Source organism: Vitis riparia, chromosome 13 (genome assembly GCF_004353265.1).
Source record: "Vitis riparia cultivar Riparia Gloire de Montpellier isolate 1030 chromosome 13, EGFV_Vit.rip_1.0, whole genome shotgun sequence".
Taxonomy (NCBI): Eukaryota; Viridiplantae; Streptophyta; class Magnoliopsida; order Vitales; family Vitaceae; genus Vitis; species Vitis riparia.
This window is the reverse complement of record NC_048443.1, coordinates 1559980-1704158: the sequence shown is the minus strand read 5'-3', so window position 1 is coordinate 1704158 and position 144179 is coordinate 1559980. Positions and strand designations below refer to the sequence as shown.

Sequence of the window (144179 nt, the reverse complement as noted above, 5' to 3'; positions counted from 1 at the left end):
GGACCATGAAAACAAGGACTTGCAGTTCAAAATGACAAGCCCACCCATGCCCACCAGCTAGTTATCCAAGCCAAGGGACTGGATCTCAATTTGTGGAATTAGAATGACCAAAATCCAGAACATTTTATAAGGTTAACCACAAGCAATTGAAGTTTTTGGGTGAACAACTAGTGATAAGTAATGTCGGTTCGACAACTCTTTTTGAAGACGGTTTTTGTTTTTTAAAATAAAAAAATAGAAAAATATGTTTGATAACTACAAAATAATTTTTGTTTTTAAGAATACAAAACATGGTGTTTTCATAATATCTTTTAATCGTTTTTTGATATTTTCACTTATTTTTTAAGAATCATTTTTAAAAATAATTATACAAATTGACTTTATTTTACAAGACATTGTAGAATAATTTTTAAAAAGTGTCTTCAAAAACTCTCCCCGAGCTTAAGTGCCTAATGGCAGGTTACTTAAAGGGTAGATGCTATTTGATTTGTAGATCTAGTGCAAATTTGTGTATTATTTCACCTTTCATCATATGAGCATGGGCAAAACTAGATCCTGGATTTGGCTTCTGAAAATGGGTTTTACATCTGCATTAGTCATCTTGGGGCTGCCTCATGTGGAATGTTATTGTAATGGCAATCAGGAAAAAAGTTTCCCCTTTGGATTTGGGTGCTGCAAACAAATTTCCTGTTCCATTTTTGGCTATTTCAATTACTTTCACTTTGTTTGTTTCTCTATATGATATATGTATGTATGTTTGATAATATATATGTATGAATTTTTTCATATTTTAGAGTCATGAAACATGATATGCGTAGTGAGTCCAAATTCTATAAACTTAAATTTTGAGGAAAGTTGATATTTTATCGTAAAATCAGAGTTTGGTTTGACTAAAGGTTATGAATTCGACTCACCTCTTTTTTTACAAGGTTATGGGTTTGAGTCACCTCTCCACCTATACAGTTTATGAGGTATCAGAGTCAATCACCGACCTTAAAAGTTTGTTTGAACTTATCCATCTATTTTTATGGTGTGAGAGTCTGGAACTTGAACAAAACATCAACATGCCGGTCTTTCCAAGAAATAATATATGAGGGGAAGTTTGGTCATCGAAAACATTATATTAAGCATTTGGAAAGTTGGATTAATTTGGATATTGTGAGTTAGATGTAAGAGTTAAAAGACTCTTTCCATCAAGAGGAAAGGAAGAATCTTTTTAACATTATGGTGGTGGATGACTTCATGGGCCCATTTCCACTATCACTGTCCAATTTGGCCAAGGCAGGGTTGGTCTGTTTTGAGTGCTTGTCCTTTATGTTTGATTCATAAGCTCTGAGTATTAACTCTTTTGTTTCAAAAAATGTCTGTTTCTTGCAGGATTTCCGGGATTCGCCCTTGGGTGATGAGCAGATCACTTGGCATCTAGCTGAAGAAGATGTACTCATTGCTTGCTGGATTTGCTTTAGAGTACTCGATTCTTCTTTTTTTTAACGAATGCAATAATGATAAGTTTGTTGGGTACTATTTTTAGAAAATACTTTTAGTATACAAAATAATTTAAAAGAAAGATCAAGGATATATTTGATCATTATTTTTAAAAATAATTCTTAAAAATTGTTTTTTAAATTTTTATAGAATAAAAGTTTGTTTAGAAATTTAAAATATTTTTAACTTATTTTTAAATATTTTAAAATACATTTTAAAAATAATTTTTATGTTTATTATTTTATTTTTAATAATTCTATATATTTGTATAATTATTTTTTTAAATAATTATTAGAAAATAAGTGAAAATAGTAGATAACAATTTAAAAATATTATCTAAAAACCTCATATATTTTATTCTTAAAAACAAAAAACAAAAAATATTTTTTGGGTGCCATACGTACTTCTTTAGTTTTTTTTCTATTGAAAAATAGAAAACTGTAAAATAGTTGTCAAATAGATCCTATGTATTTGACAAAAGTTAGGTTGTGTTTGATAATGTTTTTCGTGAAAATATTATTTTTATAATTGTTTTTGTGAGAATTACCTATCAAGTGTTTTTCGAAAAACATTAAGTGATTTTTTAACTTTTAAAATTGTTTTATAAATTTTCCAAGGCTTGATTTTTGACAACTATGTTTGTTATTTTATTTTTAATAATTCTACATTTTTATATAATTATTATTTTTAAATAATTCTTAGAAAACAAGTGAAAATAATAGATAACAATTTAAAAATATTATCTAAAAATATCATATCTTTTATTCTTAAAAACAAAAAATAGAAAATATTTTTTGGTTGCCAAACTTACTTTAGTTTTTTTACTGGAAAATAGAAAATTGTACTTGAAAATAGTTGTCAAATAGGTCCTAAGTATTTGACAAAAGTTAGGTTGTGTTTGATAACGTTTTTTATGAAAATATTATTTTTGAATTGTTTTTGTGAGAATTATTTATCAAGTGCTTTTCGAAAAACATTAAGTGATTTTTCAACTTTTAAAAATGTTTGTAAATTTTTCAAGGCTTGATTTTTTATTTTCTTTTTCAAAAATGGGATTTTATGTTATAAGTGTTTTCTTAATACACTGTCAAATGTAATTTAAAAAGCACTTTTAAAAAATTTAAAAATCACTATCGGTATCTTTTGAAGAAGTACTTGATATGTGATTTTCTTAAAACTAGAGAAAATACTTAAAGTGTGTTTCACAGTACTTATATTTGAATCATAAATGAGTATTAAACTTATTAAAAGTACTTTTTAAATTTTGCCAAACACAAATTTTTTTTCAAAAAACACTATATGTTAGAAGTGTTATCTTGAAGCATTCTCAATTCGTCTCTTATTATAAATGCACTTTAAATAAAAACACTATCAAATACTCTCGAATACGGTTACCTACATTTTCTAAAAAAGCAAACCGTTTATACCAAGGATAAACTCATTTTCTTTCATGTTTGGGGAAATATTGGATTCTTCTCAATGTGGTCTCATTTTCTTGTGTTCCAAACAGCTTAAGAGTGGTATTCTGCTAGAACCTTCCCCATTCTCTGCTTTATAGTGTAGATTAATCTGTCTCACCGCTCTGTTTTGCTTGTCTTGGTTTCTTTAGTGGATACATGATCAAACCCAAGTGGTGGAACAATCTCAAAAGCTCATACAAGCTGTCTTTGTCATCTTTGGAATGGTGCTCATTGAGAGGTCTATTTTCTGCCACACTATCCTTCTGACAATCACTCTTAACTGTTGTTATCAGTTCTAAAGAGGCTGCAGTTGCTCTCCATATTGTCCACAAAGAATGATGCCATTTGGAGTTTTTGGTGGGGGGCCGAAATATGTCGGCCTTCTTCTCCTTGGTTCCAACTTGTCATTTGCAAAGGACAATGGGAAAAAAAATTACTACCCAACATCCCATAAATTAAATTAGGATTAGACTTAGTGTTTGTTTCATACGGACTCTATAGGAAGCATGTCTACTTTTTCTAGCAATTGAAAACAACTCTTCTGATAAAAAATTTTAAATGTTAGAAATGTTAAAAACATTTTCTAGAATGACAATCAAATAGATTCTTATTCGAAATGTGCCCTCTTATGTGTTTTATTGATTTTTCCTCCTTTAGATACAATTATAGATGCCTCTTACGTTTGTCATGTGTTCATGTCATCTCGGTTTTATGCATTTTGAATAAGTACTCAATTATTGCTTTATTGGATCATACCAAATATGTAGTTGACTTGTGCTTAATCAGAAGGAAAATGATAAGGCACTGTGGTAGTATCTATTGAACAAAAGATTTGAATAATTGAATATATATAGTGGGATCTACATTGTTGAACGAGTGTAATAATGAATGAGACCAATGTACTGGGATATAAATAACGAGACGTTAAAATGTATACGTGACACCACCCAATTGATGGTATTTTCTTGATAAGCACCAAAATAGCATATTTTTGCATTGTAGTTAAAAAAATAGTTTGTTTCTCCTCATATTTTTCATCGAGGTGGTATTCGGTAAGTAATTAGAATTGGTACTATGACAAGTTAAAGCTTCTTTCATATCAAAAAGGAACAAGTGGTTGATAATATTACAACACTAGACACCACTAAGAAAAAACAACTTTATGGCCATGTTTAATTCTCGAAAGGTACTAAAAAGAAGGTGGATGTGAAAATGGTTTCGGGTATTATGAAAAAAATGTCAAGAAAAGAATATTAAGGAAAACAAGAGAGAAAATGCTAAAACATTTTCCTTCCTTTTCCTTAAATAAAGGCGAAGAAAGATTGGAAAAAGTGAAATTTATAAAATAATTAATAGTCATTTTCTCATCTTTTTTGCAATCGATCAAATAAGAGAAAAATTTTATAAGTTTTCCTCACTTTTTTATTTTCATAGATTTCTTTTCTTCATTTTTCTTGCTTGAAACTTTCTAGCAATCAAACATAGTCTTAAAATATGAAAATTTCGTATTTTTTTTTCAAATAGAGCATTAAGGCCATAAACCTTGGAAAATCTAGGATTTCATCTTTTGCAGGAGAATTGATGATTGACTAGGGGAAGGCAATTATTATTGGGCCCAAACTGAACTTCCATTGCAAATTCTGGACCATGGATATTCAATCCAGGTATGGCTTTATTTGATGTGGTTAGGACCATTTCTCGAGTCCTTTTTGGTGTAAATATCAATTGGGTTGCACATTTAATTTCTTTAGAGTGCCAAACTCATAGGGCCCCTCTCCTTTATCTTAGCTTTCAATGGTGCTCCTTCTAGGATGGATGAGAAGTAGTAGAAAGTGAAAGAAAGTAACTACTTTACATGTGATATGTCTTGGGGGTATGACCCACATTTGAAGAGTATGAAATTAGAACATTAGGTGAGGTATGTTCTCAACATTGGAAACAATGAGGGAAATCATATTGTTTGGATACCGGAAACAGTGAAGAAAGAGGAGAAAATTTTAAGAGAATATTATAACTTGTTTGGTAACCGTTCTTGAAAACAATTATGAAAAAAGTAATTTTTAAGAAAATTGTTCTCTGATGCTTCATACAAGAAAAGTCTATTTGGAAATCTAAAATGTTTTTAACTTATTTTTAATATTTTAAATATGTTTTAAAAATAATTTTTATGTCCACAACTTTATTTTTAATCATTATATATGTTTGCATAATTATTTTTTGAAACAGTTTTCAAAAAATAAGTGGAAACAACTAAAAATAATTAAAAGATGTTATCTGAAAACACGTATTGTTTTATCATATTTTCGGTTTTCTAAGAACAAAAAGCATAAAATAGTTTTTGGTTGCTAAATATGTTTTTTAGTTTTTTTGTTCTAAAAAATAAAAAATTTATTCTTGAAAATAGTTTTCAAACAAGCCCTTAGGCTTTGGGTGGTAAATGTTATTAAAAAGAAAAAGTTGTTTTCCAGAATAGTTCTTAAAAACAGTTATTAATTATTTTTAATAATAAAATTATATTTGGTCACTTAAATATAAAAAATAGTCGAGACTTAGAATTTATCAATAATGTAAAAGTTTTAAAGTATTTCTAATATTTTCAATTATTATTCAAAACACTTTATAAAAAATTGAAAATGTTTTATTTTATTCTATTTTTTGAGAAAAAATAGGTCAAGTTTAGGATGGATTAAAGTATTTTCTTGTTTCAACCAGAAATTATATATAAAATTAATTTTTTTTTCATTTTTCTCTTTTTTAACACGAAATAATAAGAAATAATATAAAACGGTTTGAGATAGGGGCACATCCCAAACTTATCCCGTTGTTATCCTTAATTCTTGTAAAGGTATCATGTCTTTCATTTCTAGCCATTGGATGTTCAGGAGATTAATCTCAATCCTTGAATTTGAACTATAATTGGCATCTAGAAAGTGGAGGGGCATTGTACTTCCACCCTTTGTAGAATGACCCCATTCTTGGTGATCTATCAATTTCTCACTATGAAAAGATGAAAAAGAAAGCTCGAAAAAACAAAAATAATTGACTTGTCATGTTCCCTAAACTATAAAATTCTCTCTTTTCCTTATAGATTTTGATATATAAACATAGCAAAATGTCATGTCTAACAAGTGTCATATCAAGCTTACAATTTAGGTAGTTCAAGTGTATGGTTAAATTTGAATTATTGAATAAAAGTGAAAAGAAATGAGAATGGGGTGGAAATGAGATTAAGATATGAAAAAATGGAATAAGACTATAAAAGGCATCGATACTCTTTTGATCACATGGTCATTTGTGATTGAATTACACTTTCAAGTATGGTACCAAAAGTATGATTGAATTACTCTTTCTTGTTATTGAGAAAACTACTTTAAACTTTTAAAATCTATAGGAATATGTGATTTACTTCTATCTTGAAAATAAAAGACTCATTGTACCTTGAATGGTTGAAAAATGGATTCGTTGGATTTCTCCAATTAATAACAATTCAAATTAAATTTTGATGGTTCAAAAATAAAGAATAAATGTGCATCAATATTAGTTATTAGAAACTCTAATGAAATTATAAAAATGACTGCAAGTAAACGTATATACAATGTTTCAATAATTATTACGAAATGAATGACTTTAAGAGATGACGTGTTAGCTGCCAAAAATAGTAAGTTTTTAAACCTAGAGATTAAAGATGATTCAAAAATAGTAATAGATTGTTATAATAAAAAGAGTAATATTCCTAAATCTATTATGTTATTAATGGAGGATATTTGGAAGTTATCTTAGGATCTAAATATTTATAATTATCGTTATATTTATAAAGAAACAAATAGAACAAGATTGTTTAGTTAAAAAAGGTATTTGTAATATAGAGTTGATCATTTGGATGCCAAATTTCCTACAAATTTTATAAAGTTTGATTTTGAAGATTATTATGGTTTATCTTTCAATTGAATTCCTAAGTATTCAACTTTGTAATCTTTTTTCATAAAAAAAGAGAGTATATTTTCTGTGAATTAAAAAACACTTTGTATAAAGAAAAAGGGAAAACTTGAAATCTTATGAAAGCATAAGATTTGGAGTTAGGATTAAAAGACTTGCTTAAGGTTGAGATTTTACAATTTGTGAAAGAAAATGAATTTTACATCAAAATGACCTTTTTATCAAACAAAATTTATCATAAGATATGATTTCTAATAGGATACGATATCCCTTGGATATACATATCCTATGAACATACATTTTAAGGTAGCATATCTAATGATATATGTTATATTATATTATGTTTATATTTAATTTATGAAATGCATAAAAAATAATATAAAATATATATTATTTTCAATGTTTAAAATAAAAATTATATAATATTATAATATTTTCTATTTAAAAAAATGAAATTTATCTTATATTTAACAATATTCATAATTAAAATATTTAAATTTTATAAATAATTTTTTTATATTATGTTATTTATATGTCATATATTAATATTATTTTATAAATATTTTTTTATTTTTTATTTTTTAACCATAAATTTAATTTATAATATTTTTTTTTACAAAATAAGTATATAAAAAAATAAAAAATTGATAAAAAATAAATTTATGATATATGAGATATACATATTTCATATCTGAGTATGAAATTAACATTTAGCATATAAAGATAAAAATAATAATAATATATTTTATCATTTATCGTATCATATATTTGATTGAATATAAAATAAGATAAATAATTAAATAATTTATCATCTCTCGTTACCATATTGAGATAAGATATACTATGTCTCTTTTATTCTAACCCATGCTACATCCGAGCAACAAAACATGACCTTAATTTTCAAAGAATAAACGAAATCAATCCCATATTTTAATGAGAATAAGGACCACCGAAACTCATGAAATCATATGAGCTAAGACGAAGATTCAAACAGTCCTATCTTTTCCCGATCCTCTCCCAAACAGCTTCTCACCAGGGAAAAAAAGGAAAAGGACTTACTTTTTCCGTTCTCCCCAACAACTTTCATGGTAGCCAAGCAGGAGGGACTCTGTCATAATCATAAAGATGGCTGGGATGTTGAAGAAGCTCTCTCTAACATTGATGGCATCCATGGCCCATCTGGGGGCGGCAGCAGGTAGCCAGAATAACACATCCCTTTCATCCAGGCAAAAAGAGGAAATGAGAGAGCAGAGGGGATGACATCAGTTATGTACATGAACAGTTACTCCCAATCATTATACTGTGGTACTCGCCCATCCTCCTCTTCCTTTTAACCATTCTCACAAAACACACCCCCACATATGTCCATTATCATGAGACTACAAAAAGCCTTTGTGGTCCTCCAAGGATAGCTCGATTCATTGAAGGTGGTGTCCTTTAATGGGATGACCATGGGCTGGTTGTGCGATATATATCCTTACCACAAAAATGAAAAAGAAAAGAAAAAAGAAAAAAAAAAAAGGAGAGAGAGATTTAGAGTTTGTTTGGTTAAAGTATTTCTATGTTTTAGAAATCTCTAATTCAGTTGATCTAACCCCTCCTATTTTGGTTGTTCAAAGCAAGGATAACCGCTAGTAGGATAGCTTCTAAGTAGTAGATAAGAATAAAACAACCAATCGTAAAAAATGTATTAGTACGATTATGACTGTTGTTGATTAAGAAAGTTACTTTTGTAAGAAAATTGTAGTGACTGGTCTATTCGGCTAGACTAGTAGGAAAGGGAAACAGAAAAAGACAAGTGAAAAAGGTTTGTATGACCGAATAATTAAACAAGACAATAAGAAAAACATTATTTAAAAAGGTTTCTCTACACACATCGAAATAATATACAATGAATACGTGTCTCATAAGTATTCACATCTCATTGTTTTGTGTTGAGTTTGTTTTATTGTTTAACTAATAATTGAAAACATTATTTAAAAAGATTTCTTTACGTGCATTGACACCATACATGCTCAATACTTGTCAAACAACATGATTCTTCAATTCATATTCCAAGTGGATTTATACTTCATTATTTTGTATCGAGTTTGATTTTATTGTTTAGTTAATTGTAAAAAGCATTATTTAAAAGGGTTCTTCTATATACATCGAAACGACACATGTTCGATATTTATCGAAAAACATGATCAATCAATTTGTATCTTATTTGTATTTACGTTTCATTGTTTTGTATCGAATTTGATTTTATTGTTTAATTATTCATAAAAGCATTATTTAGAAGGGTTTTTCTACCCATATCAAAATAATACGACGATATTCAAAACTCATCAAAAAACATAGTCAATTAATTTATATCTTACATGTGTTTATCTTTCATTGTTTTGTATTAAGTTTGACTTTATTGTTTTATTCTTTGGTTACATTATTTCATACACTGGTTTCATTATTTGTATTTTTAATATAACAGTTTAAATTTTATCATATACTTTCAACAGTTTGAATTTCATGTTTGGGAAGTACCGATTCGATAGCTTAGAATTTTCCTGTTTAAAAACTTACATATTTTTAAATGTTTTATCATTAGAATGAAAGAGCAAAAAGAGAATACAAACGAAGCTATGAATCCCTAGAAAATTTGAATTACCTATGACAGAATCCCTAGAAAATTTTCCAAGGATATGACATAACTACGAGGATTTGTCCCAACCAGATGGAGATCGGAATAGGATGATACCAAAAGGGTTATGAGGGCTGTCAAAGAAGCTTTTGAAATCAAAATGTTGAAAAAGAGATTTGTACTGAGAATGCAGACATGGAAAAGAGAAATTTACTAAGACTTTTTGAACAGACAGACTCCTCTTTTGCAGACTGAACTAAAGAACAAAAAAATAAAAATAAAAAAATAAAAGGAAAAGAAAGAGATATGGATTTGATGTGGTGGTCTGTATGGGATTTCGAAACTGGGAGGCAGAGATGTTTGGAAGCTATCAAAATAATGAGCAAAGGCTTTGGGTAATTGAGACTAGGGAAGAAAATTCAAAAGAAACGGCTCACACACCCACAAGCCACACACACACACTCGTGGTGTCTTGGGAATGTTAAACTACACAAATCCATGTGGTGAGTTTCTAGTCAAAACTAAGACTGAATGCATGGATGGTAAGATTGAGTTATTTTTAATTAGGGCTAATGCCAATGTGTTATTGTCGATCTATTTTTGTCCTTGATTCAAAGGTGAAACACAATTCAAAAATGAATATAGTGTAGAGAGAGAGAGAGAGAGAGAGAGAGAGAGAGAGAGAGAGATGTGTTGTTGTACTTGATTCAAAGGTGAAACACATTTTAAAATGGATATAGGCGAGAGAGAGAGAGAGAGGGAAATATATTAAAATGGATATAGTCTAAAAGCAAGAGAGAGTTATTGTCCTTGATTCAAAGGTGAAACACACTTTAAAATGGATATAGGCTATAGAGAGAGAGAGAGAGAGAGAGATATATATATATATATTAAAATAGATATAGGCTAAAAGCGAGAGAGAGTTGTTGTCCTTGATTCAAAGGTGAAACACATTTTAAAATGGATATAGGCTATAGAGAGAGAGAGAGAATTGGCTTCTTGTACATCATTTCATATTTTCACTTAGTTTTTGTAACACTTTAAATGCGACTCATTAAAAATCACTTCAAATTTGTCTCTAGAAAATTTTTTAAAGAAAAATGTGTATGTTTTTCTAATTGAAAAACCGTTTATAGAAAATTATTTTCAAGAGTATTCCAAACACGCCCTTAATATCTTATTTGGTATAATATTTTTTTTTTATTTTGATTAAAAATTGAAATTAAAATTATGATTTTAAAATGCCCAAAAAGTTGAAATTAAGATTTTAAAGGATTATAAATGTTTCTTTAATCATGAAAAGATTTTTTAAATAAGTCACAAAATGGCTTCCATAAGAAATAATATCATTTTTATTTTTTATTAATTTTTTTTAAAGATAAAAGCTATTTTATTGAACTTACTCCAATGCATGAGGAAGCTTTTATTTGATTAGGCTTGAAAAAAGCTTTAGGCTTCTAGAAGGAATCCAAATAAATAAAGGTAAAATCCTATATATAGAATTATTTTTAGAATCTAAATAAGTCCTAAATATAGATGGATAAAATTAAGGTGGGGAAATAGGTTGGTTGGTGTTGAGCTAAAAAAGGTACTTATTTGGGTTATGTTTTGTGCTCTTTGTATTATTATTAAGAATAATATGAGAGATGCCACTATGTCTCAATCATTAAATGAAAATGACTTTTTAATAACCCTTTATTTTCAAAAACAAAAGCAATAAATTATTTTACTTTTATGTTTATTTTTTCTTAATCATTTTAGTTTTGCATTTTTAATCTATTGTAAAGATGATTTAGGGCATGCTTGGGAATTATTTTTAGAACAATTTTCTATTTTTCAAAACAAAAAATATATGAAACATATTTGGTAATAAAAAAACTATTTTTAATTTTCTGCTCCTAAAAATAATAAATAAGATGTTTTCAAATAGCATCTTTAATTATTTTTTGTTATTTTTACTTGTTTTTCTAAGAATCGTTTTAAGAAATAATTATATTAAAAATAAAATATTATATATAAAAATTATTTTAAAATATATTAAAAATATTTTAAGTTTTCAAACAAACTTTGGTTTCACAAAAATTAAAGAATAATTTTTAGAAACTATTATCAAATAGGCTTTTAACATTTGAGTTTTTTTTCAAAAAATAATTTTTGAAAAATTATGACTTTTTTTTTTTTCAAATGTAACCCTATAAATATAAATATAAATATTTATTTTTTCCTTACCCAAAGTTCCTTGTGTATTGAAAATGTGAATGATTTGGGAAAAAGGAATTGGTATTTCCACAATTCTTTTGCTACTCACTAGGTTACAATCCCCCAAGATTTTTTTCTTTGTTTATATCATAAGTGGCTTTGAATTAAGTTATAAAAAAATGGCTTAATCTTGAAGGAAGACACCTTTTCAATTCCCCTCAAGGTCAACACATCCAACATAAGTGGTTATTATGGTTTGACCAAAACTATATGTATGGGTTTTTGGTTCTCTCTACGAGGATTTTATATTTGATTTGGAAAGTGGGTTTGAACTCAATTGATCTTAAGTTTCAAATTTTATTTTGAACTATTGAAATCTAACTATTTGCCCTAGGCAATCTTTTCTTCTCTTTTCTTCCAATTTTTTGCCATTGAAAAAAATATTAGAGTTGAGCAATGATTCTAAAAAACGTTTTTAACCTAAAAATATTTTGAAAAAAACATTAAGTATTGTACAAAATTTTAAAAATATTTTTAAAATCTGAAATTTACTTTGAGTGTTTTTTGAAAAAATATTTGATAAATCATTCTTCTAAAAACATTTTGGAGAAAACATTTTTACTAAAAATAATTTGAATATTGTCAAATGTGTTCTTATTCAAAAAGTCCAAATGGAGTTGAAGTACTTGAAGAAATAGAAATAAAAGTGGTTACAAATTAATTTTTTCTAATTAAAAAAACATAGATTTTAGTGAATTTATTTTTAAATTAAGTTTTTTTTTGGAATAAATTTGAACATTTTTATATGTTTGTTTAGGAATATTTTGAGACAAAATAAGAAATATAAAAATATTTTGAGAATTTTTACATTATAGTATCTTTATTAAAAAAATAATCTAAATTTTTTTTCTCATATTTGAATTTTCAATAAAATTTTTGTTTCTAAAGTTTTTAAAAATTGTTGTTCAAAACTATTTATTGAATGACTATTGTTTTAATCCATTGCCAACAGGCCCCTCCCCTTCTTTAAAACATGGATATATCATATTGGGAAGTGTGACACCCATATTTCAAAGTTTTATCCAAATATTTTTTGAAATAGCATTGGAGCTTTAGTTTATTTCATAATTTTTTATATAAACTAAACATAAAAACAATCGATCGAGAACCATTAGACACCGATTGAGAAGTGTTCTTTAAAAGAATTTTGACAAAAAAATAATTGTTTTTTATAACTATTTTTGATGTTTTATAAAGCAAAATATCATTTGTTATACTACTTTTTAAATTATTTTTTTAATTTGTATAATTATTTTTTAAAATAGTTCTTAAAAAACCACTAAAAGCTGTAAATTTCAGAGGCAATTTTATTTTATTGTGTATAAACTGAAATTCAATTTTGCTCAATCTATAGATGACAGCCATGGGAGTGTAAGGAGGTTGAGAAGATATCTTGGATGGGTGGTGCCCTCAATTAAGCCTGTCAGCATCTTCTCCTTAATGTACGCATGCACACGTACAGTAGCTCTTAAAACTTGAAACCTAAAAGCATATGCATCCATGCATATATATACAAGCATGGATCAGAGCAATTATCATAGATTTTGATGCTTCTCCTAAATTGTTTTTATGCAAATTTCACATATTCAAGGAAATATTTTGAGAAGTCCATCAACAAAAAAATGTAAGAATTTGTTTGATAACTATTTTAAAAAATGTTTTTTTTAGAACAAAAATTAGTTTATTAATTTAAAAAAAAAACATATTTGGTAAACTTTTAATAAAAAAATATTTTCTTTTTAGAATTTGTTCTGAAAAACTATTATTTGTTATAATAAATTTGAAGTGTTTTCAATTTGTTTTTATAAAGTGTTTTGAGTAACAATGGAAAGATGAAAAATATTTTAAAAACATTTACATTATATATAAGCATAAAATAAGTTGAAAAAACTGATTTTTATATTTAAGTTCTCAAAATTTTGTTTCTAAAAGAAATTGAGAATCATATTTTTTAAGAATTGTTTTGATAAATTGCTTTCTCAAAAATCAATCTTTGAAAGCAGTTCTTCAAATTCTAATAAAATGAAAGAAAGATAGTAATTAAGGGGGTTTATGGTTGAGATTTCATCTATGGAAAGGGATTTTCAGAAAGCGATTCTTAGGTTTTGTTTAGAAAGTGTTTTTGAAAACGGTTTTAAAAAACAGTTGTTGAAAATAATTATTGAAAACTGTTTTAAAACTGCTTCTCCAAACAATCCTTTGCTTAACATACAAATAAATTATTAGTACTTGTTACTTTGTAAGATGCAATTGATTCATGAGAAAAGAAACAAGCAGTGGTAATTTAGATATGAAATATATGAACAAAAAGATTGAGTCTAGAATATTTAATTGATACTTATTGAAAAGTATCACTAATTAAGTGATCTTATAGGTATAATTCAAATTTTATTATTTTCTATTCGAGTTTCATTACTTAATAATGGTTTTATATATTTATATCCTTATTTAATGATTCAAAATTTTAATAGTCTAAATTTCAACTTCGATAAATATTAATTCAATATATTAGAGCTGTTTAATAATGTTTTCAAAAACATATGAGGTCAATTTGATAATTGTTCTTGAAAATAATTTTTTATTTTCTAGAGCAAAACAAGAGGCAATCAAAAAAATTGTTTGTTTCTTTTTTGTTTTTAAAAACAGAAAATATGATATTTTAGATAACATATTTTAGTTGTTTTCATTTATTTTTTTAAGATTGTTTTAAAAAATAATTATACAAACATTTAAAATGATTAAAAATAAAATACTAGATATAAGATTATTTTTAAAATATATTTAAAAATATTAAAAATATTTCAAATTTCTAAACAAACTCTTATTTTATAAAACAAAAAAAAAACTCACTCTAAAAAATTGTTTTTAAATAATTGTTTTCTAAAACAATTACTAAATAGGGTCATAGTTTTCGAAAAATAATTTTTAATTACTGTCTATAATAAAATTATGTTTGAGAACTCAAATATGAAAAATAATTTTTTAAAATTATTTCCTATGTATTTATATTACAAAGTTTTGAAGTTATTTTTCATTGTTTCAATTATTACTTGAATACTCTAAGAAAACATCTAAATTTTGTTTTAAAAAAAACCTGTTTTTAGAACAAATTCTTAAAAACTATTTTTTATTAAAAATTTGTTAATCATATCTTTTAAGTTAGATAAGGGTTTTCTATTTTAGGAGAAAAATGTTTCTTAATAAAAAGGGATTACCAAATAAACCATTGGATTTTTCCTAAAAGACAAACCTAAGGTGGTAGTCATGCATAGCTTTGATGAGCATGTTGATTGAGGCAAGCAAATAAATTTAAAAGAAAAAAAAATAAATGAAAGGAGTGGTGGTGGAAGAAAGAGTACATAGATGTGTATGCATGTATGAGAAACAGTAAACACACCAACCCAAGTAAATGCTGAAACTTCTTGCTTGGTTGAAGCAAGAAAAAAGAGGGTTCATATACAAATAACAGAATGTTCCCTCTCTCTCTCTCTCTCTCTCTCAATGTTACACTCTTGGAGACAAATTGCAAGTATAGACTCTGACCTTTGTCTACGGCTTTTCCTTAATTTCCTTTTCTTCCTTTATTATTTTCCAACCAGTTTTTCCTCCTTGGGTTGGCAGGTGGGTAATTTTTTTTATCCTTCACATGCTTTCATGACTCTAGAACTGAGCATCTCTCTCTCAATTGTCATTCATCTTACACCATGGTAATTTTCTTGATTCTCCCTTTGCTTGTCTCTCTCCCTCTCTCTCTCTCTCTCTCTCTCTCTCTCCATACTTGTATATCTCACTCTCATTGCTAAAGTACATTATCCCGTCATACCCCTTTGCTCCTCTTTCTCTCTCTCCATATTTATATATCCCACTCTTATAGCCAAGGTACACTATACCCCTTTGCTCTCTCTCTCTCTCCCCCTCTCCCTCTCCCTCTCCCTCCCTCCCCCCTCCCCATAGTTGCATATCTCTGAGAAATAAAAATACCAAATTATTTCAACTAGGAATCTTCTTCCATCTTACACCATGACAGACCCCCACTGCAATTTCTTCAAAGGGTGGTTCAACTTCATGCCACTCCAGCCCCACTTCCCTCCCTCCATCTCTCCCTATCCTGCTCATGCCTGCAACAACTTGTACTCACAATCTCAAACCCCACCTCCTTCACCCCCTCTGAAAGAAGCTCTTCCCCTCCTCAGCCTCAGCCCAATTAGTAGAAGACAAGATGAGCCTCAAGTACTTCCATGCAGTAGTGCAATGGAAGAAGAAGAAAAAGAAGAAGAAGAAGAAGAAGACAAAATCAAGACCAGAGACAAGGCTCAGAGCCTCTTCTCAACAAGTGCTTCTGATGGTGATGATAAAAGAAGGGTGACAGTAGCCCTACATATTGGACTCCCTAGCCCTAGTTCTGATCTGGTGGCCTCTAGCCTACCCTCCTCAACAGAGATGAGTATTGATCAGGATCAAGGAATCCTTGGAGTTTCAGGGTGCCCCTTCAACAGAGTCAACAATGGCCAGTACTGGATCCCTACTCCCTCTCAGATTCTCATTGGCCCTACACAGTTTTCATGTGCTGTTTGCTGCAAAACCTTTAACAGATACAACAACCTCCAGGTATGCCCTTCACTGCTATGTTCCCCATAACCTTCATAATCCTTTTTGTTGAGAGTGCAACAATATCACTCCCCCCTAATGACGACTCTAGAAAGAAACCAGGGATGGGTATGGTGTCAATTGATTTTGAGATGAGATGATAAAAACCCTAAGCCCTAAACCAACTGTACTTTTCTTTCCCCTTGTCATTTTTCTGCATTTTCATTTCTGCCTTGTTTTGTCCCAACTTAATTCATTTCCATTAGATGGAGTTTATCTCTCTTCTTCTTCTTCTTCTTCTTCTTCTTCTTCTTCTGCCTTTTTTGGTCTCGACTTAATTCATTTCCATTAGATGGGGTTTATCTCTCTTCTTCTTTTGGATTTTGGTGCATGGTTTTTGGGTTTTCGGTTTTGATGAGAGCTGACTTATGAGCACTTGTGTGGAGAAAATTTCTATGTCTGTGTCTGTATCTGTATCTGTATCTGCTCCCAACTGAGACTTATCTCAGTACTTTCTTTCCTTTATTTAATTTTTAACCATTCATGCAGTTTTGCTCCTTCTGCTTTTGGGACTTCGAAGTTTGTGCTTCTCCCATTTGTAGGTTATTATTATTAAAACTAATCATTTATGGTGTTTACAGGGTTCATATCTGATGATCTTCAATAAGAAAATAACCCAACTTCTTCGTCTCCATTTTCTGTAAATCCTCCCTGTCTGATCAACAAGGTTCAAATGGTTTTCATCATGAATCACCAAGTCCTCAATCTGAAACAATCCCACTGTAACAAAAGCCCTTATATTGCAAAAGATTATATGGAATTTTTAGCAGCTAGCACTTCTACATTGATTCATTGGATGCCATCTTGTTAAGGTGTTGAATGTCTTTAAAGAAGCAGACTGTGGATAGATTTTATAGTTTTGTTTTTGTGTTGCTTCACTTCTCTCTCTACTTTGATATATAAGAAATCCTCTCTCTCTCTCTCTCTCCCCTACACACAAATATGATCAGCAGCATGCAGCTCTTCTTTGATTTATAAGATGACATCTTCTTAGTTAAAAGGTTCATTGATTTGAGCAGATTGGAAATCAAATTTATAGATCTGTTTGAGAGTGTTTGTTCATCTCACTATCTCTACTTTGATTTATAAGAAATCTTCTGAACGAGTTCATTGATTTAAGCGGACTGTAAATCAATTCTATAGTTCTGCTTGAGAGTGTTTGCTCACCTCTCTCCATCTACTTTGATTTACAGGATGTCGTCTTCTTAAGAAGTTCATCAATTTAAGCAAACTGTAGATCAATTTTATGGCTCTCTCTATATCTAGCTAGTAGCTATCTCCATCTACTTTGATTTATAAGATCTCATCTTCTTAAAAGTTTCATTGATTTAAGCAGACTGCTTATCAATTTTATGGTTCTCCATTGAGACTGTTTGTTCAGCACTCATTCTCTTTACCATCTCTCTCCTTTGAATATTGGTTTTGCTTATTTTTGAAGATGCATAACTCTCTCTCTCTCTCTCTCTTTACCTATTTCAGTATATGAGTTTTACTTAGTTTTTTTAGATACAACTCTTTCTCCCTCTCTCCGTCCCTCTTTGAATATGGGTTCTGCTTACTTTTGAAGATGCATATATCCCTCTCTACCTCTCCCTTTCTTTGCTTAATTTTTGAGATGTCTAGCCAAGGTTCTAAATGGGAAGTGTGTTTGAAAACAATTCTGAAATTAAAGCCATTTAAACTGTTTTTTAAATATTGTTTTCTTATTTTTATATTCTAGACAGAAAAAAACTGTTTTAAAAAACAATTCTCACACGGACCTAAGCCTCTCTTGTCCTCTCATCCCTTTCTCTCCCTCTCTCTCCCCCTTCCTTCCTCTTTGACCACAAGTTTTGCTTAATTTTATAGAAGCATAACTTTCTCTCTCTCCCCTCCTCTCTCCCTCTTTGAAAATATGAGTTTTGCTCAATTTTTTACTCAATATGGTTTTTAATTTGCTTAATCTTTATAGATGCATATGTGGGGACATGGATCTCAATACAGAAAAGGACCGGAATCCTTGAGGGGAACACAGCCAACAGCCATGCTAAAGCTCCCATGCTACTGCTGCTCACCAGGCTGCAAGCACAACATAGATCACCCAAGATCAAGGCCACTCAAAGACTTCAGAACCCTCCAAACCCACTACAAAAGAAAGCATGGAATAAAGCACTTCCTCTGCAGAAAATGCAGTAAGCCCTTTGCTGTGAAAGGAGACTGGAGAACGCATGAGAAGAACTGTGGCAAAGTCTGGTACTGCATCTGTGGTTCTGATTTCAAGCACAAGAGGTCTCTCAAAGACCACATCAAGGCCTTTGGCCGAGGCCATGCAGCCATTGGCACTGACTTTTTTGATCAAGAAGAGGATGATCCTGCATCTGAAATTGAACATGATGGAGAACCCTCACCCTCAGTGTGATATATATATCTTTATGATCATTTAGTTGCTTTGGGAGCAAGTATTCATCTTATGTTATGAGTTTATGTAAATCCACCCATTGTTTTTTAATGGAGTGTGGATATAAGAACATAGCTCTTTTTTTTTCTTTTTTTTCTTATTTTTGGGTTTTATATATATATATATATATATATATGTTAGGTTTAGATGTATGGTTTATAAGCATCCATGACAAACAAAATTTGGTGACAAAATCCTAGTGTACTTGATATTAATACTAATATTAGAACCTGTTTGGGAGTGATTCTATAATATATGCATCCTATGGGAAGCAAAATTTGAAGACAAAACCATATATACTTTCATGTCTATATTGATGTTACAAACTGTTTTGAGGTGTTTCTATTGTAAACATGTTTTCATTTACTGTGCTTATACACTCAGGTAGCGTTCTTATACAAGTTACAAAAATTTTTGGAGGGTATTTTTGGTAATGTGTTACATAACATAAAAGGGATTTCCGAAAAAAGAACCTACTAGTAAGTAGTAAGTGTTAATCCAAATATCACTTTGAATAAATTTTTAGAGTTTTAAAAATGATCGTAAAAATTTGCTAAATACCTAATTTATATATATATATATCTAATTCTTAATATACTCTTAGTTTCTTACAACTCCTAAGAAGCAACTTTGATACTTCGTGGATATAGATATAACTAGTTCATAGTTTTCAATTCCAAACAATTGTACCAGAAGTTGAGCTGTTATAGTTAAATTGGTATTTCATGAGTAAGAGATGATGGAAGGATTTTGCTTCGAAAATAGTCCGTAGAAAAAGACTTGGGACCTTGAGTATGACACTATTTGGATGTGTTGAATTATGAAATTTGAATTAGTTTTGTTGTACTTTATAGGAAATACTAAGAGTTGAATTTCTTATTGAGTTCACAATGATTTATCTATCTAATCAATTAATAAGGTTTGAAGTGGGCAATGTCCTAAAATTTTTTGATTTGATGAATGGTGTTTTTGCCCTCATTGTATATTTAACATTTTTATAATTTAAGATTTTGTTTTTAGAGTGTGCCACTATGATTAAGAAGAAGGTATATAAGCTTTATTATTATATTTCTTCTCTTTTTTATTTGATTAATAGATTTTTAAGTGTTAATGCACTCCATGAATGTAGGAATTATAATGATCACTGACCCACGGTTAAAAAACTCTTATCCTTTATTTATTCTCGCTCGTGTAAATGGTTTGATTAACACATGCAATGATTAGTTTATGATTAGTTAAAAATCTCTCTTTTAAATTTAATAACAACTTTTATAACTATATCAATAAATTCTAAAATAATTATAATTTAATAAAATTTTTGTAATACTAATATTATTTTGTTAAAATTATGATTTTATGATGAACTTCTTTTTAATTTGAGTCAAAAACAAGAAGTTGTCCCAATTGGGTATAACATATTACTCATATTGAATATGTCCATCAAGTTGAAAAAATTGTGTAAAGGTCAAAAGTTGTTCCTTACAAAGGTGATACTTAAGTAAGCTTAAATCAAACTATGGCATTGCATGCCCTCTGAAATAGCATTTTAAGATGACTAGGAGCTCTTGATCCTTCCATGTTCTTGAAGCTATAGCCTCCTCCATAGTTTTAATTTCCTCATTGGCCTCAAAATACATGTTGAACCCTAATGTGATGAAATTTTTTTATTGTTTAAAATTAAGTTTTGTTAGGTTTTAAAATTTAACGTCATGTTTTGTTTTAAAAACATTTTCAAAAATCAGTTTTTGATAATTAATTTTATATCGTTTTCATAAATAAAATTATGTTTGGAAACTTAATTTTGAAAAACAATTTTCTCAACCTATTTTTTTACTAAGATACCATACACTTATGCGCACTACAGTGTTTTCAACTGATTCCTAATTGTATTTTTTGTTGTTTTTCAAAATATTCTACAAAAAATTCTTAAAGACACTTAAATTTTTCCTAAAAATTGCGTGTTTTAAAAAAAAAAAATTTCAAAAAAAATATTTTTATTTAAAGTTTTTTCTATTGCCTTTTTTAAATTGGGAAATTATTTTCTATTCTTAAAAAAACCATTTTAAAAAATATTTTAGAATTAAACATTGATTGTGGCAACATGCCATATGTACAAAATATATTTAGGGTCTCTTTTTAAACAATTATTTAAAATTGTCTATTTTTACAACATACTTATTTTTTATTATCTATTAAAAAAATCATTTAAAGGTGCATCTCGAAACTACGACTTTAGTATAAATTTAGAAATCGTATTTTGAAACTGGGATTTTAGTACACATTTAGAGAACATATTTTGAAACCATAATTTCTTATTTCTATTAATATTTCTATTTTAAAATATGATTTCCAAGTAATTTAAAGAAAGAACTAAAAAGATTAGCTATTTTGAATAATAGTTTTAAAAAATCTGTATAACTTATATTTTGTTGGCCCAAAAGGCATGATTGACCCAAATTCTAAATGTGGAACAAGCCCATTCAAATACAAGCCCAAAACAGGAGCCAAGAAAAAAAATAAAAAAATAAAAAATAAAAAATGATTGTGGATGGCCCAAATGATGACTTAGAAAATGATTCAAAGAGAAAAGCTTTAACAGAGCTGATCCAAAGGACCACTTCCTCGATCCATTTACATGGCTTTGGCTCACAGCCTTTTCTCTATGCCACCAAGTACTGTGAAAATCAAGGTGTGCTCAAACACCCATGAGAGAAAGCCAAACACAACCCAAATCCAAGCAGAGAAGAGATGTTTGAGGTGTAAGACTCTTTACTTGGACAAGGATAATTCCCCAACTGCTTGCTCCTTCCATGGCCACACCACTGGTACGCATTACCTCCGAGCATTTTCTCCGCCACAAAGCTTGATATGATGTTTTTCGTTTTTGCTTTGTTTGTATTCGTTAGGCTAAATGCTAAAAAAAGCCCCTCTGAAATGCTCAAAAACTACTGAAATTATGAGAAAAGCTTCTGAAATGAAGGTTTTGAGAGGAACTCAGAAATGGGGAAAAGTGGTTGAGAAGATATGTTGTTCTCTTGGGGTTTGTAGATGGGTTTTCTTTATTGAAAGGATTGGATTTTCGGGGGTGCTTTTGGAGCAGATGGAATGATGAAATTTTTTGCATTTTTTTTCCCTTGAATGTAAGGAATGTGTGATGCCCCTTGCCTACCTCATTGTTTATTCCAAATATAAGAACTATATTCATATGGAATTGCTCCTATCATAGGTGATATACACCCTCTTTTTTCCTTGCTAAAGGAAGTGTGACCCTTTTCTTTGGAGTGATTTTCTCATGATTTGGGTTGAATGATGTATAAGTTTGTCAATGCTTGTGATGTCTCACAATGTATAGGGGAGAAGTTTTGATATATACTTGTATAGAAAATGTTTTATGGTCATGAGTAATCTCAGAGTGGACAATATTTCTGCAAATAATAGTGAGTCATGATCGATGGTACCGGAGCCAAGCTCCAATGGGAAGTGTGCAAATTTGACACTCCATGAGCCATAGGACACGATGAGGATGTGAATTTTGACACTTGATTTCCCATAAGACAGTACTAGGAGGTAAAGTCATGACTCATGAGGGCAGTAGGTGATAATATCTCCATACACTATAGCTGGTTGTGACAGTGGATTGTGAATAAGAAAAATTTCTGGTGGGGTTTTGCTTAGTTCCTTTTCTTCTGTTGTTCAAGTAATAAACATGGAAGCTTTTGATGAATTCAATTTGGAACACCAAAAAAAAAAAAAGGAAAAAGAAAAAGAAAATTTTGGGACCATAAATTAGGCTCCAATCCATTTGAGTCTAGGAAATAGATCCCGAAAATAGTCCTACAAAACCGATCAGACCATCATTTTCTTTCTTACTAAAATTTCTGAAATTCCTCTCAAATGAAAAAAGAAGTCTACGGCCTCTTCTTTTATATACTCTAATCAAGTTGGTTTTTCAGCAAAACACAAGTTGTTAGATCTTCTTCATCCCATATTAAACAATTACTGCTATATGATACTATATTGGATTCAGAATCGTAATCCTTTTTGTGATCAAATTTCCCTTTAAAACAATCAAAACCCAAGTTCAAAGCCTAAAAAAGCCAGACTAAAAAGAGGTTTCATTCCTGTTAGAAATTTTGTTATTCACCAGGTAGGGAAGTTTCATATGAAAACAGAAAGAAGAAACAAAAAAGAATTCACTGGTAGTGCAATCACTGAATCCAAGTCTTGCATGTAGAAATGGTTGATTTTTAGGACATGTAAACTTTGTTTATTGAACACCCTTCAAGACACTGATACTCCTAGGTACATTGTTAAGGCATTCTGTGATGAATAAAACTGATAGTGTGAACTATAGGGACTATTTAAGGATTCAAATATCGGTTTTTTCAGGGAGAAAAGTGGAGATAGCACCTTGGTTTATACACTAAACAGAGAACTAGTTCAATCTAAATGGTTCTTTGTAAGCTCTATCACAAAGCATATATACCAACTTCTTTCATTAGTCATTTTCATAAGAAGTTTCTTGTACTTCTCAAACTTGAACATGGCCTCCAAGCTTTAGCATCAGGATTTCATCTTTTGCATTATGCTCCAAAGGCAACCACCAATGATTCTGTCTCCATATGAGACCTAAGGCTTTTGATGTTTGTAGGTGAGAAAGGATTATTTGCATTTGCCCCACCACACCAAGGGATCGATGGAGAATGGAGTGACCGCTCTGGAGTAATTGTCTACAAATGGAATGAGAAGAATAACAGACCAAATACAGGAAGCACCAACTGGAAAAAGAGATGGAGCTGTTGTGCTGAGTATGATGAGAATGCCCCACCTTGTCGACAAGGATGGCATGTCTCATACGATGATGGCTTCACCTTATATTAGCAATACTTAGTTCAAGGGCATCATGGCTTGTTAATTCAGCAGCACAAGAACCCTGTAAGTAGCCATACATCTCATTACTGAGAACAAGTTACATGTGCTAAATGAAATGGGTTTTGCATATATTGTTACCATTCTGTTTCAAGACAATCAGCTTTGCAGGACACTGAAGAAAGAGTAGTGTTACTGATGCTGGGGTTGATGAGTTTTGAATACTTTTGATCTTAGATTTTCGTATTTGGATTTGGAAAGAAGCAGGATTCACTTTCTGACATTGTTACTAGGACATTAGGAATTTGGGATATCAACACTTCAACCAAGTGCCAATAAGAATCAGGAAAACCATACGAGAAAACTCGCATTTTGAAGGAATTATCTCATATTTCTTCAAAGCTGCATCCTCATTCTTGGTAGATCACAAGCCTTATTCGGGTTGAGCTCCTTTTTATGAGATTGGGATGAGGGTGTTGAAGGGCAAAGGTCCTAATCCCAACAGGCATGCTTGAGCTTCATAAGTAGGGCAATAAATCCATATAGAAATCAGAGGAATTAGGGTTTTAGCATGAATACAAGCACAAAATGCACTATCCCTGTTACAATTTTCAACCTCTTTGGGCAGTTCTTCCATCATTGTCTCCATAAATTTTCAGTTCTTTTTGCTCTATGGATTTCACTAACCAAATTATTCGGGTTGAGCTCCTTTCTATGAGATTGGGATAAGGAAATTAAAGGGTGAAGGCCCTAAGCACAACATGGGTGCTTGAGCTCAATAAGGCAATAATTCCATATAGAAATCAGAAGAATTAGGGTTTTAGCATGAACACAAGCACAAAATGCACTAGCCCCATTACAATTTTCAACCTCTTTGAGCATTTCTTCCATCAACATTCCCATAAATTTTCGTTTCTTTTTGCTTTATAGATTTTATGCAATTTACTCTACTGATCATGAACTTAGATTGAATATGAACAAACCAGGAATTCAATACAAATTTTCCTTTATTAGATACATGAAAAAGTTTATCATATCTCAAAGCTCTCCCTCCTCTCCTCTCTATGAACAATCACAATAGGAACTAAAATGATCCGACTGTTTTGAAAGACTCGTGAAGATGCATCAAAGTGTCTTTGTCTCGGGTCCATTCTGGTGCTGGTGCGTTAACAAAATGAGCATAAAGCTTGTTCTTAGCACAAGTCACTGAGATCAAGCTATGCGCTCCAACCCCATCAATCTCATACACATAATACACTTGCCCCTTCTCGTCTTTCTTCTCCTCTGATTTCACGCTGTCTGCACTGGAAATGAGGTCTTGCAGACTGACATCCGACAATGCCAAGTTGTTTAGCACCACATCCTTAGGCGCGAGCTGCCTGAATCCAGAAAGGAAGGTCAGGTACTCCTTTTCTGACTTCTTTTTTGGGTTATAGAATTCGCTATCGGTCCCATTGGTTCCCTTCTCAACCTTTGACACTAGCCTCTCTTTCCAGCCGTCGGGCACATCGTAGACATACTCAGCTGAGTCTTGCTTGTTTGAGTTGCCTCCATAGCCACCATAATTGGCGGCGCTAGCGGCAGTGCCATAGTACATGTTGTAGGATTTTGGGGGGTCTGCTAGTGAGGGAGGGGTGGTGGTTAGGACTAGGGCAGCTGCAGTGGCAGTTAAGGTGACAATTAAGTTAGTTGTTGGTGGCGGTGGTTTGAGAGTCAATAGGGGTTTGGGTGGTGGTGCTTTTGATGGTTTTGTGGTGGTGGTGGAGGAGGAGGAGGAGGTGGTGGAGAACAGGGCTGAGGGAGAGAAAAGGGTTGCCATGGTGTGGTGGTGTGTGGACTATAGTGGATATGGTTCTCTCTTTGTTTTCTTACAGGTTTATCTTGATTTTGGGTGAAGATTTTTCTTATCCAATTGGAAGGCAGCAAAGGCCATGTGGCAGAGGGCTTGACTACCTCTCAACCAATCATGTGAGAGCATGATGCCACGTCAGATGGGCCAAGATTGGGCTGGGCTTTGTCTTTCTGGGTGGGCTGATGTGCTTCTTCGACCAACTCAAACATGAACATTTTTCTAATTAATTAAAAAGAAAAAAAAAAACCCAATAACTCTCTTTTTAAGTTTTATAAGATTAAGACCCATTTAGTAGTGATTTTAGGAAACGTTTTTAATATTTTTAATACTTAAAAATTTTTATCATTCAAGTGTTAGAAATGCTAGAAACGCTTTCTAGAATCACTTCCAAACACATTCTAACAAAGATTTAAGAAAACACATTTGACAACTAGAATAATTATTATTATTATTATTATTTTGTGATTATGAACAAAAATATAAATAAATAAATAAATCTTTTATGGTGAAATCCACTTGTGCTTAGCCTCTAACCCCATACTCTATTAAAGTAAAAAAAGTTGGTGTAAACATTAATAACCTACCAATATAAGTTGGTGTATGAGTATTATGTATACCTAACTTTGAGTGATGCATTCTCCACAATTGAAATATCAAACAAGACATTTGGTGGAGAATAGAGCATTGTTTGTTTTATCGGGTTTTGTTAGGTCATGAAATGATTTTAAAATTTACCCAAAAAAAACAAATAGATGAAAGAATTAAAGTTTCTAATGGTTGGAGATGAAAACCCTTTTTTAAGTTGATAAGAATTTTAGGGTAATTTTATTAAATAAAAACCTCTTTTCTAATTAAATAGAAGTTTTATAATACCAAAGATTAGGGGTGAGATCGGGATAAAACTCACCCCCATCTCATCTCCACCCATTAATTCAAAATAATTTTCATTCACTTCCCATTAAGAAAATTAAATGGACCAGAGCAGATAGGAATTTTTCATACTTATCATCTCCTACCTTATTTAATTTTTATTAAATATTTTTAAATTACATTAAAATGAATAATTAAATTAATTTTAGATATCATTGGGGCAAAGCAAAATAAGGCAATACCCAAACCATATGGAACTCATAGTAAGTTTAAAAAAACATCTTAAATTTGTCTTTAATTCCTTTATTTAAATTTCAAACTTGTTTTATTAAAACAGATCGGGATGGTCCGTCTCATTATCATCCCTAATCAAGACTACTTTATTGACATTTTATATTTAACTTTTAGTTGTCTCATTTTTCATGACAAAATAAAATGAAAATACTAATTATGGACTAATTTCATAAATTTTAATATATTTTTTCATATATTTACTTTTTGAAAGAGATTGTTTTACTTTTTGGATTATTTTTTTATAAATGTAAAATAAATAAAAATACTAATTTTGGGATTTCACAAAAACTATCCAACAAGCATAACAATCAAATTTCCAACAATTATTTTTTCTTTCATACACTTTATTTCTCACCTTTTTTTAACCTTTTAATTTCTTTTATTATTTTTTATTTTGCATTTTTATTTTTATTTTTATTTTTTATTTTTTATTTAAGAAATCTTGACTCATCACCTTTCTCAAAAGGAAAAGTCCCAAAATTTCACACTTGAGTGTGATTAATTAAAAGATAAGACCTCTTACCCACAAAAGTATGCTTTTCATATGATTGATTTGCTATACTCATACCTTTCAAATAAAATATTTGAATAAAATCAATTAAACCCCAAAAAAAATTACAAATACTATTATTATTAATGTAGATATTGTTTTATAGTATGATACCAATAAATACATACATAATTTCATTTTAATCACATTTTTGTATGGCAAGAAATCCAATTTTTTTTACCTTGCAATATTTTTATTTTCATATTTGTATCATTTTTTAAATGAAATGAATTTTATTTTCCATGTTTTAATCAATTTTCTAGCAACAATATATCCATTTTCAATATTTCAATTATATTTCCTTTCTATTTAACTACATTGCCTAATAATGTTTTTTAAAACGTTTTTCAAAATAATTTAAAAAATGATTAATTTCAATGACCTCGAAATTTTAACTAAATACACTTAACTTCTATTGATTTTAAATTCTTTTTTAATTCAAAATAAATGTGGAATTTCAACCATCAAAATTTAATTGTATTTAGTTAAAATATTAAAAGAAGCAAGTGAAATTAATCATTTTGAAAATAATTTTTAAAAGTAAAGTTTTGTTTAGTAACATAAATATTAAAAAAAAAACATTTTATTGGTTTTAGTATTTTTTATATATATAGAATGTAAAATTTTATTAGATTTTTTTATATTTTAAATATTTTTCTAAATATTTAATATCTAAAAATATTTCAAATTTATTTTCAAAAAATATTATTATTATTTTTTTAAGAAAAAGTAAAAAATTATTATTATATGGAATAAAAATAAAAATAAATAAAAGAATCTACTCATTGCATTGTACGGGGCCGGAAAACCACGTGTCCGTACACCTGAAACCGGAACTCAAAAAAAAAAAAAAAATCAACGCACCATCTGATGCGACCCCCGAACTTTCGTATAATTGCATTAGCGCCACGTCCTCAAGAAATATCATTTGTTCACGCAAGTGGCATTACCGTTATTACTTCGAAAACGATGGCCATTATTAACCTCTGGCCGCCAAAAACCCTAGAATGTGTGAATTTTCTCCTTCCCTCAATTTCGCTGAGTCGCTCTCGAAAAGGCTAGGGTTCGATTTTGATGAACGTGTTTCAATCTATCGCATCTCCGTTTCGCGATGTCGAAGAGGTAATTTTATTATATTTTTTCAAAAATTATTATGTAATCTTCGATTTTTTGGGGTTCGATTTTTGTTTGGGTGCTGAGAAGCGGGAAGAAAAGAAATAGAAAAGGCGTCGATTATTACTTTTTTGAAATGAAAGATTAGAAAGCAAGTATCGGCTTGGTTTTGTGGTGGAAAACAGAAGCAAACGCATGAAATTTTTATGTGAGTAAACAGCGATTCAGCTTGATTCTGAGCTCCGGATTCTCAGTTAACTCTTGGAAATCTGTACTTTTAATTTTTATCTAGGGTTTCAATTTGGTGGAGGAAAACTCTTTTCCCCAAATTTTTGTACAATTCTGTGACCTATATGGTTCGAATTTGATTCTCTTCATCTCTTGAGCTTTCTCAGTAATTGAACCTCAAATTCCAATTCTGCGAAGAATCGTTTTTCCTAAATATTGTGATCAAAACATGTATGAAGGCTTGATCATGATGGTTTTTTGCTTTTTCTTGATTTTCTTGTTCTTTAGTTATTATTGTGATGAACATGGTGTGAGATGGCTTGAATTTTTCAAGTTGGTCTTTATTTCTGTTCTGTTCCTATACTTGTAGATATCGACCTCTTAGGATTTGTTTGGTCATCTGTTTATATATGGACTAATGATTGGAATTGGAAATTTGTGTTGATAATAGAGTGAAATTATTGGTGCCACATAACTGGAATGTGCTCTTGGGCCATTATATAGTACGATTTCATTTTTTTTTTTTACAGAAGATTTTGGCAAAAATGTATTAGTTTGTGTATCTTTTAATTATTATTATTTTGATTGAGAGACAGGCAGATAAATTCGCAATGAATAAGATAAAGGGTCAATCTCAATAAAGGGAGGAAGAACAAAAGCAAAAGAAATGAATCTTCTTAGCTTATTGACATATGCAATAATTTTCCCTTGCCTATGGTAGATAGCTCGATCGTCTATATTCCTAACTAGGTTTTGTACTTTGGTACACTTTATGGTGTGAGAGTCTCCATTTATGCATCCTTCACTGTGGATGTAAAGCTGTTCTGGTTTTATGCTCATGTTGATTGAGACAATTCGGTCTTTAAAATCTCTAGTTATGTATCCTTCATTACACAGGTAAAGTTATTCCATACATACATAATATTTGGGAAACCGATGTGTTTAATTGAATACATAATGTTTACAACTGGAGTTTCAGACAAATAAATGGTCCATACATGCAGTGCTCTCGTGAGTTGCTGTTTTAACCATGTCGAAGAGACTATTTATATGGCTGCAGCATCAAGACTTGCATATATGTGTCTTGATGCAAAATTGAATTTTTTTGTTCATTCTCGTGTGCTATTCCCCTTTACTGTTCTAGGCTTGACATAGTGAGCTATATTAAATTTGATGATGGATTTTCATATTTTTCAAGTAATTATCATAAAACCACAAATTTAATATATAGAGGCAGTCCTAAGATGGAGATATTGATATCCCAAATGCTGGATGTAACTGTTGAATAGGTCTATACAGTACAGCTGCGGCACGCACAAAACTTTAATCGGTGGTTCTTATTTTATCTCAACAAAGGCATGGAATGATAACAAGTGGCATCTTCATGTTTTAATTTGTGAAACAAAACATTCCTTTGCCTGATGTTAGATTTCTGAAATGCATTTGAGGATTATTTATTTTGAAATCATTTCCTATCATGGCTTTGCAAAGCTCATTTTCTAAGAATAGTTATCTCACACTGTCTCTTCAGTCCTGAGTCAGCTTGTCTTTCAGCAGCAGCTGGAAGACAACTGATGTTCTCATAACTTCATGTTTTGTACTTCCTTCAGGGTACTATGCAAGTTCTTTGCTCATGGAGCATGTCTTAAAGGGGACCATTGTGAGTTTTCACATGATTGGAATGCCTCACCAAATAATGTAAAATTTTCTGACTTTCTTAGAATTGACCCATAAATCTAGAGGCTCCATTATATCCTTGTTTCCTCATCTTTGTGTTACAGATTTGCACCTTTTATCAAAAAGGTGTCTGCTCATATGGTAGTCGATGCAGATATGAACATGTTAAAGTTTCTCATTCTCAGCCTTCTGCTCCATCTTCATCAACAAGTTCTCACCAGTTGCTGGTTCCAGATTCTGCTTCTCTCACTCATCCTTCTAGAACTGTAACAAATGGGTTGATTCCAGCCCCAGGTGTCCCTCCAGAGCCATCAACTTCTAGTCGACCTTTATTTCCACCCACTCAACCAGCATGGAATCAAGAGTCTAGGGATCAGGATTTCTTAGAAAATAATATTGGAGAACCTAGGACTGATAGGCCAGCTGACCAGTCCATCTGTTCATTTGCTGCTGCTGGTAGCTGTCCACGTGGGGAGAAATGTCCTCATATTCATGGCGACTTGTGCCCCACATGTGGAAAACATTGCTTGCATCCTTTCAGACCCGAGGAAATAGAAGAACATTTAAGAACTTGTGAGAAAAAGCAAAAGCATCTTGAGGCATTAAAACATAGTCAAGAAATAGAATGCAGTGTGTGCTTAGATCGTGTTCTTTCAAAGCCCACAGCAGCTGAACGGAAGTTTGGATTGCTTTCAGAATGTGATCATCCATTCTGTATATCCTGTATCAGAAATTGGCGTAGTAGTTCACCAGCCTCTGGAATGGATATCAATACCGCATTGAGGGCCTGCCCAATTTGTCGCAAGCTTTCATATTTTGTCATTCCGAGTGTCATTTGGTATTCAACAAAAGAAGAAAAGCAGGAAATCGTTGACAGCTACAAAGCAAAACTCAGGTAATGTCATAATAACCATGTGGGCATCAGTGTTTACTATGCATTTACAAACTGTTTTTAGGTTAATGTTTGGCTTAATGAGTGCGCTTAGTGGGCATACTTTATGTAGCTTAGCCAAGTTTGATTTGACAATCCACATTTCAGCATTCACTGTATGCTTGGATTTCCATAGTGGTTCCCTTTTTCATACTTGTATGAAAAAAAAAAATACAAAGTTTTGATTCAAGAATTGTTATTCCTTGGTTTCCTGCTTTTTGGGTTCAGATAATTTTAACATTGCATCTGTATATTATATAATTATATTAATTAACAATTAAGATAACTAAAGAAGCTCAGGAGTTGTTCATTTGTATGGTAATTGTTATTTTTGGCCTTAGTGTTTTCTCCTCTCGCAGGTCTATTGACTGCAAGCACTTTGATTTTGGAAATGGGACATGCCCTTTTGGCACTAGTTGTTTTTACAAGGTAAAATTTGTTGTCATGCTTGTTAATTATGTAGAGTATGTTTTCTTCTCATCTGGAGTTCAACTGATTATAAATAGCATTTAGCTGGAACTTGTCTTCTCATCTGGAGTTCAACTGATTGATTATATTGTCATAATGGCATCTACTTAGAACTTGTGCTGTTCCTCATAGAGCATGAATTTGAAGGTGAAGCAACTTACTATCATGTGTTCATGAGCAGTGTTTTCCCCTTTCTCTTAGTTAATATTAACTTTTTGTAAAAATAATTTCCTTGATGTGTTGTTTATTTTACACCCAGTGAAGTTTCTCTTCTTGTGGGTTGAACATTTTTCTTCAGTTTACTAAAAAAATTGTTTCTTAATAAAAGCCATTGCATTCTCAAACATTTGGTTGTCTTTATTGGTTGCCTCTGTATAATATTTTTACCATCTTTTGGGTTATATTTTATATCATGTGATTGATTGCAATACAAACCATTGAATCATTACTGTGGGGGAATTCTGGTGTCAAAATATGTCTATCAAGGAGTTCTCAGAAAATATTAACTCAATAATAAACTTTCTTTGGAAAACAGCAGTGGCAGACAGTCACGGATTCCTTCCCTGGCCTTTCAAATTGCAATGCTATATGTGTGTATAAAATTTCATATGTTTATGTTTATACGTTCCATCGTCTAATATTGCTGTGGAAAAGTAGCAAATAATTTTCTTTGCCTTTCCAAGTATTTTGGAACGGGTTCAAAAAATGGTCAAACATTTTATGCCTCTGTCCTGTTTTCTCTCTCTCTCTCTCTCTCTCTCTAGTTACCTTGCCAGTTTCTGCTTTTTCTTCCCCATCAATCTTTGTCTTCTATTGTTAGAGCACAATCATACCATTTTGCTTATCAATAGATTGTATTTGAGGATGGTCCAAGAGATGCTCCAAAGAGGCTACTTCAAGATACAGTCCTCAGATTAATGTTCCTTATCATGTTAATCATTTACATTCATCTCCAAGGGTGGTAGCTTTATGACTCCTATAATAGATACCATGTTTGTTGTTTCCAAGACATGGTCAAGCCAGGCTTGTATGAAGTTTAAAACTTTTTGTTTTGCAATATACAATATACGATCATCTTGCTGTGAAGAAGATATTGTGCCATCTCATTTTTAACGTAATCAATGTAAAACTTTTTTTTCAGATATATATATATATTTATAGATAAAACCACAGAAACTTTATTAGAAAAAGGGAGCTAAAAAGCAACTCGAAGCATACAGGGAGTATACACGAGATGCCAAAAGACAAAAAACACACAAAAAGGCAAACACTCACCAACCCTTGACTAGAACCCAACCAATCAACAAAATTAATTAAAGATCGGGGTCCTCCATCTGAACAAAACTTAGCCCAAGAAAAGAGATTATAAACAAAAGAATTTTTCATTCTTTGAATCGACAAAACCTCATGATCAAAAACTATCATGTTTCTTTCTTTCCAAACCATCCAAAATAAACAAAGAGGAGCTGCCCGCCAAGCCTTTCCACGCTTCTTATCCACAAAGGAAGCGGATCATCCTATTAGAATGTCTCTAACCGTAAGCGGGAGGACCCAATTAACACCAAACAAAGAAAACACAAGATCCTACAAAACCCTCGCCTTGGGGCAATGAACAAGGATGTGATTTATCATCTCCTCTTCATCACAACACAAGAAGCACCTGTTTGCTAAAATCCAGCCCCTCCTCTTGAGTTGATCTTGGGTTGGAACCTTCCCTCAAGAAGCTTCCCAAGCAAAAAAGCCCACCTTTGTAGGCACACAAGAAGCACCTGTTTTTTCGGATATTCTGCTTTATTTTCCTTTGTGTTTGCACATGGTGCTTTTGATCAGATCAGACATCCTTATTACGCTTATTTTCATGGACATACTGTTAATGCAGCATGCATACCGTGATGGTCGCCTGGAGGAGGTAGTTCTGCGTCATCTCGGGGCCGAAGATGGACATGTTATGATCGCTAAAAATATCAGGTTTTACATTGCATCTTCTTTTCTTGTCAATTTGTTCTCTAATGATCGATCAAAAGCTGCTTTCTGTGTTCATTCTTTTATTCTTACAAAATGGAGGGTATTTTCAGGCTATCAGACTTCCTTGGTGGCTTGCATATAAGGTGAACAGTGCTGTTAAATCTTCTGAGTGTAAGTTTCAGCTCATGGATCATTTTGAACTTCCCTTTGTTGTATGCTTGTGCATTAGACATGAGTCCAAGCCCATGTTAATTAATGAAAGGAAGTCTACACCATATAGCATGACCTCTGTTGTCTGGTGCTGGGATTGAGATGCGGACCCTGGTTCCTCCTCAGGTTAACTCTTCTCCTTTGTTATCTAGTCACCAACCTCAGACCATATCATAGCATAATGATTGCTGCTGGATTTTCACAAGGCATTACAAATTAGTTATTTCTTTGCCTGCTCTTCCAGTGAAGATGTTAGGTATTCTCTTCTGTGCTGCGATGTGTTATCCCGTGATTGGTGACCAATGATTGGAGAAGCACTGAACACTCTAGGATCCTAACTTTTAATTTACAATGGCATTCTAGTCCCTTATGATAGTTTACCATGGCCTTGATGGTCAAAGTAGTGTCTACTGAAGCATCGATCACCTCAGTATAACAGGTTCCCCCAGATCACCTATGCCATTTAGCAGAGATCAACTGGTTTAATCAAGTTTATTTGTGCAGGATGTCTACTACTATGAACTATGAAGGAAATGTGTGCTACTTTACTTTAGATGCCGAAGATCTCAATTGCCAGTGTCACTCGCCAGTTATTTTTAAGGTAGGTGTACTATCTCATCTTATGGGTCCCAAAGAATCACTGTTCTTTTTTGTTCATCAAGATGATTTCATGTAACCCGAGTGGACCCCTCAACTGTTATATATTTCCGTCTTGATGTGTGTTGCATTTTGATAATTTGCATATGACCAAATCATACCAATGAGGACACTGGAAGTAAATCATTATAGGTCATTGCTTTTATAATTTGTTCACTCCACTTCATCTGGTATTACCTATCGGGAGCATGTGCATGGGGAAGTTTCCAACCGCTTATAGAAACCTGCTAACCTCTTGGATGAACGCCATTTTCCAAATTTGTACTATTTTAATTTACTTAGTTTTAGATTTCTGAGTAAAAATTTCTTGGTGAAAACTTCGGCCTGTTTGATAACTTTTTTTTAAAAACAATTTCCTATAAAAAAAAAATGATAAACAAACAAACAAACAAAACAAAAATCAAAAAACAGTTTTCCAATTTCAAAGACATGTTTGGAAAAATTTAGACGAAAAATAGTTTTTTGAGAATTTATTCTGAAACTAGTGGCAGTTTTTTTAAAACAAATTTGAGTTGTTTTTTGGTGTTTATGTCACGACTCTAAGAAACAATTGAAACATAGAAAATAGGTCAGGTCAGGAATATTGCTTTGTGTATAATTGTGCAATGCCCTCTACAGAGAATAGACCAAAAAAACCCGTTTTAAGTTGAGTTCTCATACAGAATTTTGTTCCCAAAAACAGCATAAAATTGTTTTTAAGAACTATTCTCATAAATCCATTTTCAAGAACCGTTCTCTAAAATGCTGCCAAACAGATCTGACCCAAAGATATTTTTGGGTCCTTAGAACGGGAAAACCAACCAACAGAAAATACATATGAGAAGTTTTGTATTATTGTAACTTGTCAAGTATGTTGTTTTAACCTTTCAATTGGTGTTGAATGCAGAATTGCTTGGTGGAGTGGACCTCGAACAAGGATTGAAGGCAGGGGCATGGCTGGCTATGTAATAAAATGCATCTAAATTATAAGTGAAATAAAACTAGACGATAACATCATCAGAATGGCCAAATATGTTTGAGGCTTTCAAGATCTATATGCTTGCCAGTCAATATTTTCCATTAATTTCCCCCCTTTTAAAGAACATTGAATTTGAATAAGGGAAATGCCAGTAGCTGTGTGTTTACAACGTATGCCCGCCTGCCTGCCTGCCTGCTCCAATCAATAAGACACTTGGGAACTAAAATCTCTATAGATACTGGGTTTTACTGTGATTATTGGCGCTGTATTGCTTGATATGATGAACTGGGAAAACATTATTTATAAGGTTTTTTTGTGTCTTTTGGCTTCGATTTCCCCAGGATGCCCTTTCATGTGTGATGAATTCATGCTGGAGGGATCAGATTATTGAAGGAGCAGATTGGACTTGTGGAAATCTCGATACTTGGTATGTATGAATCCTTCGGGTTCAGAATTATTTGGTGTCATTTTTTGTAGTTGAATCATATTCCAGGTTGTGTTGTATAGCCTTTATATATGATGTACAACGAATGGAAATGGGAGAATTTTCAATAGCTGTCTATTGCTTTTCTTTGGTGGGTTTGGTTAGGTAAATTTGATATAGGACATACCTAAAACTAAAAGGCAAGCGCCCTACAAGTAAAGAGGATGAAGTCAACCTATATCCCAATTAGAAGGGATATCAAACGCCCAGAATAAGGTACTATTACCTCTTATTTTGCCTTATTCACAAAAGCCCCTTGAAGCTAAATGTCCATTTGGAATGGATGGGGCGGTGCCGCCTCGAGGAAGTTCGCTTTAGCGCTCTTGCAATATTTCTAAAGCAATGACTTTGAGAAAGAAGAAAGACCCAAAATAGTTCTCTTCTCCAAATTAAATTAAAAAGGAAAAGAAAAAAGAAAGAAAGAAAAGATGTGTGAAAGCCAGGAAATGGTTTTTTTTTTAAAATAAAAAAATGGTGTTTTTAAATAATATATTTGAGCTGTTTTTACTTGATTTTTGGGGATTTTTTCTATAAATAACTATATGTAAATATGAAAAATAATTATAAATAAAATATTATATATAAAAATTATTCTTAAAACATATTTAAAAGCAGGTAAAAAGTATTTCAGGTTCTTAAATCAATTTTTGTTTTACAAAATGTTAGAAAATAGTTTTTGAAAACACTTTTTTAAAACTAATTTTTTAGAATTATTTTTAAAAACATTTTCCAAACAAATTGAAATGTATTTAACAAAAAAATTGATTATGGAATCTCAAGTGTCAGTGTAGATTTCACATGGATAAAAAATAAAAAAATAAAAAGAGAGAGAGAGAGAGAGAGATGGCGTATGAAATATTAGTCAATATCATAAAGGCAGAAGATGTAACGGAGTGATGCAATGATCCAAAGGCTTTGAGAATGGCCACCTTTGTGTTTAAATGGTTCAAATCAAGTGTTTTGGGATGAAGGCAACTCAAATAGCGACTTAGCCCTGGATGTCTAGTCAAACTAATAGGAGAACCATCTAGTTTGAATTTGTCACCTAAATGACAAGTCTTGTATATGGGACATGGTCTAAACCTTGAGCTAGAAGAAACTTCTTTAGAATCTTATGCACTTCTCTATTGGATTTTATCAATGATCAAATTTGGATATGTTTGGTAGGATATTTAATTTTTATCGGGTGTAAAATCATGTTTTACTTTTTCTTTTTCAATTTAATAATATTAATTTTCAATTTTTTTTTAACACGAATTTTAAAATGTTAGAAATTAGTTCTTATAATTCATTTGCATCTTATTTATTTTTATCATATCAATGATACCAAGTCTCATATAGGCACATTGAAAATCATGGAAAATGATTTTTCTAGGTGAATATATATTTTTACTTTTTGTTTTGAAGGACAAGTTTCTTAATTTATATGAAAAACAAATAATATAATTAAAAAAATTATGATCCTGATTGGTAATTGTTTTTTAAAACACTTTTGAAAAGCGGTTTTTTATATCAGTATTTGAAAATTGTTCTATGATGTTTTGTAAAATAAAAATTTGCTTGAAAACTTAAAATGTTTTTTAACTTATTTTAATATTTTAAAAATAATTTTTATAGCTATTACTTTATTTTTAATCATTCTACATGTTTGTATAAATATTTTCTAAACAATCCTCATAAAATAATTAAAAAAAAAAATTGTTTGTTTTTTTTTCAAACATAAATTTGTTTTTGAAAATAATTTCTAAACAGATTTTCTATTTTCATTTTTTTAGAAAATAATAAAGCAAAATTAATATAAAAAATATGGTCATGCTTGGTAATTGTTTTTTAAAACACTTTTGAAAAATGGTTTTTTATATCAATATTTGAAAACTATTCTATAATGTTTTGTAAAACAAAAATCTATTTGAAAAGTTAAAATTTTTTTAACTTATTTTTAATATTTTAAAATATATTTAAAATATAATTTTATATTTATTACTTTATTTTTAATCATTCTACATTGTATAATTATTTTCTAAATAATCTTAAAAAAATAATTAAAAAAATTGAAAACGATTTTTGGTTTTTAAACATGTTTTTTTTTTTGTTTGTTTTTTTTAAAAAAACATAAATTTATTTTTGAAAATAGTTTCCAAACAGTCTTTCTATTTTCATTTTTTTAGAAAATAATAAAGCAAGTTTTCAAAAATCACCTTAGGTGTAAATATAAAAAGGTATAACAATTCTTATTCTTATTCGTTAACTAATATTTCGTCATAGAAAAGTTTACAATTCATGTTATACAACTTTCTCAAATTGGTGAAACATATCCTCTTTGAGATCTCAAAAGTTGGAAATCAATGGCATGTTTTGAAAGTGTTTTTTAATTTAAAAATATATATTTGGATATGTTTTTCGAAAATATGTTTTTGGAAATAAATATTTGAAAATATGAATATTTTAAAAACAAAAGACTATTTTTTCAAAGATCAATTGGCAAATCCATTGTTGATATTTAACTATGTAAGTTTCTAAAATACAATTTTATTCCTATTTTTTAGGAATTGTTTCAAAAAAATATTTTTGGTAATTTATTCTAAAAATGAATTATTTTTCAAAATAAGTTTAAAATATTTTCGGATGTTTTTTTAAAAAATACTTTGTGAACATATTTGGCCATGATAAGTTGAAAAAGTAGCTTTTTATTTATTTATTTAAGTTTATATAATTAATTAAAATATTTTTAAAATAGAGAATTAAAAATCATCACTCTTTTATTCACCAAATAAAAACAAAATTTAAAATAATAAAAATAAATAATAATCTCTCTTATTCATCACTGATCATCATATATAAAGAACAACAAATAGATATGTATCATCAATTCCTATAATCTACCACCTCAATTCATAAAATCCCAACCCAAAAAAAGAAAATTCTAATGCTTGAAGAGAGCCATTGCAGCCAAGACCAGCGACGACAACATCACAGCGCCGGAGAGGCCGGACGAATGCGCCGATCCGGCATCCATTCCCGGTGCCGGTGCTGGTGCTCCAGCGAAATCCTGAGCAGAAACGGTGGCGGAAGCGAAGATTGCGGCCACAATGAAGGCGACGGCGATGGCATTGAATGTGATTGCTTGAGCCATTGTGAGAAATCGAGAGGCTAAGAGCAAAGGAAATTGATTTGAAATCGGAGAAAGGCGGAGTGATTGATGGAATGAGAGGGTGGAGGTGGTGAATTTATAGGGGTTTGGGAGAAGGCGTGTGGGACCAGATCAATTGAGTAGAGCGACGGGAAGCTGCGGGTCGTGGCCTTCGTCCGTGTGTAAGGTAGGCGGTTGCTGACTCTTACCTTCAAAGAAAACTCACCTACTAAATTTGAAATTCTTATTCTATAAGAAATCCATAAAAATAATTGTTGAAAATTTTATGCAACTTTTAATAGTATTTAATAGTCTTTTTTTTTCCCCTTAAATATAGGCTAGGAAAAATACATCAAAATAAAAATAAATAAATATATAGATATATTTAAAATCAATAAATTATTTTTATATATATTTCTTCAAATTTATTTTATTAATTTTTTCATTATATGAAGATTAAATAATTTAAAAATATATAAAATTTTAATTAATTGTAATTATATTTATTTTCTTATAATGAAATTGAATATGAATATAAGAAAATCATTTTTTTTTTGTAAAAAAAAAAAAAAAAATCTACTTCATGATATTTTTAGAACTGGAGTCTGATTAAAAATTTGAATATTCTCAATTCATTTTTTATATTTTCAAAAAAATTTTAAAAATAATTTTTATTTATACTTCTTTATTTTCAATTAATATTCAAATTTATATAATTATTCTTTGATTTTGGGACAATAAATATGTTAAATATGTCAAAAAAAAATTATTAGATATGTTTTTTAGTTTGAAAAATAACTTTTTGTTTTTATAAACAATTGTGAAACAAACTCTAGATTTTCATTTAATAATATAATTTCACGTGCTATGATTAATATCATAAAAAAATTATTGTTATGTTTTATTGTATAAAACCACATTCAGTATTTTTAACCATTTTTTTATTTTACATAATAAAGACTTTATATAGAAAGTTTAAAAAATATATATATACATCATTAAAAACTTCAAAACATTTTATTTTTATGTGTTTGAAAGTGATATTTTTTTAACTGACATCTTAAGCAACTTTTAATAAAATTACTTTTCAAGCTTAAAAAGAAAATTTTCACTTATTAAAAGTCAATATAATTGGGTTAAGAAAACAATCCTCCTAAGTTAGAATTGTATTTCTTTAATTTATGTAAAACAATTATAACCTTAATTCCTGCATTACAATAATAATCCTAATTCCTTAATTATGCAAATAAAACCCTAAATTTGCATAAATTATAATGGTCAAGGATTCTAGAACAATATGATTTTTCATGGTCACATTATTAAAAAGATACATACCTTTAATTCATAGAAACATACCTTTAATTTGTAGAAATTGTGTTTTTATCCCTCAACTCTTTCACCCTTAAGTTTTTTCTTATGTGTAATATTGATAGAATAGAACGTTTATTTTCTAGGGATGAGAGATGACTAGTTTTATTGTAAAAATAGAAGTGCACTATCCATCAAAGTGCTTTTAATTTAGGAAACTAACTTCTTAAAAACTTACCTATAGATTTTAGATTTATTATTTATAAAACTATAATATTTAATTTGATATTTAAATAAATATTATATAATAATATACACATGTGCCATATAAAATTCTTACATATCGTACTTAAGACTGTTTTGACTTACTTGTAACTTTTATTAAAATATATATATATATATATATATATATATATATATATTTAAATTCTATTTAAAAAAAAAAAAGTGAGTTTCTACACGCTCATGTAAAATAACTGCAAAATAAAATTTTTTTTAAATAATTTAAGTTTAATGCATTCACTAATCAAATGTAATAAGTAAGATGATCAAATGTGGTATTTATATTATTAAAAAGTAGTACATGAATGGTTGTATCTTTGACAAAAAAGTACATGAAATACTAAGTATTTTTAGACATGTGCTTAAAATTTGTATTTCATAAACTTGAATTTCTATTTTGTAGTTTTTTTTTCATATGGATGTATTTGAATATTGTATAAATTTTTTTAAAATAAATCTAATTAAGAGAGTTATAATATCATAATTATGAAACAAAACTAATTTAATTAAGCAAAACACAAGAAGTGATTAATTGAATTCTAAACTTTTTTCGAAAAATACATTTGATTAAATAACTAATAGTTAATGAATATAAAAAGATAAGGCTAGAGAGATGAAATTTTGGTTTAGTGGTTTGGTGACTCCCATCTACATCCACTTCTCTTTAACCTCATTCCAAGTAAGGGTTCCACTATATCGAGGTTTCAACCAAAGTCTTTAAGTTTACACTTGGATTCAATGGCTCAAATGGGCACATACAAATCTTCTTAGAGTTCAACACCAACTTGAAGTTTCACACTCAAATTTACTAAAAAAATGGGAGTTTAAAGAGCATTCAACCTAACACAATAAATGCTTGAATACATGAGAAGTTAGGATGAATACACATGGGGCGCACTAAAAATGAATTTGCAAGTGAAATATTTGATACACTAAAGAAAAAGAGAGCTTTGAGTGAGAGAAACAAGTAGGTAGAGAGAGCTTAATGCAAATATAAGCTTCTTATTTATAAGTTTGCAACCTTAGATACCTCAAATATAACCGACTAGCCTTTTTTGGTCAAACTCCAATTTGACTATTTGACTAGTCGTTCAATAATTAATTCACAACAGGTAATCATTAGTCCTTTGTAAGGTTTGATTAGACCTTGATTGGGAAAAGGGTTGTCTTGATCAGGAATGCAGGCTTTCTAGAAGAGAGAGAAAGTTTTTCATACCCTTAATCGACCCTCAATTGAGAAAGGTTCAATCGATTCCTAATTAGTTGAACCGATGTAGGACTTCCTTGACCGATTAGATCATTTTTAGCTTGAAACCTATATATCTTTCTGAAATCATTTTAACACCTAGGCAACATTTTTAGGTACCTCTATAGGTTAATTTGGGATCAATTTGCATAATGTTTTTGAAAACATACTCGAATTTTGATAAAATATGATATTTAAAGCTTAATTTCAAGAAAACCGATTATGAAAATTATGCATGAATAAGCTAAAATCCCAATTGAAACCAAGATATTCATTTTACGAAAAGTTCCTAATCTTGAATGACCTTTATGAATGATTGACTTCTCTTTTCTTAGTTTCTTTCAAAGTATTCGTGTCATTTCCTTTGTTTTTTTCGAATAATACTTAAAACTTAACTTGATTTAAACTATTAACGTGCTTAACTATGATTTTATATTATCAAGACATACTTAAAGAGAACCCTTAAACTAACAATAGCAACCCACAATATGTAACATAAATTATAATGCAAGAACAATAAAATAACAAGAGTTTCTTTGATAATATTAAACATCTTTTAGAAGTATTCTTAAAAATAGTTTTATTTATTTTAAGAATGAAATTTTGTTTTACAACTAAACTGTAAAAAAAATTCCAAAATTTATGTATAATTTTATTTTATTTTAAATAATCTACATTGTCTTGAAAAATTATTTTCACTTCAAAACTTGTTAAACATGTTTTTGAATTTAAAAAGCGATTTTATGTTCTAAAAAACTGTTTTTAAAAAATAGTTTCAAAACAAGTCAAAGGCTTGTTTAACAATACTTTTTCCTAAGTGGATCATTTATGTAAAATGGCAAAATATTATGTTTTACATGTCACAAATTTATTGAGTATAAGTATTGGAACCTAAACCAATAATATTTCCATTCAAGTATAATTTGCTTGCTTTATTTTAAGAGTAATTTGATATTACAGAAGTTTTCTTAAATATGAAAAAATAGCTTTTTCAATGAGTTAAAATGAAGTTATTTTAGAAATATTTGACTTTTATATTAAGTTGTTTGAAGTAATAGATTGAAAAAAAAAAGAAGTTAAAACGATAGTGTCCTATGGAATTTGGATGGGTTGACCTAACTCAATTGATATTTTGGTGGGTTTGGACAAATATTTTTAATACTCAAATTAAACTTAATTAAGTTTTCTCAACTCAAGTTTAATTTGGGTTGGACCTGAGTTAAGGTCGGAATAACTCAAGTCTAATCCAAACCCCATTTAATGTTTTTATAATATTTATATCATACATAACAACATTCATTTTATTTTTATTTTTTTTAAATATCAAATTCTAATTATATTATATACTTTTTCATTTTTAGAAAGATACATAATTTTATTTTTATTTTTTTATTATTATCTTGCATTTTTCTCTTATTTATTATTTAAATTTTAGTATAAATATATAATTTTTGTTTTTTTTTTTCAAACATAAATTTGTTTTTGAAAATAGTTGTCAAACAGACTTTCTATTTTCATTTTTTTTTAAATAATAAAGCAAAAACAAAACTATGTTTTCGTTTTCAAAAAGCACCTTGGGTATAAACATAAAAGGGTATAGCATTCCTTAATCTTCTTCATTAACTAATATTTGGTATTAGAATCAACTAATATTTGGTCATGGAAAAGTTCACAATTCATGTCATACAACTTTCTCAAATTGGTGAATTTTCAGTGTATAATAGATGGTGAAATGTAATATGTTCTTTGACATATCCTCTTTGAGATATCAAAAGTTGGAAATCAATGGCATGTTTTGAAAGTGTTTTTTAATTTAAAAATAAATATTTGGATATGCTTTTCGAAAATATGTTTTTGGAAAGAAATATTCGAAAATATGAATATTTTGAAAACAGAACACTATTTTTTCAAAGATCAATCGACAAATCCATTGTTGATATTCAACTATTTAAGTTTCTAAAATATAATTTTATTCCTATTTTTTAGGAATTGTTTAAAAAAAAATTGGTAATTTATTCTAAAAATGAATTATTTTTCAAAATAAGTTTAAAATATTTCAAATGTTTTAAAGAAAATACTTTGTAAAATTATTTAAAAGAAAAATACTTTGTGAACACATCTGGCCATGATAAGTTGAGAAAGTAGCTTTTTATGTTATCACCCCACGTCGTCTCCACGTTCACCACCATGAAGGGGTGATCCTGAAGTGGTCCAACACCCACGTCCTCCACCATGATCGCACATTTCCGCTGCGTTTAAAGAGGGTGTGGCAAATCTGCAGAAACGTGGTATGATGGGAGGCCACGGTTATATATTTCTCATGGTCCCGAACTCGACATCTGTCGTCTTCATTATTCAGTAATACACCATCCATAGGAGATCATCAGAGTTAGGAAACCAAAGGTTGAACCGATTCCAGCAACTTGATCCGATGGCTGGAGGTAAGTAGACTACAAGTCTTTTACAGATTGAATCATGTTGTAAGTGTTCTTTGAATTGAATATATCATGTATAAAATCTTACATTTGGTATCAGAGCCTTGCAATCTTGCCTCTGCCTTGGTGTTAGTAGCTTAGATAATGGTTTCCTTTCTAGAAATAAATTCAAATAGAACCAGAAATTAGGTGAAATGATTCAGCTTTTGTGGTTTACTTCCACCTACAGCCATGCAACCCATTCAACTACAGTGTCTTTTGATCTAGATTTTTTCTTCACCATAAAACCCATCTCTTTCTCTATCTACATACATATATATATATTCACTGCATGCGCAATTTTGAGCCCCATTTAGAGCGCCATTAAGCACCACTGCAGGTGCTATTCAAAACGTAGCTGCAGGCACCATTTAAGGCGTTCCAAAAGAGCCATTTCCAGTGTTTTTTGAGGCTGCAATTTCAGCAGCTGTAGGAGTCATATTCAAGGGCTGTTCATAGCGGCTGCTGGTGCTGGTATCAAGCACTACAGGCGCCCGTTACGAGCGCCATTCAGGCGCTTTCCAAGCGCCGCTGCAAGTGTAATATCTATACACTGTTGATGCGTCTTTCACTTGCGAATGAGGGAGTTGGGCTGCACTCCGATGGATGCAACCCGTCCCAATTGTGGCGGCGATCACATCACTACCGGAAAAGAGGCAGCCTGTCCCATTGGCCGCAGCGTGCATGGCGATGTTGGGGATGAAGCAGTCCACGGGTGGCTGAAAATTAGAAAGATGGGTTTGTGACATTATTAAAAAAAAAAAAAAAAAAAACTAGAGAGAGACTGGGTTCTACTAAGTTTTTTTGGGCCTTGGTATAAGTGACTTTTGGGCCTATTAAGCTTATTGCATGGCAGTGGCCCATTTTACTAAATTAAGGGGCTTTAAGTGTTGGGCCATGGACTGATTGTAAAATTTAGGCCAATTTAGGCAATTATGACCCGTTTGAAATAATTTTATTGGGTTTAGGCACCCATTCATAATTTGAAACCTTTTAAATTATTCTAAATTATATGTGTAAAAATATAGCCTAAAATTTAGTTAGATATATTAAAATTATATCATATAGTTTTAATGTCTAGTGAATCCATATGATTTTTTAAATAATTAAGGAATAGCCACAGCATCCTTAATTATATAAAAAATTATATATTAATAAGGATCACATTATGGACATTAATTGTAATTAACTATATAAATATGATGATTTTACCCCACAGGGTTTTCATTATGTTTATATAATTAATTAGGATAAAATATTAAAATTAATTTTTCCTAATTTACCCACAGGAGTTAGGAAGAATTAATTTAATAAGTTTATCATAAAGATTATAGACAGAAAATATCAAACTATATTCATAATAAATTTCATAATTTAATAAAATAGTTTGATAAAGTCTATCATAAAGATAATGAATCTTATTGAATTAAAGATTTAGCCCATAAGCAATTTTTAATAAAATTAGATTCAATTTTAAGCATGTTCTACATTGGTAAAGCATGAATTTATATTAAAGCCTCAAATTTTTTATAAGCTTGTAATCCTTTTGTGTAGTTTTACCTAGCATATCTGATATTCGTTGTGAGGTTCCCGAACTTAGAGGAGATAACTTTAAGATATGGAAGGAGAGAATTCTTCTTCAATTAGGGTGCATGGACATAGATTATGCTATAAGGAAATATGAACCACATAATATCACTGATACCAGCACACCTGAACAAATTTTATTGTACGAACGCTGGGAGAAATCTAATCGCCTTAGCGTGATGTACATTAAGACAAAAATCAGTGCTGGTATACGTGGTTCGATCGAACAACATGAGAATGTCCGCGAATTGCTCAAGGCTATTGACGAGCAATTTGTCACTTCAGACAAAGCCTTGACAAGCACCCTGACTATGAAGTTCACATCCCTGAAGCTCATCGGTATAAGAGGTGTGCGCGAACACATCATGGAGATGAGGGACATAGTGGCTCAATTGAAAAAGCTTGAGGTAGAAATGTTTGAATCATTCTTGGTGCACTTTATCCTTAACACTCTTCCACCTCAGTATGGACCTTTCAAAATCTCTTACAACACACATAAGGATAAGTGGTCTATCAATGAATTGATGACCATGTGTGTTCAAGAGGAAGGAAGGTTATTGATGGAACAGGGAGAAAGTGCCATGTTGGTGACGCAAAGGAAAGGAAAGAAAGGAAAATCTCAAGCCAATCAGAAAGGGAAGCAACAAATTTCTCCTAAATCTGACATTAAGAAAGACGAAAAGTGTTTTTTCTGTAAAAAGAAAGGACACGTGAAGAAGAAATGTCTGAAATTTCAGAATTGGCTTGAGAAGAAAGGTAACCCTACCTCATTTGTTTGTTATGAATCTAATATGATTAATGTAAATACCAACACATGGTGGATTGATTCTGGATCTACAATCCACATTTCAAATTCCTTGCAGGGTATGCAAAACCTAAGGAAGCCAATGACAAGTGAGCAATTCATCTTATCTAGAAACAAGATGGGCTCGCATGTGGAAGCAATAGGGACATGTTATTTAAATTTAAATAGTGGTTTTGTTTTAGAATTGCAAAAGACCTTTTATGTACCAAGTTTCTCACGAAACTTGATTTCAGTTTCTAGACTTGTACCGTTTGGATATTCCTTTCATTTTTCAGAAACATCTTTCAGTTTGATTTATAAATCTGATTGTGTTGGGAATGGTATTTTGTCTGATGGTCTTTATTGCATATTCTTACAATTTGATACCACTCATAATTCATTACATGTCCAAACTCGCATTAAAAGATATGTTGTTAATGAGGATTCCTCTACATTGTGGCACCAAAAATTAGGTCATATCTCCATAGATAGAATCAAAAGATTGGTGAATGATGGGGTACTTAGTACTCTAGATTTTACTGACTTTGAGACTTGTGTGGACTGCATTAAGGGTAAGCAGACCAATAAGTCAAAGAGAGGTGCTACTAGGAGTTCCACCATACTAGAGATCATACATACTGATATATGTAGTCTTGACATGGACTCTCATGGTCAGAAATACTTCATCTCTTTCATAGATGATTTCTCACGATACATGTATCTCTACATACTTCATAATAAACATGAAGCTTTAGATGCCTTTAAAGTCTTCAAGGCAGAAGTAGAGAAACAACATGGTAAACAAATTAAGATCGTGAGATCAGATAGAGGTGGAGAATATTATGGTAGATATTTGGAAGATGGACAATCACCTGGGCCATTTGCAAAGTTTCTTCAAGAACATGGGATTGTTGCCCAATACACCATGCCTGGTTCTCCAGACCAAAATGGTGTAGCAGAAAGAAGAAACCGAACTTTATTGGACATGGTGAGGAGTATGCTTAGCAGCTCAAAACTTCCTAAATTCTTGTGGACTGAAGCACTTAAGACAGCAGTGTATATATTAAACCGAGTTCCAACCAAGGTTGTCCCAAAGACGTCATTTGAGTTATTGAAAGGTTGGAAACCGAGTTTGCGACATATGCGCGTTTGGGGATGCTCGTCTGAAGTGAGAATTTATAATCCACGGGAGAAGAAACTGGACCCAAGGACTATTAGTGGGTATTTCATTGGATATGCTGAAAAGTCTAAGGGGTACAGATTTTACTGTCCATCTCACAACACTAGGATTGTGGAAACGAGAAATGCTAAATTTCTTGAATATGACTTGGTCAGTGGGAGCGATCAATTCAGAAACATAGTTTCTAATATTGATCATACAAAGTCTCAACCTTCCACTTCAAGTGATAGATTGTTTATTATTCATAACACCCCTCAAGTACAATCGGGTGTAGAACAAACAATCGCTAAAGTTCAACCAGTCGTTGAAGTTCCACAAGCTGTTGACAACATTCCAGTAGATCAAGTTGATCAGGAGTTTCCTGATACTTCTGAACAACAAGTTGAACCTCATACTTCCTTAGAAGATATTGGTGCAACCTTAAGAAGGTCTACTCAAACTAAGAGGTCAACAATTCCTAATGATTATGTAGTGTATCTACAGGAATGTGACTACAATATAGGAGCCGAAAATGATCCCGAATCTTTTTCACAAGCCATGAGTTGTAAAGAATCAGAATTGTGGTACAATGCCATGAAGGATGAGATGAGTTCCATGAAGTGCAATGATGTTTGGAACCTTGTTGAGTTGCCTAATGGTGCAAAAACCATTGGTTGTAAATGGGTTTTTAAGACAAAGAAAGACTCATTAGGCAACATTGAGAGATACAAGGCCAGCCTTGTTGCAAAAGGGTTCACTCAGAAAGAAGGAATCGATTACACGGAAACCTTTTCTCCTGTATCTAAGAAAGATTCCTTGCGCATTATATTGTCATTAGTAGCCCACTTTGATTTGGAACTCCAACAAATGGATGTGAAAACAGCATTTCTTAATGGAGAGCTAGAGGAGGAGGTTTACATGAAACAACCTGAAGAATTCCCCTCTAGTGATGGTGAGCAATTGGTTTGTAAGCTTAAGAAATCCATATACGGTTTAAAACAAGCATCCAGCCAATGGTATTTAAAATTCCATAACATAATTTCTTCATTTGGTTTTGAAGAAAATGTTATGGATCAATGCATATACCTTATGGTCAGTGGAAGTAAAGTTTGTTTTCTTGTTTTATACGTGGATGACATCTTACTTGCAACCAATGATAAGGGTTTACTTCATGAGGTGAAACAATTCCTCTCTAAAAATTTCAACATGAAGGATATGGGTGAGGCATCTTATGTCTTTGGCATTAAGATCCATAAAGACAGATTTCAAGGTATCTTAAGTTTGTCTCAAGAAACCTATATCAATAAAGTTTTAGAGAGATTTCGGATGAAGAATTGTTCACCTAGTGTTTCTCCTATAGTGAAGGGTGATAGGTTCAATCTGGACCAATGCCCGAAAAACGATCTTGAGAGGGAACAAATGAAGAACATTCCATATGCTTCTGCAATTGGAAGTCTGATGTATGCTTAGGTCTGCACAAGGCCTGACATTGCATTTGCTGTTGGAATGTTAGGAAGATATTAGAGTAACCTAGGTAAGGACCACTGGAAAGCTGCAAAGAAAGTGATGAGATATCTTCAAGGAACCAAAGATTACAAGCTTATGTACAGATGAACAAGCAATTTAGAGGTTGTTGGCTACTCAGATTCAGACTTTGCTGGCTGTGTTGATTCACGTAAATCAACATCTGGATACATTTTTATATTGGCCAGTGGAGCTATATCTTGGAGGAGCATTAAGCAGACCATGACTGCTACTTCTACTATGGAAGCTGAGTTCATATCTTGTCTTGAGGCTACTTCACATGGTGTATGGCTTAAGAGTTTCATTTCCGGGCTTAGAGTTATGGATTCAATATCTAGGCCATTGAGTATATATTGCGACAATTCAGCTGCAGTCTTTATGGCGAAGAACAATAAAAGTGGAAGTCGAAGCAAATACATCGACATTAAGTATCTAGCCATAAGAGAACGTGTTAAAGAAAAGAAAGTGGTCATTGAGCACATTAGCACTGAATTGATGATTGTTGATCCTTTGACTAAGGGCATGCCACCGTTGAAATTCAAGGATCATGTAATGAACATGGGACTTAGTTCCCTTATGTAGTTTCTATTGTACAAACTCTTATTATGATGTTTTCTCATATTGATGTGCACTTTTAATTTTGAGAAAATTTAACTTCATTGGACTAAGAATGAACATAGGGTTTATTCATTAAGTAATATTGCCACATAAAGTAAAATGTTAAGAAATGAATGCACTGTAATACATGGAAGATAACACTCGTTATATAGAGGACTTATCGCCATGATTCAAGTATTTGTTACTTAATACGGATAATTGATGGATTAAGATAAGACATTAAGTTAAAGGTGTGGACCAAGTGGGAGAATGTTATCACCCCACGTCGTCTCCACGTTCACCACCATGAATGGGTGATCCTGAAGTGGTCCAACACCCACGTCCTCCACCATGATCGCACATTTCCGCTGCGTTTAAAGAGGGTGTGGCAAATCTGTAGAAACGTGGTATGATGGGAGGCCACGATTATATATTTCTCATGGTCCCGAACTCGACATCTGTCGTCTTCATTATTCAGTAATACACCATCCATAGGAGATCATCAGAGTTTGGAAACCAAAGGTTGAACCGATTCCAGCAACTTGATCCGATGGCTGGAGGTAAGTAGACTACAAGTCTTTTACAGATTGAATTCATGTTGTAAGTGTTCTTTGAATTGAATATATCATGTATAAAATCTTACATTTTATTTATTTATTTAAGTTTATATAATTAATTAAAATATTTTTAAAATAGAGAATTAAAAATCATCACTTTTTTATTCACCAAATAAAAACGAAATTTAAAATAATAAAATAAATAATAATCTCTCTTATTCATCACTGATCATCATATATAAATAACAACAAATAGATATGTATCATCAATACCTATAATCTACCACCTCAATTCATAAAATCCCTACCCAAAAAAAAAAAAAATTCTAATGCTTGAAGAGAGCCATTGCAGCCAAGACCAGGGACGACAACATCACAGCGCCGGAGAGGCCAGACGAATGCGCCGATCCAGCATCCATTCCCGGTGCCGGTGTTGGTGCTCCAGCGAAATCCTGAGCAGAAACGGTGGCGGAAGCGAAGATTGCGGCCACAATGAAGGCGACGGCGATGGCATTGAATGTGATTGCTTGAGCCATTGTGAGAAATCGAGAGGCTAAGAGCAAAGGAAATTGATTTGAAATCGGAGAAAGGCGGAGTGATTGATGGAATGAGAGGGTGGAGGTGGTGAATTTATAGGGGTTTGGGAGAAGGCGTGTGGGACCAGATCAATTGAGTAGAGTGACGGGAAGCTGCGGGTCGTGGACTTCGTCCGTGTGTAAGGTAGGCGGTTGCTGACTCTTACCTTCAAAGAAAACTCACCTACTAAATTTGAAATTCTTATTCTATAAGAAATCCATAAAAATAATTGTTGAAAATTTTATGCAACTTTTAATAGTCTTCTTTCCCCACCCCCGCGGGGAAAAAATACATCAAAAGAATAAATAAATAAATATTTAAAATTAATAAATTATTTATATATATATATATATATATATATATATATATATATATTTCTTTAAATTTATTTTATTAATTTTATTTAGAAGATTAAATAATTTAAAAATATATAAATTTTTAATGAATTGTAATTATATTTATTTTCTTCATATTTCTTATAATGAAATTGAATATGAATATAAGAAATCATTTTTTGTAAAAAAGAAAAATTTCTACTTGGTGATATTTTTAGAAATTAAAAATATGAATATTCTCAATCCATTTTTTACATTTTCAAAAAAAAAAATATTCATACTTATTTATTTTCAATTATTATTCAAATTTATATAATTAATCTTTGATTTAGGACAATAAATATGTTAAATATGTCAAAAAAATTATTAAATATGTTTTTGAGTTTGAAAAATAACTTTTTGTTTTTACAAACAATTATGAAACAAACTCTAGATTTTCATTTAATAATATAATTTCACGAGTTATAATTAATATTATAAAAAAATTATTGTTATGTTTTATTGTATAAAACCACATTGAGTATTTTTAACCATCATTTTATTTTACATAATAAAGACTTTATATAGAAAGTCAAATATATATATATTATTTTTATGTGTTGAAAGTGATATTTTTTTTAACTTACATTTTAAGCAACTTTTAAATTAAAAGCTTCTTTTAATAAAATTACTTTTCAAGCATAAAAGGAAAATTTTCACTTATTAAAAGTCAATATAAATGGGTTAAGAAAACAATCCTCCTAACTTAGAAGTGTCGTGTTAGGATTTCTTTACTTTATGCTAAACAATTATAACCTTAATTCCTACATAACAATCATAACCCTAATTCCTTGATCATGCAAATAAAACCCTAATTTTGCATAAATTATAATGGTCAAGGATTTTAGAACAATATGATTTTTCACAATCACATTATTAAGAAAATACATACCTTTTAATTCGTAGAAACTGTGTTTTTATCCCTCAACTCTTTCACCCTTAAGTTTTCTCTTGTGTGTATTATTGATGGAATAGAACGTTTATTTTATAGGGTGGAGAGAGGACTAATTTCATTGTAGAAATAGAAGTGCACTTTCCATCAAAGTGCTTTTAATTTAGGAAACTAACTTCTTAAAAATTGACCTATAGATTTTAGATTTATTATTTATTAAATTATAATATTTAATTTGATATTTAAATAAATATCATATAATAATATACACATGTGTCATATAAAATTTTTACATATCGTACTTAAGACTGTTTTGAATTGTAACTTTTATTAAAATATATATTTTTAAATTCTATTAAAAAAAATGAGTTTCTACACACTCATGTAAAAATAATTGCAAAATAAAAATCTTTTAAAAATAATTTAAGTTTAATGCATTCACTAATCAAATGTAATACATAAGATGATCAAATGCAGTACTTATATTATTAAAAAGTCGTACATGAATGGTTGTATCTTTGAAAAAAAAAGTACATGAAATGTTAATTATTTTTAAATCGGTGCTTAAAATTTGTATTTTATAAACTTGAGTTCCTATTTTATAGTTTTTTTTTTCATATGGATGTATTTGAATATTGTATCAAAAATTTTAAAATAAATCCAATTATATACCATTTAAGAGAGTTATAATATCATAATTATGAAACAAAACTAATTTAATTAAGCAAAACACAATAAGTGATTAATTGAATTCTAAACTTTTTTCGAAAAGTACATTTGATTAAACAACTAATAGTTCAATAAATACAAAGAGATAAGGCCATAGAGATGAAAATTTGGTTTAGTGGTTTGGTAACTCCCATCTATATCCACTACTCCTTAACCTCATTCCAAGTAAGGGTTCCACTATATCGAGGTTTCAACTAAACTCTTTAAGTTTACACTTGGATTCAATGGCTCAAATGGGCACATACAAATCTTCTTAAAGTTCAACACCAACTTGAAGTTTCACACTCAAATTTACTAAAAAAAATGGGGGTTTAAAGTGCATTTGACATAACACAATAAATGTTTGAATACATGAGAAGTTAGGATAAATACACATGGGGTGCACTAAAAATGAATTTGCAAGTGAAAAAATTTGATGCACTAAAAAAAAAGGGAGCTTTGAGTGAGAGAAACAAGTAGGTAGAGAGAGTTAAATGCAAATATAAGCTTTTTATTTATAAGTTTTCAACCTTAGATACCTCAAATATCACCTACTAGCCTTTGTCGGTCAAGCTCCAATTTGACTAGTTGACTAGTCGTTTGATAATTAATACACAACAGGTAATCATTAATCCTTTGTAGGGTTTGACTAGACCTTAACGGGGAAAATGGTTGCCTTGATAAAAAAATGTAGAATTTTTGGAAGAGAAAGAAAGTTTTCTCATACCCTTAATCGATCCTCAATTGAGAAAGGTTCAATGGATTCCTAATTAGTTGAACCAGTTTAGGACCCCCTTAACAGATTAGATCCTTTTTGGCTTTAAACCTATATATCTTTCTGAAATCTTTTTAACATCTAGACAACATTTTTAGGTACCTCTATAGGTTAATTTGGGATCAATTTGCATAAGGTTTTTGAAAATATACTCGAATTTTAATAAAATATGATATTTAAAGCTTAATTTCAAGAAAACCAATTATGAAAATTATGCAAGAATAAGCTAAAATCCCAATTGCACCCAAGATATTCATTTTACAATAAGTTCCTAATCTTGAATGACCTTCATGCATGATTGACTTCTCTTTTCTTAGATTCTTTCAAAGTATTCGTGTCATTTCTTTTGTTTTTCTCAAATAATACTTAAAACTTAACTTGATTTAAACTATTAACGTACTTAACTATGATTTTTTATTATCAAAACATACTTAAAGAGAACCCTTAAATTAACAATAGCAACCCACAATATGTAACATAAATTATAATGCAAGAACAATAAAATAACAAGAGTTTCTTTGATAATATTAAACATCTTTTAGAAGTATTCTTAAAAATAGTTTTATTTATTTTAAGAATGAAATTTTGTTTTACAACTAAACTATAAAAAAAAATTCCAAAATTTATGTATAATTTTATTTTATTTTAAATAATCTACATTGTCTTGAAAAATTATTTTCACTTCAAAACTTGTTAAACATGTTTTTGAATTTAAAAAGCGATTTTATGTCCTAAAAAAAATGTTTTTTTAAAAAAGTTTCAAAACAAGTCAAACGCTTGTTTAACAACACTTTTTCCTAAGTGGATCATTTATATAAAATGGCAAAATATTATGTTTTACGTGTCACAAAATTATTGAGTATAAGTATTGGAACATAAACCAATAATATTTCCATTCAAATATAATTTGCTTGCTTTATTTTAAGAGTAATTTGATATTACAAAAGTTTTCTTAAATATGAAAAAAATAACTTTTTCTATGAGTTAAAATGAAATTATTTTAGAAACATTTGACTTCTATATTAAGTTGTTTGAAGTAATAGACTGAAAAAAAAAAAAAAAAAAAAAAAGTTAAAAAGGTAATGCCCTATGCAATTTGGATGGGTTGACCTAACTCAACTTGATATTTGGATTAATTTGGATAAATATTTTTAATACTCAGATTGAACTTAATTAAGTTTTCTCAACTCAAATTCAATTTGGGTTGGACTTGAGTTAAGGTCCGATTAACTCAAGTCTAATCCAAACCCTATTTAATGTTTTTATAATGTTTATATCATATATAACAACATTCGTTTTATTTTTATTTTTTTAAATATCAAATTCTAATTATATTATATACTTTTTCATTTTTAGAAAGATATATAATTTTATTTTTTATTTTTTATTATTATCTTGAATTTTCCTCTTATTTACTATTTAAATTTTAGTATAAATATATAATTTTGTTTTTTTTTCAAACATAAATTTGTTTTTGAAAATAGTTGCCCAATAGAATTTCTATTTTCATTTTTTTAGAAAATAATAAAGCAAAAACAAAACTTTGTTTTCGTTTTCAAAAAGCACCTTGGGTATAAACATAAAAGGGTATAACATTCCTTATTCTTCTTTGTTAATTAATATTTGGTATTAGAATCCTTATTCTTATTTGTTAACTAATATTTGGTCATAGAAAAGGTTACAACATATCCTTTTTGAGATCTCAAAAGTTGGAAATCAATGGCATGTTTTGAAAGTGTTTTTAAATTTAAAAATATATATTTTGATGTTTTTGAAAAACATGAATATTTTGAAAATAGAACACTATTTTTTTCAAAGATCAATTGACAAATCCATAGTTGATATTTAACTATTTAAGTTTCTAAAATATAATTTTATTCCTATTTTTTAGGAATTGTTTTTTAAAAAATATTTTTGGTAATTTATTCTAAAAATGAATTATTTTTCAAAATAAGTTTAAAATATATTTGGATGTTTTTTTAAAAAATACTTCCTAATTTATTTTTTTTAAATACTTTGTGAACACGTTTGGCCATGATAAGTTGATAAAGTAGCGCTTTTTTATTTATTTAAGTTTATATAATTAATTAAAATATTTTTTAAATAGAGAATTAAAAATCATCACTCTTTTATTCACCAAATAAAAACAAAATTTAAAATAATAAAAATAAATAATAATCTCTCTTATTCATGACTGATCATCATAAATAAAGAACAACAAATAGATATTTATCATCAATTCCTATAATCTACCACCTCAATTCATAAAATCCCAACCCCAAAAAAAAATTTCAAAATCTAATGCTTGAAGAGAGCCATTGCAGCCAAGACCAGCGACGACAACATCACAGCGCCGGAGAGGCCGGACGAATGCGCCGATCCGGCATCCATTCCCGGTGCCGGTGCTGGTGCTCCAGCGAAATCCTGAGCAGAGACGGTGGCGGAAGCGAAGATTGCGGCCACAATGAAGGCGACGGCGATGGCATTGAATGTGATTGCTTGAGCCATTGTGAGAAATCGAGAGGCTAAGAGCAAAGGAAATTGATTTGAAATCGGAGAAAGGCGGAGTGATTGATGGAATGAGAGGGTGGAGGTGGTGAATTTATAGGGGTTTGGGAGAAGGCGTGTGGGACCAGATCAATTGAGTAGAGCGACAGGAAGCTGCGGGTCGTGGACTTCGTCCGTGTGTAAGGTAGGCGGTTGCTGGCTCTTGCCTTCAAAGAAAACTCACCTGCTAAATTTGAAATTCTTATTCTATAAGAAATCCATAAAAATAATTGTTGAAAATTTTATGCAACTTTTAATAGTATTTAATAGTCTTGCCCCCCCCTCCCCCTCCTAGATATAGGCTAAGGGAAAAAATACATCAAAATAAAAATAAATAAATATATAGATATATTTAAAATCAATAAATTATTTTTATATATATTTCTTCAAATTTATTTTATTAATTTTACCCAAAAGACTAAATAATTTAAAAATATATAAAATTTTAATTAATTGTAATTATATTTATTTTCTTTGTATTTCTTATAATGAAATTGAATATGAATATAAGAAAATCATTTTTTGTAAATATATATATATATATATTTCTACTTGGTGATATTTTTAGAACAGAAGTCTAATTAAAAATTTTAATATTCTCAATCCATTTTTTATATTTTCAAAAAAATATATATATTTATACTTCTTTATTTTCAATTATTATTCAGATTTATATTATTAATCTTTGATTCAAGGACAATAAATATGTTAAATATGTCAAAAAAAATTATTAAATATGTTTTTGAGTCTGAACAATAACTTTTTGTTTTTACAAACAATTGTGAAACAAACTCTAGATTTTCATTTAATAATATCCTTCAACTCTTTCACCCTTAAGTTTTCTTTTATGCGTATTATTGATGGAATAGAACGTTTATTTTATAGGGTGGAGAGAGGACCAATTTCATTGTAGAAATAGAAGTGCACTTTCCATCAAAGTGATTTTAATTTAGGAAACTAACTTCTTAAAAACCGACCTATAGATTTTAGATTTATTATTTATTAAATTATAATATTTAATTTGATATTTAAATAAATATCATATAATAATATACACATGTGTCATATAAAATTCTTACATATAGTACTTAATATTTTAAATTCTATTAAAAAAATGAGTTTCTACACACTCATGTAAAACTAATTACAAAATAAAAATCTTTTAAAAATAATTTAAGTTTAATGCATTCACTGATCAAATGTAATACATAAGATAATCAAATGTAGTACTTATATTATTAAAAAGTAGTACATGAATGGTTGTATCTTTGACAAAAAAAGTACATGAAATACTAATTATTTTTAGGCCGGTACTTAAAATTTGTATTTTATAAACTTGAATTCCTATTTTGTAGTTTTTTTTTCATAGGAATGTATTTGAATATTGTATCAAAAAATTTAAAATAAAGCCAATTATATACCATTTGAGAGTGTTATAATATCATAGTTATGAAACAAAATTAATTTAATTAAGCAAAACACAAGAAGTGATTAATTGAATTCTAAACTTTTTTCGAAAAATACATTTGATTAAACAACTAATAGTTCAATGAATATAAAGAAATAAGGCTAGAGAGATGAAATAACTCCCATCTATATCCACTTCTCCTTAACCTCATTCCAAGTAAGGGTTCCACTGTATCAAGGTTTCAACCAAACTCTTTAAGTTTACACTTGGATTCAATGGCTCAAATGGGCACATACAAATCTTCTTAAAGTTCAACACCAACTTGAAGTTTCACACTCAATTTTACAAAAAAAATGGAAAAAAAAAATTCTATGATATTTTTAGAACAGAAGTCTAATTAAAAATTTTAATATTCTCAATCCATTTTTTATATTTTCAAAAAAATAAAATTTATTTATACATCTTTATTTTCAATTATTATTCAAATTTATATCATTATTCTTTGATTTCAGGAAAATAAATATGTTAAATATGTCCAAAAAAATTATTAATTTTTTTTTGAGTTTGAAAAATAACTTTTTGTTTTTACAAACAATTGTGAAACAAACTCTGGATTTTCATTTGATAATATAATTTCACCTGTTATGATTAATATTATAAAAAAAAATTATTGTTATGTTTTATTGTATAAAACCACATTGAGTATTTTTAACCATCTTTTTATTTTACATAATAAAGACTTTATATAGAAAGTTAAATATATATATATATATATATATATATATATATATATATATATATATATATATATATATATATATATATATATATATATATATATATATATCATTAAAAACTTCAAAATATTTTATTTTTATGTGTTGAAAGTGATATTTTTTTTAACTTACATCTTAAGCAAATTTTAAATTAAAAGTTTCTTTTAATAAAATTACTTTTCAATCTTAAAAGGAAAATTTTCACTTATTAAAAGTCAATATAAATGGGTTAAGAAAACAATCCTCCTAAGTTAGAATTGTTGTGTTAGAGTTTCTTTAATTTATGCAGAACGATTATAACTTTAATTCTTGCATAACAATCACAACCCTAATTCCTTAATTATGCAAATAAAACCCTAATTTTGCATAAATTATAATGGCCAAGGATTTTAAACCAATATGATTTTTCACGGTCATATTATTAAGAAAAAAAAACATACCTTTAATTTGCAATAAAAAAACATACCTTTAATTTGTAGAAACTATATTTCTGTCCCTCAACTCTTTCACTTTTAAGTTTTCTCTTATGCGTATTATTGATGGAATAAAATGTTTATTTTATAGGGTGGAGAGAGGATTAGTTTCATTGTAGAAATAGAAGTGCACTTTCCATCAAAGCGCTTTTAATTTAGGAAATTAACTTCTTAAAAACTGACCTATAGATTTTAGATTTATTATTTATTAAACTATAATATTTAATTTGATATTTAAATAAATATCATATAATAATATACACATGTGTCATATAAAATTCTTACATATCGTACTTAGACTGTTTTGACTTACTTGTAACTTTTATTAAAATATATATATTTTTAAATTCTATTAAAAAAAAGTGAGTTTCCACACACTCATGTAAAAATAATTACAAAATAAAAATCTTTTAAATAATTCAAGTTTTATGCATTCACTAATACCTAAGATGATTAAAAGTAATACCTATATTATTAAAAATTAATTCATGAAAGGTCATATCTTTGACCAAAAAGTATATGAAATGCTAATTATTTTTAGATAGGTACTGGAAATTTGTATTTTATAAACTTGAGTTCCTATTTTGTAGTTTTTTTTCATACGGGTGTATTTGAATATTGTATCAAAAAATTTAAAATAAATCCAATAATATACCATTTAAGAGTATTATATTATCATAATTGTGAAACAAAACTAATTTAATTAAGCAAAACACAAAAAGTGATGAATTGAATTCTAAACTTTTTTCGAAAAGTACATTTGATTAAACAACTAATAGTTCAATAAATACAAAGAGATAAGGCCATAGAGATGAAAATTTGGTTTAGTGGTTTGGTAACTCCCATCTATATCCACTACTCCTTAACCTCATTCCAAGTAAGGGTTCCACTATATCGAGGTTTCAACTAAACTCTTTAAGTTTACACTTGGATTCAATGGCTCAAATGGGCACATACAAATCTTCTTAAAGTTCAACAACAACTTGAAGTTTCACACTCAAATTTACTAAAAAAATGGGGGTTTAAAGTGCATTTGACATAACACAATAAATGTTTGAATACATGAGAAGTTAGGATAAATACACATGGGGTGCACTAAAAATGAATTTGCAAGTGAAAAAATTTGATGCACTAAAGAAAAAGAGAGCTTTGACTGAGAGAAACAAGTAGGTAGAGAGAGTTTAATGCAAATATAAGCTTTTTATTTATAAGTTTTCAACCTTAGATACCTCAAATATCACCTACTAGCCTTTATCGGTCAAGCTCCAATTTGACTAGTTGACTAGTCGTTTGATAATTAATGCACAACAGGTAATCATTAATCCTTTGTAGGGTTTGACTAGACCTTAACGGGGAAAAGGGTTGCCTTGATCAAGGCCGAAAATATCGATAATCACAAATATATTGGTACTTCGATTTTATGGATATATCGGATATATCGGAAATATATCAGCGGATATTTTGGAAAAAAAGTTCGATAGGTTTAAAATTGTTAAAAACTCATGAAAATGTAAGGAAAACCTCATAATAATATAATTAGAAGTATAATAGACATTTTAAAGTTATTTTATTGAAAAATTTGATATATGTATAACATGATTTATCATATTTGATAATAATATCGTATGCATCGATTAAAATATGAATTTTATAAGTGTACATTTATTATTAAATTACATCTAATATTATGATATTTGATTGTAATATGTCTAATTTTAAAATATATATTAATATTAAAATTATGATCCATTTAATTCAATTGTATTAAACAATATAAAATAAATTATGATATATATATATATATATATATATATATATATATATATATATATATATAATTTTTTAATATTTAATTAATTATTAATGATATTAAAAACATTATGAAGAAAATTATATAATTTTTATATTTTTGGTAATCAATTAAAAGAAAATTTTGCATTTAATATAAAATAATTATAATTAATTTTCTCTTTAAAATATTCTTTTAATATTTTCTTTATATAATGAGTTTAAGTATATATAAGTTTAGTGCATAATATACAACAATGGCAAGTTTGCCTGGATGGCAAGTGAAGTGTATCCCAAACCTTTTGGTTTGGGGTTTGTGAAACCAAGGTTTGGTTAATCTTGATTTTAATGATAACAAAATAAGGTTTAGAACTAATGATCATATTTCAAGTGTGATTAGGTAAGACGACTTCCAAAGTGGCAATCCAAAGACAAATCAAGCCAAGGAGAAATCATGAAGAAGAAGACCACTTCAAAGAGAAGAGTTTTTCAAGACCAAAGCTTCTTAAGATTTCTTTGTAAGGTTGTTGGTGCACTAGGACTTTCATGCATTTCATTCTTTATTTATGCACCAAAATCATCTAAGAGTAATATTGTTTTAAATATCTTAAGAATTGGATGATTTCATGTTTTCAACTAAAACCTTGTGTTAAATGATTTTCAAACTTGTATTAAAAGGTTTTAAGTTGAAAAAGGTTGAGTGTTGAGCCAAAAAATGGCTCAATCGGTTCAACCGGTCGACCGGTTGTGCTCGTCCTATCGAGCACCGGTTGAGGGAGGCCAAAAAGTTTCTCTCTCTCCCAGTGGTCTTCTCTTCTCGATCAAGGTTGAACCTCAACCAGTTGAGGTCCGGTCGAGATCCGGTTGAGGTCCGGTTGAGGCTCAACGGTCACTTTTCCTAACGGCTAGTCAACCGGTCGACCCCTAGCTTGACCGATCGAACCCCCAACGACTAATTTGACTTTTTTCTTCTATAAAAAGACTCCAATCTTCATTGTTTCATAAGCTTAACCTTCCCAAATCATTCTTGATTATATTTGAGCCTTGGAAGAGTGTTTTTGAGTGCACCATTGTTTCATAACTTGCATATCTTTAGTGCACCTTTCAATCCTAGTTTTTCTTGTATCTTTGAGCCTAAAGTTCTATTACTAGGATTTTGAGAAATCATTATTTGTATATCTTTGTGAGAAATTTTCCCAAGTGTGGGGTATCACTTGAAGGGTTGTTCAAGAGTGGGATATCTCTTGAGAAGTGTAAAGGGTGTTTGGAGCCAAAAGTCCAAGAGGGTGAATTAGAATCATAATCCAATTGTAAAGAGATTGGAAGCTTGGTTGAAACTTCAAGATAGTGGAACCTTCACTCGGTTAGGAGGTTGAGGAGAGTGGACGTAGGCAAGGAAGTGTCGAACCACTATAAACTCTCGTATTTGCACTCTCTCTTCCCTAACTCTTTTAAATTATACGCAATTGTCTTTATTTTGTTTATTATATACTTGCATATAATTGTCTCTTATTTTTGCATAGTTTAAATTTGTGAAAAAAAACCATCACCTTATTTACCCCCCCCCCCCCCCCCCCCCCTCCCCCCTAGGGTGATTACCATAAGTTGGATTAGCCTCAAAATCCTAACAGGGTTCAAATTCTCTCAGAAGCAAAAGGAGAAGACACTGTAGCGCCTTTGACTTCCGTTGACTCACGTTGACCATGTGATATATCGGGAAAAATCGACGATTTATCGTCAAAATCGCTGATATATCGCAGACTTTCTGGAAGAAAGAAAATTTTTTTTTTTATACCCTTAATCGATCCTCAATTGAGAAAGATTCAATCGATTCTTAATTAGTTGAATCGGTTCAAGACCCCTTTGATCGATTAGACCATTTTTGGCTTAAAACCTATATATATTTCAAAGATATTTTTAACACCTAGGCAACATTTTTAGGTACCTCTATAGGTTAATTTGGGATCAATTTGCATAAGGTTTTTGAAAATATGCTCGAGTTTTGATAAAATATGATATTTAAAGCTTAATTTCAAGAAAACCGATTTTGAAAGTTATGCATGAATAAGCTAAAATCCCAAGTGTGCCCAAGATATTCATTTTACAATAAGTTCCTAATCTTGAATAGCTTTTATGCATGAATGACTTATCTTTTCTTAGATTCTTTCAAAGTATTCGTGTCCTTTCTTTTGTTTTCCTCGATTAATTCTTGAAACTTAACTTGATTTAAAATGTTAACATACTTAACTATGGTTTGTTACTATCAAAACATATTTAAAAAGAACCCTTAAACTAACAATAACAACCATCAATATTAAAACATATATAACATAAATTATAATGCAAGAACAATAAAATAACAAAAGTTTTTTTGATAATATTAAACATCTTTTAGAAGTATTCTTAAAAATAATTTTATTTATTTTAAGAATAAAATTGTTTTTTACAACTAAACTATAAAACAAATTCCAAAATTTATTTATAATTTTATTTTATTTTAAATAATCTACATTGTCTAGAAAAATTTCACTTCAAAACTTGTTAAACATGTTTTTGAATTTAAAAAGCGATTTTATGTCCTAAAAAAAATGTTTTTTAAAAAAAGTTTCAAAACAAGTCAAAGGCTTGTTTAACAACACTTTTTCCTAAGTGGATCATTTATGTAAAATGGCAAAATATTATGTTTTACGTGTCACAAAATTATTGAGTATAAGTATTGGAACCTAAACCAATAATATTTTCATTCAAGTATAATTTGCTTGCTTTATTTTAAGAGTAATTTGATACTACAAAAGTTTTCTTAAATATGAAAAAAATAACTTTTTCTATGAGTTAAAATGAAGTTATTTTAGAAACATTTGACTTTTATATTAAGTTGTTTGAAGTAATAGATTGAAAAAAAAAAAAGTTAAAAAGGTAGTGTCCTGTGCAATTTGGACGGGTTGAACTAACTCAACTTAATATTTGGGTGGGTTTGGACAAATATTTTTAATACTCGGATTGAACTTAATTAAGTTTTCTCAACTTAAATTCAATTTGGGTTGGACTTGAGTTAAGGTCCGAATAACTCAAGTCTAATCAAAACCCTATTTAATGTTTTTATAATGTTTATATCATACATAACAACATTCATTGTATTTTTAATTTTTGTAAAATATCAAATTCTAATTATATTATATACTTTTTCATTTTTAGAAAGATATATAATTTGTTTTGTTTTTATTATTATCTTGAATTTTCATCTTATTTACTATTTAAATTTTGGTATAAATATGTAATTTTTTTTTAAAAAAAATACTATGGATGGATTATGAACCATACAATTTAATCAACCTGACCAACCTGAGTTTAACCTACTCAACTTGAGTTTAACCTACTCAACTTAAATTTAACCCGATTAACTCGAGTTTGACTCAACCAACTTGAGTTTAAAAGAATGAGATTAAGTTAAACTTGAATTATGTACCTTAGGTTAAGGTTAAGTTGATTTGATCTTAAATTGATTAGGTTAGCCATCAATCTAACGAACTCATCTAGATCGGCGCATAAGCAGAAAAAAAAAATTATTTAAAGGTGTATGGTGTGCCATAAATAATAATAAATATAGAAACAATTGCAAATATAATAAAAAATATTTAAAAGCTCCCCATAATTTATTAATTTTAAATTAAATACATATTTTTAATTTTAAGGCCAAAAAGAAATTTAAATTTAGAAAAATACATGAAAAAAACTATCTCCTTTAAAATAAACAGCATGGGCGATTAGAATCGTCTTCCACTTCGAATTTTTTCTAGGGTTTTACTCATAGCCACTTCAAAGGCACTTAGGGTCATCTACAGTCGAATTCTCCGTTTGCCTCCTTTTCCTTTTTCCCGTTTTCCCTTTTTCTGATTGTGTGGTTATTGTTATCGACATTGAAGGATTCTCTCTAGAAGTTGTTGATTACGATAATCTCAATTTTGAACGAAAAATAGAAGATTAATTCTAAAGAAAAATCCTTTTCGGAATCGGGGGAAGGATAGAGTGATGGGTGGAGCAAAGAAAGAAACCCAAAAAACAGCTAAAAATTGTGAAAAAAGCTTGATTTGTCACACAGAAGATACTAATGCTCCAGAGGTTCCAGTTTCGCTGTTTGAATTTTCAGTGGAGAATCACTTCAAAGCCATGGATACGATTTCTAGGCTATGCGGAGAGGAGGCAGAGGCCAATGCAGTCCGAGAGAGCGAAATTGAGCGGTTATCCTCCACCATGCTTTTCTTGAGGTCAGTGCTTTTGGATTAAGTATAATGTATCCCATGTTGCATTTTTTTTTTTTAATTTTTATGAATTTTCCATAATTAATTATTGTTATTATTTTGGAATCGAAATTTTGGATTGGAGGTTTAGAGGACACAGTGAAAATTTGGGACCCTTTTAACTTTGCTTTTAGCGGTAGAAGAAGCAGAAGTAGAACTATTGTTATTGTGCCATTGAGTATTGCTCTACTACTGGAAGTGGACGTGTATAAGGCTGATACTTTTGCTTCTACTAATTCTTATAGTGGTCGTACAGTTTTAGCAACCCTTATAGGAGCTTGGTGGGGGTGCTTCGTTGTTACTTTTGAGTTTGTTTCACTCTCTTGGAGTGAACGATTTGGTGCTTGGTGTTTAAACACTGGTCCTTGTTCTGGGATTAGTGGGTTTACTTTCTCAAACACAATGTTCTTATTGGTATTGCTGATATGATAAGTTGCCAAAGTAACATTATTCCTTAAAAAAAAAAGTTAATATCAATACTATCAAAAAAATAATGGAAACTTTATGTTAAAGATGATTTTCTTAAAATTAAGGATAATTTAATTTAAAAATTCAATTAAATAAAAATATGCTTAACATGGAGACTATAGATAAATCACATTGGGAACTGTGAAGTGAGGACCCAAGTTTGAGAGATCTATCTAAACATCCTTAGAATTTGTGTCTCCTTCAATGATTAAGAAGCTTTCCCAAACAAGACTGTAATGAGATTGATTTGGAGGATTAAAAGTGTTATCACAGTAAACATTGTGGGCCTAAATTCTAAAATTCTAATAGTTTAAGCTTTTAGGAAAGTTGGTAACTCAACATGCTATCATAGTGTTATTGTCTCCGTCTATAGATCTCATCTTTTCATGTGTAGGTATGACCTTTCCTTTGTTGAAATTGAGTTCTACCTCATTCATTGGCAGTATGGTTAGATTATGCATGACAAATCTTATAAAATTGTAATCCTTGAGAAATTTACACTAATTTCATTTAAAATTTAGTTTAGATCCAAGCTTTCAAACTTTTAGTTATTTAATTGCATAGCCATGAGATTTTTTATTCAGACCCTCGCAGCTTAGTTGTTGCTACTTTTTTTTTTTTTTTTTTTTTATTATTATTATTATGTTTAAAGTAAGAGGATATTATAAAAAGAAACGCCAACAGAGTGTCCCAATATATACAAAAAGTATACAACGGGTGCCTAAAGATAACCAAAAGAAGAAAGGGGCAACAAAAAACAAAACCCCCTTGAAGAGAGCCCGACTAGTCAACAAAATCTATAAGAATAAGAAGGAACTAAAATTATAAACAACTTAGACCAATCCTAAAGATTACAAAGAAAAGAGTGGTTTAGCCCTTGAAAAGAATCCTCCTTATTTTTGAATGATCTACAGTTTCTTTCCTTCCAAATGTCTAAAATAGGCATAAAGGAGGAGCCGGCTGCACCTTTTTCTGTTTTTTTATCCACAAAACAGTCATGTCATCCTAATAGCATCTCTTTGATTGAGGAGGGAAGCATTCACGACACACCACACCAAATTGAGAATAGTAAATGTCATAAAACCCTTGTCTTGACACAACAAATGATGATGTGATCAAGGGATTCTTCCTCTAAATGACAAAGAAAAAATCTGTTTGCTGAAGACCACCATCTCCTCTATAAATGATGTAAGATTAAATCTTTATTCCATGTAGCCTCTCAAGCAAAAAGGCCCACCTTTGGCAGTACCCAATAGTTCCAAATAACGCTTGTTGGTAAAGAAATTGGACTTCTTGACTCCAAAGCTAAGTATAGGGATTTAACAAAAAATTACCATTCTTTGACTTTGTTTAAATCATCTTATCTTTCTCATCCCTGCACAACCTCCTCCCTTACAGCCTTGTAAGGAAACTCTCCAAAATTTCCACCTTTCAATCATTAAGAAGCCTAGAGAAGCAGGAGGCTTAATGACCCCTGTCAATTGATGGGTTCCAAACATCCTCCACCTAAGCCTCCTTAGAAACAACAATAGCAAATAAAGAAGGAAAAGTAGTATACAACGGTTCATCACCACACCACTTGTCCTTCCAAAATCTCACCTTCTACCCATTACCCATTGAGAAGGCCACTCTACTAGTCAAAATATCCCAATCCTTCCTAATGGTTTTCCATAACTCTATCCCATACCCTTCTCTCACATCATGGGAGCGCTATTCTCCTTCTTCCCCGTATTTTCCACTTATGACTTGCTTCCAAAAGGTCCCCTATCCTCAGCATAATGCCAACTCCATTTACAAAGTAGGGCTTTGTTGAGTGTCAAGACATTCCTAACCACCAAATCACTTGTTGCTATTTATCCAAATAGCAATCCTTATTGATATCTTTATGACAAGTCTGTTGAATTGTACAACACATTATTGGGATGAAATACTTGCTATTATTGCGTTTGAGTCTAGCATTATGTGCTTAGTTTCTTTGGCTCAAGGGAATATGTGTTGTGTAAATAATAGCTAAAGGTATAAATGAATTGATTGAGCAGCATACTGAGCTATTAAAGCTTCGGTTGGATGAAGCTGGATAACTCTGGTGGTGAGCTTGGCTACTCAAGTTTGGTTTGACCTCATTGTAGGTTTGCCTATATTAAAGTTTATTCATGATCCCAACTTCTTAATCAACCGTAATTGTTATCGTAATCCAACCATAGTTTTTATGTTAAAGCTTGACACTTCTAACTTTTCCAATTATAAGATATATCTCATTTCAAAATTCATCCATAAGCAACAATGCAAATTACCAATGATAACATAATGCAAAAGACTATTTAATAATTCAACATACTGACTGTATTTTATTCTCAACTGATCTCTTTAAGTGCTTTTTATAATTGTAAGATGCCTATCGTGACTATTTTTAGTCTAATCAAGTTGAGCTTGTTATGCCAAGACAATTGAGCTTGAAACTTAAGGTTGGGTTTGGCTTGCACATTTGGCAAATAAGCCAGTCCAAGCTACTTAAAGTAGCTTTCTTCTAACATACTTTGTGATTTTTTTTTTTTTTTGTATCACTTTTATGGAACTCATCATAAGCTATATGCATGTGACGTAGGACGGATGAAAGTCCAATGTTCCACATCGGCTGATTACTAATGTTCTTGGGCCTTATATGTAGGGCTACCTCTATCCCCCATTGGCTTAAGCTTTTGGGAGTGTATGTGTTCCCGCATCATTTGGTATTAGGGTGAGGTTTGACCTAGCTAGCCCTATGCTCGCTGATGTGGGTGTCAACCATTGAGTGGGGGCATCTGATGTAGGACAGACAGAAGTCCAATGTCCCACATCAGCTGATTAGCACTCTCTCTACCCCTCATTAACTTGAGCTTTTGGGAGTGTATGTGGTCCCACATCAGCATGTGTGGTTGATGACCAAGCCAGGCCAAGCAGCTCACAAGCAGATTGCTTCTAAGATAGTTTGTACTGCTGAACCTCTATTTTATCACTTTAGCGAAACTCATCCTACGCCATGGGCTGCTTGTCTTTCTAATGGTTGTTAAAAGCTTCTAACTGTTCATTGCTTATGGGTTCTGTAAAAACAGTTTTTTTTATAGGTAAATTTTTGTTCCCTCTGTGACTTGAACTTGGAACCTCCCACAAACCCTCCCCATCCTTTTACCACTTGAGCCAAGCCTCAAGGGCTGGGTTATGTAAAAACGGTGTCTAGCAACTTTTGGATTTTGATAACATACAAGGGCATTTTTCATTCAACATGTAAGAGGAATTGTGTTTTATCAACTGTCTACTCAGCTGGTGCTCTATATGCTCTTATTTTCCATTATTTTTCATTAGTTTTTCTATGCATATTTTCAGAGAATGGAGACATTACAATTACAAACCAAGAACAATTAACTTTGCTTCCGAAACTGAAAGTTCTCTGGGAAGGGATGTTGTCGATGGGATAAACTTACATCAGTTTTCAGCTGCAAGTGTACCTAAGGTACATGATAAGAGTTGTTTTGGAGTTGCAAATGTTCTCTGCTTAAGTCTGTTTTTCTCTACCACATGAATTTCCAGAATTAGTTTTCTCTTAGTGTACTGTGTACACTTGGTTTCCTTTCTGATAAAGTTATTTCACGTTGATGCAGGAGAGATTTTCTGGGGCCACAACATCTTCAGAATCCAGGTATTATGGTTGGATTTAGGTTTTGAGTGGTGCATACTTGGGAACAAATTGGAAGTAAATTTCTGAAGGTTTCTAATATTACAATCAATAATTTTTGTGCCATGTGTGAGGCTCATAAGAACATATATTGAGGTTCTTGCTTATTTACACTTGAATTTTCCTGCAATTAAGGTGTTGAACATGTTCTTCATGGTTTAAAACTGAACATCTTTTGTGAATGGCTAGAAAGCATTAACATCATATTATATTAAGTCGTACAAATGCAAGTAACTTATGAATGTTATTAGTAAACCTATAATTTGTTTTGACATATTGAAATATTCATTCTTCTTTTAGTGACCATATCAAAAGTTGGTTTTGCACCTTATCCGTCTCTACATGAGCAACTCATAATGTTATCTTTTGTGAAACTTTCAGGTTGTTTTAAGTTGTAGCTAAGGCCATGTTATTTAATTGACAATTTGATTGCATGACATGTGTTTGTGGGGTTTTTCTTTCCTTTTTGTCAAAATCAATGTGAATAGTGGTGCTAGTGTACAAAAAAGAGTCAGGTCCTCAAGCAGACAGACTGCAATTGTAGTACTTGGTGAGGGTTCAAGTCCTGGTCATTTTTTGTGCAGCTTGGTAGCTTACCAAGCATCTACTTTTAATAAAAGCTGGGGTATAATATGCTAATGATTGGGAAAAAAATTGTTTGTATTGTATCAATGGTGGATGCAAAAACATTCAATGACTGGAAATAAATAAAGCAATAATTGAGATATTAGATGAATAACGGAAATTAAATGAGAGTATTGAAGGGAAGAATTAAGGAGGCTACATTACCTTAGTGAGCCCTTATGCATGCAATGTGACCCATATCTTGGCTGGAAACAACACTTTTTAATAGTCACCCGGTTCTTCAGTTGACCTAGATCATGCTACTTGAAGGCTCCATGCCCTTTAACTCACTCCACCATTGCATTCCCATTCGAGACATTTCAAGCAATCAGAAATCATGGTGACAGTAAGAAGGACTTGATCTCTGTGGCTCACTCCACTATCAATTCTTGTTCAAGGCATTTCAAGCAACAAAGGACTACAATCATATTTGTTAAAAACTTGCAATACATGATACAATACAACAATGTTATACTTTTTTTTTATTCTTTTTATTTTATGAAAATCAATACCTATTGCAATCTATATCGCGATCTTAAGTGTATCTTATTATACACATACATTACATGATATGATATCCGATAGGTATGGAAATTAATACCTCTTGCGTAGCTTCCATTCTTCTACATCTTTCAGGTGGCAAGCATGTGCTGCCTGAGTTGGGAAATCTTCACTGCCCCCAAGGTTGCTTGCTTGGTAGATTGTGAAATGTGATGCCTTTAGGAAAAAAAGAAACTTTTAGGTGTGCATTGGAGTGCTTTGATGTGGAAAGAGAAGAGTGGAAATGAGGACGAGGGAAGAAGAGCATGAGAAAAGGAGGGGGAAAGAGTCATGGGCATTTTTGTTAATCTTTCTCTATTCCAAAATTAATTGAGGGTTGCGAACTGGGTTGTTTTCGCATCCTTTTATGCTTTTTGGTCCCGATTTTCCTGCAAAACTGATACAACACATATCACTGCACCATGTGATGATTAATTCAATTCAAATAGGCATTTTAATGCTTCAGTGATGCAAAAATTGTATGATTGTGTAAGATTAAATGTATCAATTTCATGCCAATCTACATGTAACATTACAACTAAAGTTGCAAATGGTACTTTCTTTAAATTTCTTATGTTTTTACTTGGAACATACTTTTGCTTAAAGCCTATTGCTGATTCTTAGACATGTTGAATGCTGGGATATATTATACACACGAGTCCAACTATAAACTTGATGGTACCTTTTGGCCTTTTATGTCTATAGTTTTCCTCCTAATGCTTTAATTTATACATATTAGAATGTCTCTCATTATATCTTCTTGCAGAAAAGACTTTGTACTGTATGTCGGAGGGTGTGTTTGGGCATTGGATTGGTGTCCTAAAGTTAATCAAAGGTCTGGCTGTCATATCAGTTGTGAGGTATTTATCTTCCTTTCTTCTTCTCTGTCCTTCATTATCCCAGTTGTTAGAAGGGAGTCTTTGTGTCTGGGTCAACTTTGAGGATTTTACTTACATTTGGAGACTTATGATAGATGCTCATAAGCAGACTTATATCTTTTAGTGTCAGAAAATCACTTAAATTAGTCTGTTTGTTATTAGTTCTTGGTGTTTTTAAATCATAGGTACCCCTGGGACTCTAGGCCAGTAACTCCTGAAAACAAGCTCAACCTTTTTTTTCCATCCAAAACTCCCCCTTAAAACAAGTTATTATGATGCTACCATAGGTTTATAGTTTGCTTGGTCCTTGAGTTACTTGAGCTTGAAGTATCTTAGTTCAGGAAGTACGCCAAATATTGAACTCCATAAAGTTACTCGGATAAATGTAACCTATACAAAATAAAATCCCAATGAATTTCTAAGGTACAAAAGAACAACTCCAACCACAAATATACATGCACAAGCACACACACACGTGTGCACACAAAAAAAAAAAAAAGAAGAGAGAGAAGTAAAATGTAGAGAAGTAATAAATATATAAAAAGAAAAAAACTACTAGTTGCATGACTACTTTTGTACTGTTGAAACATGAATAATAACAAATACAGTAGGATGAATAATTCCAGATATTGTAACTCAAATTGCAATAAAACTGTTTGTTAGAACCATCTAATTAATTGCTAGTTAAACAGGAAACCTCTCATATACCATTCTACATGGTTTTGCATGCAGGTGTGTGTTTGGGCACTTGATAGTTCATATCTCAAATTGTAGGAAATGGGACTTGGCTCAAAAAAGATCTCAAATAGTACTTGGATTTGGCATAATAAAAGGAAAAAAATCAGTTGAGAAGTAAAAATTAGCACTTGATAAAAAGAACTCTGTTTCTTTTTTCTTTTATTTGTATTTAAAAGAAATAGTGAATATGCATGGCAAACTAGGAGTATCTGAGAAGGATCTCATCCCTACGCCCTTGTCATGTTCTGTCAAGATGGGTATATTGGGTGACAATGAAGAGTCTGGGTATCACAGCTCATATGAATTATGATAATTGCATCCCAAGCAAGCCCAGTTTTCCCCCTTTATCATCAACATGCTTTGCATCGTGTTATTCTTCTTCCTTTGATTTGCATGTACCAATTCTGCTTTCACAGTAATGAGATTCAAAAGGAAAAAAACCTAACTTTAATCTTTATGTTTAGAAGCAAATGTCGGTCTATTACACAACCTCAACTTTGACTTTGGGTAACTCTTGCTGGTTCTGGTCCAAAATTTAACTTGCATGAATTTTATAGACGTTTGCTAGAACACTTGGGTATTAGCAACTTCAATTTTGACTTTTGGATGATTATACACTTTGTGGTGTTGTATTATTGTTGGATATATGATTTCACTTTCTTTCTCTTATTTTACATTTCAGTTTATTGCTGTTTCTGCTCATCCTCCTGAATCTTCTTATCACAAGATTGGTGCCCCTCTTTCTGGGAGAGGTATTGTTCAGATATGGTGTCTTCTAAATAACAGTATGGATGAAGATATGCCTCCTCCAGTGGGAAAACCAAAAGGGAGACCTAGAAAGAATGACAGTGCGAAGGACAAAGCAAGTGCACCTCAGAGGCAGAGAGGTAGACCTAGAAAAAAGCCAATAATTGAATCACTTGATGTATTGGACTGTGAAAACCAATTTGCTCAATCTCTCGGTCAATTCCCAGAAATATCATCTGAATTGGTTACTAGCAATGGACTTTCTATGAATAGCCATGAACATGCTGTACAAGAAGCTGCTAATAAACAAGAAAAAGGTTTCAACCAAGGTATGGCTGCATGTAATACAGCAGTTAAAACTTCAGCACGGAGGCCAAGAGGGAGACCTAGAAAAAGGCCAATAATTGAATCTCTTGATGGTTTAGATTGTGAAAACCAACTTCTTCAACCTCTTGCTGTGCAATTCCCTGAAAATTCATGCAAATCATTTGCTATAGATGGACTTTCCACAAGTAGCCATGAATATTCTGTACAAGAATGTGCTAATAAACAAGAAAAAGGTTTCAACCAAGTTATGGCTGCATGTAACTCAGCACCTAAAACTCCAACAGAGAGGAGAAGATCGAAACGTAAGACACGGGTGGTGAATTATAGTGATGAGAGCAGTCTCCCATTATCAACTCAAAACAAGAACAAAGAATCTTCCCCTGCAAATTTTCAAACACATATCAACTCTGAAGAGCATCCCATGATGTCTAGTGATGATATGCCCCAAAACAGTTCCTTTGGAATCAGCTCAGCTAATGATTCTATTCCAAACGATGTTGCCTTGCCAAGAATTGTGTTATGCCTAGCTCACAATGGAAAGGTTGCATGGGATGTGAAATGGCGGCCTTCTAGCATGTCTGATTTGGAATGCAAGCATAGGATGGGTTACCTTGCTGTCTTGCTGGGAAATGGATCTCTGGAAGTGTAAGATACTGTCGTTTCATAGGTTTTATCTCCTTATTTTATTATTTTGTTGTCTAATCTTTCTTTTTCATTTTGTTAGTGTTTTACTTTGGTTGAACAATTCATTTTTTCTTTCTTCTCACATTTAGAGAACAGATAGTATTGCATCGCAGCAGTGGATGTTAATAATATGGCTTATTATGATGAATAAATGTTAGTTTTTGCTTTGTGGCCACCATTCAGAGACAAGAATGATATTTGTATATGGGGATAGTTTGTGAGATGCTTGAATTCAGCACATTCTAAGCATCGTGGCACAGATTTGGGTACAAGATTCTGGGTTATGTATTTTCAGCCACTATAAACACTTGCACAAGCTTTTGCTAGTGTTTTGGAGATTTACCTGCCAGCTTGAGCATATAACATATGTTGCCTTTCAGGTTTTATTGTGATACAGTAGAATCTCAAGTTATTTTTAGTGGCATTTTGCTTCTGTTGCTTTAAGCAAAAGCCATTCTAGATGTTCATCTTGAATCCGATGTCAAATTTATTTGTGGTGTCTCCTTGTGAGTTGTGAATGGAAAAGTTTGTTGCCTACCAGAAATAATTAAAAAAATAAAAATAATGGAAAAGTTGATCTCCTTGTTGAACTAGAGGAGTTTTATGTGCTTTAGGTCTGTATCATTGATCACTGAAATCTATTCATTTGTAAATGCTTTTTGTTGGTTATTATCACAGGATTCTTAAAAAAATAAAAATCTGCAGGTGCATTTGTTAAGTTTCTTTTTTCCTATTATTTGCAATAGACTGTAATATTTGTATTAGTTTCTTGCTTTAACATTTCTATTTTTTAATTTCACAGGCAGTCATCTTTGGTGATGTTATCTAATGATTTCATTTATTAAATGCAGGTGGGAGGTTCCTTCTCTTCATACAATTAAAGTTATTCATTCTTCTTCTAAAAAGGAGGGCACTGATCCTCGCTTCATAAAACTGAAGCCAGTCTTTAGATGCTCAAACTTGAAGTATGGTGACAGACAAAGGTAATTTCATATATATATATATATATATATATTGTGATAGATTGAAATTTTATCGGAATAAAGGACTAGAATGCCCTTGCAAAGAAATCAGGCTTTACAAATTCGCGTTTGGGGTTGTTGCAAAAACTGGATGAGATTTTGAAGACGACTTTGATGAAACCAGAAGAATTATACTAGTCAACTTTCTCCTTTTGGCTCTGGTTGTAAGTTAAAGTTTTCCTTTGATGATTGGAAGTTTTGCTTATCCTCGGGATTTCAGGCTAAGCAACATTTTCTTTTGATTAAAAATTTTATTAGCTTGAAATGCCAAGGATAAGCAAAACTTTCAGTTGCTAGCTGCCTGTTCCAGTTTGGAACATAATCATCCTTTCTGTTTTCTTCAATGATCATTGGTAGTGGATTTGCACAAGTCATCCCAGAAAGGTTCAAGAAAAGTGTTGGTGGAGGACATGAGAGAGGAGGGTGGAGAGAGGGGAGAGCATGTTGTTTTTAAGCAAGAACGGAATCCCTTGCTGATAATAGTTGATAGGGTGTCATACCTATCAAAAAAAAAAATAGTCGATAGGGTGTCATATACAATGCCATAGTATGGGGCGACCAAGTGGGGGGAGGAGAGAGGAGACCTTGTTTTTAAAGCAAGAAAGGAATCCCTTCCTCATAATAGTCTGGGTACATAGAGAATGCTACAAATGGGAAGATTTGGTTAAAGTGTTCTTACAATTCCATAGTGATATGACCATACAAAGAAGAAGGAAAAATGCCGCTTTCATAATCTTAGTCCTTAAGAAGATTAATCTTGCAAAATCATAGGAAGAGTGTTATCTGAGCATGTTTTAATTGTGTTACATGATACTATTTCTTCTTATCATGGCTTTTTTTTTTTTTTTATCGAGGGCAGACACATTCTGATTGAGTTTATAGTAGCCAATGGATTACTAGATGAGAAAAAAAGATGTGGAGATGGAGTGGTTTTTAAGGTTGATTAGATAGTCATGTGGATTAGTTGTGTTTTAGATGATGCTTTATACAGAAAAGGCTTTGAACCATAGTGGAAACCTTGGATATTAAGTTGCTTATTTTCAGTAGGGAATGGAAGCTCGGAAAAATGGATTAAGGCTTCCAGAGGTTTAAGGCAAGGTGACCCCACTTTCACCTTCTTTTCACAATTGTAGCTGATGTGTTGAGTGGATTCATGATTAGGGGCAAAATATAACATTGTGGATAGTCTTTTAGTAGTTAGAGGTCCTGTCAAGGTTTCTTTATGTATAGGTTGTGGACCATGTTTTTCTTGAGCCAATCCTTTTCTTAGTTTTCGCTGCATTCCAGGTTTAAAGATTAATTTCAAGAAGAGTGTCTTGTTTGGCATCAATGTGAGTGATTATCAAATCAGTGAGCTTGGGTTCAATCTTAGAATGTTGGACTGGAGTGGCCTCTTTTTTATTTAGGTCTTCCCCTAAGGGGAAATCCTAGAGCCCCTTCCTTTTTGGATCTGGTGCTATAAAAAAGGATATGTTGAAGACTAGACGGATGAAAAGAGCTTGTCTCTCTATAAGGGATAAAATCACCTAGTTTACTCTTGTTTAGGCCATATATCCTTCTATTACCTCCCAACTTTTAGGATTCCTAGTCAAATAGCATCATAATTGAACACATATCAAAGAGGTTTTCTTTGGCCTAGAATGAGTAAGGGGAGTTTGGCTGGGATCAAGTGTATCAAGAGAAAAGAAAAAGAAAATTGGGAATTGAGAAGATTGATTTGAGGAAAAAGGCTCCTTATTGGAGAGAGTTTGTGGATGTTTCCAATGAAGACTAAGGGCCTATTTAGATTGGCTTTTAAGAAGTCAGAAGCTCTTTTTTAAGCTTACTAAGAGCTAGAGTTTAATATGGAAGCCAATACCATGTTCCTTCTCTGCCAGTGGTTTTGTGGGTTTGAAAAGTGTGGATATTTTGTTATGCATGTTAAAGGTACTGTATTTGTCACTTGTTTTCCCTGGTTCAATCATTAGCTAGCTTCTCCCCCTGGTCCAGCAAATCCTAACCCCCTTGAAGTCCCTTGGCATTACAAATCATGGCATGAGGTGACACATATTTGTCAGTGTAGCATGCTTATAGCTGGTGTTTAAACATCTCCCGTTTATAATGATCATTTTATGATTTCTTGCTAATATGTGCACACTTCTTTTTTTTCATTATTTTTTATTTTTCATATAGCATTTCTTTAATAGTGGAGTGGTTATGCAGTTCAATTTATTTGGTTCCTTGCTAAATGTGCACACTTATTTTTTCTTCCTATACAGCATTCCTTTAACGGTGGAGTGGTCAGCTTTTTCTCCCCATGATTTGATAGTTGCTGGATGTCATGATGGAACTGTAATATTTTGCATCTCTCTTCTTCTCTCCTTCTATTCATGCACTTCAATTTCCCTTCTAGTAGATACAGTGGTGTAATTATCTGCGCTTTTGCATCAGCATGTTCTGCAGTTTCATTACATTTCCTGTATAGTTTGAAAGTGAATGCACCTTGCTTGTCATTTTGAATTCATTTATAGTATCATGTCTAAGAAGTTTTCCAAACATTCAGGTTGCTCTATGGAAGTTTTCTGCAAATGGTTCATTTGAAGGTAGTGGCACCATGCAAGTCACTTCAGGTTTGTATTACTTTCTTTCTATGGATATGGTTTATCTGGAAGGGCTTAGAGCAGTGGTGGATGGCATTGTAAAATATTTGTGCCACACCAAAGTGTTGGAAAGAGATATAACCCTTTCCTAAGTAAATTATACTCTAGACAGTTGTGTATATGGATCAAAGCTACAGAAAGAAAATCCTTACTGCCAGTGACTCTGACATATTTGATATGAAATTAATTTGTTCATTTTACTCATTGATATTGCAGATACAAGGCCTTTACTTTGCTTCAGTGCTGATACAGTTCCAATAAGAGCATTGGCATGGGCTCCAGTTGAAACGTATGTAACATTAGACGATTGATTTCCATTAATATTTTGTAGTGACTATGTATTTTATCCATCTGTCTGATTTTGCCAAATTTCCTTGCTTCCGACCTAGACTAACCCCCTTTTCCCCATCAAAGGAATAAAACAGATATCGATGACTCAACAATTTTTCAGCACAGACACTAAACATCTGCATTTTCTTTGCATGTGGGATAGGGCCTGAGCAATCCATTTTAAGGCTTTTAGTTGTCCAATTCATGAAGCTAATGTATAGTTTCTACTTTGGAAACTTACATGGACATTGAAGACCTTACCATTCTAATTAATTTGAGTAAATGTTTTATTCTGCTTTTCATTCCAATGTGAGCCTCCTTTCCCTGGGATTGGGAACTGTTGTATGCAATAAGTTGCTAAACATGACAAAGGGGAAGTTTTTGTTATTGAAGAATAGAATCCTTTCCACATGTACTGATTTTTTACTGTTTATGTTTATTTGTCTTGTGAATTGAGATATTTAAGATGATATTTGAATGATTTGCAGTGATCCAGAGAGTGCAAATATAATTGTCACTGCTGGACATGCAGGGGTAAAGTTTTGGGATATACGGTAAGTGCAATGGTTTGCTTTTGTGTATGTCCTCATATACTTATTTCTTTATCCTTTCATTTTAATGTTGAATTTTTATGGTTATGTCCCCATCAATTCATTTGATTTGAGCTGCTGATGCTTGAAGTTTTTATGTTTAATTTGTTTGGACATAATTTAAAGAGAAATGCAGTTTTCATTTAACTACCAGTCAATTGCCATTTCTATGGCAGAATTATGCAGTACTTGCCTGACTTGTGTATGGTCTATTAAAAGAAGATATTTTATACAATGGCACTAATGGCTAATCTAAACTTCCATGCATTTCCCCATCTCTTGAAATATATAGCAAATGCAAACGTGTCACCTGCTGCTGAAATTCAAAACTTTGTATTCTTTTTCTTAATCTTTTGGTTTGAAGTTCCACAACATTCTTGTTCATGGATTGAGAAAAGTTCAACAAAAAATTGATGTTTCTAAACTTGGACGTGTTAGTGTTTACTTTCTTAACATCCGAGTTCATTCATGTTCACAATTTCTGTTTCTATGAGAATATATGAGGAACTTGTAGCTTTTTTCATTTTTTATATTTTTATCCTTTTTGTTTCTATGGACGTATAATAGAAGCTCTAGAAGTTCTATGGAATCTAGTGGCTTTAACTTTTATTCCTCCAGTTACTTTTAGATATCAACAAATCAAATCATTTAAGTAATCATTTATGTGTAGACTGTGTAGTTTAATTGGAATACGTTATTGATTGTGGAGTTGGTGAGGAAATGGGTGAGTCCAAGATTGAGTTTTGTGGTGGAGTCCAAGTCGTTTGAGATTGAGGTTGAGGAGTCGGGTGGAAAGTTGAAAGGATGCATATGGGAGAGATGCAGGGGCTTTGATTCTTGGATTAGATTTGGGGAGGCTAGCCTTCGTTGTCTGTTGGAAGGCATTGAAACATGTTGTAGAGAGGCGGATGATCAAAGGTGGGCTATTGAATGGTTGGAGGGAAACAGAAAATTCAGAATGGAGCGACGGCTGAACAAAGCAGGGAGGTTCATCCTATGCTCGGTCCGAGATATGGAAGCAAAAAGATACAGCATCATCTTCCCTGAAGGGAAGGGTCAGGCCAGTGGATGGAATTTGTTGGCTGAAAGGTTGAGAGGGCTGGGAGTGATTCTGTCAGAAGGATTAAAGCCCACCAATATGCCAGAGGCTCCGTTGAAGCCGAAGGGAGTCCTAAAGGTTCAGTGGAAGGAAAAGTGGGTGGAAACGAAATCTTATGCAGATGCTGTTAAATCGACTCCGAGAAGGGTGGGTGAGTCAGTGTGGTTAGAGGTAGGGGATAAAGGGGTGCGTGGTAGACTTGAGCATCTGAAACATTGTCTAATAGGAAGGTGGGGTTCTATCTCAGCTCCTTTTCCTGAGTTGGATTACGTTAGATTTTGGACCCGCCATAACTGGGAGGTTAAGGGGAAGTTGTCTATTGTCGGGTTGGGTAGGGGTATTATGTTGTTTGATTTCGAGCAGGCTCAAGAGGCTGAGAGAGTTCTGGCTAGAGGCATAAGGAACATTAAGGAAAATTGGCTTTTCTTGGACAGATGGAATCCTGAGGTGGGGTGTTCCCTTAAGGACTCTTTTGCCGCAGAGTCTTGGGTTAGGGTGGTCGGGCTCCCACTCCATCTCTGGAGCTTTGAGGTGTTTAAAAATATTGGTGATGGGTGCGGAGGATTTTTAGCAGTGGATGAAGGTACCAGGTCTATGTCTGAGTTGCAATGGGCGAGGATTTTGGTAAAGCGTGTGGATTGGGAGGTCCCTAGCTCTGTTCATATTGTTCTAGGGACGGGGTGCTATTCCCTTCATCTATGGTGGGAATCTGCACCTTGGTTCTCGCAGGTGGTTCCGGCGGGAAGCGGCTCCGGGAAGGGCGGGTTAAGGTCAGGGGAAGAAGACGCTGGGTCTCATCGGGTGGATTGCTGTGGGAGTCAAAGGAAGGGGGTGGAGCAGGTGGAGGTACAAGACGTGGCGAGTAATGGAGGAAATCCACTTTTTCACTCTGATGAGGCCCCTGCAGAAGGGACTGTTGAGAAGGGATGGGTTGATGGCTCAGTCGTCCTAGTGGGAGGGGGTAGGGAGTCCCCTCCTATCGGTATGGACTTCAGTGGAAGTGGGCTGGCTGGCCCTTGCAGGTGCTGCGGCCCGTCAGCTTTGCTCTGTGGGGAGGCCCAAAACTTTTGTCTTGTTAGCCGGGTGGGCTTGGGCCGGGTTCCAAGGCCCATCTCCCTTTCCTTAAGTGATGGTGTTTCGGGTGAGGCCTGTGGGCCAGGTCAGGCTGTTGAGGGGGCCTTTTATGGAACAAAGCCCCCAGTCTCGCTTCCTAGGGCTCGGGATCTGCAGCCGCCTCCCAATTCCAAAGACGCAAGTCAAGTTGCAAGAGGAGATGACGATCCTCTCGTCGGATCGCCGCCGCATCCCACTTCCAAAGGCGCAAGTGATGCAAAAGGATATGACGATCCCCTCGTCGGGCTTCTGCGAGACTCGATGACGCGAGTTTCCTCTCTGTTGATGGATCGGGGGCTCGTGACTGACGAAGCTCTTTGCGAAGAGGCTTCCAGGTACGCTGTTCTCTGTCATATTCCTATGGGGGGTCGGGATTTCTCTTCTCCTTCTCCTTCTTCTTTCGGTCGGATGCCGTTGATTGAGGGGTCCATCGGGGTTTCGGTTTCTGAGGTCAACGAAGAGGAGCAGTCTCCGCTGAGTATCATCCTGGCTGATGGTAGCAATGGGGTGCTAGCCCCTAGGGGAGAGAAGCCAGTGGCTGGAGAAGGTCGGGGGGAGGAGTTTGAGGGGATGCTTCAGGATCCGGATGGGGGCCGGTGGGACGACAGTTACCTGGCGAGGTTTAGTAAATTCTTGGGCTTCTCCACAGACGGTTTTGAAGGAGAAATTCTAAATTTGCTCCTAAGGACTAAGAGAAGAAGAGAGCAAAATTTGAAGAAGGGCTCGGCAGGGACCACTAAGTTTGACAGGGAATTGAAAAAACTTGAGTGGTCTATCAATTACTCTGGGGCTAGAAAGGAGAATTCGGTGGCCAGAGTTGGTGGGGATAGAATCTCGTCAGTTAGATGAGGCTAAAGGTTCTATCCTGGAATGTCAGAGGGGCAAATGACAAGAATAAAAGGAAGGTTATCAAGGCCCTAATCAGATCGCAAAAGGTGGATTTGGTGTGCTTGCAGGAGACCAAAATCCAAGAAATGTCCAAAGGGGTCATTCACAGTCTTGGCGTGGGAAGATTCTTAGGTTGGGGAGCTGTAAATGCAAGAGGGGCAGCTGGAGGGGTGGTGGTGTTCTGGGATAAGAGAGTGTTGGAATTAGTAGGCCTGGAAGTGGGAATTTTCTCAATCTCATGTCGGTTCAAGAACTGCGAGGATGGGTTTATGTGGTTTTTCACAGGGGTTTATGGTCCTACTTCGAAAAGGAATAGAGAACCTTTTTGGGAAGAGTTAGGTGCTATTCGAGGTTTGTGGCCTGATCCCTGGTGCATCGGTGGGGACTTCAATGTTATTAGATTTCCCAGTGAGCGGAATAGAGCAGGAAGATTGTCTGGCTCTATGAGAAGGTTTTCGGAGGTGCTAGATGAGTTGGCTTTAAGAGATTTGCCTCTTCAGGGGGGTCCTTTTACGTGGAGTGGGGGGTTAAATGGCCAGTCCAGGTCAAGACTGGATCGTTTCCTGATTTCGGAGGAGTGGGAAAATCATTTTGGTGGAGTTTCTCAGTGCACTCTCCCCAGGTCTGTGTCTGACCACTCCCCAATCCTGTTAGATGGGGGTGGAGTTAGGAGAGGTCCTATTCCTTTCCGTTTTGAGAATATGTGGCTGAAGGAGGAAGGTTTTAAGGAGCTTCTGAAGGGCTGGTGGCAAGGTTTTAATTACAGTGGCTCTTATAGCTTTGTCCTCTCAGAAAAACTTAAGGCTTTAAAAGTTAAGCTGAAGAATTGGAATAAGGAAGTCTTTGGTAAAGTGGGGGTGAATTTGAGGATGGCTTTGGGCAAAGTCTCTTTCTGGGATGAGCAGGAGAGGCAGAGAACATTAAACGAGCAGGAGTTAGAGGCTAGAAAGGAGGCCAAGGAGGAATTTAAAAAATGGGCGATTATGGAAGAAATCTCGTGGAGGCAGAAATCAAGACAAATTTGGTTGAAGGCGGGAGATAAGAACACGGGATTCTTTCATAAGATGGCGAACTCTAACAGTAGAAGGAATTGTTTGAAAAAGATTAAAGTCGGAGGTATCTGGCTTTTAGATGATCAAGATATTCAAAGGGGAGTGGTGAGGGCCTATCAGGACCTGTTATCGGACCCTGGTGGCTGGCACCCAAGTATGAGCAGCTTGGAGTTTGATAGAATTGATAGAGAGGAGGCTGCCAGGCTGGAGGAGATGTTCTCCTTGGAAGAAGTGTACCTGGCCCTTTCGGAGCTGAACGGGGACAAGGCTCCTGGTCCGGATGGTTTTCCCATTGCCTTTTGGCAGTTTTGTTGGGATTTTGTCAAAGACGAAATAATGGGATTCTTTAAGGATTTTTTTGAGAGGGGGAAATTCGTCAAAAATCTTAATTCCACATTTCTGGTCTTAGTTCCCAAGAAAGGTGGGGCTGAGGATTTACGTGACTACAGGCCCATTAGCCTGGTGGGTGGGCTGTACAAGATTCTCGCCAAGGTCCTAGCCAATAGGCTAAAGAAAGTAGTGAGTAAGGTGGTGTCTCCTTCCCAAAATGCCTTTGTCGAAGGAAGGCAAATCCTTGACGCAGCGTTAATTGCAAACGAGGCCATAGACTCGCTGCTGAAAGGGGATGAAGCTGGTGTGTTATGCAAACTTGACCTGGAGAAGGCTTACGACCATATTAACTGGGACTTTCTGATGTCAGTGATGCAAAAGATGGGTTTTGGGGAGAAGTGGGCTGGCTGGATCAGGTGGTGCATCTCTACTGCATCCTTCTCGGTTCTGATCAATGGCTCGCCAGTGGGATTCTTCCAGAGCACCCGAGGGTTAAGGCAAGGGGACCCTATTTCCCCCTATTTATTTGTCTTAGGAATGGAGGCCTTAAGCTGCCTCATTAACAAAGCGGTTAGGGGGGGCTTTCTTTCCGGATGCAGATTAAGGGGTAGGGGTGGAAATGGGATTCAAGTATCTCATCTGTTATTCGCGGATGATACGCTGGTCTTTTGCAAGGATTCCCAAGACCAAATGGCTGTCTTAAGTTGGCTTTTAATGTGGTTTGAAGCCATTTCTGGTCTGAACATCAACTTGGAGAAGAGCGAAATTCTGCCGGTGGGAAGAGTTGAGAATGCTGAGGCCTTGGCTTCTGAATTGGGCTGTAAAGTGGGTTCTCTTCCTTCCACCTACTTGGGGCTGCCTCTTGGTGCTCCTCACAAATCGGTGGTTGTGTGGGATGGTGTGGAAGAAAGGATGAGGAAGAGACTTGCTTTGTGGAAGAGGCAATTCATTTCTAAGGGGGGGAGAATCACGCTCATCCGGAGTACTTTGGCTAGCATGCCGATTTATCTTATGTCCTTGATGCGTATCCCAAGGGTTGTAAGATTGAGGCTTGAGAAAATCCAAAGGGACTTCCTTTGGGGTGGGGGTGCGTTGGAAAAGAGGCCTCACCTTGTAAAATGGGATGTGGTTCGCTCTCATAAAATGAAGGGTGGTTTGGGGATCAGAAATTTTTCTACCCTCAATAGGGCCCTTTTGTGTAAATGGAGCTGGCGCTTTGCGGCTGAAAGGGAGTCTTTTTGGAAACTTATTATCAGCACAAAGTATGGGGAAGAAGAAGGAGGGTGGATCTCTTGTGAGGTTAGGGAAGGCTATGGGGTGGGGTTGTGGAAGGAAATCAGAAAGGAAGGCGGGCTGTTGTTTAAAAATGTTTCCTTCACCGTAGGGGATGGTAGAAGGGTGAAATTTTGGAAGGACATTTGGTGTGGTAACATTCCCCTTGGTGAGGCATTTCCTTCTCTGTTTGCTTTTGCGGGTTCCCAAGATGCGTGGGTAGAGGATTGTTGGGATTCCATGGGGGATGTGGGGGGATGGTATCCTCGCTTTACTAGATCATTTAATGATTGGGAGTTGGAGGCGGTGGAGAGCCTCCTTTCGGTCCTTCAAGGTAAGAGACTCAACGTTGGGATGGAGGATAGTGTGGTGTGGAATGCTTCGAAGAATGGGATATTCTCTGTTAAATCCCTGTACAATACTCTCGATTCTGGTGGTGCAGTCCTGTTTCCGTGGCGAATCATTTGGAGCCCTTGCGTGCCTACTAAGGTGGGTTTTTTTGCTTGGGAAGCTTCTTGGGGTAAGGTTCTAACCCAAGATCATCTCAAAAGGCGGGGCTGGTCTCTAGCAAACAGATGCTGCTTATGTTGTGATGATGAGGAGACAATTAACCACATCCTTATCCATTGCCCCAAGGCGAGGGTGCTGTGGAATCTTGTGTTTACGTTGTTTAGAGTTAATTGGGTCCTTCAGCTCACGGTTAAAGACACTCTCCTTGGCTGGTCCGCTTCCTTTGTAGACAAGAAGCGTGGGAAAATCTGGCGGGCAGCCCCTCTTTGTTTATTTTGGACGATGTGGAAAGTAAGAAATAGGATAGTGTTTGATAATGAGGCTTTGTCGGTCCAAAGATTGAAAGTATCTTTCGTTTGTAATCTTTTCTCTTGGACGAAGTCTTGGTTAGATGGAGAGCCCCGTTCCTTATTTAGCTTTGTAGATTGGTTGGGCTCTAATTGAGGGTTGGTGAGTGTAAGCTTCTTTGTGCTTTTTGTTTTTGGGGCTTCTCGTGTATACTCCCTGTATGCTTCGGGTTGCCTCCTTGCTTCCCTCTTTTAATGAAAATTTTTCTGTTTATCTATCAAAAAAAAGATTGAGTTTTGGGGCCTTTTGATTTAAACCATTAGTTCCTCTTGGTTTTCAGAACCAAGGTCAAACTTTTAATTTTATTCAAATGGGGAAAAAATTCCTTTAGAGAATTATCAGAAAGGTGTAAATTGTAATACTGAATCTTAATCCCGTCGAAAAGAACATTTGATTTGTTTAATATGTGGACTTTGCTATAGTTACATGCCATGCTCAAGAACTATCAATTTCTTGCTTGCAGCGATCCATTCCGCCCCTTGTGGGAGATCAATCCGGTTCGCAGGGTCATATACAGTGTGGATTGGCTGCCAGATCCGAGGTACTCTTGAATCTGTTTCAGTAGAATAAAAGAAAATTGGGCTTCTATTATTGATATTTATTTGTTTAACTATTGTTTGTTTGGGTTTTTAGATGTATTATCTTATCCTTCGACGATGGAACACTAAGGATCTTCAGCTTGGCGAAGATTGCAAATGATGTTCCTGTTACCGGAAAACCTTTTTCTGGGACACAACAGCCTGGGTTGATCTGCTATTCTTGTTCGCCATTTCCTATTTGGAGTGTTCAAGTGTCACGAGCAACAGGTAGCTCTCCTATGCTCAATATGCTTTTGATGTTAAATGCGGTTATTTTTTAAGCTACAAAAAGTGCATATAATTGGCATTTAGCAATGTAGGGAATAGGAGTATATTTTTACATGAATGACTTGAGAGAGGTTCTAATGATCATATTGAGTGCTGAAAACTAAAAAATTAAATGGTCCCACAAATTTATCACAGTTGATATAGCAAATAGTTTATGACTTAAAAATAAATTTCAAATCACATCTGAAACTTTTCAATCATCTAGACCCAACTGTATTTGATATTGCAAATGGTTGCGCATGAAATATAGACAATCCAAACATTTTATCTCATTGAAAGAAAGGTGTAAGAGGAAAATTGTAATTAATCCAGTTTTATGTGAAACTTTTCAATCATCTAGACCTACCTGTTTGATATTGCAAATGGCCACACCTGAAATATAGACAATCAAAACATTTTATCTCATTGCATTTCTGCAATCACCATTATTAATTATCAACCATTCTGACAAATTTCATTGAATATTCTAGGGTTGGCTGCATATTGCAGTGCAGATGGTACTGTTCGCCAATTTCAGGTTGGTTTAACTTATTGATACGTCTTTATTGTTTTTGCCCTTTTTATATTTCTGCTTCTATCATTTTTTTTTTATTTCCTAGAAGGGAAATTGCAACCTGACTAGTTCAGCTGTCCTTTAGCCACCATTGGCTCCTTTTTCCATCTACATGGATCAAAGAGGATGACTGGGGCACAACAAATAATTTCCCCTCCTAACACATTAATGTCACAAGTTAAGATAGTCTGATGTTTTTAGCCTACCAATTTTGCTGGGTTATTTTCAGCTGTGGATGCATATTTAGAATGTATCACAGAAGCTTCTACAAAATCCTTATTTCTAGATGTTCATACCTTATAGTGCATTTTGACAGCAGTGGATTAAAATTAACATTTGGAAAAGAAACCTTTTAAGAAATGGATAAACTTAAAAGGACTTGGCTACTGTGAACTTGTCACTGAGTTTTGAAGTGTCCACAAATTTTCACCATGAATACTAAGAAACTTGATGTGAAACCCTAACTTTGTGATGAACACTGAACTGAGGGTAGAGAATCATGTTTGTTTGTCATTTTCGCATGAAAGCTTATACAGGTGTGCTATTATAATACCATCTTATCTTATAAATAAATAAATATATATATATATATATATTGACACCTCTATCTAATCTTAATATATTAAGCATGATATTTAAATTGGAGTATCACTATCGTCTAAATGGTCTTGAGTCCTAAGCTGCTTCTAAGCTTTTAATGTTATTATAATCAGCTTACAATTAAAGCAGTGGAGAAAGATTCCAGAAACAAGGCCCCTCATTTTCTATGTGGGTCATTGACTGAGGAGGACTCGGTCCTTACTATCAATACTCCATTGTCAACCATTCCTTTTGTGGTGAAGAAGGCACTGAACCAGTGGGGGGATACCCCACGATCCATTCGTGGGATTTCTGAGTCAAATCAGGCAAAAAGAGTCAATAATCAGAAGTCAAATGATCAACCACTAGGTAAGTGTTGGTAATTCCAGTGCAATATACTTGTCTTCAGTTTTATCTTTTCTTGAGCACATTTACCAGATTTTGAATCTTGCTGCAGACCTATGTGAAGATGATGATGATGATGATGACGACGACAATGATTCATCGATTGAAGTATCTGGGAGCACGAAGGCAGCTTCGAAGAGAAAACAAAAAACAAAATCTAAATCTAGCAGTAAAAAAAATCCAAAAAAAGATCAAGTAGCACTTTGCAGTTATGAAGAGGCAGAGAACTTAGAGAATAAAGAAGATAGAAAAGAGGAAGGCGGAAATGAAATTGAAGTTTTCCCTTCCAAAATTGTAGCACTTCATAGGGTAAGATGGAACATGAACAAGGGGAGTGAGGGATGGCTGTGCTATGGAGGAGCAGCGGGAATTGTGCGTTGTCAGAAGATTACTGCTGGTGTGTTGAAAAAAGATCTTGTGAAGAGATGAAGTAAATCATATAATATAACCAACCACCTGACCCTTTCTTGGCTATGTTATCATCCTGAATCGATATACTACTTGATATTTAACTAAGCCTTAATTTTGAAACAATTTCGGTGCAGGTGAAGGTATTTGAAATCACCCTGCTGTATAGTAGTTGGATTTGAAATTGCCCATAGGAGAAATCTGTATTTTTCTTTTAAGTACTTCTATTAAACTTCACTTTATTGTAATTGATGAATGCTGTCTAGTGATGAATAATTACCATATATTGTCTACATGGGAGACTGCTGGAGGTCAGAACTGCTAGCGCCAACAACCTCCACAACCTGCTTTGGGCTGTTGTCAGAAGAGTAATCACAATTACTTCTTGCCATCTATGTGAATTTATTTGTGTGCCTATATATGTGAAGATAGAATGTTAATTAATAGTTATAAATTCACATTCTTCTAATGAAAGAACTTGAGGGAAAATTTAACTTATGAGTATTATGTAGATGCCCTGCAAAGGAACTTTTTAATGATTATGTATTGGCCTTTTTTTTTTTTCTTTTCCCAGTGAGAAATAGCCCGAGAATCCAAAGTCCATAACTATGGCCAGGAGCTTTAATAGTTTTGCAGCATGTCTGTTACCACTTACCACATGGAAGCAATGCTCTCAGGTATGAAAAGATTAAGAAGAACAGTATGGCTTCAATTTTCAAAATTAATTTGTGGACATTTTTTATTTTTATTTTATACTTTGATCTGCTATCTGATGCAAGTTAATTTTGCAGAAAAAGAGATTGTTGTATCGGTGTTTCCAAACACAATGCTTAAACTTCACATGGCAAGATCATGGGATTTTTCAGGAATGCATGAAAAAAAAATGAAGAAAAGGAACCCCCCACCCGAATCAGAGATATGAATCTATGATCATTGGTTTATTAGATACAGGTAGGCATGAACTTCCTTCTTAAGAGAGATGGTAACAAGAAACCTTTTCTCAAATTAAAATATGTTATTTTCATTTTTGGTTTGCTTTTCTTTTCATTTTCAGGAATTTGGATTGAGTCCCCCAGTTTCAAAGATAAGGGCAAGGTTCTGCACCTCTCCCAACCAAGTGGAAGAGCAAATGTGGTAAGGGCACTGACTTCAGTGGGTGTAACAATTTACTTTGTTGAGTGGTTTTTTCAAATGGTGTATGTTTTTTTATATTTATGTCGAAAAGATTACATAGCATGCTACTTACTATATGAAAAGAAATTATGGGAAGCATTTCAGGAAACATTTTGCATTGTTGTTTTATTACAAAGACATCAGCCTTTTTTGGTACTTACCAAAAGAGTTCTGTAAGTCTGAAATATGAAGCAATTTACTGATATTAGATTTTTTTTAAATTACATTTACTTTATTAAAATGGGGAATCCACCTCCACTGCAAGGCATTTATCCCAACTGTTGATGAAGCAAACCTAGGATAATATAGACCACCCCTCTACCCTAGAGGCCTACAACACTTAAAATACCAGGCATGCTTGAACTTGGGATCTCTGAAGAGGGCATAGCCACTGAGCTACACCTTTGGGGGCTACTGACAACTAGAAAATTGAACTAAGAATTTTTATTTTTTTGATAGGCCAAAATTGAACTAGGAATTATGTCAAACATGAGAGGAAATTTAAGAAAGAACATAAAAGATCTTTAAGATGCTTGCATCAAATGATGTAAGAATAGGGAAAACTTGTTTGTCACAAGATTTGGTAACATTTCTTTAAACATTTATGTTTCCTTTGAACCTATATGAAGGTCTTAATCAGTCTTGTATTCAGGAATTCCAAACATCTTCTCCAAGGATTTTAATCTCAACATTTTCAAATTTTGGCAGGAAGGTCATCCAAGCATGGTACCATGAAGTTTGACCTGGATAGCAACCTTGCTATTCCCAGTCAAGCTGATCACTGGTCGACACTGATAGGCATGACAGACACACATCCCCTACTGCTGCTAGGTTCCTGGTTAAAGATGCCCGCTTATATGGCATATAGCTCAAGGGACCACCCATGGAGATGTGCCATTAGCATGTATTGCCATGCACAAACTACGTTGGTACACTGGCTCCTCTGACATGAATTTAGCTAGATTTAATGATGCCATTTGAGGGTTTCTCTGTGTCCTTTTGGCTGAAGTGGTAGACCATTTCTCAGAGGCCCCATCACCATGGGAGCTCTCCATGCAATGAAAAAGGGAATCTCGATGTCTTGGCTCTGTAGAGGATGATGGACCTTATGAAGCAACCATCCAAAATACCACACCCTGGATCCTGGCAGTGGGTGGTAGTAGTACCAATTGGTGGTGTGTCAAGGTGGGGCAATGATATGAAAGCTTCTGTAAGCCTCTGCATCTTTCTCTCTCTCTCTCTCTCTCTATCAGGCTATTGCTCAAGAAGCCTTGTACTAATAATTCAAGTTTTGGTTGTTTGTAGGAAGTTTCTGTGAACACATTTTCACCAGGGAAAAAAAAAAAAAAAAAAAAAATTACCCTCTCACACAAATTCAAGTCAAATATCAAAAATAAATAAAATATAATTAAAATTAGACAAAAACTTTTACATTTTTAAACTATTTAATCCTTATATTTAATAGGTAAAATGAGAAAAATAAATTTAAAATAATTTTTTTTTTTCATTTTTTTCTATTTTTTCTCTATTTTGATTTTAATAATTTAATTAAAAGAGAAAAAAAAAAAAAAAAAAGGAGGTTATTTATGGCCAAAGGACCAATATTTGGACACCCAACTGACGCTTGAGAAAATGATTGTAGGCCCCCCAGAAGGGGGAGTGGTTCCATGGTTAGAAATGGACAAAGAGGCCTTCTTCCTATGCCCTTCCCCTTCAATGATCATTCGTTTAGTCTTTTTTCTTCTTTTTTTTGTAATAATATTTTCATACTCATCCTCAAAAAGGAAAAGCTAAAAGAATGGTGGGATCTCTATGATTTTTTTAATATAAAGCAATTAAAGTGAAAAATAAAAAAATGAATTGCATCACTCCACACTAAAAACATTAATTCAAAGTGGTATTTAAATTAATTCTTACAAAAAGAAATGCCAGAGGGTGCCAAGTTTGGTTTCTTTTCTCACCTACCAAACATCTAGTGTTCCTGCCAACCTTTTATTCTACCCATTTGGTTTCTTTGATTCTCCCACCAAAACAATATAAGTGAAAAAATAATGAAGAAATAACACAATAAAAGTGGCATATTTATGTTCGAGATTGATTGTGTGTTTGAAAATGGTTTTAGAAAGTAGTTTTAGTTTTTCTATTACTTAAATGATAAAAAGTAGAAAGTGTTAAACAAGTTAAAAACGCTTCCAAAACATATTACGAAAATTTTAGGTTTTTAAACATTTGTTAAAAACTATTTATAACTATTTTTGAAAAGACTTCCCATACAAAGTCAAATACTCTTGAAACTCTATTTTGATTTACTATAAAAATTTATTTCATGTTTAATAAAGTTTTTATAATTCTAACATGTTTTTTTGTAAATTATTATTTTATGTTCAAATTTAACTTTTGAATGAAATTAAAAATAAAAATAAAAAAACAAAAAAAATCCTCCTAAACAAAGTCTGAAATGAGATGCAATTATTTTTAAATTAAATATATGTCTAATCCTAAAACTTATTTTTTAAAATTTTAAAAAAATAAAAAATAAATAAATAAATAAAAACACCATTTCAGCAAAGGAAATTTTGATAAATTCATTGAACTCTCACAGATACACGATAGCATAAAAAAAAAAAAAAAAAACATACATAATGCATTTGTGTGAAAAATCTCATTAAAATTAAAATTCCTCCAAGGAAATCCATTAAGGAAGAACCTTGAGACCTCCATGAAAAAGAGAAGCAAAAACATCCATTTGATCATTTGGAAGAACCAATCCAATCTCAATCCCACCTTTGATGTCTCTACTTTCAGTCAGGGAAATACCTGATTTCATCTCATCAATGGAGACCTCCTCTATTTTCCTGGGCCTCCCCCATCCAAAATCTACCTCATAGAGATCCAATTTCGGTGACCCCAGAACCACCACATGGACCTCGCTTCCTGTCAACACCTCCCACTCCAAAATCCACCTCTCCGCTCCCCCCAAAACCTCCCCGTCCAGCTCCTTGATCTTCCTCCCGATCGCCTCCGCCGCCGCCACTATCCCCTCTTCTCCCATCAGGTCGCTCCTCCCCGCCACCGCCCGCCCAAACGCCACGCAATTGCCCAAATAGGCCGCCGGCACGGGGTAGTCCAGGCGGGTGATGCCGCCTGCATTGAAGCCGAAGAAGCAAGTGTCGGGCGGCGCGGTCGAGACGCGGCCTGCGCGAGCCTCGCAGAGGCAAACCCAGACAAACGCGCAGGTGAGGACGTAGGCGGATAGAAGTGGCGGCGGAGGTTTGCCTTTTCTTCTACAGTGAGCCATTATCCATTTCTTTACCTTCTCCATCTCTCTTGGACTCATCACAAATGTGGCTCGGACGGAGTCGTCTTCTCTGTCTTCCCTACTGGTTTTGCTTAGGTATTTTTTGTGCTTTCTCCATTGTTGTAAGAATATTTCTTTCAGCCCCTTTAGTTCTTTGATAACGCTTCTATCGTAGAATGGCAAAGGGAAAGACTTTGGGAGGGACTTTTCACCATTTCTGTAAATCGAAGACCACGTCTTCATAAAATTGGTGAATGTCCTCCCGTCGGATACAGCATGGTGGAGAGCGAGGCCGATGGAGATGCCGGCGTTGCTGAACACTGTAATCTGCACCGCCATCATAGGAACCTCGTCGGATTCTGACAATCGAGGGACGAGCTGATGGAACTCGCAGGCGTCCTTCGAATGGTGCCCGCAGAAATTATCAAAATCTCCGTCCGCCTCCGCCACGGTCATCCCCACGGAGTCCCCCTCCGCGTAGACAATTGCTGGGGTTTCGGACTCCGGATAATTGCTTATCCGGCCGGAGAAGGGGAAGTACTCCAGCAATGTAAGTGAAAGGGAGTGTTTGAGCTTAGGGAGAGTGGCGGAAGTGAAGTGGGAGGTGGGAATGGGGAATTGGAAGAAGAAGAGAGGTTGGAAGGGGGGGAAGAGGAGCCATGGGATGTCGAAAAAGGTGAGGGGGAGGGAGGTGGGAGGAGCCGAGCCCGGCGGAGGAGCGACGCGGCAGCGGTCGAGCACCCTGACAGCGATGGGCGGAGCCATGGCGCAAGGGGCTGCCTGCGGCCAGAGAGAAAGAAGGAGAATAAAGAGACGTTGGAGTGAATGGTGAAAAAACGTAAATGAAATGTGTCTGTTTTAACTTAATTGAAGTCTATAATTTTAAATATTTAAATATTTAAACCCATTTGTCACGTGATGGGGTGGAATGAGATCATTTATTACTTAAACCATGAAATTATTTGTCATTCAATCATTTTTCTCTATGGAAAAATAGTTTTTTAATGCTTAAAATAATTATTAAATTTAAGATATGATAAAATAATTCAAATCAATGTTACTAAAAATGTTTTTTGAGTGGATTTATTTAAAAAAAAAAAAAAAAAAAAAGCTTATTTTACAAATTAATAAATGTCATGATCTTAATGAGTGGAAAAGGTTTTAATAAAGGTTATCATTATTATTATTATTATTATTATTATTATTATTATTATTATTTTAAATTGGACCCTTAAAATAAACTTTCCAAATATTTCATTTTTAAAAAAGGACAAAAGAAAAAAAATTGATTGACATCACGTTATTATAAGCGATCACTAAATCCAAAATATATTATTATTCATGAATGGGATCAGCAATTCAAGTATGTATTTAATTTTCATATTTAATAATAGAAAAAATTGGGAATAGTAGAAGTATTTGTGATATGTCAGAAAAAAAAAAGTTTATAGTATTATTTATGTAATGGGTTTTTGTATAGATGTGTTTTAATATCGTTAAAGTTCATTAGGCTCTAATATCAAAGTCAAACTTTGACATTGACGTGGGCTTAGGTCATAAATGGTATTATAGGCACGAATGGGAGGGTTGAATGTGATATTTTACATCGAATAATATACATTTTGCCCACGTAAGAGTCAAAATTGAATTTACGTCTGATATAATGAAAAGTTCTTAAAGGTATATATTTAATAAAATTTTCTTGATGACATGGTTTGAGGGCTTATTAGATCTAGAACTTCGTTTGTTTGAGCACTTCGTGGAACACAATGAGAATATTATATTTATATGGGAGTAAATGTAATTTTATACATTAAATAAGGAGAAAAATTCCTAATAGAATTTAAAACTTTGTAAACGTATTTTAAAACTATAAGGATAGATAAAATGCGGGAAGCGAGCAAATCATTATAGTATTTTTAAAATGTTTAAAAATAATTATTTAGGTTATATTTAATTCATGAAAACATTTGGGGAAAATGTGAGAGAAAAAATAAATAAATAAAGAAAATGTAAAATAAAAATGATGAGATGGAACCGGAATTTCTCATTTTTTAAATTAGAAGAAAAAAATGAAGTTGGATTAAAAAATAAAAATAAAAACCCTATGATTTATTAGAGGAGAGGGATTTCCCTGGACCAGCTCAAAACAATGAGCTACATCTCCTCCTGCCCATGCAAACTCAACTCCCCTCTTACCATCCAAAATTTAATTAGAAAAAAAAAACTTCTAAAAATAAATATAATTAATAAAATATTTTTAAAAAAGTAATTATTTTATTCTAAAATTAGTTAAAACTTTTTCCTATAAATATTTCCACAACCCACTTCAGTCTTTAGGTGGATGCCCTACTTTGCAAACGACGATTACTCCGATACAATTCTCGAGTCATCGTCGTTTGCAACAATCTTCATGGACATGAAGAAGATTGTTTGTGCAGTCCTCGTGGCCGCCGCCTCGATGAGCGCAGTGCTCGCCTCCGATGACATGTATGCACCTGCGCCCGCCCCAGCCCACAATGCTGCCGCTAGCTTGCCGGTTGCCGGGTCTTTGGTTGGGGCATCAGTCTTATCTTTTTTCGCCTTTTATTTACAGTAGAAGAAATATATATGTACGAAGATGATGAAGAAAGAAAGACCTCTGCATACGAGGAATAAGATTTATGAATGATTGTATTTTTTAAGGTTTTTCTTTTTTATCATTTTTATTACTTTCTCTTAATATTTTCTCCTATATAAAGTTATCACTTATTACTAAAGGATGTTTGGATAGTATTCTTAAATGTTATAGTTTTTTTAATAAAATATTTAAGAAAAAATTATGTCTTAATGTCTAAAAAGAAATTGTCACTTTTCTAATAGGAATTAGTGAATCCAGGAAATTTAAAGATTGACAATTTGTGAAAATGGGTTGTATTTATATTTGTGTCAAAATCTGGTCAACCCGAATCCATTACAAATCATGTTGAAAGCATAAACCCGAATATTACTTGATTATTAAACAAGTAATATCTCGTATAACTGATTTAATAAACAGATTCTTCTATTTAATAATTAAGTTGAATTAGGTATTATATAAATTTATATAAATAATGTTTCAATTGAATAAGTTTATGACTTAATTGATTTATTTATTTAAAAAAAAATTAAAATGAGTCTAATGGGAATTAAATGATTTAAAATTTTAATTAAATTAATCAATAAGATGATTAAATAGGTCAATTTGAATCAACTTCATGTTATGTAAATTGATCCAAAAACTATTTATATATTAAAAGGTTACGCAGATGAATATGATTTGATCTAAAGTCAATTATATTCAACCAAAACCAGCAAAAAAAACGTATTATGATTCAAGTTGTATTGGTAAATTGTAATAAACTTTTTCATCCTTACCATGAATATACCATAAAGTTGTAAAGGTTGTGCTTGTAAACCAATCCCTAAAGTGAAATAAAGAGCAATAAATCAAACACATTTATAAAAATGAAATAATTGATTCAATCACTTCTATTTTTGGTGACTTTAGCAAGAGCTCTAATCATTTCCCCTTGTATTCAATTATTTCATTTATTTTCAAACACATCGTAACATTTTCAGAGCATTCGAGGATATGATTTGATTTCTTATATATTAGTCCTTCGAACGGGCTTTGAAAATAAAAATTTTTCATTGATTTATGAATTGAGTTAGTTAAATATATCAACTCAATTCAATTATTCCTATTCTTATCGAGCATATATAAAATCAATGATAATAATAAAAATTATTATTATTATACTTTCTATAGAGTTTTTAAACATAATAGTTTGTTTTAGTAATCCTTGAAAATAAGCTAAGCAATGAAAATATAAAAAATAAAAAACTAGGACGATGGAAAGGATAAAAGTTAAAACCATGGAAAACCAATATCAAAATAAATTAAATGGATGGTGAAAAAAAATTTAAAAAAAATTATTAAATTTAAAATTCATATGAAATATTAAAGAAATATTTTTGTTATGGGTGCATATCTACAGTGTGGAACAGTCCACGATGCTGCTGTGCACACTGATTTCAGGCCGTCCAAAGGATCAACGGATGCGCACGTGTCACGGTGTAGATTAACTTCATTTAATGCTCTGCAGGAGAGGTACAGTGTTGTTTCTGGGAGTGATCCCACATCGGAAATGAGTTTGAGTAGCGAGGGAGGAGCTGGGTATAAATAGGGAGGGAGGCGTAACGTTAAACATACTTACCTGGACGGGGTCTATGGGCGATCGTGCAGACCCATGGCCTAGGCTAGTGACCTCCATTGCACTCTGGAGGTGCACGCGCCTAAGATCTGCCCAAGTGGCGGAGTCTACGTCATAATTTGTGGTAGAGGGGGTTCGCGTGCGCGCGACCCCTACAATGCTCAGTTCAAAGTCTTTCTGAAACTTTTCGTATTGAGTAGGTAAGTTAATTTAGTTTAATTGAGTAAGAGACAAGCGAAGTTCAATATTTAATGACCTAATTTAAGTTTTTAATATGTTTAATAAATCAACTTAATCTTATAATTTAAAAATAAACTTGGTGATCAATTTATTAAGTTAATAAATTAAATATAATTTAATTTACTTTAACTTATGATGTATTAAGTTTTACAAATGAAAAATCATTTAAATTTAAAAGTATATTTTGCTGTTTTTTGAAAGTGTTTTGCAATGGAATGCCGATCTTGGGCTTTATTTGTAAAGTACTCTATTCAGCCCAAAAAGATCTATGAACTAGTCCATGCTTGACTAGCCAAGCAAATAAATGACTGCATCTTTTTAATCTCTCGCATTTTTATTTAATAAGTATTTCATAATTACGATGAAATTTATGTGATGCTTGTTATTCTATATAAAAGAATCGTTATTTTAGGAAACACTTTTAATATTTTTAATGCTTAAATTTTTTTATTATTTAAGTATTAGAAATGTTAGAAACGTTTTATAAAATCATTTTTAAACACACTTTTACTAAACATGATTTTTAAAAATATTTTTTAAATTTTATCAAACATTAAGAGTGTATTTAATAGTGATTCAATAAAGCGTTTATAATATTTTTAACACTTAAAAATTATTATCTTTAAAATGTTAAAAAGATTAAACACACTTTCTAAAATTACCATCAAATACACTCTAAATATTTTTTTTTAAAAAAAATACTTTTTAAAATAAAAACACCTTCTAAAATAAGTATTAATTTTTCCCAAATATCATCTTTTAACAAACCATGGCGAAAATATGCTAAATTGATTTTGGGCGGGGCTAAGTATAAAAATTTCTTAAATCCGAACAATTGGGACTGTAACAACGTTACTTTCAAGTCAATGATAAGAATAAGCTTTATATATAGCCAAAAACCCAATCCAATTTAAATTTATATAACTGTTCTTATAACCATTCCATCCCATTTAAATTTCCTTTTGGAGACGAGTATAGAAATAAATAGAAATGATTGGGATTGAGGCGGAGGTGACCCATCTCAGATCCAGTCTTTTTGTCATCGATTTACCTTGGGCTCAAGACTGCAGCCCCACCACAGATTTTGAGATGTGGCAGCAACCTCCCACCCATGAAGAACAGGGTAGTGACCAATGTAATACTATCTGCGACACATGTAATTCATGCAAGAAAAGCTTTATGCAAAGAGACACTCGACCTCTCTGCATAAAAAGAGAAACCAAACCCATATGAATGGTAGTGGTATGAATCAAGTCCCAGCCATGTCATCTTTGGAGGTTCCTCTGGTTGCAGCTATTGTCTTCTTGGCCATTCTCACAGTCTATACTTTGGAGGAGGCGCCGGTGCCGGAGCCAGCCAAGCACACCGGATCTGCATTTGCTTCTAATGCTTCTGTTGCTGTTGTGGGGTTCTATCTGCTGTGTTATGTAATGGGTCTTTTCTAGGAGTATCGAGTTTGTGTTGGTTAGGTTAGCTTAACACTTTGTGTATGAGCAGTTATGCTTTCTTACATAAATAAAATGATATGTTTTGTGGGTTTTTTTTCTTTTTCTTTTTTCTTTTTTTCCTTTTCCAAATAAATGGTCATTCCCTCTTAAGAAAAATAAGTAGAAAAATCTACACATTCAATTTAGTTTTGAATGGTATGAAATATTCCTGCTGATTTAAAAGGAGCAAAGCATCAATTTGTCACATGAGCAACAAATTAATCATCCAAAATTCCACTTCTTTGTTCAACCATTAACTTCTAGCAAAAGAATTTCTTAGGTATCGAGATGCATAGAAATAGAAAATAAGACGAAAATCATAATTTCATGTAAAGAAAAAGTTAAAATTATATTAAATATGAAATTTTATGGTAAGAAAAAACTTTCTTTTATTGTTATTCTTATTAAAAAAAATCAAATATAATGTCTTTTTAAACTCCTAATTATTTTTTTTCATAAATTTTTTTAGAGTATTCCAAGATACAGTCCAAACTATTGAAAACATACAAGAAACATGATCACATATAAATAAATGAAATTGAAATCTAGGTGATTAAATAAAAATACAAATAAATGATATTAAGGCATAAAATTACCATCAAATAAAGTCAAACACAATTTGTGATACCTTATTTGTGGTAGGTACCCTAAAAGTACCCTTCCAAGCTATAGACCCTAAGTATATTGGGGTCACCGTTGGATTGATTTTCGGTATATATGAGCAGCCTTTTATACATGGAATTGAACCTGTTTCTAAACACCAATGGAAGGCAAAGCTTTGACTCCTTTTGAACAGGACCTTCACTGCCATTGACGCCCAGCCATGCTGTAAATAAAGACCAAATCAGAATTCTCTGTATCTTTCTGCACCAAGGGACAACATTTCTGACCAACATGGCTGGCTTAATCTCAAAGAGACTCACCTCTAGGCTTCTAAAACCCTATCATTCTGCTTCAGTTATCTCATCTTCCACCTTCTTCATCTACCAAAACCCTAATCCTAATCCTAACCCCTTTTTCGATTTGTCCCCTCAAGATCTGAATTCCAAGTTCTCAAAACAAAACCCATTGAACCCAGAACCCATTTGTGGATTTCAAACATCACAAGACCTTAAACCGACAAATTTCAAGCTTCATTCAAGCAAATTCTACTCTACTTTCAGTACCCAATTCAAAAAGCCTAGTCCCTTCGCCCAGCTCTCCCATCAAAACCCCTTAATCCCAAAATCCATTTCTGGGTTTCAAGATTTACAGAACCCTAAACCCTCAAATTTTGATCTTCTTTTCACTAGATCATACACTAGTTCCAGTACCAAAGTTGGAAACCCTTACCCTAATTGGGCATCAGATGCAAAACCCAAATACTTCTCAACATCTGATCCATCTCCTGACTCTGATAAACCCCAAAACCGTGAATTCAAGCACCAAGAAATAGAAGGACCAACTGTAGAACGTGACACCTCAGCTTTGGCCAATGAGACCAGAGAAGTTCTAGGACTGCAAATGAAGACCATCCATAGCCTGAGCACTGCGCTTGCTCTTCTGGGTCTGGTTCAGCTCGCTTTGGGAGCTTGGATTTCATACATTACTCGGGCCTCGCCGATGCCAGAGGTTACAATCCAGAGCATAGTTGCATTTGGGTTCCCGTTTTCGATGGCATTCATGTTGCGGAGATCGTTGAAGGTGATGGACTTCTTCAGGAAAATGGAGGATCTGGGTAGGTTGCAGATTTTGACTCTGACCCTTCAGATTGCAAAGAATGTGAATCTTTTCTTTGTTCGGGTTCGTGGGGTTTCAATCTTGTGTGTTGCTGGTTTATCAGTTGGATTACTATATGCTGTTCTGTTGAGATGACTCTGCTTTGATTTCAATTGATTAGCAACAGGGTAATACATCCTTCCTGAGAAATTTCATATAATTGTTCTGTTTTCTAGTATGAATAAGAAAATATATCAGAAACTTTTGGTGGATATTCTTCTTCCAATCTTTATAATGCTCCATTTTGTAGCTCTGAAGCAAGTAGTATCACTTAAAACTATGAAACTCCTTTGCTAGACAAAGACACTGCGAATATGATCCATCGGAGCTTGAATTTATCTAATTATGACCACTCTAGCTTTGTTATAATGGTGAAGGTAATCCCTCTTTGAGGGGCTTGATGCCCTTTCAAATGTGTGGCATTTCATGTGTTTGACAGGATGCTTCCGTTGTTTGAGTTGTGGCAATATATGATGTCTGTTTGTTGTAGGATGGACGCTTGAGCAGGTAGTATTTTCTTAGTTCAGGAATCGCTTAAAACAATGAACCTCCCATGCTCAAGAAAAACAGGATGAATATGTGCAACTGAAGCTTGAATTTTTGTTTAATTATGAGTGCCCTAGCTTAGTTATGATGATTAAAAGTAATCAATCTTTGAGTGGCTTGGTGCCCTTTAGAATTTGTAGCGTTTCTTGCATTGATAGGATGCTTCCCCTCAAGTAGTAGTATTGTCCATTTGTTGTCGGTGAACCCTATTGAGGAAAATGCTAATTTTCTGGTCACCATTGTAAGAGGCTAACAACAACTACTCTAATGGTTATTATGGTTGTTTCTGTTATTTTTCGATAGTTACTATCTTCACATGGTAGAATTTAAATCTTTAGAAAGACTGGAAATGAACTGCAGAGGTAAGCAGTATGGTTGGAAGGGGGGGAATGCCCAAAGAGCTATGTGTCTTAAGATGGGGGAAGTTGTGAATAACCTTGGGATCACAGGAATGCAACGGGAAGACTAAGCTTAACTACATATCTTATCAGATGCGTGGGAAGTTTGATATATACATCGGTTAGGACTCAGAGCAACCCACAGCCAATGTAGAAAACAGATGTCTCCTATGGATTGGAATGTATAGACAGTCGCATTGTAGTTTTAAACAGTGGCCTAGAAGATTGAAAGTACCATCTTGGACCTTTAGCATCATCTTTTAATCTCTGCTGTCTGCCTCTAATTCAATGATATTGGTCATTTCCGGGTAATTTAAACTTGTATTCTAGTATTCTTCAATGGTACTAGTTCCATGACACATCCTTCTCAACCTTCCCATAGGGTCTATCATCAACATAAAGGACAAACATGACTCTTACAGAGTTACCAAAATACAAAGTTCTGGTATGTTATGTTCTTTCTTGCTGTTGTTTGGTTTGTAGGAATAGCATTTCCTGCTATGGTTTGAGCATCAAACCAGGTGACCAAGAAAGGCCCAAGGACAACACAAGTCACGCCCATCACCTTTCCCACCTGGCTGGGATAATCTATTTCTGGATGTTGCTTTAAATTTGAGATGCTATCAAACTCATGCTTGGTGTTGTGTTCTAATGGCTTGAAATCCTTTACTTGCCTAAAACTACCTTTAGGTAGGTCAAGTCGAGTTATTGATGTGAGATGGATCCAGAAAACAAGCGGTTTTAGTTATAATTTGGAAATGATTTGTGTATGTATTTCACTGAAACATGAAAGCAAAGTAGGTAGAGAGGCATATACAAACTTCTGTTGCCTGTAGTTATAGCTTCTTCTACTCTCAATAGTTAATATCTCATATGGTAACGACTAACAACTGATCATGAAAAGGAATATTCATAGGGAAACATGCAAAAAAAGTGAACTCATTCACGTGGGGGAAATGGGCTTCTCTATTTGGGTTCAAGGTAGCGAGACTATCTGCTTCTTATCTTAGTCCGTCTTTAAGAGAAGATTTGAATTGACCTTTTGGAAGAAGCAATACATGTCTAAGGGAGGAAGATTAGTGCTTATAAAGAGTACCCTCTCAAGTCTTCCAGTATATTTTGTGGCCCTCTCTGCAATCCCAAAAAAGTGAGGATCAGCTGAGAAAAAACTCAAAGAGCATTTTTACGAGGAAACCACTTGGAAGGAAAAAAGATGCATCCATCTAGTGAGGTGATCGATTGGTTTGCAAGGATAAGAAGTATGGTGGTTTAAGAATTAGGAGATTGAAGATTCTAAATTGAGCCCCACTAATAAAATGGTTGTTGAGGTTTGCCCATGAGATTGTGGAAAGAAATATCATTTTGGACAAATATAGGAGAAATGGATGGGGGTAAAGCCCCCCAAGAGGTGAGGGAGACTTATCAAATGAGTTCATGGAAAGACTTTAGAAAAGGACGGGAAGACTTTCCACTCAGGAAAGCTTATTATGGTAAGGAATAATGATAGGTGAAATGAACATGCTAAGAATGCTACAATTGCAGCTTTATGGTAAAGAGGGCGGAAGTGGGGGGGCATTGACTGTTGCAATTCAAAAGACGCCTTCAAGATTATGAAATGGAGGTGGTGACTCAATTTGGGGAACTCGTTTGTTATGTGACAGCTTACCATGCAAAGAGGACAGGAGGGGAAAATTTAGTATGAAGTCAGTCCACAATTCCGTACGTCTTGGCACTTAAGTGTTCTTACTAGTCAAAGAAATTTAGGGGTTTTTGGAGGGGGGCTTCTTATCAGGGTGTATTATAAGGGGTGGCAGTGAACCCCCGCTGAGTATCTCTCACTTGTTTTTTGCTGACGATACAATCATATTCTGTGAGGCCAGGAAGGAGCATCTAACCCATTTAAGTTGGATTTTATTCTGGTTTGAAGCGGCGTCAGGCCTAAGGATTAATCTAGCCAAGAGTGAAATCATTCCAGTTGGGGAAATGGTGGAGATGGAGGAGTTAGCTGTTGAGCTAGGTTGCAGGGTGGGGTCTTTACCGTCTCAGTACTTGGGTCTTCCCTTAGGGGCTCCTAATAAAGCGCCTTATATGTGGGATGGGGTGGAAGAGAGAGTTAGGAGGAGATTAGCTCTTTGGAAACGGCAATATATTTCTAAAGGAGGAAGAGTCACTTTAATAAAGAGCACTTTGGCTAGTATGCCAATCTACCAAATGTCTATCTTCAGAATGCCTAAGATTGTTGCTAGAAGATTGGAGAAAGTGCAAAGATAAGGATAAAGGTGGGCTAGGCCTTAGGAAGCTAGCTATGTTGAACAAAGCTTTGCTTGGCAAGTGGATATAGAGATTTGCTTGTGACAAAGATAATCTTTGGAAACAAGTGATCAAGGTGAAGTATGGGCAGGAGGATTTTGGGTGGAGGCCAAAGAAGGCTAATGGGGCAGTGGGAGTAGGGGTTTGGAAAGAGATTTGGAAAGAAGCAGATTGGTGTTGGAATAACATGACGTTCAGAGCAGGGAAGGGCAACACGATCAGATTTTGGACAGATGTGTGGTGTATAGAGTCAGCGCTATCCCAATGCTTTCCTCATCTCTTTGGGATGACGGCTCAAAGGAATGCAACGGTTGAGGAAATGTGGGATCAGAATTCGGGACAAGGAAATTGGAATCTGAATTTTTTGCGGGATTTCAATGATTGGGAGATGGAGGTGGTTGGGGATTTTCTCCATATATTGAGGGGTCACAAGCCCTCTTTGGAGGAAGATTCAGTCCTGTGGAGGAAAGGTAAAAGAGGTCAGTTTAGGGTCAAGGAAGCTTATAGCTTGTTGGCGAGGTCTGTTGATACAGATTTTCCTTCTAGGAGCATTTGGGTGGCAAGGGTGCCAACTAAAGTTGCTTTTTTTGCATGGGAGGCGACATGGGGGAAGGTGCTCACTTTGGATAGACTTCAAAGAAGAGGGTTTCAACTTCCAAATCGGTGCTTCATGTGTGGATGCGAGGAAGAAAGTGTAAATCATATCCTTATACATTGTACAGTGGTTAGAGCTCTATGGGATATTGTTTTTGGTTTAGTTGATGTGAAATGGGTTTTTCCAGAAAGTGTAAAGGAGGTCTTAGCTAGCTGGAGGGGCTCGTTTGTGGGAAAGAAAAGGAAAAAGATTTGGGACGCCATTCCGTTGTGTATTTTTTGGACGATGTGGAAGGAGAGAAATAGATTAACTTTTAGGGGAGGTGTGTTGAATGTGCAGAAATTAAAGAATTTTTTTGTTTGTAATCTGTGGAGTTGGGCCAAATTGTATGTAGGTGAGGAGGCGTTCTCCTTATAGGTTTCCTAGAGTGGATAGCTTCCATTTAAAGGGAGGTGATTTCTTTTGTTGTTGTCTTTTGAGGCCTTAGCTGCCTTGTATACTCTCTGTATACCTTGTGACGTTGTACCTTTTGAATGAATATCTTTTACTTATCAAAAAAAATATATATATATTTAGGGGTTTTGAGCATTTTTGAGAACCTAGCTCTTAACAGTAGATATCCTAATAAAGAGAAGGTGGGCAATTGTAAAGATAGTGAAAAATTAACTAAGCACGTCTGAATACTTTGTGATAGGACAGAAAAGATATGGATGTTTCTATTAGTAGTCTTTGGTTTAAAAGGGGTGTTTCCAACTTTGAGATGTCTCATTTGCTAGAGATTCAATTAACAAAGTTAAAAGTAATTTCGACTCTTATATCAGTTCGGTTTTAAATATTAAAATCAAATCCAATCGATCTAATTAATTTTTATACATCAAGAATTGAACTAAATGAATTTAGAATGAAAATGAACCAAATTTATTTAAAAAATAATAACTGATCTAAAAATCCCCTTTTTTTTTTTTTTGTTAAGTTAGACTAAAACAAAATCAAAAACCATAATGGAATATGGTATACCAAAAGGCTTGAGTAACAATATTATAACAAACTCTTTAAAAAAAAAAATTTCAAAGTCCTGTGATTATAGCTTGATTACTATAAACGACGATATTATTAAAGGTAAAAAGTCAGGCATGCTTTGACGAATCAAAAGCTCCCTAGACTATGTAAGGGCTTCTAAGGACGATTGTAAAATTGAGAATAAGGATGTGATGCATTCCATTCATAAACAATACATGCACAACTTCACCCTAAGTGTATATTCCTCCCATAAATGCATTCCATCAAACCCCATGATTTCGGAGCCCCTTTTTCTACACATTAAACCTTCCATGAAACATCAATCTTGTTCGCAGAAGAAGGGCATGCTTTAATCTTTCTATCCCACCACCTTGTGGTGGTCCAGTCCCATCGCTTTGGTCCCCTTTTTTTTACTCTCTCCATTCAACAACCCACATTGCAACATAGAGAAATCAGATTGAAAGATCCACATAGAATCAAATCTTAATATAGTTTTTTTAATTTGAATTTCTTTTCCTTTTTCTCCTTCATATCCATACGAGAGACCTGTAAAAAGCAAGTTGATCACACCTATTTCTAATCACAAATGGAATCTTATGGTGTAGAGATTCATATGTAAACATAAACATAGTATCTATTTAGATGTGCTCGAATGATCCCATTCTCATAATGAGAATACATATAACCCTATTCTGGTTTTGTCCAGTATGGGATGAAATTATAATCATGGGAATCAACTCAATCATCTGAGATTATAAGTTCATAACCCTAGCCCATACCCTTTAAGAAATGGTTGGGATGGGAATTGCATTCATTTGTAAGGTAATACCTAATTCCTAATATTAGAAAGAAGTATGACTATTGAGGAGCTCTGTTTGAAGCAAAACTCAATCTTACATTTTTTTTCTTGATTCCCAGAGAGCTCTATTTCAATCTAAACCCAATCCCCCTACTACTATAAGACAAGAATCAACCTCTCTAAACATATTACGACTCCAATACCATGATCAAACTCTCCTTTTCATCCCATAGAAACTGTTAATTCAAAAGAAACTGAGTCCCTTTGTATTTCAGGACTCCTCTTCAGTGTCCAACTTAAAATACGCAACTTTAAACTGCATTGTTTTTGTAAACGGCTAAGAAAATAAAATATGCCAATGTGGCACAAGCCACATCAGCTAGGCAACAACACCAAATATAAACAAGCAGATTATAAATCAAAATATCTAAATAAGCAGATTCCAGAAACCAAACAGATGCCTTAAGCCTCTATTTTTTTTTTCTCTTTCTTGTTTTCCTTCCCTTTTTTCTTTTTTTCCTTTTTCCTTTTTTATGTCAAAAAACAGAAAATAATCTTCAACAACCAATCCATCCCCTATTCACAGATTGCAAATCTAATGGTATATAACCTTTGGATACTTACCAAATAAAAAGAACTGAACAAAGAACCACTACCCATTGACCAAAACCCCCAATTTGACAAAAAGAAATGAACAAAAAAAGAGAAAAAAAAATATTTAGGTGGGGAAAGAAAGGAAATCTAATCTTTCCCCATACTCCACTTTTTGAGCCTCTAACCTGCAAGATGTTCTCCGTCACGCAGATAAACAATATTCTGATGAAAAACAGGTTTTTCAGGTTTTGTTCATGGGTGATCGAACTTTGGTGTGATTGTGAACGGCGCGAGCTTTAAGGGCAAAAGAGTAATCTTGTGAGCTATGTGGTACCTCAATTTCCATCTGGCTTAGGCTCTGTTCGGACATAGGTGAGGCTACGAGCAGTAGGAGAGGGAACACTGTTGTTGGACGCTGGAGCACCACTCTCAGCTAGAGTGGGCTGAGCATCGCGCTTCCACTGCAAGCTCCTTGCACCAAGCTTAACTGGAAGGCGGGCCCTAAATGCACCAGGGATACCTCTTTGGAAAGGAACTCTAGCAAACCTAGCAGCAGCAAAGGGAGAACCCCGGGCAATGCGGGGCCATGACATGCCAGGAGCGGCTTCTTGATGGGTAGAGCTTCTCTTCACAACCTGCCAAAAAATAAAAAATAAAAAAGAACAGTGTCAGCCCACAACTTGCACCACCTAAGTTATGAGCACAACAAGCAGATTCTAAGCAAACTTTTGAAAAGTACATGCTTTTGCACTCCCAACAAATCTAATGCAAGGAACACAAAGACTGAAAATACTGCATTGATAGCTCTTGCTACAAGATGTCAATAACATCACGGTCCAACCACATTTACAAGAAGGAAGTGTATGGAAGTTCCCTGCTCATTGCTGGACCTCTCCCATATCATTATTTAGCCCGTCACTGCTCGAGTCTTACAAAATCAAGGGTGTCTTAGCAACTATTGCACTTATAGTGCGACCCTCCCCATTGTAAGTGCCAAGCTTCTGATGGCTTTAGACCATCTGGTCACTTGCTTTGAACCAGCTATGGTGAAGGGATAGAATGATGACCAATTGATGATGTTTGTGTAAAGCAGAATGACAAGCCTATCATTTGCTTATCCATCACGGGATGGCCCAGCGCCTGTGATCCCTATTGCTTTCATTTTTGGCGTTTCTTAGGTGCTCCTTGAGCCTATTGAGGACACTTTGGATGGATAGTGAAAGCAAGAAGAGGGAAGTTGGAACACAGCCCCACTTTGCTCATTATGGATGGAAATAAATAGAAAAATCATTGATGACTAAGAATGGTTGGAGTTGCCATTGAACAATTTTTTTTATACAAAGCCCTTATTTGTGTGGGATGGGAATCCCTTAGGCTATGTTTGTTTCCTTGAAAGTAGTAAGAAAAGAAAAATAAATGCTAAGAAAAATAATTTTCTAATGTTTGGTTTAATTATGAAAAATACAAAAAAAAAAAAAAAGTCAAATATAATTAAAATCGGTTAGAAATTTATACATTTTTAAATTATTTAATTTTTACATAAAAGATAACAAAAAAAAATGAAATGAGTAAATAATAAATAATAAATAATTAATTGACTTTTAATCTATTTTTTATTTTCCTTCATTTTTACTTTTCTTCTACTTTTCCTCTCTATTTTCTTTCCTATGCATTCTCATTTCAGTTTCTTTCTTGGTTTTATTTGGGTAATCCATGTATCTACCATGATTCCCTTTTGGGCCTTTGAATATAAAGGCTCATGCTAGGCAGTTCAAGATTTCGACAACTTAGACTATCTATCAAACATTGGAGTAGTTCTCTAGTAAACATGCAATGAAAATCATCCTGAACAAAAATATCATTGTTCACATGCCACAAGCACACAAGCACAATTATAGGTATAAGGCCACCATTTCTACCAAATGAGAGCAACTGGTATCTTTAATTTATACCTTGAGAATACGTGACATAAAGGAGGTGCCATCAAGAGAAAGAGCATGTTCTGCAGCCTCTTTTCGCATGAACTCTACATAGGCCGACCTGCTTACACAATGCAATTTAGTAAAAAAATGTCAAGGAGAATGTGTTGTCATGAGAAGTAAAAGGAAATATTTACACAAGCATGGATGTGAAAGCAAAGCACAAGCAACATCTGAAACACTCTACCCCTTTGGTTGCCCTGTAGCAGCATCAGTTACTATAATCACTTTTACCACTTCCCCAAACTTATTAAAATGCCGAGAAAGACTATCCTTGGTTGCAGCAAAATGAACCTGTGGATGAACATAAACAAAAATGTCACATGGGGTCAATGACAAGAATACCCTTCCTTACCTAGAAATAGAAGTTTAGAATGAAGATAAGTCATTACATTGTTAACAAAAATGGTCCGAGAATCAGCATCCTCTAGAGGACGACCAGTAGAATATGAACCTGCACAATTCCATAAAAAAATTTAAATAAATAAATACAATAGAACTACATCATAGAGATAAGTACAGTGAAGGTATAAATAAGATGCAAAACAGATTAGAGAGGACCATGCTGTCAAAGAACAAAATTGGTTGATAGTAGAAAATAAGTCATAACCCTGAGAGGAACTCGAAAAAAAAGAAACAAAAAAAAAAGAGAGAAAAAGACAACAGATTTTTTTTTTCCTTTTTAGTTTTTTCCCCCTTTTTTGGTTTTGCTGCTATATGGAATCAAACCTGAACCACCATTCTATCAACCCTAACCTTTAAAACTTGAGTTAGGCTTCAAGAGCAAAGGAAAAGTATGAATACACTTTAATCCGATAGAAAACTAACAAAAATAAATTTCAAATTTTTGTCTTCAAACCCACAAAGCAAGCAATTGCTTACAAGCCAGTTCAACACTCACCAGGAGCAGGTGGCTGCATCTTCTGAGACTCTCTCTGAGTATCTACAGCAGGTTTTGCCTGTTTAACATTAACAGGCCATCAATATCAGCAATCCAGTACCAAGAATAAAGAACTCTTCCAACACACAGGTGAACACAAGACAAATCAGAGCAGAGAGTAGGAACATCTTACATTTCCATTGCCAACCGAGACAGGGTTTCCATTTGCCTTCATTAACCGCACACCAGATTTGCCAGTGCCTGTCACATTCCCCTGCACAGGTTTCTGACCATCTACTTCCTCAACCTCTCTTGGTCCCTGATAATGAGCTGGTGGTTTCCATGTATTCACATTTACAGAGATATTCACAATCTTACGAGAGGTGTTTGCTACAGCACTAGGCTGACCCTGATCTATACTTCGCATTGTTCGCATACCTTCATCAGCATTCTTAGCCACACTGTACTGCACCATAAGTGAATCATCACCCTTATTTCCACCAGTTGTACCAGACTGAGAAACATCCATAATCCTACGACCCATCAGATTGACATCATCATATCCTTCATTGTCGGATGCAGAATCAGAAGCCAACCCAGTTTCACTTTCCAACATAGTCACATTCCCAGCATAATGTTCACTGTAGGCACTTCTCTGAAGATGAGTTGAGCGAGTTTTTTCAGGAATTTGTTTAAAATCTCCATATCCTCCATCTTCAGTACCAGTTTCTCTAAATCCAGCTTGTTGGTCACTGACCTCTGATAAATCCATGCCACGAGGCCCACGACCAAGTCGGTCAAATACATTCCCGGAGGATCTAACTTTTATGACATCCTCAGCAGCTTCTGCTACAGCTTTGATTGCAGTTGCCATGGCACTTGGCATTCTTGCAACCGACTGAAGTCTCTGAGGACGATCATCCAAGGATGAGTCTCCAGTGGATGTAGAAACTACAGAACGAAGACGCTTCAATTTGGGCTCTGCAGCCAAATTAGATGGCCTTGAAGTTGCTACGGCATCTCGCACTGCAAATTGAAGAAGCCGTCTAGGTGCATTAATGGTTGCTTGAGACACTACCTCCCTCTGTCAGTTTTCAATCAATGGATTAGAATATTGAAAAACAATTAGCAAGGTGAAGATTTCTTCAATAAAAATAAAGTAAATGATCCGGACATGCAGCATCATCTGCTTGAATACATCAAATTCTTACACAGGAAAAGGAGTTAGGGGTAACTGGCAATTTAATCAGTAATATCTGACAGCACCTAAACAAAAAATTCAGCAGTGCATTACGGGTACATTGTAATAATGACCTCACATCAACTCAGCTCAACTCAACAGAATCCCACAAAGCTTTAAACCTGAGTATGGAGCATTGATTTCAGTTTTTGACAGAACCCTAGAACCTTTGATGGGATAGAGCATTTGATTCAATTTTTGAAAGCTTTTTAGTCCCTCCTTCGTGTGGTCTAGATGTTGTTTGGGTGTTGATTATTCCTCTCTACTGAACTTCATTGGTTGTATAGGGTTCTGTTAATTTTTTTCAGTTTATTTGACCTTTTGGCACATTTTATATCCTCTTGGTGTACTAAGTGTGTGCCACTCTATTTTTGGCATTTGTCAATATATTCTCCATTAGCCTATCATCAATCCAGAAAAAAAAACCTAAGTAGCCTTTGGTTCGAACAATCTTTGTGAAAAAACATAGATCATTTACATGGTATTCAAAAAATGCCTAGTTATTTTACAAATCCTTCATAACTATTATTTGAAAAGACATTGAACATTAGTATCTCTTGTCTAGGGCTGTGCTACCCAAGATGGTCCACTATTAGGGAGAGATATGTTACCCCCAATCTACAAGATATGGACTGAAAAGTGCATAAATGGAAACTATAAAAAGAAAGCGCTCAAAATAGAATTGAGAAATCAAAGTAGAAGAGACATTTTAACTGAGCAGATATATTTTTGGCAAAATTCAGCTATGCTTAATGAGGTTATATTTAATAATGACTGCTTTATACCCTTTAGCATCATTGAAAAGAATGCTAGGATGCACATAGATAACTTTTAGGATACCTTATCAAATAAATCATACCAAAAGAATCTCAAGATAAAATCGATGAGGTACATAAATTGGAATGCCCCTGAACCAAGGCAGATCAAACTGAATGTTGATAATTCAGCAGAATGACAATATAGCAGCCATGCTACCCATCATCCGAGATGAAGAAAGATGCTATCAGTAACCCAGTCAACATGATTTGGAAACAAATGTTGGGTTTATTCTGGAAACAATAGCACTTTGTGACAATCGTATTCTAAGCTCTCCCGCTAACAAGAACCTCAAGCAAAGGGGATGTCATTCTCATAATTGATTGTCTTCACAGTGCAAAGTTGCTATGGAGTATATGAATCATTGTAGATAGTAGAGCATAACTTGAACAACCTCAAAAGGGGGCATGAACCAAATAGATGCATAGTATAGAAGTTACACCAGTTTATCAAGAACAAAACCTCTAAGCCAGGCCCCTACTAAACTGTCAATTAACTCCAAAAAAGGTTTCCCATCATAACTAACTTCCTTCAGTTACCAAACAAATAAGGATCTAAGCATAATTTCCATAAAGACAATTCTTTCCACTTAATTTTCTTTGTTGCTCCTTCCAAATGCTCCAAGCTAAACATAAAGGTGTTTCTAGATTCCACAGATTCATGGGCCCTTCCATGATCGTGTCCCCCCTCTCCTAGCCACCACCCTTAATTTATATCATATTGAGGATTATAGAAATCATGTAAGAAACCTAGGTCAAACACCTCTTTTGAGAGAGTAATCAGATCATACTTTCAGCAAATTTAGGTCATGTCCATTGGAGATATAGGCAATGGGGCATTGGGGACTAGCTTCCAGGAGATTTGTCTAACATATCTTGCAGGACGTTTGTGGTAGTACTGTTCCCCGGTGCTGTGGTGGTACAGTTTTTCCCACAATTTAACAGAATCATCTGTCTTAATTTCCATGACACCCATTATTCTCTTGATAATGAGGCATTACTGGTAACAGGTAGTTATGAAAAATAGGTACCACTAGTTTCAGATAGGAAACCTACCTTGAAGAAAGGTTAATAATTTTAAAATGTGTTAATATTCAATTGGATGCTTAGGCAGTGGTGCAGTGGTCCCTTTTCTGGGTTAGGGTTGGGAAGGGAATGGTGAACACTTTAAACTGAACATAAGCCATGCTTTCCTCCTGCTATGATGCATAACATACCATGCTCCAATAGGTATTAGATCAAAACTAGGGCTGCAACTGGGGTGATTTGGTCAGGTTGGAAGTCATCCCAACATCATATCAAGATGGAAGGTTTTCAACCTATGCTCAAATTGGGCAGTTCAAGTGGGTTTTCGAGTTTGCATTGGATAAATAATTAATTATTTTTAAACTCTATATGCTTTTAATTGGTAAACATCAATGGCATACATGACAAAACAAGTTTTACAAAATAATGCATCTAACATAAGTTAAAAAATATAAGATACATAGAACTTGGAATGTGGTATTATATGATCATGATTTTATAAAATACAAAAATTAGTATCAATTTTTTTTTTTCTGGGATAGGTAAACTAAGCATATATATTAAAAGTTCTTGAAAAAGGAGCACAAAGTACACAAGGGATTATGCAAATGGCACCAGAAAGCAAGCAAAAGGAAAAGAGAAACAGCAAACCACAACCCCATACAAAAAACATCACCCTAAAGGCCAGCCTTTCATGCTTGCACACCAAATCTGATTTCTGCAATCTTATCAAAACCTTGGATAAATTCAAACTTCAACTACCCACTGCTTCCAAATATACTCTCCCTTGCCACTTCCTGAACCACTACCTCAGTAGGAATTAAGGTTTCCTGTCATGTTTATATTTACTACAAAGGGTCGATTTTGTTTCATATTTGACCTTGTCTAATTTATTTATTTTTTATTCCATGCATTGCATGTAATGTGATAAAAGTAATGATAACATTTTTTATAGCTAAAAAAGTGCGTGTGTGTGTGTGTGTGTAGACATATATATTAAAAGGAGGTGCCAAAAGAGTGATTCAAATCATACAGGAAGTATACACCAACTGCCAAAAGGCACAACCAAAAAAAGGAATGGCTACAAAAAGCAAGAGAGGCTATAAAAAAACCACCCACCCTCAACGAGAACCCAACCAATCAAAGACGCTAATTAGAGACAAAGGATCATCTTCTATAAACATCTTAGTCCACGACTACAAAATACAAACAAAAGATTTAGCCTTTGGATCAAAAGCTCCCATTTTCAAAAGTGATTTTGTTCCTTTCCTTCCAAACTATCCAAAAGATGCATAAGGAGACTACCCTCCAAGCCTTCTTACACTTTTTTCCCATGAAAGAACCATGTCAGCCTAGAAAGGTCTTTCTAACCAAAGAGGAGAGCACCCCAGACACCCCAAAAAGAGCAGAAAGCAACTGTCATAAAACCTTTGTTTTTACATAGCGAACAAGGATATGGTTTATGGATTCTTTGGCAAAGTAATTATAACATAGACCAATTATAAGTAAAAAATGTCAAATATTACAAGTAATTTAACACAATTTCAAAAAATTTATTATATTCAACAAAAACATTGCCATTTCACATTTCAAAATACGATTATATTAACAAAAGTACATATAAAGTAATAAAATATGCATATGCAAGGCAGGGTTTCGGGTTGAGATCGAGTTGGGGAAGCTTCAACACAAGCACAACCAAGCCTTAGGTTGGGTTGAGATTTCTTAATACAAACTTGGGATTTTTCAAACTGGGTTTAGGTTGGGTTAGGCCAAACCCACTCATGTAGGGCACTCAAAAACTCACAAAAGGTACAAAGAATGCTTCAACAGAAATTTAGAACAAATGTGAGAATTGTGATAAAAATGGACAGAAGGGACAGTTTCAAACTCAGAAGGCCCAAAAAATCTATCCACTAGCATTAATATGCAATTGGAAGGGATATCTAGTGGTAGATCTTGACACTCATAAACATTCACAATTTCATAACGTTTATGAGCCTATAATTCCTTGTTATTAGAAAAAGAGCTTTAGAGGGGCAAAAAGGGGCACCTGCTTTATGTACCTTGAAGGCTTGAGCAGATGGTATACCTTCCAACTTGATCTTAACTGAATTTTACTATCAGTCTCTCAGGGCCCACTAACGGTGCCAGCCACCACCCTGAACACCTAACATGCAACTGTAGGACTTTTAAGAATGATGCCTCTTTGTTTGTTTTGAACTATTTGACAAAAGCAAAATTGCATTCAGTGCAAGTTTTAAAAGTTGTTTTTATCCATTCCTTGTTTTATGTGGTCAAGAGATTGCTTGGGAGTGGATTGTTCCTCTTTCTTTTACTTCATTGGTTATATAATCACAATGTACTAGAGCAGTGCCCCCCCTTTTGATTGACACTTGTCTGATGTACTCATTGTTTGTCTATCAAAAAACAAAAGCAAGAAAAACGACTTTGCTTTTGAGATACATAAGCATATTCATCAGCTTCTTTGGCACTAGTTTAGAAGGAATTCCTATCACCGGATTCAAATCCATAGTTTCTTGGATATACCCAATTCCTCAGTTGAGTTAGCAAAAGAAAAATCAGAAACACAAACCTTTGCTTGTTTCAGATCATCAGGTCGATTCCTTTTCTTCTGATTTGGATGCTTAGGAGAAAGAGACCGTTTGGCATGACCAACTTTACGATGAGTTTTCTCCTCAGTATGGACATGGTCATCCTCAGAACTTCGAAGAGGAGGGGGTTCAGCTCCATCCCTTGCTAGCCCTTTCCACTCCCTATTATGCCGGCTTCTTGACCTTAAAGAGTTTCCTCTTTCAGATTCAGAGTCCAAATGCAGAGAATCATTTCTTTCAGTGTGCTCCCCCATCGTATGTTTCGTTTCAGCTATTTCATCAGGATAAGACTCTTGTGGCAGTACATACAATTGCAGATGGGAATCCAGATGATCCCACAGCCTGTAAAAGGATAAATTGTCAATAGTAAAAATTGACTAATAGCCAAGGGTCAAGCAACTAATTTGCAGGACATAAAATTTACCCAAGGAAATAAAAGAATCAAATTACCAAGATACAAAAGAATGACTGTCATCCCCAAGAAATACATTCAACTCATTCCTTGCTTCTTCCTTGCGCCTGCCATTTCTAAGTAAGACGATCACATATTCCTGCAATACAAATTCAGAAGGTGGGAATTTGCAATGCCAAATCTAAACAATAATTTTTTTAGAACAATCAAAATCTCCATACTCCCAAATCTATGAACAAAATTTAATTGAATCCATAGCTAAATTATAATGAACATCACAATCAACATACACAAGCAAAATTCTAGCATTGAACGCACCCTAGAACCCTGCTGAAACTGACAGGGTTTAAACATGCTGAAAACTTACTAAACATACATATAGCCAAAAAAACATGTGTATGTTGGAGGCCAAATAAAAAAATTAATTGCACTAAGCCTCATCCTAGATTAACCTCATTCTAGAACAAGGTAGAACAATGTGTATGTTGGGTTGTGCCTTGTCATGTTTTATTGGGTTTCACCATTTTAACTGCAAATTGAGGGTGCACATGTAAAAATGGACCATTCTATTTGTAAGAACATCATATTCAAGTGGTGGCAAAGGAAAAGTGCGATGATTCTGTTTAATTTAATTGTGCTTTTCATGTGATATATAAACCTATTGTATGAACAGGGCACTTTTCACAATTGGTAAGGTGTTTTTGGTGGATCACTTGATAATGTATAAAGGGCATACAGAATGGACCTGTTATTTCTTTTTAAAGTGCGAAGTGGTTGCAAATTCCACTGTGGTTTGGCATGCCTACCACTATCATGAATGGAGCTTGGAACACCATCCCTATGCAGTCTTTTGGTGTATTTGGAAAGAGAAAAACATAAAAATCTTTTAGGATGAGAAAGAACCTTGATAAAAATAAAGTTGTGATATGCAAAAACATCCTTTTCATGGAATGGCTCTATGGGTTAGTGAACAAAGGTTCTTCTTTCAAATCATTTTCCTTGAATATCATGTGAACCTGAATAGTGACCTTTTTCCTGCGATAAAATAGTTATTCATCAAAGGAAACATCTCAGATAAGTAATCCCAGAAATTCTGAGATTAGTTTTTCGTAAGTGTTTAGATGTGTTTGGATGGTGCAGACTAAATGAAAGGTCCTGTCACGGGATGCATAAAAGATGAAGTTTTAAGAATGATTACAGGCAATGCTGATGATAGATAGTTCTTGTATAGGGTTATACATGCACACTCAAACACACACATATAGACAGACATATAGACATATAAACAGATAATAAGGTTGAGAGTTCCACAACCTATATCTAGAACCATTTTGTTAGTACTAGGCTTGCAGCACCTAGCTCTGCTCAACTAGATGCAAATGCAAACCCATGAACCACCAATCACCCAACAAACAGCCAACACATCCTCAAACTTGTCCCAGATTCAGTCCAAAGCTTGTCCCAAATCCACCAAAGTCATCCTATTTTAACCCATCTGAAGTCCACCAAAGCTGAGCTACTTCCAAATGAACAATCAAACTGAATAAGTAACAGTGAAGGCTTGTAAGCAACGTCAAGAATGATCGTTTAACTCCAGCAACCTCAAGAATGTTAATTTAACTCCACATAGCCAGTTTTTCTTTTCCAAGTCCCTTTTCACATACAGATGAAAATCTAGCCCATGTATGAGTTCGCTTTTTTTCTTCATTATCATCTATTTGACTAGTTGAGACAACGTTCACTATTCAATACTGGCTTAGTAGTGCATCACAGGGTACCTAACCCTTTTCCATGGCACAGTTTGATCCAAAAACTATTATCAATGATGTGTTTTTTTATCAGAATTATCAATGATATGTTTTTGTCTCTAAACTCTTTTAAGTCTGTATGTGAAACTTCCTAATTACTCATTCCCCATGTCTCAAAGTAGGTAGTTACTGCTCTTTCTGTCAACCTCTTTTCAGATGCATTACAACTGCCCCCACCTTCTGGATTGAGCATTGTACACAAGTTGCCTACCATTTGTTAGAAGCGATTTGATTTCAATGCTTTATTCCTAATCTCAGAATTAGACAGTCACTATGAAATATAAATGCAACTAAAGATTTGGTAGCAACCAAAAGGAATAAGAAAGGACTCAAAAATATCACATGCAAACCGACTACACATGTTAAGACTCATTGTGAGACATGGGTAATGATTGGAACTCATGAAGTTTCTACAGCTTGAAGTCCTAATATTTTTAGCATTTCTTCTCTGCATGTACAGTGCATATAGTACAGGTACAGAGCTTTAGAACTAGAAATGGACCTAATCAATCCAAAGAAAATCAAACAGCTCAGAAAACAAATCAACGTTAGAAATATGGACCAAGATTCTTTATTACAATGACCAAGTACCAGCTCAAAGAGTCAAAATATATAACTTTTCCAACACACACTGACGAAGAAACCATGCAATGGTTCACAAACATCAACAACATGCAAAGAACACATACCACAAGGGTGTCGTCCGTGTAATCCCCCATGAACTCCTTCAGCTTCTCCTTCACTCTCTCCCTCAACCTCGCCGCTCCATCTCCACTAAAATTAACCCTAAATGTCCGATCATCCACCCGATCCGCACCCTCCATCTCCAATTTTCAGTAACCCTAACTGCTATCCACCGATAAAACCACTCCACTCCCAAACCGTGATCTCACTGATTGATGAATGCAGAAACCATGAATAAAACCCTAGCTATTTCACGTCTCCAAAGAATGTGTCGCGATGGCCAAGCATCAATTTTTGGTTTTTTCTTTCTCAGATTTTCTCGGGAAAGTGAGCCAAAATAACATACCCTAACTCCTCTCCACCGCTACAATCAATTTCCCCCTTTTCCCGATCTCACCAATTGAAAAATACAACAACCGATACACAAAACCCTAGCTACTTTACTTCTCCAAAGAATGTGCCCCTACCAATTTTCGTGTTTTTTTCCTCTGTATGAGATTTGCTCGGGAAAGTAAGGGAAACAACATACCCTAACTTTTCTCCACCGCTACAATCAATCTCCTCCGAATCCCGATCCCACTGATCGACAAACACAGCAAACGATACATAAAACCCTATATACTCAACTTCTCCCAATTATCGATTTTCGATTTTTGGTTTCTCTGACATTTGCCGTGATCCCATTTGGCGGATACAAAACTGCTTCAAAGAATGTGGCACGATATAGGAACTACGGATTTCCGCCTTTTTCTTTCCCCTGTTCTCTGAAATTTTTATGGGGAAAGCGAAGGAAAATATTTTATTTGGAGCGAATTCAATTTTCCAGGAAATCCAAAAAAAGGGTTTGAAAGCGAAAACCCCAGAAATTCCTTCTCTCTGGGGGAGATACCAAATGAGGCATGAAGAGAAGAGAGGGGTTTATGAGTCACTGTTTGGGAACTAAATGGTTTTCTTTTTTATAATAAAAATAAACAAATAAATATTTTTAAATAAAGATAAAAAAAATAGTTGGATGCTTAATTTTAATTTTTAAAGTTTTTAATGGCCATTTAAATTCTATTTTCGTGAAAAATAAATAAAAAAATATCTTATGACCTCTTCAAAAGTTTAAAAAAAAAAAATCTTAATGTCTCTTTGATAATTATTTTTTAAAATAGCATACTGCTTTCTGGTTTTACAATTACTTTTTCTAAACATTTTTTATAGAAAATAATTTTTTAAAAGTACATTATTTTTCAAAACAAATCAAATGGTTCTCTAATTTTTATACACTCATATAAAAAAAATTACAAAATATGAATTCAAATTTATAAAATACAAATTTCAAGCAGCTATTTTAAAAATAATTAGCATTTCATGCATATATTGATTTTATAGATACGATATTTGACCATCTTAAATGTTATATTTTAATTGATGAGTATGCGAAATTTAAATTATGTTTAGAGAGTTTCTATTTTATAATTATTTGTATATATGTGTGAAAATTCAGTTTTTCATTTTTAAAATATTTTATAGAATTTTTTTTTTAAAATTATTTGTTCACATATGAGGTTTTAAATAATTTTAAGTGGGGATTGTCTTTTTTCACAACATTTTTAAAATGAATGTCATTAAATAGACCTTTAGATAGCATTTGATAAACTTGAAAAATAAAATATAGAATATTGTAAGTATTGAGTTTGATTTAATTATTTGTTCTTTAATAATATAATTTTACATATTATAATTAAAATTATAGAACATTGTTGGTTTTTCTTCCATTTGAATATAAGGACTGTTTATCAATAATAGCTAAAATATTAATTAGATAATTATGGTCTAATTAAGAACTATTTTTTAGAGTAGTTTTATGTTATCCAAAACAAAAAATAAGAAAACATTTTGATAATAAAAAAAATGTTTTATGTTTTCTGATATGATCTTAATTTTTTTCATGATTGCCCTAATTTCAATGTCTTTTGTTAAAAGAAGATTTATACTCGTCATCCATTACATTATTATATGGCATTCGATTCAAAAACTAAAGGTGAAGAAAGTTGTTACAAAGATTAGCCAACACTACATAATTCCAAATACACTACTATTTAATTGTTGGACAAAAACTTGCAATTTCTTTGAGTGTTGGAAGTCTTGATAAAAAGGAAATGGTTGAATATGAGAATTCCCTTTAGTGGTTGGAAGAGAATATAAATACAAAATCTCATGTATTGATGTGGAACATTTTGCATGGGAGATTAAAAAGACCAATAAAATATTTAAATAGTTTATAATCCTATTTTTATTTATTTTTTACCTATATAATATTGGTAATGTTTATCATTGTTAGGCATGAACAGGGATATCGGGTGAAGGGGTTGTAATGTTACTATAGAGCAGATGCATTGATTAGATATTTAAGTTCAAACCACAATCTTTGAATTCATATTTCAATTTAATCATTGAATGTATTGGTATTAACTTTTGATATTTTGATTATGTCATTCATTAATGTATCGTAGCTAGTGATTGTCGGGATGTTGTACCTACTCGTGGTAAGTATATTGACTAATTTATTTTTGTTATAATTACAACGATTGCAATGTTTTGGAAATCTTGCACCGCGATTGTATATATACAAGGACGAGGTTAGTCCATCATCACAACCTATAAGCTTTTTTTTGCTTTCACCATAACAAACTCCAATTTAAGAGAGTTTGATGAAGTTTAGAGGTTTTTACTATAGAAATGTTCAAGTGTTTTTTCAAACTCTCTTATGAAGAATTTTGCAAACATTTTACAAGGAAAAATCATGTTTGATTAGGTAGATATACTGGTTGGATCAACCTTTGTTAATGATGATCAATGAAGGATATTGCAAAGGTCTCTCTAAGTGTTTGATCATGATGCCTCTACCAGTTCTTATGGCTTTGATGCTAATGATGCCCTTACCCTTCTTGATATCCCTACTCCTTCTCGCAATTGATAATTTGTTTCCTTGTTATTTTTAATATTGTTGTCTTTTTGTTGTTTATCGTTGTAGATATCCCTTTTATTAGAAAGTTCCAAATTCTAACATCAAATAACTCATATTTCGGGCTTTAGATTTGGGTACTCACTCACCTTGTGTTGCAATTATAAATTTTCAATTTCATCGAACTAGATTTTGGTGTCTAAATTGTTGTTGTGATATTATAATAGAAAAATTAAGGTTTTTTCTTAATATGTCGACGCTTTATGTTTGGGCTTGATTGTTTTTCCTTTAAAAAAATAATTTGTAGCCAAAACGTTGCAATTAACACGCTAATGATGTAAAAACATTATCATTAGTCCCGATAATCGACAAACTTAGACATAACATGTTAGTAGAATTTCAGAAAACTCGTGAACTAAACTATAATTGTCGATACCTCAAAAGTTATTTATATAATTTTTATTTTATTTTATTATATTGAATTAGTAATAAAAATTATAATTTAAAATAAAATAAAATAGATTTTAGGATGAAAAAAGAAAAGAAAAAAGGAGCATCCCTCTTACTTTTGTTCTAAAAAAATTACTTTTATGCGATTTTTGATTTAAAACAAACACTTTATGCATGGACGCTTAAAAAGACAAGGTTCTAGAACATAACTGTTTACATGCCACGTAGACATCCGAACGAGTGACTCACGCAAAAAGACAAAAAAAAATATTTTAATATTAAAAAAGTAAAAATAAGCGCAAAAAATTATCACACGTAACCCATTTTCCTCCTCCTCCAATCAGCTGCGGTCGAGCCCATGGGAACCACGCATAGCGTTGAATCTAATTGGCTGGAATCTCTAATCCCTACGAAGCCAATAATAAATTGACACGTAGAAAACCACACCGTGCACCAACCGCGTCTGATCGCTGCCCCCTTTCTCTCCTCCAGCTCCACCATAAATACGCACCTCCACCGCTTGGCTCCGACGACTCCGATTCTCTGAGACGGTCTCTCTCCTGTTCGCTTAGGGTTTGTGTTTGTTTCTTTCTATATAGACTCCCTCTATTATCCCGCACTTTCTCGCCTTCTCTCGTGTGGTTCTGATGTGAATTTTTTTTGGTTGCGGTTTGTGTCATAGGGGACAAGGATTGTCTGGTGTGATTGTTTTGGTTGTTGAGTTTCGGAGCGATCGATCACAGGAGCTGATTCGACGAAGACGTCCCCCTTGCGAGCAGGTGAGATGTGGAATCGCTGTGGCTCATTCGATATTAAAAGATGATTTTTGTTTGCTGATTTTTCCGTTTTTTTTGTTGTTGTTGTTTTGATTTGGTTTGGTTCGATTTCTTTTTTCGTCACTGTTTATTATTATTATTATTATTATTATTATTATTATTATTATTATCTGGCTGTGGAAAGGAGTCGAGATTGAGTTTTTTGTGCAAGGAAAAATTGATTGTTTTGGTTACTAAAAGGTGTGATACTACCTGTTGTGGTTGTTTTGTGGGAGATCACGTAATGAAAAGCCTTTCAATTCTTATAGAAACCAGTGGTTGGGATTGATGATTGGACTGGAAGAGGTTTTGGAAGTGTTTTTCGGTTGCAGCCTTTGAAGAGAGACTGAAATACCCAAGGACTGGTAAGTCCCGTTCAACTAAATGTTTAATCGCTTCTGATTCAAGGTTGAGGAAAGAGTGTCCTCAGATTCTATTCGATGAAGGGTCATTCCATCACCTTCTTCTTTCCAGAGTCAAAGGGGGTAGGCTCTATACGCCTGCAGGTCCATGTTCATCTCTATCCTTCCTTCTTATGGATTGTAGATCGTAACAATAGCAACAGAGGTAAATCAAATCATCAGTGACAGGGGAAAAGAGAGGGATTTTTCAGTGCCATGAACCTAATTATGATAGGGCTCGATGACTATGTCTTGTAGATGCTACCTTACAAGGGAAGAGAATCCACGCTTCCGCCAGGGAGTTCGGTTGGTCGGACAAGCAGAGATCACTTTTCAACCAGATTTGAATGAATTGGTGGTTCTAAATCAGGCTGAAAACCAATGGAATTTTTTATTTTTTTGATAGGTAAATTTTGCTGAAGACCACTGGAATTTGTTCATGTAAATTGATGAAGCGGAAGGAAGTTGACAAGGAAGTATGGAGGAGGATTCATCATGCATAAACACACTAGGATTTTGGATTTGGTAGGGAAAGGAGCATTGATTATTCCATGAATGAGAAAAAGAATTGGTTTTGAGCATCTTGATTGTGGTGTAAAATGCAAATCCTTCATGGGTGCTCAAATTCAGTTACAATATGGAGGCATAAAGATCTCACTTAGTACAGTAGGGTTCATAAGGGGAGTTTGAAGCAGGGAACTTCTACGTTGTTATGGTGGATAACACAGGATTTGGATGAGGATGTGGAAATAGATGCAGCTAACAGAAGAAGATTACATATATAGAAAAACCATGTGCTTGTTCTCGTAGGGGTTTGAAAATCATCTACCTTTTGAATGTTTATAGTTAAAGTACGTTGGTGAGGTTAGACAAGAGGATAGGTATTTTGCTATTGTTGGTGTGTTTTATTTTCTAGCACACAGCCACATGTCTAATCAATACTACTAGGGCTTTGGCGGTACATGTGAAAGGACTGAGTTGGTGTGAAGCATATCAGTGTCATTGTCTATCCTTCATTAACTTGTTAAATTTCCCTTTGTAGACTGCTGGTGGGCATTGTTGCAAATGCGTAAATTATTTGTCGTTTGTATGTCTTTTGTTTGCTACAGTTTTTTTCTTCCCAATTTCCAAGTTTTTGACTTGTAGAACATCTTGGGTTTATGCGGGTTGCTGGAAGCAAGAAACTGGTTAGTTGTCAGTGCAGGCAGTTAGACTTAATGCTGTTGGTTGGGACTTCACACTAGTATGCACATTCTTTTTGTTTTCTTTGGATTGCTCCTGAGGCCTGGCTCAAGTGGAGAAGGGAGAGTTTATAGTTCTAATTCCATTTACCAAAAAAAAAGCAAAAAATCTCATTTTCCTTTGTTTCCTTTCCTGTATTGCTCTACTTTTCTCTGTTTTGTAATTTAATTTCTGCCCCTATTTACTATATATAGAAAAACCATGTGCTGGTTCAAGTAGGGGATTTTGGAAATCATCTACCTTCTGAATGTTTATAGTTAAAGTCCGTTGGTGAGGCTAGACGAGGATAGGAATTTTGCTATTGTTGGTGTGTTTTATTCATCTAGCACACAGCTACATGTCTAACCCATGCTAGGGCTTGTCTATCCTTCATTAACTTGTGAAAATTCTTGTTGTAGACTGCTGGTGGGCATTGTTGCAAAGTGGGTAAACGGCATAAATTACTTATCTTGTTGTTTGTATGTCTTTTGTTTGCTATAATTTTTTTCTTCCTAATTTCCAAGTTTTTGACTTGTAGAACATCTTGGGCTTATGTGGGTTGCTGGAAGCAAGAAACTAGTTAGTTGGCTGTGCAGGCAATTAGACTTAAAAACTGTTGGGATTTCACACTAATATGCACATTTTTTCCTTTTCTTTGGATTGCTCCTGATTCCTGGCTCAGGTGGAGATGGGAAAGTTTATAGTTCTAATTCCATTTACTAAAAAAAAATCTCATTTTCCTGTTTTTTTTTTCTCCTTTCTTGTATTGCTCTATTTTTCTCTGTTTTTGTAATTTAATATTTGCCCTTATTTATTAGTTCATATGATTAACAGGGTATTGCTAATTGTTTAGGAACTAGGATTGAAATTATTACTCCCTAAAACTATTATTATATGTTTTGTCCTGACTGGATTGGGGTTTCTCACATCATGAACACGATGGGCAAATTGGTGTTTGGAGAGAGGTGCTTTGGAAGGTTTGGTGGGAGATGTTATAGAATATAACATGTAAGCTAGGTTGATTAGTGCAATTGAACTGTTTATGAAGGCTCGGTTGTGCGAACCTTGGCAGTTTAACTTCTTCAATGTTGCTTTTTGTTGCAGTGTTTCTGTTCTTAAATTTGGTGGTAGAATCTGCACCAGATCCTGTTTTTGAGCTCCACCGGGGTTCTATGTAGAATAGGGAATTTCTAATGAAAGCTAAAACTATCATGGGTGGGAACACTACCTGGAATGAGGCCAGCTATTATAGTGATGACAAGTATGAATTGTTCTATGAAAGACAGGAGCTCAATCAGCTCACTTCTTAGGATATTGGTGTACATGTTAGGTTTTTGTGTACATGATTGGATGGGATATCTAATTATACCTCAGGCATCTAGAGGAGCTTGACTGGCAAGATTCTCATTTTCACCCTTTGGGTGAGAGTTACAACATTTTGACATTATGTTAATTTAACGTGTATGACTGGGCCCTAATTTTACTGCTTAAAGCTTGGGGGGATTCAGGCTTGGTTGCCTTTCTCTGTTTCTCTATTGTGTGTTTCTTTGCATTGGTTTTTTTGGTCAAGATTCATGTTGTTATTTCCCCTTTCCAAGTTTTCTGTGAATGCACAATATGAGTCAGTGCGCTTGTATCTGCATTATGAGTAGTAGGTATAAATAGGGCTTACAAGGGTGAAAAAGAAAATGAAGAATTAGGAAAAAAAAAATGTGGTAATTTCAATAGTTTTAGTGTTATATTGTCATCATTGATGCACAAAGTTGGACATTTACTTGGGAAAAACTTGAAAAATGATAGAAGTAACCTGTAGTTTCTTGACACTTTGTCATTATATCTAATTTTCAAATGAAAATAACCAACTGTGCTCGTTTTTAATGAATTTTAATGCAGCTTTATACATTTGTATTAAAAAAGATTTGATTTCTGCCAAGGTTGACATTTCATTTAGACCGCTCTTCATTCCAATTAGAAATATGATTTTGTTGTATGTACCTTCACTGTTTGTATCACTGAATGCGGACATTTACTATGAGGTTACTGGTCTTCCACTCAATTTCAGGTTAGGGAATGTGAATTGTTGGGATATAAGAATTTACTATTTTGATCAGAATTCTGAGTGGCAATTATTGTGCAGGAAAGGAGAGTATGGACCATAACGAGACAGGGTGCCAAGCTCCTCCTGAAGCCCCCATACTTTGCATCAACAACTGTGGATTCTTCGGGAGTGCAGCCACCATGAACATGTGTTCCAAGTGCCACAAGGATTTGGTATTGAAGCAGGAACAGGCTAAACTTGCTGCATCATCGTTTGAGAGCATCGTGGAGGGCAGCTCCAACAGCAATGCAAAAGAGTCCATGGTCGCCATTGCCAAAGCTGATATAATACAGACTGGTCCATCAGAGTCAATGCCCGTCCCAACACAGGCAGCTTGTGCTTCACCAAGCGAGACCAATGACAGAGTGAAAGAGGGTCCAAACAGGTGCAGTTCTTGCAGGAAGCGAGTCGGTTTAACAGGCTTCAATTGTCGCTGTGGAAACCTCTTCTGTGCAGTGCATCGCTACTCTGACAAACATGCCTGCCCATTCGACTACAGGACCGCTGCTCGAGATGCCATAGCCAAATCCAACCCTGTCATCAAGCCTGAAAAGCTTGACAAAATCTAAGAAGCCATGTTTGAACAGTCTACCCCACGAGTCTTCCCTTGTTTACTCATGACATAAATGGTCGCTCGGCTTTCCCGGTCTGAAAGAACATTATAGATCAGTCATCCATGGTGTGTTTTGCTGCTGGTCTGATGAACAGGCTTCTCATGGTAAGTTTTCAATGCACCCTTCTGCTTTATGTTATACTTTCTCCTGGGTTTGCTACATGTGTGGTTGGTTCATGCAGAACTCAAACTGGTACAAGAACTTATCTATGAACCCTTTATACTAATATTTAGCTTTATGTGAACGCTATTAGGTCTTGTTTGGGTTTGTTTCCTATTTCCCACTTTTACCGGGAAGTCGAAGTTGAAGTGAAAATCATAGACAACATTGGTATAATAAATTTTTTATTAAATATGAAAAAATCAAGATTAAAAAAAAAAACAATTGTCTAGAGATAGATGTAATTCTGAAAATTAGGAAGTGGGTGTAGTCCTTTAGAAATAACTCCTAAATTTAAAAATTAATTATTTTTAATTTGTAGAATCAAATAAAATATTTCAAAGTAGTTTTCTATTTTCTAAAAGCACTCCCAAGTCCCAAAAGGTTTGTAAATAAAATGTTTATTATCGTGGTCAAAAATAGTATTTATATCATCAAGAAAAATGTATTAAGTATTATTATTATTTTTAAATAATTATTTAAAATTTGTATTTTATAAACTCGGTTATTATATATGATTGGGTGGAAAGACACTTTTTCTCCGGTAGAATTATTGATTTTAAACTAACTTATAACAGACTACTGAATCCATCAATTTTGTGGGCCATTGTTGACCAATTATTTTATATGCTGTTAGTGTTGACCTTTTAACTTTTATCTAAATAGTCTGACATGTGAAGTTGTTTTAATTGACTTTTATGGTATAGAGAGAGAGAGGGAGAGAGTGTGTGTGTGTCTCTTCAATCTTACTCAACTCTCCTCAAAAATTCTTTTGTTAAATAATTTTTGAAAAGTATTAATTCTAAAAATTATTTAACAAAATTTTATACTTTTTAATACAAGATATTTTCTTTCTTCTTTTTTTTTTTAAAAAATAAAAAATAAAAATAGAAATATATCTAAATCAAATACCAAAAATATATATACATTTTGAAACAAAATCCCTTTTTTTAAAACGAAAATATGGGAAATTTATGTTAGTATTTTTATTTATTAAACATTAGTTTGGGGATCAAACTTAAGATTGATATTTTGATTTCTATATGTTGGAGTTTTAGCATGAGGCTTGGTATATGCAGAGGTGGTGTTGGGGAAGGAGGCATGGAGAAAACATATTGGGGGCCAAGAGGGGGCCTTGAGCATACAAGAAGGGTGATGGGCCTGATGGGAGTATGGCTGGCACGAGGCTTGGGGCAACCTTGTCAAGTATGTGTGGCTGGAAAATAAAAAAGGGGTATATGATGTCTCTATGTTGATTGGAGTCCTACGTTTTCTGACTAGACACATTGGATTTGTGATATCAACGGTTTGGGAGGTTGGAACCCCCAAAAGTCTTTGATTATGTCATACTTTTTAGCATTAGCTATTACAGATTAGTTTGAATTAGATAATCCTTAGCCATCACAATGAGATGGGTTTGTCACGCTGTACTCTCAAAATGTCAAATTTGACATGTATATAGAAATAGATTTTTGGTGGGTTTTAGTTTTCTTTTGACAATCGGGTTTGAAACGGGTTCTATCTCGATTATATATAAAATTAGATTAAAAAAATGATTTAATTTAATTTAATTTATTTATTTTCTTTTTCAACACATAAAATAAAATTACTTTTTATAAATATAAATAATAAGAATTTATAATATTTATTTATAAATCATATTATTTGAAAATATAATTAGATATTTGTTAAAATAAAAATATTAGATCGGACGAGAAATTCTCTTACCCACATCAACCTACTTTGCTTAAATTTTCTTTTGGATTAATTGATACGATTTTATATATATATATATATATATATATATATATATATATATATATGATTACATCGTTTATAGATTGGATTTTAGAAAGTTAATTAATTTTTGTTGAAAAAGTTCAACATTAAATATAATTTAAAAAATATCTTAATTTGGAAGTAAAATACTACTTCTTATAAAAATCCTATTTTGATTATACACTAAGTATTTCACATTTAATATAATTTATATAATACTAATATCACAAATTTTCTAATAACCAAACATAATCTAACACGAAAGGCAAACCCTATATTAACGTGAATGGTCCAAAAAGAGAGGTGAAACACCTTAAATGTGGACAGGACCGCAGAGAATCTTACCCCCCCTATTTCAAGGGGCTAACGGACAAACCTGTCAGAGTCAGAGATGCCTCGTGTGGCCAGCGCCGTCACATCGCCCACTTCCCTCAACCCCACGGCTCAACCGGAGCTAATCTCCCTGAGTCGCCGACTACTCCACCAGTGCCGACATTAGCCCAACCGAGTCAGCTCAAGCCGAAGATCGAGCCGGATCGTGCAAAGGCCAATAATTGGAACCTGGAAATGTGCGGGGCCCACGCCGCCCCCAAACCTAATCTGTTGAAAGCGAGTCCACCGAAGGCAGAGTCACCTGGGGCCCACCCATCTGGACAAACACTTTTCCGTTGCAGCAGCCCATGGGGGCCACCATGGAGCCGCAGGCAAGCGATCTCCGCCGTCCGACCTGCAGATGTTTTGATTTTCTTTGCACGAGTCTAACCTGCTGACCTGGTCCTCAGTGGCGGGTCCACAGACCGCCCATTTGAATTTTTTTTATTATTTTAAAAAAATTATTAAAAAACGCTATAATTGTTAGCCGCGTAGATTGCCGTAGAAAGGACAACCGCACCTACAACTTTATTATTTATTAATTTATAAGAAACTCATGCTACAGGTGTTATTAATATAATTTATTTATACATATGAAATATTTTAATTTTATTCAAAGTTAATAGGAAGTTAGGGATGTCTTTTGAAAACTGTTTTTTATAACCATTTTTGTTTTACAAAATATATAAACCACAAAACACTTTTCACAATAAAAAAATTATTTTTTATTTTTTACTTTTAACAATAAAAATTAAAATATTTTTAAAATTATTTTTAATTATTTTTAAAATATATTTAAAAATATTAGAAATAAATTTACAGTCAACAAATCATTATAAATAATTTTTAAAAATTTAAAACTATCTTTCATAATTATTTTTTAAAATAATTATTAAACACGAATTTATCATTTTATAACATTCTTTTTTTCATTTTAATTTATTATTTTCTTTAAATAAAACCAATAAAATTATCCATTTATTTCAATTTTAATGCACAAAAAATAAGCTTAATAGCTATAATTTTGGTCTTACCTTTTAAAAATAAAATATAAAAATATATTAATAATTGTCTAACAATGTTTTAAAATTTATGAATTATTTTTTATTAATTCTTTCATGATTCTCAAAACAATTATTTTGAAAAACAATTTCACAATTTTTATTTTCCTAATATATATCAAATACGTTTTAAAAAACGCTCGGTTTAGCTGTCACGTGTTTCAAATTTTAATGCACGAAGCCATCACTAATTAAAAAAGAAAGAATGTGGAAAAACAATGTAAAAGCCAAGAAGCTGAAAATCACTAAAACCGTCGAAATACAGAGTATGTCGAAGAAATTTGCCAACTGGCAGAGTCAGAGAGAGGGGGAAACTGCGACGCAACATGAAGCCACGTGTCGGATTCAATGTGGGTAAAAGCGCGTGACCAACACGTCCCGCGCGAGGAAAAGGAAAGGCTCGGTCAGATTGGGCGGCTGTACTTGCTGTTGCTGAGACACGCTCTTGTCACCATTTCATCTCTTTCGAATTTACCACATTGCCCTTCTCCACTTTACTTACCGCTCCAACCACGCCTCCTTTGTTTTTATATTATTTTATTTTTATTTTTTAAAATATTTGTATAAAGTCAAACAAGGACAAGTGGAGGGGTTGATTTGTTGCGAGAGTGATAAAAAGCTTTAAAAAAAAAAAGAAAAAAGGAGTTGGAATCTTACCTTTGAGTTGGAAAATGATTAAATTTACAAAATAAAATAAAAACCCAAATGAAAAAAAAATATTCATAACAATAATAGAATTATATAGATTAAATTAATTACGTAAATTAAATAAAAAATATTTTTATTGCATAGTAAAAAAACATTTCTATAATTATTTTTGTTGGTATAAAATGTTTTTAATTGTTTTTTAAAATATTTTAAAAATTATTAAAAATATCTTATATTCTATTTTTAAAACAAATTCTCAAAAAAGTTATTTTTAATTTTTGAGTTTAAATTTTATTAATTAAACAATGCAAAATAAAAACACATTGTGAATCATGACGAAGGACACGTCAGAGCTGATCTAGAACAAAGAAAATTTTTTTTTAAAAAAAAGTAAAAAAGAAGAGTAAATAAGGAAAGGTGGGGAGGGCAAAATGGTAAAAGGAAATTCGGATACGCGTCTCTATGAGGCCCATATTCCATCGCCATTACCGACCTTTGAATCCCTTAAAATTCCATTCTCTGAAACCCAAATCTTCATCCTCCAAACCCTCGTATCCATCCGCTCTCTCGCTCAAGAAAAATTTCAATCAATCCCCCCTCTTGAAATCCTTCATCTCCTCTATTAACTCTCTGGAATTCGGATTCTGAATCGAGGATATGGCTCAGAAAACGGAGAAGGAAGAGACTGAGTTCAAAGTTCCAGAAACCCTCGCCCTATGCGTTAACAACTGTGGATTTACAGGCAATCCGGCCACAAACAACATGTGTCAGAAGTGCTTCAGCGCCTCCGCTTCGGCGGCGGCCGCGGCAGCTGCCGGAGCCTTGAAGAGTAGCCACAAGGTGTCCGGCGGAGGCGCAGACGCGAGATCCAGCTCCGCGAGGTCCCCCGAGCGAATGGACTCGCCGGCGGAGACCAGCCTGGATCGGACGAAGGACGCTGCCTCAGCTGCGGCGGTTGAGGAGGTCGGGAAGGTGAAGCGGGAGGTGAATCGGTGCTCTGGATGCAGGAGGAAGGTCGGGCTCACCGGATTCCGGTGCCGGTGCGGGGACCTGTTCTGCGCTGAGCATCGGTACACGGATCGGCACGAGTGCAGCTACGATTACAAGACCGCCGGTCGCGAGGCTATCGCGCGGGAAAATCCGGTAGTGAAAGCTGCGAAGATCGTGAGAGTCTGAATATAATAGGGCAAAAAAAAAAAATCAATCCAAAATTGTAAAATTTAGAGATCGAGGCTCTCGATCTCGATCTCTTCATCTCTCAGAGATTGTGCTCTCTAGATCGACCTTGCGAGAGAGCGCGTTAGAGAGATTTGTCGAATCATTTGCAGATATTAAGATGAAAAAAGTCTCTCTGGTTTGTTCTTGTTGGATCAATCTGTTATTCTCTTTTTTCCTTTTGTTGAATGAATGAGGATTGGATTGTGGCTTGCGATATTCATTATACCGTTTTCTTGTTTGCTTCCCAAGAAAATTAATGAAAAAAAAAAAAAAATCGCTTCGTTTTTCGTTTGTTTCATTTTCTTCTCACTTCTCAGCATCCAAACGGGATCGAGATGGCAAGCGCTGTAAATATCAGGTGAGGTTTGGCTTTTTTTGTCAATCACGACCCTGTCTAAAAGTTGTGGGGTCTACAGAAGGGATTGGTGGCGATATTATCGTGAGAAACTCGAACGAAAACGAAGGATAAATTACCACGATATAATGGAGGATTTGACACGTGTACATATAAACAATGCCGGAAATAAAAAGCTGTAAAGGGGGTGCGATGAGAACATTGTTTTTATATTTTTTGGGTGGTCGGGTGAGTTTACGTACTGCGATTGGTCTTGGATTGGAAGCGAATGTATTTTTTTTCAAATATGGAAATCTCGAGAAGTATTTTGATCGAACGGTTGTGGTGGAAAGTGGGTGGACGGCGACAACGACGTCGTTTTGGAGGTAGGAAGTAATAAATACGGGGATGGGAAACTAGTGGCGCCCGTACAGGTTGTCAAATGTAGGAGACCACTCAGAAGAGAAGTGCTATACTGACATCATACAGGTCGTCAGATGTCTGTAACCAATTGATAGTCGACACCTGTCAATTGTTTGAGCTCCCATTGGCTGCCATGGAAAAAAGACACGACTGCCATATGTGTCGGAAAGCAGTTATGTTTTAAGATGTTGACATAAAATAATTTTTTATAGTAAATAAAAAAAATTCGAGTCATTTCAGAATTTATTTCTTTATGAATTATTTAAAACAATTAATAATTATTTTAAAGAATATTATCTGAAAAAAAATATACTACCTTTATAGAAAATAAATTCGGAATAATCAATAATCATTTTAAAAATTATACTACAAAACTAATTTCAAACCATTGCGAAATAGATCTTGGGATCATGAATTGTGCAAAAAGCAGAAGAAAATGCATTATACACATCCTTTTTCTATCATGAAGAGCATGAAAGGAAGAAGGAATGAAAAGGTCAATTAAATTTAAAATAAAATTTTCATCTATATATTTTTCTTTTCTTTTTTAATTATTTTGTAATCCGCTTTGAACCCAAATTAACACTCACAATTTTAAAAACATGCCTAAAGTTAAGAAAATTTCATACTTATATAACACTAAGAACTTTTCCTTTTATCCGAATGTCACGAATAATTTGAAATTTCATAAATTTTTAAATAAATTTTATTTTAATTTTTTCCTCCTATTTTCCATAATAAATTTAACTTTTAAATTCTTTTGAGAGAAGAATAAAAAGAAGATGCAGATGAGAAGAGACGAAAAAAATATCAACCGGTGACCAATTGTTAAGAGTAGAGGCAGAAAAAAAATCTTACATCAAAATATATATAACAAAAATATGGACTTCTTACTAATTATTGCGAAAGATTTTTTTTGGCAAGTGAATGATTGATTGTGATTTGACAAAATTATAATAAACCGGAGGAAAAGTAGATGGCAAATAAAAAATGTGTTTGAAGTGATTTTAAAAACCATTTTTAACATTTTTAACACTTAAATAATAAAAAAAAAAATTAGGTGTTAAAAAGATTAAAAACATTTCCTATAATTACTGTCAAATGAGCTCCATTATGACTTTCATAACATAACATTTCTGAGTTGATTATATAGTTTTTCAATGCTTTCTCATATATAAGAGTTATTTCCCTAGTCCTAAGGTTCAAGTCTTAAATTTTCTTCTACATGATGAAAAGTAAAAAGAAAAAAAACGAAAAAAAAAAAATCGGAAAAATAAATTCAAATTTAATAAAATTTTCTTGCATGTTTATCTAAACTTATTCATTTTCTTTCCACTTCTACATGATGAAAATAGAACAAAAAAATAATAATAATAATGATAAGGTCAGAGACTAAATAATGCCAAATGAAATCATTAACAAAACAAGGAACATAGTCATTTCCAATACAAACATTAGTGACAAAAAATAGTTGGGACCAGCTAATAACGCTCCTTTCCTTTTCTTATTTATTTTTCCAAAAAGAAATTATTGTAATCACACTGCAACATGGTAGGGAATGATAGGAATCTTTCACATTCTAGGGCAAATACTCTGAATAGAATATGAAAATTTTATAACAGTTGGGTAAGCAATAACATTACCATTTGTTGTTGTGGCTAATGATTAGAAATCATTCCCCAACCAGACACTCTTTGTGGAATTAATTAAAGATTTGTCAATCATGATGGTATGAAAACCTACCCCCCTTTTTTTTTAATTGCATTTTCTAGAAGGTGGTTGTTTAGAAGCATATTGAGGAAATTTTTTAATTTTCTTCATTATTTCATATTTAATGAAGCATTTATAATACAAATTAATTTCCATTAAACCCAAATGGGCCCTGACCACCTTATGACCAATAATCGGTCGGCAATCCCCATGGTAATGAGAAATCTACCCTAATAATGAGACGTTTATTCTAACTGCTATTAGGACAAACCCAGGCATATGGACCCATCCCTGGACCCCAAACCAGTTAAACTGCAGGGAGGCTTGAACTCAGGACCCCTGTTCATTGTTCGAGGGCAAGCTATGCCCTAGGGCATCTTTACTGGTTTACCCTTTGTTTGATCAAGCAATTGTCATCTAGGGCTTGTGGGGTTAGGCGTTGGAAAACCATGAACATGAGATCCAATTCAATTTGTGTATGGATTTTCTAAGTTGTCCAATAGTTAGGAACATTTTGTCTACAGATTACCTAAGATCAGCTAGAAACCAAGAGGATAGTTGATGCTTTGTCACCTTCACCCAGTTTTTGGTCTACCATTTCAGTGCACTGCACCTCAGAAAGGCCCACACCTTTTCCCTAGTGTCTACATGATACTTGTATCTTCAATACACTTGCAGCTACTTGCTCCTAAAAAAACAAAGGGTAACAGTTGTATCATACCTGGATCTCCATTTTCATCTGCCTCTGTCCCATTCCTCCAATGAATCCAACGCATTTCCCGGGGCCTATATAATCAATGAATAAACAACAACAATTGCAGGGACCAAGTTCAAGTGAATAACATCAAGATATCTTCATAAAGAATCTAAAGACAAAAAAACAAACCTGTAATTGCCAAGACAGGTTGCAGAGAAGAGAAGGGCTTTTCATAGAATTTCACTGCCACCTGCTATGAAGATAAGCAGTCCATTTCTCAGATAAGGGGCTTCAGCAAGAACAAAATTTGTGTTTGGATGTTCCAGGAGGATTGAATCACTTCACTGTGTTTTACACAGCAATTATGCTATCAATGGCATATCATTGAGATATTTCTTTTTGTTAGAATTTATTTAAACTGAAGTCATTTTGGGATTTCAATGAACGACCTCATTTATCTTATATATCTGACTTTTTCCTATTATAATGAATATAGTTCGCACAACCAACTTGTGTAAAACACAATGAATTTGTTCCAGGGGAGAGGCATCTAAACACCCATCACAGTATTTAGCAAACCAGTTGGAACACATGTAACATCAAAAGGCAATTTTACCATTTCATATCATAGATGACATAACTTGGGTACAAAATAAGACTAAATTCATACTCTCCATAATCTCCCCCTTCGGAATAGGGTGTCTTGTGGAAAATTAAAAGGAAAATAAAAGAGCAAAAGGCATAGTGATGTGAATCCAGCTATTCTTTAAAACATAAAAATGAAGATGATAAAGTCTAGGCCCCATCTGGCTGGATAAAAGGGTTAGCAATCTCATCTGTGCCATCAGTTGGTGACACCAGCATTACTGCAGTTCCCCTACAAACCTGCAGTAATTACACACTATCAATTACAGAAAAAGAAAAAGAAAAAGAAAAAGAAAAATGTAATTCACATCATGTGACTTTTTGTGAGCACAAACCCTCACCATTTTTTCAAGAAAAATAAAGTATAAATATGGCAGGGCAATGACCCACAAAGCTTTAAAATGAGATGGATATCTGATGATTGTAGGAATTTTGATTATTCCCATTTTATTTAAACCTGTCCTGAACCTTTTTAGGGAAAAAATCCCCGAAGTTCTGAGATAAGATTGTCTGAAACCCTCCAATCATGACATGTTTCCAGCATTAACACTCCACTGCTAATGTGCACCACATGCCAGAATTTTGTAACACAGTTCTCTCAGATGCAAATTTCCATTTTCAAGCTCATGCACATGAAAAAAAACACAATATGAGAGAACATACTATTAGGCCAAGGCGCCTGGTTTGATCTGTAGTCTTCTGTGGATCATCTGGATCTGCAGCAAAAAGCAAGAACAGAAAATCAACTATCTGCACTCTCTGCCAGCAAATAATCATTACCAACAACAACGATAATAGATAAACTTCTTTTTTAAGAGAGTTCTAACTACTCTCAGAAAGAGAGTAGTGGTTTCCATTGCAGATGCTTAAAGCAGTTCTTGGGAAGGCATGCACAAATTCAGTTGGACTGAGCATTGGTTACAAAGTGAAGGTTAATTCATCATGGAGCATACATAACAACAAAACAACCTAAGGTAACAATAACTAATCTTTTAAAAGATGATAACAACACTCTGCAGTAGCTAAAGAATCCTATGGGAGCACATTTACATTTTATACATAAGAGTATATTAAACAAAAGGAGGCTATTTTAGCATATTTTGTAATAATCAACACACACAGCCACATTCGCCCAGTTATTTGGGTTTTTAAGTCACTATTATGTAAGGAAAAACTTGATTTCATAATATGAATCATTTACTAAGAAAAAGGCATTAGAAAGCTTAAATGCCAAGCCTCCGAAAGCACAATTTTCCTATTTTGAGCCCTTGATCATATGATAGATTTGGTGTATCAAAAAGTTTGCCATTTCTGATTGTCAGACTGGTAATCATCTCATAGACAGGCTACTTTACATAATTTCCATGACTGAATAATTTCCAACCAGTCAAGTTCAGTTGCAGGTTAATAATCCCTAATGAATCAGTGACAAAAGGACTTACCTAATTGTCCAATTCCCAAACTGAAAGCATGGAAAATTTTCAGTTCTGGCATGTAAATCGAGAATTTTCAAGCACATGAGAAATCAGTATGGGTCAGAATCAACTCAATTAAGAAGCTACAACAATTGCCCACATCATTCCTAGTCATCAAAAAGGGCCTCCCCAATCAAATGAAACTCGTTTGAGTTTAAAACATAAAATAAACATGGAAAAATGTACTGCTCCAAGCATTGAAGAAGAGTGCATGTATGCAGCAAAGAAGAAAAAGATTGCATGTTACATGGAGACTTAGTAAACCATGAATAGGCCACTGCACTTTCTGAGGTTACCCACAGCATTCCTAGTTATCAAAATGGGCCTTGCTAATTAAATGAAACATTTTTGAGTTTAAAACATAAAATAAATATGGAAAAATATACTTATCCAGGCAACAAAGAAGAGTGCATGTATGCAGCAAAGAAGAAAGAGATTGCATATTACATGGAGACTTAGTAAACCATGAATAGGCAGACCACTGCACCTTCTGATTGCTCAGAAAGCATGGTGGAATGAGAATACAATCTTAGTCATTTGCTAATCATAAATGGCCCACAGAAAGAACAACAGCTTAGTGGGGAGATATAGAGTCGTAAGTGGGAGGGCCCTTAAGGCCTGGCTTAAGTGGTAAAGGGTTAGGGAGGGGTTTGGGTTTATGGGAAGTTCCAGGTTCAAGTCCCAATGGGGACAAAAACAAGGAATTACCTATAAAATAAAAGAGTGATAAGTGAGAGGTCTAGGAAGAACAGGAACACAACAGAATGCTTTTCTGAGGACCTAGTGCCAGTGATAACAGAAGTTAAAATGATAAACAAAATGATGGAATGTCCAATGAGATGGTGTTGTCAAAATCAAGATCAATCAACACATAGTGCATGATGTAGGTTTACCAAAACAAGGGACATATTGCAAAAGGGCATGTCAATTGAGAAAGCAAGAAACAACTCAATGGCTTATGATTTAGAGAAAGATATGGCCTTAAAAAAGATAGGATCCTTTTCAGTTGCAACCACTAAAAACCATAGGAAGAACACACACACATAAAACATACAGGAAAATGTTGCACCATGAGCTATGGTTACTTAAAAACTTGTGTTTAATTTAAAACATCTTTGATATATATAGACAAGGTTAAAGAGAAATTGATTGTTAAAGTCTTTTATCATGTTCAGAAGTAAAAGTTTGTTAAGAGGACTTTGACATAACCATGAACACACCATGCAGAATTTTACTCATACAAATTTTTTGACAAAACAAACAAAGAAATAAATAGTTGCCTCATCAGCCTCAACATTTTGAGGCTCAGGAGATGGGACCCTTAAGAGGTGCATCAAGGTCACTTTGTTGTATCCTTTATGCAACCTTAAAGTGCATCCTTGACGATTTCCAAAAATGAGGCTGCCATCAAAGCATAGGATGAATACCATCTGTCTAAACAGATAGGACATGGGCTCCTAAGGATGGGCCTCAAGGGTTTCCTTGAGTCTCACGTTGAAGCAAGAACTTTGCATGCCTGTGATAGATTACCTCATCTTCTTGGGCAAGTAATTGGTGTGTTTGTCAATGCTAGAAAAGACCAGGAATATGTACATGCCTTGATCTCCGCGTCTATTGTCCTCAATGAAGAAATACTTTCAACTAGAAATGTTCATCACAAAAATTAATGATTTTTGACATGCAACAAAATAAGAATAGATGAATGCTGGTCCACAGCATGACAAGTGGTGATTCAGTACTACTTATGAATTATATATTTGATAAGAGTGTGATACCATCTTTCAGACAAAAAACAATAATATCATCATTCCTTCTCCTAGGAACAGAAGATTGCATCCAAAAGAATCAAAAACAAACTACATCCAACTAAAAATAGTTTGAAGTGATTTACCTCTTAAAAACTCTACAGCTTCATCCAAGACAAGGTTTAGCAACTGATCATAACCTTTTAGCGTCCCTGTTACTGTAACCAAAAACATCATTTGATTAGATAGTAGCACATCATCAATGAAGCAGGCCCTCAGAATAAAACAACCAAGGGTGATAAATAAATTACTAGACATGAGGAGGAGCAATTCATTCTTGGCTTCAAAGGAAAAGATATATCTAGATTACTTTGAGTCTGTCTGTGTGTGGGTGTGTTATAATCCGTGTTTGTGTGAAGACGGATTAGGAAGAAGGAATATGTAAAATAGAAAATTTTCAACTTGTAGATTAGATCATCACAGTGGCAAGTTACACATGCATATCTCTGTCTATGATAAAAAATAAAAAAAAAAGGTTAATTTCATATGATAGATGGCCATAAAAGCCCCTGAAATCAGAACTAGGTGAAACATAAAAATCCAACAGCCTGAACACAAGGTAAATGATATCCTGCATGTTGCAAGAGAGAGAGATAGCGAGAGCAAACAACCAGTCCTGTGTTCATCTCATTAATTTTAAGTTTAAAAAAATTACCCACGTTCTATCACTATTCTTAAGGCTCTCTTCAATAACATTTCTCTTTTATGGCATTACTATTTGGTTCCCATTGTATACCTCTTGTATACTTTTGTGCACTTACCCTTTTTCCCAATATTTATGGACAAAGAAAAAAACTCCCTTCCTTAACATTTTAAGGCTTTTATGAAATATAGTCATTTCATGTGTGACAGAGCCAACCAATCCAATGGCAATTCCACAACTGTAATCATAAACCTGTTCTTCCATTTTGATTAGAAAAAAACTACTGCTTTTCTATGTTTTTTCATTGAAAAAGGTTTCAATTCAATGCTGATAAGCTGGATAGTCTTTTGATTGCAAAAATACTAATTAGTTGAATTCCAAACACACACTCAAAGCAAAGCAAACAAAACTGACAAATCATACAGTGTAGCAGATAGAGAAAGGTTTACACAAATGGCAGATAAAGTACTTCAAGCAAACTATAAGTATAAATACTTGAGAGAAAGAGGAGAAAATTCAAGACCTTGTCTTCCACCAGTAAGCTTAACTTGAACACCCTTGTCCACGAACTTCGCCAGATCCAAAACTGTTTCTTTCCTTCCTGACTGAAACAGAGTTTCATAACACCACATATCATACTGTATCCACATTCAAGTAACCGGGAGAGAGAGAGAGAGAGAGAGAGAGAGCAACTATCTCTATTTTCTTTATTTTCATCTTTCTCGTACAAAAATCGATACACCGATATGTAGAGGGAGAGACAGTTACCATATTGCTTGATTTTTTTGAGCTCCTCTTTCAATCCTCAGATACAGAGAGAACAAGTTCAATTCTGTTAAACAAAAACAAAACTGCTAGCGTTGTTAACTCAGAATATCACAAAACCCTAATCCTCCGTTCGGTTGCTGGGAAATGGCAAGAAAACAAAACAAGAAGGGAGATAAAATTAACTAAAAAATGAAAGTGAAATTCGACAGCATCCAATAACACTCAAACCCTAAAACCTCTTACAAAACTCCAAAATTTGCCGTTTATTTCCTGCAATTTCTCAGCAGCCAAACGGACAGTAAAATGAAAGAAACTTACGTAAATGCTTAGAAAAAAAAAATAATGACGAAATTGAATCAAGTATAACTTATAAGTATATATAGACAGAGAAATTACTGTTGTGGTGATGAATCAATGGCTACGCTGAGACCGAAGCAGCGGCGCGAGAGAGAGCGTTTTGACTTTTTGAGTATCGAGCTGTGGATTCATGTGCCAGGTCGTATTGATAAAGGCCTGTTTGGCTACGAGGAGAAAATTTTTCTCTAAATTAGCAAGTTGATCACCCCGTCAATCTTAATATTAACCAAGTCGCGGATATAAAAGAAGTACTAAAGCATTTATGGCCAAGTAAGGTAAATATCATATGATACAAGGGAGTGTTTGATAAATTAAAAATACCTCTAATAAATAAATTAAATATATTTGATAAAATAATTTAATTTCATAACTTATAATTTTTAATTAAAAATAACTTCAAATATTAAATTAAAATGAGTTGCTTATTTTGAATCCTCAAAATATTTTTCCCATTTATCCCGACTCTACTCTTATTTCTCTTCAAAACTTTGTTTATCTCTTAATAACTTTGTATCCACAAACAAAACTATATTTCTATTAAGGGTGATAAAGTTTGATATGATTTGTCAACACAACACAAATTTAACACGTTTTTTTGTTAGTTTTGACTGAATAATGGTTCAATAAATGTAAAAAGATAAAAGTTAGAGGGATGCAAACTTGTTTTCTATAGGAGTTCAATAATTCTTACCTACGTCCATTTCTCCTCAATCTCCTTATGATTGAGGGTTCCAATATAATAAGGCTTCCACCTTAGTCCTCAAGTCTACATTTTGATTCAATGGCTCCAATAGACACATATACGAATATCTTCAAGTTCAACATCAACTTGAGGCTTCAACACATAGCCCTACTCAAGTAAATGAAGGTTTAATAATACTTAGTCTAACACAATAGATTTTTGAATATGCAAAAAGCTAAGATGAATACAAAGGTGCATTGAGAATGATTTACAAATGAAAGATTAATCCACGAGTAGTTTAGGGTTTTTGAATTAGAAAACATGGTAGATAGGTAATTCAATGCAACGGTTCTCTTAACAATAAATGAAAGGAAAATATCTATTTATGGGTTTTCAACCGCAAACACCTAAAAAGTAGAAAACTAACATTTATTAGTCGAGTTTCAATCGAACGATTGATTAGTCATGATAGTAAATGTACAACAAGTGATCGTTTATCATTTGTGAGGTTCAACTGGATCTCGATCCGACCTTGACCTAGAAGGGGTAGCCTTGACCAGGAATGTATGCTTTATGGAAGAGAGAAGGTTTTTATGCGATATGAATTGGATGTCAACCAAGAAAGGTAACTAGTGGAACCGATTTCAAACCAACTCCTTGGCAAAGCCTTTAGGTACCTTTATAACTCAATATTATAGAGTCTTGCCTAAGCTTTTGGGATATACACTTAGATTCAAATAAAAATGTGATCGTTTAAGAAAATTAAAAGGCAACTCAGTACGAGGAAATGCATAATCTAAATTAAATCCTAAGTGCATTCAAATGATTCATCTTACATTGATTTCCTAGACTTTAATAGGTTTTCATATATCATTGACTTTGTTTTCCTTTGATTATTTCAAGATACACTTACCTTGATGAATACTCGAAACTTAACTTAATTCAAATTATTAGTATACTTAACCATGATTTATTATCATCAAAACATATTGAGAAAAACCCTTAGGCTAACAACTTTGATTAAATTAATTTTAATAAGTATTTATATAAATATCTATGGGAAAACGATATATTAAAATCACTTTTAATAAATAAAATTAATTTTAATTATTTATTTTTAAAAACTTCCTTTGATTGATTGTTACAAATATAGAAACTACATATCATAATAATTTTTTAAGAGGTTTTTATTTTTTATTTTTTATTATTTTTCTATGCCGATTAAATAAAAAAATAAAATTAAAATTAAAATTATACACATATCATCATTTATATTACAATACATTTAAATTACATAGATTGTTGTTTTAGTATTAAATATGTTTTCAAATTGACATATTTTTGTTGAACATTATAAAGTTTGTCATACCTATATCATTTTTTCAATAAATCAATGTGTTTTCAAATTGAAATATTTTTGTCGAATGTTATAAATTTTATAGTACCTATATAATTTTTTTAATAAAAAAATTTAATATATATATATATGTTATTGTTTTTTTTTTTTTTGAAGTTTTCCATAATATTTTTATGAGTTTTTTTTTTTTTTGTTAAAATATCTATTAATATTTCCCAATATATATGTAAAATCCAACTACTAATATATTTATGAAAACTAACATTTTCACCATCGATCTCAAGTACTTGATGCAAACAATTATTCTTAAAATAAAACTCGAATTAATAATTAAGAGATGAACATGGTATCTTTGTAAAGGTTTTAAAGAAAAATCATCACTCTTTACCGTGTAAGTCAATATCATCTCTCAAGTGAATGCCATAATACCAAATAGGGTACTTTTTTCAATAGGTACCAAAAAAAATACCACCAATCAGGCGGTGTATATATTTTAAAATCTAAGTATATACTATAATCCCATTTATTTGTACTCATATATCTTAATTCCATTTGCTCATACAATCATTAAATAATCCAAGTTTCATTAAACGTATTTAATGGTACCATCACAGTACCTTAACATTTTCCTTATATATATATAATATCAATTGTTTGATAAATTTATTTCAATATTATAACGTAAACCTAATTACAAAATTTAGAAGAGTAAAAATAATTAATTCACTAATGACATACAATTCTATATGAATGGCATTTACATTGTATCAATTCTAAAATAATTTCATGTCACCAACTTGAGCCCTTAGAGTAAAAAATAATGAAAAATTTAAAATATAGATGATACTTTATCATCTAGAAGTATACAATGCTTCACGGAGTAAGCAAAGAAAATTGTTCATTCACAAATATATATATATATATATATATATATATTTTACGAAACAATTAATAAACTATAATAAAAAACCATAAGTTAATTTCATAATGTATTTGAGAATGATTCACAAAAATATTTTTTTTTGAAAATGATTCTTAAAAATAGTTTTTAATTGTTTCAAGGATATGAAATTTTATTTGAAAACTCAAGTATATGAAAATAAATAAATTCAGCATATTATGTAAAATATAAAAATGTTAGAATTATTTTCCATTATTTCAATTATTGTTACCACATTGTTTAAAAAGAAAAAGGAAATTTTCGAATAATTTTTTTTCCCTTATCAAAAAATTGTTCTAAGTTAGAAAATTATTTTATATTTTATGGAATATAAAACTATTTTTAGAATAGTTACCAATTAGGTCAAATTTTTTGAGAACCAATTTAGGAAAAATTGTAAAAAAAAAAAAAAAAAACACCCTTATGTTTGGTTCTCGGAAAATATTAAGGAAAAAAATTTTATTTTATTTTTTTCTTATATTTAGTTTCATTATGAAAAATATGAAATAAAATAAAATATAATTAAAATTAATTTAAATTTTATATAATTTTAAGTTTTTTTAATATTTTGCATGGAAGAAAAATAAAATAAAATGAATTTAATGTAATATATAAAATAATTTATTAATTTTAAATATATTTTTTAAATTTTTTGTTATTATTTTATTTCCTTCGTAATTTCTCTCA

At 33.2% G+C, this 144179-nt stretch overlaps 12 protein-coding genes and 1 non-coding gene across 22 annotated transcripts; 9 read left to right on the top strand and 4 right to left on the bottom strand.

The window, feature by feature from the left end:
• The first annotated feature begins 15664 nt into the window (after window positions 1-15664).
• LOC117927982 (zinc finger protein WIP2-like) lies at window positions 15665-19088 on the top strand. Its single transcript, XM_034847725.1, has 2 exons — window positions 15665-16368; window positions 18359-19088. The coding sequence occupies exons 1-2, from the start codon at window positions 15781-15783 to the stop codon at window positions 18803-18805; spliced, it is 1035 nt and encodes a 344-aa protein (XP_034703616.1). The 5' UTR covers window positions 15665-15780; the 3' UTR covers window positions 18806-19088.
• A 2373-nt stretch (window positions 19089-21461) lies between these two features.
• LOC117927647 lies at window positions 21462-23937 on the top strand. The gene is made up of 2 exons (XM_034847276.1): window positions 21462-21669; window positions 23496-23937. Exons 1-2 carry the CDS (start codon window positions 21480-21482, stop codon window positions 23723-23725), a joined length of 420 nt encoding a protein of 139 aa, XP_034703167.1. The 5' UTR covers window positions 21462-21479; the 3' UTR covers window positions 23726-23937.
• A 750-nt stretch (window positions 23938-24687) lies between these two features.
• Window positions 24688-25566, bottom strand: LOC117927646 (thylakoid lumenal 19 kDa protein, chloroplastic). The gene has a single exon (XM_034847275.1). It carries the CDS (start codon window positions 25530-25532, stop codon window positions 24798-24800), a length of 735 nt encoding a protein of 244 aa, XP_034703166.1. The 5' UTR covers window positions 25533-25566; the 3' UTR covers window positions 24688-24797.
• Window positions 25567-28273: 2707 nt separating this feature from the next.
• LOC117928180 (putative RING-type E3 ubiquitin transferase C3H69) lies at window positions 28274-36048 on the top strand. Of its 4 annotated transcripts, none has more exons than XM_034848082.1 (8): window positions 28296-28401; window positions 30231-30318; window positions 30483-31192; window positions 31588-31657; window positions 33576-33664; window positions 33772-33832; window positions 34376-34472; window positions 35415-36048. In XM_034848082.1, exons 1-6 carry the CDS (start codon window positions 28391-28393, stop codon window positions 33806-33808), a joined length of 1005 nt encoding a protein of 334 aa, XP_034703973.1. In that variant the 5' UTR covers window positions 28296-28390; the 3' UTR covers window positions 33809-33832; window positions 34376-34472; window positions 35415-36048. The 4 variants fall into 4 exon arrangements, with proteins under 4 accessions (XP_034703974.1, XP_034703973.1, XP_034703971.1 ...); XM_034848080.1 differs by having other exon boundaries at window positions 30402-31192; XM_034848081.1 differs by lacking the exon at window positions 28296-28401 and adding an exon at window positions 28408-28600 and having other exon boundaries at window positions 30402-31192.
• A 28652-nt stretch (window positions 36049-64700) lies between these two features.
• LOC117928173 lies at window positions 64701-90447 on the top strand. The gene is made up of 19 exons (XM_034848057.1): window positions 64701-65200; window positions 69065-69191; window positions 69340-69377; window positions 71344-71437; window positions 72876-73912; window positions 74803-74934; window positions 77232-77304; window positions 77516-77582; window positions 77829-77901; window positions 78431-78496; window positions 85608-85685; window positions 85778-85950; window positions 86481-86527; window positions 87277-87511; window positions 87600-88323; window positions 88530-88632; window positions 88747-88906; window positions 89010-89089; window positions 89837-90447. The coding sequence occupies exons 1-15, from the start codon at window positions 64965-64967 to the stop codon at window positions 87974-87976; spliced, it is 2853 nt and encodes a 950-aa protein (XP_034703948.1). The 5' UTR covers window positions 64701-64964; the 3' UTR covers window positions 87977-88323; window positions 88530-88632; window positions 88747-88906; window positions 89010-89089; window positions 89837-90447.
• A 1240-nt stretch (window positions 90448-91687) lies between these two features.
• Window positions 91688-93228, bottom strand: LOC117927930 (anthocyanidin 3-O-glucoside 6''-O-acyltransferase-like). Its single transcript, XM_034847660.1, has one exon. It carries the CDS (start codon window positions 93189-93191, stop codon window positions 91824-91826), a length of 1368 nt encoding a protein of 455 aa, XP_034703551.1. The 5' UTR covers window positions 93192-93228; the 3' UTR covers window positions 91688-91823.
• A 1550-nt stretch (window positions 93229-94778) lies between these two features.
• Window positions 94779-95182, top strand: LOC117929384 (arabinogalactan protein 23-like). The gene has a single exon (XM_034849685.1). It carries the CDS (start codon window positions 94840-94842, stop codon window positions 95023-95025), a length of 186 nt encoding a protein of 61 aa, XP_034705576.1. The 5' UTR covers window positions 94779-94839; the 3' UTR covers window positions 95026-95182.
• A 1474-nt stretch (window positions 95183-96656) lies between these two features.
• LOC117929408 lies at window positions 96657-96817 on the top strand. Its single transcript, XR_004653754.1, has one exon. It is a non-coding gene; the product is annotated as a U1 spliceosomal RNA (small nuclear RNA).
• A 2313-nt stretch (window positions 96818-99130) lies between these two features.
• LOC117927487 lies at window positions 99131-100448 on the top strand. Its single transcript, XM_034847002.1, has one exon. The coding sequence runs from the start codon at window positions 99283-99285 to the stop codon at window positions 100240-100242; it is 960 nt and encodes a 319-aa protein (XP_034702893.1). The 5' UTR covers window positions 99131-99282; the 3' UTR covers window positions 100243-100448.
• A 5765-nt stretch (window positions 100449-106213) lies between these two features.
• Window positions 106214-118777, bottom strand: LOC117928634. The gene is made up of 9 exons (XM_034848576.1): window positions 117873-118777; window positions 115414-115514; window positions 114945-115305; window positions 109461-110351; window positions 109289-109346; window positions 108780-108841; window positions 108575-108681; window positions 108361-108448; window positions 106214-107043 (listed from the first exon to the last, which is right to left on the bottom strand). Exons 1-9 carry the CDS (start codon window positions 118005-118007, stop codon window positions 106744-106746), a joined length of 2103 nt encoding a protein of 700 aa, XP_034704467.1. The 5' UTR covers window positions 118008-118777; the 3' UTR covers window positions 106214-106743.
• A 2968-nt stretch (window positions 118778-121745) lies between these two features.
• LOC117928147 (zinc finger A20 and AN1 domain-containing stress-associated protein 8-like) lies at window positions 121746-128078 on the top strand. 6 transcript variants are annotated; one of them, XM_034848025.1, is made up of 4 exons: window positions 121746-121843; window positions 121953-122049; window positions 122355-122450; window positions 125845-126676. In XM_034848025.1, the coding sequence occupies exon 4, from the start codon at window positions 125856-125858 to the stop codon at window positions 126372-126374; it is 519 nt and encodes a 172-aa protein (XP_034703916.1). In that variant the 5' UTR covers window positions 121746-121843; window positions 121953-122049; window positions 122355-122450; window positions 125845-125855; the 3' UTR covers window positions 126375-126676. The 6 variants fall into 6 exon arrangements, 2 of the variants coding, with proteins under 2 accessions (XP_034703916.1, XP_034703915.1); XR_004653515.1 differs by lacking the exon at window positions 122355-122450 and adding an exon at window positions 127631-128078 and having other exon boundaries at window positions 121747-121843; window positions 125845-126523; XR_004653514.1 differs by lacking the exon at window positions 122355-122450 and adding an exon at window positions 127658-128070 and having other exon boundaries at window positions 121747-121843; window positions 125845-126523.
• A 2864-nt stretch (window positions 128079-130942) lies between these two features.
• Window positions 130943-131876, top strand: LOC117929344 (zinc finger A20 and AN1 domain-containing stress-associated protein 5). The gene has a single exon (XM_034849636.1). It carries the CDS (start codon window positions 131096-131098, stop codon window positions 131612-131614), a length of 519 nt encoding a protein of 172 aa, XP_034705527.1. The 5' UTR covers window positions 130943-131095; the 3' UTR covers window positions 131615-131876.
• Window positions 131877-135414: 3538 nt separating this feature from the next.
• On the bottom strand, window positions 135415-140664 carry LOC117927553 (sm-like protein LSM7). Of its 2 annotated transcripts, none has more exons than XM_034847104.1 (6): window positions 140553-140664; window positions 140157-140220; window positions 139912-139993; window positions 138832-138903; window positions 136129-136181; window positions 135415-135705 (listed from the first exon to the last, which is right to left on the bottom strand). In XM_034847104.1, exons 2-6 carry the CDS (start codon window positions 140157-140159, stop codon window positions 135616-135618), a joined length of 300 nt encoding a protein of 99 aa, XP_034702995.1. In that variant the 5' UTR covers window positions 140160-140220; window positions 140553-140664; the 3' UTR covers window positions 135415-135615. The 2 variants fall into 2 exon arrangements, with proteins under 2 accessions (XP_034702995.1, XP_034702994.1); XM_034847103.1 differs by having other exon boundaries at window positions 140157-140239; window positions 140553-140654.
• Window positions 140665-144179: the final 3515 nt, after the last annotated feature.

Coding starts and splice junctions, on each gene's coding strand:
- LOC117927982 (XM_034847725.1), top strand. CDS start 15,781: ATGACAGACCCCCACTGCAATTTCTTCAAAGGGTGGTTCAACTTCATG. Junction 16,369..18,358: donor ACAGATACAACAACCTCCAG/GTATGCCCTTCA, acceptor TAATCTTTATAG/ATGCATATGTGGGGACATGG.
- LOC117927647 (XM_034847276.1), top strand. CDS start 21,480: ATGGCTTTGGCTCACAGCCTTTTCTCTATGCCACCAAGTACTGTGAAA. Junction 21,670..23,495: donor CTTCCATGGCCACACCACTG/GTACGCATTACC, acceptor TGATGTTTGTAG/GTGAGAAAGGATTATTTGCA.
- LOC117927646 (XM_034847275.1), bottom strand. CDS start 25,532: ATGGCAACCCTTTTCTCTCCCTCAGCCCTGTTCTCCACCACCTCCTCC.
- LOC117928180 (XM_034848080.1), top strand. Junction 30,319..30,401: donor GGAATGCCTCACCAAATAAT/GTAAAATTTTCT, acceptor TTTGTGTTACAG/ATTTGCACCTTTTATCAAAA. Junction 31,658..33,575: donor GCACTAGTTGTTTTTACAAG/GTAAAATTTGTT, acceptor CTGTTAATGCAG/CATGCATACCGTGATGGTCG.
- LOC117928173 (XM_034848057.1), top strand. CDS start 64,965: ATGGGTGGAGCAAAGAAAGAAACCCAAAAAACAGCTAAAAATTGTGAA. Junction 71,438..72,875: donor GCTGTCATATCAGTTGTGAG/GTATTTATCTTC, acceptor TTTACATTTCAG/TTTATTGCTGTTTCTGCTCA. Junction 73,913..74,802: donor GGAAATGGATCTCTGGAAGT/GTAAGATACTGT, acceptor TATTAAATGCAG/GTGGGAGGTTCCTTCTCTTC.
- LOC117927930 (XM_034847660.1), bottom strand. CDS start 93,191: ATGGCTCCGCCCATCGCTGTCAGGGTGCTCGACCGCTGCCGCGTCGCT.
- LOC117929384 (XM_034849685.1), top strand. CDS start 94,840: ATGGACATGAAGAAGATTGTTTGTGCAGTCCTCGTGGCCGCCGCCTCG.
- LOC117927487 (XM_034847002.1), top strand. CDS start 99,283: ATGGCTGGCTTAATCTCAAAGAGACTCACCTCTAGGCTTCTAAAACCC.
- LOC117928634 (XM_034848576.1), bottom strand. CDS start 118,007: ATGGAGGGTGCGGATCGGGTGGATGATCGGACATTTAGGGTTAATTTT. Junction 115,515..117,872: donor ACACGGACGACACCCTTGTG/GTATGTGTTCTT, acceptor TTTGTATTGCAG/GAATATGTGATCGTCTTACT. Junction 109,347..109,460: donor TCTCGGTTGGCAATGGAAAT/GTAAGATGTTCC, acceptor AATGTTAAACAG/GCAAAACCTGCTGTAGATAC.
- LOC117928147 (XM_034848025.1), top strand. CDS start 125,856: ATGGACCATAACGAGACAGGGTGCCAAGCTCCTCCTGAAGCCCCCATA.
- LOC117929344 (XM_034849636.1), top strand. CDS start 131,096: ATGGCTCAGAAAACGGAGAAGGAAGAGACTGAGTTCAAAGTTCCAGAA.
- LOC117927553 (XM_034847104.1), bottom strand. Junction 138,904..139,911: donor GCTTACTGGTGGAAGACAAG/GTCTTGAATTTT, acceptor TTTTGGTTACAG/TAACAGGGACGCTAAAAGGT. Junction 136,182..138,831: donor AGCTGTAGAGTTTTTAAGAG/GTAAATCACTTC, acceptor TTTTTGCTGCAG/ATCCAGATGATCCACAGAAG.